Raw genomic sequence first — 144,179 nt, forward strand, 5'->3', positions numbered from 1 at the left:
GCCAGGAATCTGTTCTTTATCAGTAACTAGCAAGGGTATAAAAACTTGCAGAGAGCACATGAATCATGCCCAGCCCTTGCCCAAAGCCAGCCCGCCCCCGGTGCTGTGCCGCAGGAACACGGAGCTGCCTCCCCTCCCAGCGCGGGCTGGACGGGGCAGTGCCTTGCGACAGCGGAACGTGAGCAATGTGTGACGGTGCAGGCTGCCAGTGCTGGCAGTCTGCCATCCATCCCATAATTTTGTCCTTTCTTGTGGCACCAGGAAAGCTCAGGGCCAAATGCAGATGTCCGGAGACCTGGGTTACTAGCTTTGTTCTGAGCCCTAGACTGTACAGAGCTTCTCAGAGCCGTGCTTTTATCCATCTACACAGTCATGATTTGCATTTGCCTTTCAATTTCCAAGGCAAATCCACAGTTAGTGCCTTTTATTTCACCTGATTCTTTCAAATGAGGTTATTATTCTAGCATTAATAGGACATAAAGCATTCAGAATAATGAACTTCACCCTCTTCCCTTTAATTCTGCCCATTACTTGTAAAGAAACTCTGGCTGTCCTTACTGACTCCTCTCTGCCTTTGGTTAATTTCATCATCTGCTCCATAAATCTCCAGCTCACAAACCAATAGTTAACATTATCTTTGCTTGCTTTGACTGATTTAATTAAATCAGCATGTATTATGGAAGGTCATAAATATTTATAATTCCAAATATTCCTTTTATTACTGTTGTGTGATACTGGAAAGGATACATAAAGCAAATTGGTTTTGTCTCTATTCAATATAAAATTTCTTCACTGACTAGAAAGAACATTGGAATCAGACAATAGAAATATCAAGAAAGTGTTCATGGCTCTGCCGCTCAGAGACTACAGGTAAGATCGTCCAAGGAGCTGGGTGGTCTTTGTCTATACATATTAACAATTTTCTAGGGGATGGAATATGCAAAGCTGCTTCCAGATGACCTCCACCCAAGCTAAGAAATTCATTAACCATCTTCTATCTAAAATTGAACTGAGAGAGAAAAATGTTGGGTTTACAATTTTATACACTTGTCTTTCTATGAAAGCCTCAGGAATTTATGTATTGCTGGACTTGAAACACAGTTTCAGAGATTCCTTTGGAGAACATGATTCTCAGTGAGTGTTTTGATCCTCTTTTTCCTACCTATATGAAGGCCACTACTACCAAAATGTGTTTTGTCCTTGATAATTCTCAGGCTGACATTTTTAAAACCATGGATATGTTCACTTGCATATCGTCAGAGGAAACTGCAAAAGCCAGACTTTTCTTCCTGCTCACAAAAACCCATTGTTCCTCTTAAGACATGAAAATGGGCCCAGAAAAATTGACCGTTCCTAAAAGCTAGACATCAAAACCTTACAACATAGGTTAGAGATTATTTTTACTATTAATTCTGGCTTGTCATGCTGGCCTACATTAATTTAATCTGCACCCCTGTGTATTCCCTCTGAAATACACTGTCATTGAAACTCAGTGGCACTGTTTCAGCACTCACACCCAAACACTAACTCTGTGGTAAGAACAGCAAAATATTTGAGCTTATCATCAATCCCGGTCCCCTAAAAATGTTTCAAAAGGATCTGACTGCCACACAAATGTCCATCAGTTTCTGAAGATGTTTCATAAAAAACAGAGGCACCAGTTTCACTGGCTGCTTTCCATTTAACTCACGTGCCAGAATTTTGACAAATGGGGCACATGTGGGCACATAACACTCCTTATCTCTCTTCCTTAGCTCCCGAAACTCATTCCTCCCCAGACTTGTCTAATGAGCTACATTGTTCTGAGGAGATATGTGCCACACCTGCTGCCAAATTTCCATCTTCCAGTCAATGAACACAGACTAGAGTGTTGACAATTTTTTATTAGCTAGATCTGTTCTGTTTTATCTGAAATAATGTCTTCTGTATAAGCAACAATTAAATATGAGATCCAGTCCCTTACCAGCCACTGCTCCCTCCACATTCCTCTGAGAATTCTTTCTAATGACTGTCTTTGTATATGGCACTGTCTTGTACCACTTTACCAACAAGAACAAGGTGTTATTTCTGAAATTATATCTTCTTTCAGGCAATGCCCATATCTCAAGACCACAAATTGGGTCCTTATGTGAACCATAGATTAGGGCTAAGTTACTTCCTGCCCTCAGGCACTTGAATCACTCCTTGTATAAGGATGACAGTCACTCCTGTACAGTTGCCTGAACAGGTGACTGTGGCAGCACCCATCCTGTAGATAGCAGTGTAGGGACTTGAGGTCTTGCCCAGACACTGAAAGAACTGGGTTCTGACACAGCTGTGACTCACAACCTCCAGAGCACAGAAGAGAACCAGGGATTTACATGATGGACAAGTCATGAAAAGATAAATTACATGATTATCATTATCCTACCCTTCTCCTGAAACTGTTCTGAATGAAAGCGGCTGTGATTTCTCTCATTTAAGTGGATCGCAATATTGTCAGCATATGTCAGTTATATTAGAGCATGCCAGGAGAGAGCTTGGTACAGAGACACCTAATCTGGGAATCCCACATGGCCTTATGATTAGTCAAAATGGTAGTGGGAAGACAAAGACTAGAAAAAGCTATTATTATTAAATGCTCATATACCTTGTCACTAAGTTGTAAGACTATTTTTCCTTACTCCTGTCTTTCTAAAAGAAGTGATAAAAAAAGTTTAAAAATAATAAGCAGGTTTGATCATATGAAAATGTACAAGGGTTTGCTTTGACAAGGCATGTACATCAGACAGCTATCAAACAGATAGCTGTGACTTCTAGAGGGGGACACAAAGTGAAGAAATTAAGCTCCAGTTCTGAACTCCCCAGCAGAGGTGGGTCAGTCCATTACCTGTAACATGAGCTTACAATAACTAGTTAACTCAGGACAGCATTTCATGACTGTTACGAACATCATGTACGATAACCCCTCTGAGGGCTCAAATGGACTCGTCTTGCTTTTCTTCAAACTAACAAAACTTCAAGAGGTGAAAATTTTGATGATTTCGATATGACCAAGGCCAAGAAAAGGTAATATCAGTTTCATCCAGAAGCAAGGGTATCGTTCTTACAAAGGTTCTCACTCACCCACACCAAGCCTGTAATTAGAGGCCATGTGGGCAGGCCTGCACCTATTGTCGTGGGACTGATTCCAAGTGAAAAGGGCCAGTAGCAACCAGGATTTGACAGGGAGCTGACTGAACGGAGCCTGCCAAGCAGCAACCCTTCCTCCATTCAGTGGTAAGTGGCTGAAAAATTGGTGGGGTTTGGGGGCAAGAGTCCATACTAACTGCTGGTTGGGGCTGGAGGACTGCAAGAACTCACAGGCTGAATGGTCTGAGTCAACATGCAAAAAGCAAACAGCAGCACTCAGAGTGATCCTGAGGGGAGAGAGACCCTGGCAGCAGCTACAAGGCTTAAAACTTTTCAATTCCAGGAAGTCCCAGTAGGAGATGAGAATTTCTGGGCTATGATAATGTAATGCAGCTAGGAAAATGGGGTGGACTCAGTGGGGCTAAGGTAATTTAAGCCTGAATATATCCCTATATTTTTAAAGGAAGAACAAAATGACAGTATTTCCAGATGGTATCCGGACTTTTTTTATTTTTAAGGCAAAATGCGTGAGAGCACAAATAAGAGAGAAAATGAAAAAGGAGGATAAAATAGGCTACGTATTTAAGCATTATTAGGAGCACTGCAAATTTAAAGGGAGAATGGAAATGGGGAAGAATTATGGAGCTGTTATGTGGAAGTATATGGAAAACAAGACATTTTTTGTTAGACTACTGTACACAGAGAGACTTGAACTAGTCATTGGCAAGGGTTAGTCTGCACTTCAGAAATGGCAAAAGGCCAGTGGAATTGGTCTTGGAGTTGACTAAATTTAAAAGCAGCCTAATCATGAAGACAAACAGTGGAGATCATCCTGGAAAGACAGACTAGTGGCCAGGTGGTGGCTACAAGTCAGCTGAAAGCCCCCTAATTAATCAGAATTGACACAGCTACTTCCCAAAACTGAATCATGTTTGTTGTTGGTTTGTTTTGGTTTTTTGATGCTTGTACTAGGATTAAATTAGCATAATTGTCTATGTAAATTTAAATGTATGAATCCCAGTATAAGGTCAAGGTGAGAACCCTATTATTTAGGAAATACGAGCAAATACTGAACAGTAGGAAGCCAAAGATGTACTGTTTTATTACCTTACAATTTCTTTAGATTGTTCACCATTTCTAAGAAACTGACCCAAAAAACCTTAAACTAAATATTACAGCACCTTCCAACATACTTACTAACTTTTTATTGGAGTGCTTCCCACATTAAATGCCCCAAGAATATAATTTGCATCACTGTTCTGAGTCATTCAGGTCAATGCCCTAGTCAACAGTTTCAGATTCAGTTTAAGAGGTCAACTGACACTCAGAAAAATCTACTACCCAGACCAGACAACCTGTGTAAGCCCTGCCTTGCCTTAGGTATTACCTTGTATTGAGTGGTTTGAAGGAAGAAAATCTACAAAAGGTTCTGAACATCTTTGATCTGCTACAAAATTGGTTTCTCTAATGTTAAATTTGTATTCAGTTAAGACCAGTTTCCTCCTGGAGAGCTTCACTGTACCTACAAGCTGATGAGCAAGCAGGAAAGGAGAACTGGCTAATGCCAAGATGCTCTTTTACTTATTTATCCTCATTTGTATTGAAGCAGAGCCAAAGAGCCTTCATCCAGAATCAGGACCTTACTATGGACTATTCGTGGGGAGGAGCTGGAGGTTAATTTAGGTCTGTTAACAATGCCAATTATTCTGCTACCTGAATTAGTACATCATATCACCAGCATTTTGCTCAGTACTGTGCACACCAGTTTTCTGTATTTGACAGTCTGGACAAATAGTGTGCTTGAGCCACTGAGCAGGGGCTGTGCCTAGGAAAGATGATATTCTTTGTATACATCTACAGAACAAGCTGAACAACAAAATTACATTCAAATAAAACAACTCCCAAAATCATATTTTACTCTCAGGTATTTGCATATGAGTAAATATGTACATGAACTCCTTAATGAGGCCTAACGATACTATTGTAAATTTTTTTCCCTTAGTTTCTTTACCATTTTGAGTGATGTTCAATACTAGGGTGTGCAATTAGCAAGCATTCCCTAAATACTCAGGCTCAAAGCCTTGCAAGAATTTGCTGAGAAAACAGGAAATTTAACCTGCAACTTCTATACCCGAGGCTTATATGCTACATTCTGCATGGGTTCTTCTCCCTTGTGTTGCCTTTACACTTTAACTGAGCTCTGAGCCAAACTACTGAAAAATTTAAAAGGCTAAAATAAAAGAGTGGAAAGCCCTGGCAGAAGGTAAAAACTTCAGCACTGAAGGGGGAAAAGCAGACCTGAAAATTGGGAAGACAGCATAAGATTGAAGGGACAGCAGATGCCATGCTTAGCCTTGTTAACAGATGGAAGTGAGCCAGCACTGCAGTTGGGTGCTGCTGAAGGGGCTGTTCCTGCTCGGACACTGCTTGCTTGGTGCTGTATGATATCAGCAAAGGCTGTTTCCTACCTCAGCACAGCCTGTGGAGGTGAGACAGTAACTTCCCATTTGGCCTCCTTGAAACACAGGACAAGGAAGTGGAAGGCACTGTCCTCTCCCTCATCCATGCCACTTCTCACTGTCACAGGAAATTAGATAAAACTCCACATTAAAACCAACTATGTTTTTGCCCTGTGCCTCCAGCTGTGTGGCTATTTCAGGACAACTCTGCATTTCCTTTTTCCATGGCTACTTCTTGTTCCACCACTGCTGCTTGGCTAAGTATCACAGCTCCTCTTGAGGTCTCAGGTTTTATGGCTGGGGAAAAACCATTTGCACTCTGAGCCCTTGCAACCCTAAACTAAAAAGTCCTCTTTTCACTTTGCTATTCTCACGATAATCCAAGAAGACTTTGTTTTAGTCTTCTCTGTTTTTCCAATATGCCTGTTGAAATGTGCACGCAGCACCAATGAAACATCTCTGCTCTTTAAAAAATAGTTCTATCTATATAGTAAGTACAATATGTACACTGAAAATAGTATCCTCCGAACTGTATGTGTGGAAACAAAGACTAACAAGTTCCCTGATGCTTCAAAAGTCGTTAGCAAGACTTCAAAGGCCTTTTCAGTTATAGCTTCCTTAAATGTTCACCTCTGTAAACCAAGTATGATATGCAGTGTGACAGCATTTATTTTCACCACCAACAAAAATTAGTCCAACACTCATAACCTGTACCTTTTTTTACTATCTCTTAATCAGGATGTCAGTGTTTTTTGTATGAGCTCGTGTCTAGCAACACCAGTGCTGAAAGTTGACATGCAGTGTAATGCCACTGCAAGGCATTGATTCCTTTTCTAAAATCTTGATTGCTGATGAGCCAGCATGAACAGTGACTAAATATAGGATAAAAAAATTAAGTTGAAAAGCTAAACATCATGATCATAGCTTGATCATGAGACATTATTGATATGATATGATATATGGTATGATATGATTGATATGATGGTGCACAGTAGCAAGAACTGTATTTGCAAATCCAGGAGCAGCTATCTGGTTCTTTCAACTGTATCCTGAAATGCAATAATTACTCAATTTTTAATCTACTTAATCCATGCATCTAATTTTCATCTACTTAACTGTTGTAGTACCACATGCATATAATTTGACTTTCTTAATCAAAATATCAAGTGACAGAGGAGATCTTTTTAGAATCCCAGTATCATGCAACTTAAAACGTTGTTCTTATAAGACTGTCAGTTAGTTTGTCGTGTCATGTACCTGAATTCAATTACACAACCTAATCTTTTAACAGTTTTTCACAATTTTTCTCTAATGACTGAGTATCCTGTGGAGGGTTTCATTTTTCTGCCTCAGGCTGACACTGGACTGAAACTCCTCAGGTCTGAAATTCTTCAGGTCATTCATCCTACTTTTTTTTAACCTATTATTATGTTAGTTTTCTTCAAATCATGAATCTGGATTTTTTTTACAAATCTTAGAAAAAAATTGTCAATACTTTCTTTTGATAGCCTTTTATTTTTTTAAGGATCTCAGCTATGAGTTACTGAAGTCAATGATTTTAGAATATTTAGTTTCAGCAGCTGTTCTACAGCAGATCTAGAATTATTGTCTGGACAGAGTATCACCATGATTCTTTTTCTCTTGTGTGATACTTCTTTTTCTCTGGTGTGAATATCAGCTGGTTTTGGCAACAAGAGACAAAAAAAATTTCATCTTTTTAATTCTTCCATGCATGAAATATTTATACTTAATTCATAACTTAATTCTAATGGCCACGAGTGTACATGTTGGCATGGACATTTTCCTTATGAAACTTGTGTGACTCCTAGCCAATAATTCTCAGTTATCAATATTGCCCTTTTTTGTCCTCTTGTTGTCTTCCAGTTTCTTCCACTTTACCAAGTTACCCACAGGTTTTTAATCTCTTTTCTAATTTTTTTTTCCGGCATACAGCTACCCAATTTTCATTAAAGAAAACAGTGGCCATTTTGTATCCTGGTACTGCTCACCAGAGAAAGAAATAACAAGAGTTACAAGAGAATGGTGAGTAAAATTCTTAGTAATTTGATAAATAATGGATTTTGTTTATAATTTTTAAAAACCTCTTTCCCTGCAGTGAAATTATTAGGTTAAAATACTGATTATGAAAACTCCTGCGATTTGGGCTTGTTTCTCTTTAATAGACTCTGTGTGTCTGCTTCTGTGCATGTCCTAAGGAAGGTGTGTGGGTACATGTGTGGGACTTAAAAGTACACTGTTGACAGTCATTATACAGACTTTCTCATATCTCACAAACCATCTACAAGTGGCCCATGAATCACAGATTGAGCAACAGTGTCCTGAAGGTGACTTGATGGCCTACTGTGAAGGACAACCACTGCTCCAGTGTAACTTTTATACAATAGGATGCCAGTCTATCAATATTGCAATTTTTTTTCCTGAACTGAAAAGCAATTTAGAAATATTTAGTGCCAGTTTTGCTTCAGAAGTGCATGTCTTCTGTCCATTGAGTATATTAACTGAGCTAAGTGTTCAGCAGCCTCTTGCCAGCACTACTGCTTAGGCTGAGATCACATTCCCAAACAAGTAATTCCAGTTCCTCTTGTTCAGCACTACGCCTCTTCAATGCCCAATGAAAGAATTTTCAGGTTGTATGCTGCCTGAACTCTTTTTACAAAGACATGATTTTTTGACCTCTTTACAATCTTTTTGTCATTATCATAGATCAATATAAAAAAGCTTCCCACTAAAAAATTGTCTTTTATCCAAATTATATACATTAATAATACCATTTCTGCTTCTTCTTTTACTAACCTAGCTATGTGTCCATTTCAATTTTCTGCCTTCAAAGGAAGATCCTCTGAAAGAAACTATGGATCACCTTTATTTGTCAACAGTCTCCCACATTTTCTAAAATTACTTGCATTTTAGATTTTAGGTCAGAAAAGGAATTATACTATCCTTCCTGCGGTAGGGTTCCCAACATGGACTATACATCTCCTGGGTAGGAGGGCTGTCCATTAAATATAAACAAATGCTCCTGAGCTCTGCAATTCCTTTGATGTGCTGCACATCTGTGATTTTCCTGTCATCGGGTTCTCAGCATGGTGATGGGGAGTGCTTGACAGATATTCCAGCTGAAGGGAGCTGCTCTTTTTGGCGAACAGTTCTCTGTTCTTGTCCTTCACCAGCAGCTTCAAATAACTCCTGATCCTTTTCTCTCCTATTCTTACTGCCAGACCTCCTCTCTGATTTCCACTCTCCTTGAGCAGATTGTTTTCTTTTCTGTTAACTACACCAAAGGATAAATTAGAATTGGGATCAGAATTGTATTTCCAAGGAAATTTCATAATTCCTCTCAGCTCGGTGCTTTGCACCTCCTGCTCACTGCTTAGATATTTACCCTCTTTTCTCTGCCCTAATACATAAACAAGCTGTTACCAAATAGAGACTTCAGAGTTTTTTAGAGAGTGCTGATACACACTCTCTGACCTATCCCATTTGGCTTTCTTACAGCCAAGTAATCCAGCTTCCACCAAAAACAAGTACATAAGTGGATCACATATACCTCCTGTTTGACATTTGTCACAGAAGCTTCAAGGACAAATTCTGTAAAATTCTGAATTGTTTCTTCTTTGTTTCCAAGAGCATTTTGTAGTGTCAAGGAGCTTTGGAGCACTGTTTTTCTAGCTTTCTCCTGTCTGTAGAAATATCCCTTGAGAGTGTTGCCCACACAGCAAGATTATAACTACTATGTTTACCGTTTTTTCTTAATATTTCTAATGAGCTATCCCAGTGGCCAAGAGTGACAGCTCAAATTTTTGGTTTAAAATAAAAGCGGTATGTTGAAAATGGGAGGAAGATGCCATAGGAAACACCTAGAAGAAGAGGAATTTGAGAACTGTGAATGAGGAAAATGGGAGGGGAGAAAGGTGAAATAAATGGAACTCCTGCCCTGGAAAAGACAAATAAAGGAGTGTGGGGAAAGGAATTTGTATAAAGTCAGGGATATGAAAGTGCATAAATAAAAAGAGCCCTGGCTAAAAGCAGCCCAAAGAGCTTGAAGATAGAATCATATAATTGTTTCGGATGGAAAAAACCTTTAAGATCGTTAAGTTAAACCCTTAACCTAACATTGCCAAGTCCACCACTAAACCATGTCCCTAAGTGCCACATCTACACATCTTTTACAGCCCTGCAGGGATGGTGACTCCACCACTTCTCTGGGCAGCCTGTTCCCACTCACAGCCCTTTCTGTAAAGAAATTTCCCCAGTATCCCATCCAAACCTCCCCGGTACAATCTGAGGCCATTTTACCTTGTCCTGTCTCTGGTTGCATGGGAGAAGACCCTGACCCCCACCTGGCTACAACCTCCTTTCAGGTAGTTGTATGGAGTTATAAGGTGCCCCCGAGCCTCCTTTTCTTCAGGCTAAACAACCCCAGCTCCCTCATGCTCCTCACTGGACTTGTGCTCCAGCCTCTTCACCAGCTTTGTTCTCTTCTCTGGAATCTCTCCAGCACCTCAATGTCTTTCTTATAGTGAGGAGCCTAAGCTGGCAAGTGTGCAGACTTGAACAAGTTACAGGTATCCCTGTCTGTGTTGTACCACATCTCACCTATCTCTTCACAGCTGGAAAGAAATCAGGACCTTGGATTCTGGTTAATTCCCTCAGCAATCTGCATGTAGTATTGTCTGTGCAAGAAATACAATGAATGGCAAAATTGAGTGGTGGGGAAGGATCGCTTCCCACATCCTGCTGGCAACACTCCTCCTAAAGCAGCCCAGGACAGTAAAGGGTGTTGGGCATGTTGCTGGCTTGTGGTCAGTTGGTGCCCACCAGGAGTCTCAGGCCTCTTTCTGCAAAGCTTCTTTCTGGCTGCTGGGTTCCCACTGTGTACAGACCAGCGTGTGAGGTTATTCCTCTTCAGGTGCAGGTCTTTGCATTTCTCTTTGTATTACACTCCTTTTAAAAGGACAAATCACTCAAAGCAAAATGCTTAACCTGTGTATTCAACTTGCTTTAGGTGGTTGGAATGTGGATTATTGCATTTTATCTCCTTGGCACAGTAGCAGGTGAGACATTATACCTTTAAAAACTACCACTAGAAAGTGAATTCATATGAAATGATATATAGGATATGATGACTGTTATTTTCCTTTACACTGAAATTGTAGTATGATTTGTGGGTCGTTGTATGACAACGTCTATTACTGTGCATAGAACTAATGCTAAAAGGCTCTGCTTTGTTTACAAGTTATTATTAAGAACACAAGAGACATAACTCTGTGCTGAAAATCCACAGAGAAATTCAGTGTCACGTGTCCTATCAAGCCAATGCACGAGCTCTTTAAATTACTGTCATGTACAAAGAACTGATCAGCAACAGGGTGTTTAGCACAACCGTACTAAAACATAAAAGTTAAGGATAAGTGAGCATGAGACCCATTTGATCTGCAAAAAACCCCTACTATCTTAAAGGAAATGTTCATATCATTCACAGTACAAGGTTACTGGGTAGATATGCTTCATTCCTATGAGCAGACACAATGCTTTGGAGTAGAAACCATGCAGAAGCAATTCTAATGAGCATTTCTTAAAAGTCTGGTTTTAAAAAGAAACTGAACCAATACTTTACAAGCCTAGGAAATGGTGTCAAAACTCTGTGTAGGTCTTTACTTGGTTTTTTCTCAAATTTTTTGCTCTCCTTATGTTACCTGTTTTGGGCAAAATGCATGAAGGAAACAAGAATGAACTTCAAGAAATGAGTTTCAAAATTTGACATAAAATTAAATACTTAGTTTTCTGCTCTTCAGACTATTGTAGTCCCAAATACATCACCAAGCATAAGGGAATCACACATACATACAAACAAGTTATTTCTTCTTCCCTAGGTAAAGAAGTTTGCTACCCCAGGCTTGGGTGTTTTACAGATGACCCACCCTGGTCTGGGGTACCAGGGAGACTTCTGACAGGGTTGCCTGATTCTCCAGAACATATGAACATCAGCTCTCACTCTCTACACCAGAGAAACAGGAAATAACTCACAGGTGACATTTACTTTTAACATAAAAAACTGACTAAACCTAGAAATGTTAACTTGTTATCAAATCCATGTCAGTCACCATAGGCAAACAAGTCAAAATAAGAAGGTAGTTTGAAGGTGCAGTAATGAATGTACTTTGGTGTAAAGTACAAAAAAAAAGAAAAAAGAATGAGTGTAGGACATTCATTATGAGTGAGCTGTAGGACACAAAAAGTTTCCTGGTATTTTCCTGCACAAGGTTATAGGTTATAGCAGACTACCTTCTGCATATATTTAGGTCTCTGAGCAACAATGCAACCTCCTTCAAATAAATAGCCTTCTGAGTATCAGATGGGAGAGCAAATATTGCTGACTTAAAGGGGAGCTGAGTTAGAAGATACTGTGAGTTTTAAAAATAAAAGTCTGAAGGTGACTGATTTTATGCAATTTCCAAACCCGCATTCCACCTTGAAATTGGAGTGATTTTACATTCTCACCTGTCTCTCTGCACTCTAAAAGTAGAATTACTCAAGTTGCTTATGCCCTGAAATACTGAGCAGAGCAACGTGGAGGAACCTGGAAGATCAGGAGCTGGGATCACGTGGCTTCAGTAATGCTTATGAAGCTGCTAAATTCCTTTCAGACCCCCAAACCTCGTGTCCCCTGAGCAGTACAGGGACGCTTGGCATTCCTCTGAACTACATTCCATTATGAACTATAATGCCACCACTGCCCTTGCAGACATCATTGCTTACAGCAACCCTGGTTGCCACACTGAGAATGTAATGCTCCACGGATGAGAACCTGTAACAAAGTTCTACAATCTGCAGAGCAGGGACGTGTGAGCACACGAGATACACTCAGCAAATTACTCAGCAGTTCTGTTGCTGATAACATAAACCAAAATACTTCTTGCACTACTTCCCAGACATTTAACTTAAGTGTATCTATGATCTAGGGCACAGCCCATCCACACCCAAACTCTCTGAGTTCACATCACAGCCTCTGTATTTGTTTGAAAACAATACAGATAGTCAGATATCATTCTCAAAGAAAATATATAACTAAGTAGCTTGCAGCAATGTGTGAAGACCAGTTTCAGCCCTACTGCATGCAATTCTTGCATGAAATTCTTCCAGCCTTTCTGCAGTAGCTAGTGACAAAACAGGCTGCTGCTTGGATGCAAAGCAGCACATTGAAGCCAAAGGTCAGGTCAGTAAAAGGATGACCTGAAGCAGGAACTGTGGAGCTAGTGGGCTGCACCCTGGAGGAACTCGCCCAAGTCAGGCCAACAGACACCACTGACACTGTGGCCCTTTTAGGTTGCTTCATATTCCACTGAAGGGGGATCTTCTGTGTTAAGCAGATAGGAGCAGCAGAAACCACATGGGAACAACCCTTTGGAAACTATAGTGGAATTAAGAAAAGAGGGATAAAGGGGTCCCTGAGTTCCAAAAATCACAGACCTTTGTCCATTCAAAGGAGTTCATTTAGTCCTGCAGACTTACTTTTTTAAATGCTTGAAAATATGAATAGATAATTTTATTTTTTTTTAAACATACAGGTGATCTCGGCGATAAACTGCTCAACCATCCAGAACTCACATTTTTCTTCACGCAGGAAAACCTCCTTCATCATTCATGGATTTGGCAGCACTGGAAAACAGGCTGGGTGGTAGAAATGTGCTTGGTATGAGAGAGTATCCTCTCATACAAAGCAGTAGTAGCTTTGTCACTATCCTTTAGGCACTAACATTCACCTTCCATTTTGCAGTTCATTGGGTAGTAGAAGATACGAACCAAGAATTAAATTTCACAAAAACCAAAATGTTCCCACTCAGGAAGATAAAGCAAAGTCAAGGCTTCTTGGTCATCTCTGAGATGCTGTTTCTCTAGAGAGTTTCCATTCCCAAACCCTACAGCTCAGATCAAAGCAATAAACTGACACAGGTGTCTCCAGCCTCTACAGCCATGTCAGAATATTGGATTAGATGCTGCCGCTCCCATTAACAGCAACTGAACCGTCCTGAAAGTCAAAAGGCCTTCAGGAGTTGTAAAGCTCAAGTTTCAGTCTATAAATACTATTCTGGTTCACCACTTTTCAGTTTTTAAAACAAACAAAAACCCGACCAACCAACCAACCACAATGAAAGCACCACCATCAAACTTTTTGCTTTTTGTTTGATTACAGAGTTCAGTGAAAAAATGTTGAAAAGAAACAGCATTTCTTTTTGCCTCTCCACACTACAAACTTATGGTCCCCACAGGAAAGGAGAGAGTCCAGGATACACTAGGGTTTCAAGCTTTTTTTCCTTGTCATTCACCCTTAGCTGTTTTACATGAATTAATTTTTGTTTCCACTCCTTGTTCTATCTCAGCCTTAAGTGAGCTTTAGTTACAGAAAACTATAACTGCAGACTGGAAAAATCACTGATGTCTGCAAGGCCACGCCCAGTACTGAAGTGACCAATGCATTAGCTTTCTTTGCTGAAATAGAACCTTTCTGCTCTACTCCATGTCTTTTCAGTCTGACATGACTTTCTCGGTTTTAAAGGCATTTAATAAATAAGTCTTCTTCCTATACAATTCAGTTAAGCTACTAATATCCCTCAAAGAAAGTCAGATACTGCACATAGAAAAAACTGTGCAGTTGTATGGCTTTTCCAAATTGTTTCAACTATGCATAAAAACATTGTATAAAGTAAAATATTTTTATTACAGTTTTCATAATTGATACTTTTTGGAACAGTATATTCTGTCTAGTAAGAAGATGTGTGTTTCAGTGTGGTGTGGGCTACAGTGATAGTCCCATTTTGTAGAGAATGAGATATTTCCCTATTATGTTACCTTTTAATGCTTTTTCTGATTTAAGTTGAATCTCTGATTATGACTTGCTTCCTTAAACACTTTGCTTTGTGTGTTCCCACATCAGCTGTTACTGGAAGTGGCGAACATCAACTGCATTGCTGTGGATTGGAAAGAAGGTGCAAAAGGCACCTACGTCAGTGCGGTGAACAACATCCGCGTGATTGGGGCTGAGGTTGCCTATTTCGTAACAACTTTAAAGGTAAAAGACCCCGCTTCACCTCCTGCAATTCCTCAGTGGATACAGGGGGGTTATGACACTGCTGCTTTGGGTTTGAACCTAGTCCAGTACGGTCAGGCAGAGCAGCACAGCGCATGCAGCAGAGATCCAGCTAATTACACTAATTATCAGCCCTGTAAAGACTTCTCGCAGCCACAAAAGACGCAAATTAAGCTAATGTGGCTGAGAAGATGTGCCAACTAATTAAAGACCAGTAGGTGGCAACATTTCCATACGATGATACAGGCAAGACGGCATTCCGTGGAAAGGAGGCAGGTTCAGTGCTTATAAGAGTTTTGCAAGCATTATACAAATGTGCTAGAAGTACATTAAGATCTCAGCTTACACCACCAAAATGAGCAGGAGCTGCATCACTTGATAGTGCCATATTTGCAGTCTACAGACACAATAAACTGTCCAGTTGCCTTCTAGTTTTGAACTTCATGTTCCTGAAGGCAGGTGTTCACATTTATAAACAGAGCACAGAACTGCTCACTAGCAAAATTTGTGTATCAGCATTTCCCACTGACTTCAGAAAGACTCATGAGTACTTGGAGCAGCTGAAAATCAGAATCCTGCATGGCCATGGATTGATCCTGGTCAGGAGCGCTCATTTTAAAGTGCTGCGAGAGATAATTCAGAGCCCACAAAGCAAAGTGCCAAAATTGCAGCACCTGACAATCAAAGACCACTTTTCTAGATTCTGCTGGGGACAATCAACTGTTCCTACCTAGGAAACTCATACCTAGCCTCACACATTTGCTCCTTGATCTTTATGTGTAAATCCCAGGTCATTTGAAGATGGATTCAGTTTCTTGTTTACTATCTCTATTGCTGCACCATTTGCAGTCTAGGCCTCCCTTTCTTCCCTTACAAAAATGCATAGGTGATGCTTAGACTTTCTTTTGTTTTCCCTGATTTACAAACTTTTAGAGTTTGACTGCAGGAAAGTTTAAACTGCATTGGAAATGGAAGCACTGCAGTAAAATGTATTCAGAGGAGTTTGCCATCTAACAATAAAGGTAGACTGGCCAATACTACTGATCTACTTTTATTTTGGTACGCACAGTACAAAACAAAATGTAATTAAAAGCCTCAAGCAATTAGCAAACTTACTGGGTTTGGTAGTTACGAAACACATCAAATCCCTGAATGAAATCTGTCCCCTTTGTACAGCCTACAGACTGATTAATCTCCTTTTGACCTTCAAAACACGTGTAATATCTCAGCAGTGCAGGTCTTGTACAGGTGACACTTGGCAAAAAGAAGAATGTCACCCCACCTGAGCTTGTCAATGAAACTATTATTCAGTGATATGATCATATATTCTAAGTAGACATGTGGAAAATAGAGATGTGATAAAAAATAGCTTCATAATAGAGTACATAAAGAAAAAAATAAGATCACTGTTATGGAAGATGACATTAGGCATTGATCCAAATAAGGTTCATATTTGTCAGCAAGGGTAGTGGAATATGGGAAGCATATGCCAACACTACAGCAGTGAATCCTGCATCACTATGCATTTAAAGTTCCAGATTGGATCATGTTTCTATCAGTTCTTAGTGCAATTTAAACAATAATAACTCAAGGGGCTCACACCCTGTTTGCTATGCAGAAAGTCATTCTAGATGTTGCCAGAGGCCCATAATGTCAGACACGCTCTTTGCTTGTTATTCAAAGCCTGTGTTCTTATCTCCCACAACCACCACTTTAATGATCAGAAAATGTCGGATACTCCCCTTATGAAATCCATTTAATTGGCCACAGTCTGGGAGCACATACTGCAGGAGAAGCGGGAAGAAGGATCCGAGGCATCAGAAGGATAACAGGTAGGCTGTTCACCGAGATGCAGAGCCAACAGCACATGTCTAAGGGAAAGAAACTTGCAACACACTGGTCTGTAGACTGGAATTAAATTATTGGTAGTGCTGGAGCTACCTGTCATAACAGTATTCAAACTTTATGCCTCTTAGAAACAAGGAAAATTATTACATCTTCTCTCTCTAGGTTAAGAACTCTTTAGAGGAAGATTTTAGTGGAAGGACAAACATAGCTAACAAGTTTGTAACATTACCATCATTCACTGTGTTACATCAAGCCCCACCAAAGCAGCAAGGATCCTTAGTTATACTTGTTTGTAAAGCTTTACAGGACAGTAATAAGCTCACAGGTAATGAAATGCCTCCTTCATAGTGATAATATGCCATTATGTAATGAACTGAAAAAAAAATTTTACTCCTGTTGGAATAGGTTTTCAAAAAGGCTCACAGAAGCATACTGCTGCATATTTTTTACAGTTTAGCTTATAATTCACATCATTACTGAACATGCCCTGTACAATACTGAACACCCGATGTCATAAGTGGGCAAAAGACATATTAACATGTGCAACGCTTCTCTCCCTCCCTCAACTAATAAATGTGGGTTTTTAGGTTTAGACCCAGCTGGGCCCTATTTTGAAGGCACTCCTCCTGAGGTGAGGCTGGATCCTTCAGATGCAAACTTTGTTGATGTTATTCACAGTAATGCTGCTCACTTTCCTGCTGCAGGTAAGTGTTCATGTGCAAGTAAGTACGTGCAGGGATGGGCACGTCAGCGAGACACTGACATCATCACATGCACATCTCAGGGCTTGGAATGTATAACACCACTGGGCACCTGGACTTTTACCCAAATGGAGGAACTGTGATGCCTGGATGCAATGATTTAATTCTAGAGATGAAGCAAAGCGATTTTGAAGCTATCATTGCAGGTAAACATACATTTCCAACATGCATAGTACTTTATTTTTGCTCAATTCTGAAACATGAACTGTGGAAATAACTGCCTGTTTGGGAGAAAACAGGAAAACAATATTTCTTTTTGCCTATTTACTTCTAAGTTAAAAAGGAAATGAGAAATAAAGGCTGGAACAGAACAGTGCTCCACAGAGAATGCTGTAGGGAAAGGAGGTATCATTCATGCCTGAGGTTTGCTTCTGTAATTTGAAATTAGATGTAGGACCCAAAAAGCAGGAGACAAGGAGTGGGCAGGTCCAACAACCCCGGCAGGAGGTTTTCCAGGCTGAGATAGGCCAGTCTTGTGACCAAATCAGCAGCATGACACCACCACCTCTGGTTTCTTGCAGCATCTTGCAGATGCTGTAAAGAGCATCCAGCACTTATAAGGCATGAACTAGGCAAGAGCACTCAGCGTTTCCAGGGACTGTACATACCTCAGCTCTCTTCCTGAGACTTCTCTGTTTTCAGAGGCTTTGGCAGAAGGCTGCTGGATTCTCCATGCTCTATTAAGCCTTTAAAAATGTAATCATCTAGCTGTGACATCTCAAATATATATATATATATGTATATGTGTGAGTGTCTTCTTAAAAGGGATTGTTACCTCACGGCAGACCAACACATCTCCCTTGAAATCTTGAGGTAATGACACATAGTTCTCCAGATAAAATACAGACAAAACAGTAATTCTTCTACAAGTAGAAATGTGCAAATTCAGACAAAAAAATTAATACCAGACCATGCTGTTGTTCCATTCTGTGCTCAGCTGTTTCCATGGTGAGACAAGTGCAAGTCTCATATAGGATAACAAGAGGTTGTCTCACTGATGATCATAAACTTTTTTCCAACAGATGCTACAGTGCTTGGAGGGTGCCATCACTCACGCAGCCACGAATATTATTTTGAAAGCATCCTCTATCCCACTGGATACCTTGGATATCCCTGTGAAACGTACAGATCCTTTCAGGAAGTAAGTACATCAGCCCAGGACTTTGTGAGGAGTAAAGAAAATCATCGAGGATTCAGGGGCAGGTAGCACTTAGATGCTGGTGGCTGTGGTCCCATGTTGTGGTTGGATAGGAGGAAGCACAGCACACAGTAGTTCCCATCAACTATTCCACTCTGGAAAATGAATCCTGAAGCATAGATGATATCACCAAAAAGTGGGAAAAAAATTAAACCTCATGGAATTATCGCCCCAAACTTTTATGCAAAGGGCACATAGGTTAGATATCTATCCTACTAATTCCTGTGGCTGGAAGAAGACATTTGGAGCCTCCAGAATCCTCGACTGTCCTCTAATTTACATTGGACACAGATTAGAGCACCTAAATTAGTGCACTTATGAATGATGCTCCATTAATTTTCTCCCATATAATATTGCAATGTGAATGTGGGCAAGTTCTCTTCCACTAGGTGGGTAAAATTGGCTTATATTTTGAACTAGAACCTAACTGAAAAATATTTGAACTAATGAGTTTCAGACCATTATCAAACACAGATATCAAACCTGCTCATTCTACACCCCCTGGGTGCAGGAGCCATTATCTAAAACAAGTTTATCAGGTTTTGGTGGTAAGTTGTGACAATATACAGCACTGCCACAGCTTTGCAAGATCAGAACAGCATCTTGAGCCTTAATTTCATCAGAGCTAGGATGAAAAAAGACTCATTAACTGATGCTCTTCTTTTCCCTAGGGAGACTGTTTCCCATGTCCACCTGAGGGATGTCCAATGATGGGGCACTATGCTGACAGATTCCCTGATAAATTGAAGAGGGAAAACCAAAAGTATTTTTTGAATACAGCAGCAGATGAACCTTTTGCTGGTGAGTGGAGAAGGTTTGTTACAGTTGTCCACTTGTTTGAAAAGTCATTGCCTTGATGTGATTTACGCCGTGTACCTGTGTTGCTTCTATGAACAAATGCTAATCTCTGACAAAAAATGCTACATTAGTTATCAAAAGTCAAGCTCACAAAGTCTTCCATTTCTTAACAGGAATGAATTCCAGTTAGAAAAAAAACTTCCTGGCATACTAGCATTTTTAGGTCTCTCATAGCAATGATAATCTAGATTTTTTTTTTGCTTTTATTTATGCAGCTTGGAGACAAAAAGTATTTATAAAATTGTCTGGTGTAAAGAAAACGAGAGGAGACATAAACCTAGTTTTCTATGACACAGAGGGGCACACAAAAGAATATGAAATTGCCAAGTAAGTTAAATTATTATTTCTCTATAGCATTTAATGCTCCTAACATCGGTCTGCATATTTTTCACATATTTAAGCAGTCTGAACATTTATCCTGCATTGTAAACATCCTGCTTAACATCAGATATGAAAGAAGTTATTACATAAGTGAGACCCATGAGGGCAGATGGATGGTTGAGAAAAGGAAATGGAACTCACTTCTGTTTCCATGAGCTCTGTGTTTCTGTGCTCCAGCTCACCTGCAGCTCTCCCTGCAGTGACACCTGCAAACCTGGCACACAGCCTGGGGGACAGCCCCTGGTTCACTCTTCTCCTCTCCCTCTGGTCTCCTGCCACAGGCCCAATAAAGTGTCTAGTACTAGTTTTCATCCTCTCCTTGTTCAGAGCATAACACCCCAGAGCCCTGGTGCTGTGTTCTGTTAAAGAACAACAAAAATGCCAATTTCTGTTGTAACAAAGGGAAAAACTGAAAGTTTGTGGAGAATGTGATTTGGTTCAGCAATCTCTGCCCCGTCAAACTTCATGTTGCTGTCTTCATTCTGTTTGCAGTGGAGACCTCACTCAAGATGCAGTCTACACAAAATATCTTGATGTTGAAATTAACCCCAAAAATACTACAAAAATTGAATTTCTCTGGAATAAAGCCATATTTTCTCTGCTCTGGACAAGACTAGGAGCAGAAACAGTCAATATAGTGCACGGAAAGGATGGACAGAGGTAAGTATATCCTTTTTACAGGTCAGAAGGAATGGGAAAGGAGTGAAAAAACCCTGGTAGACAAGATTGAAAAATGGTCTTGAATTGGACAAATGGTTTGCATTCAACAATGTGAATTTCAATAATGACAAGGACAAGTTGCTACACTTTGGACAGAAAATCAAATGTTTGAGTAAGCACCAGGAATAATTGTCTGGAGTAGAATACAGCAGTGAATAATGTCCAATAATTTACAATTACAAACCAAGATAAAGCAAACCTCATTCCCAGGTGCATTATCAGAATTAGTATATAGAAGATCCAAGAAGTATTTATTCTAATTGGAATAATTGGGGTAAGACTGTAACCAGAAGTAGGGGCATTTTCAAGTTTGGAGAGTATACTTCAGGAAAAAATGCCCACAGACTGCAGTTTGGAAAAATAGCAAAACTTCAGAGCAGCTGAAGGAAGTGTGTTCCTCAATAAAGAAAAACCTGGAGAGGAGGACAGAAACATAGGCCTAAGCTGTCTGAAGGGTCACCATCAACTATTCCAAATATCCGCTGGGTTTAGGTCAAGATTTAATTAATGTATTTCACAACAGAAGAATATTGCTTAGATATTAGGAGAAAAACTATAGTTTGCCATTGTCATGGATTATTTTGAGAGGCTGATGAAATCCCTTTTGGTATGAGCTCCTAAAAACCAAAAAGCTGCAGAACTTTGATTGGGACAATCTAGTTAAGCACATAGCCTAAATAAAGGGAGCTTAACAACCCACCTTTCTGACTTTTATCTAGAGTTCTATATTTGTGAATCTAGAGATTAATTTTATTAATATATTAAAACTTAAATTTTACAGCTGGTCCCCAAAAGAAGGACATTCACCTTGTTACTGTTAATATACAGATGCAAATATTCTGTACAGCAGGCTTTTGGAAGGCTTAAGTGGGATTATGAGTTGAACTAACAACCCTCAAGGTGACAGCTGACACCCTTTCATTTTTCACTGGGTGAAAATAGATAAATAAATCTTGATTCAAGCTATTTTTTTCTTCTCAGGTCAACTTATTGTGGCCATGGGAACTGTGGCATACGGAGTTCCCCAGTTACTTACACCTTGCTAGAGGACATCAGTTCTGTATACAGCAGCTGAGCAAACCCTCAGCCCTGTGCATGGAAATGTTAGTACATTGGTTAAGTACATAAAACCCTCAGCCCTGTGCATGGAAATGTAGTACATAAGGCAATTAAAACAAGTTTTAAAAAAAAGTCTGTTGCTTCCTTTGGTTTTTTCAGTTCTTTGCAAACACACTTGTCAAGGTTTATCATGTTTGAAACAAGTTTATTGTACTTGTAACTGTGGGAGAAACGAGAAATCACAGATGCTAAAATCCATTTATAACACTGCACAGTCTTGCTTTACCAGTGCCCCAAGGCGAGAGCTGAGTTCCACCACATTGACAGATAGAAAATCTGGCAAATTATCAAACACTCTCAAGGCAGCACGTGTCCTCAGAATACTCCTGAGGCTGAGAATGGTCCCAAACAGCCCCTCTGTGGCCTCTGCTGCTGCTCAAAGCTTTCCATCCCCACACAAGAACACAGCCCTCAGAAGACACTCTGGGATGAGGCAGGAGCAGAACAAGAGCAGGACGTTCCTGCGGCAGGTCAGCACAGCCCCTTTTGCACAGCACGTGCATGGAAGCAACAGATAAAAGTACAAGTGAAGCACTCCCCACTTTGACAGAAACTAAACACTGAAGCCCAGCTCCTGGCTCCTGTTCAGCTTCAAACATGAACCTTTGCTGTGCCTGCTGACAGTCCTAGAGAGAAACGCTGAGTAATCTAGGCTTTGCAAAACCTCGCTTTGACTGTTCCCCATTTCAATGAACACCACTGCTCTGCAAAACATGGCATGAGTGAGCCTCCTGGAGCTTTAAGAGACTGAGGTAGTGGATATTTTTCAAAGTTTAAACCCCGAATTCTAAGTTAATGAACAGGAAGAAAGAGTTAATCATTTATTCACTCTCATTTCCCCACATTTGAGAAATGATGTCCAAGTACTTGGGCAGATAAACTTCTAAGAAAGTGGTGAGGAAAACGTGCACAATGCTGGGAAGCACCACACCGTGTCACAGGAAAGAGCCAGAGCACCCTGCAACTCCACAAATCCAGTCCTTTCCTCTGCATGTTCCTATTCCAGGCCACAGCTTCTTCAGGATTGCAGAAACGTAGCTGTGCCTTAATTTATCGCTTTCTTTTTCAAATGCCGTCCTTCCTCCAAAGCCTCTGACTGTGAGGCCACAAGGACCCAAACAGCTCCTCCAGGCAAAGAGCAGCCTGCATCATAGGGAAGGACATGCATCCCAGCACTGCCCGTTCTTCCTGAAGGAGCTGAAACCCAATGGGCCACGGCCTAAGGAGTTGTCTATTTATGGTGTTTGCCCTGTGTTATTACAGTGCTGACAAGCAGCAGACTAGCTCTGATAAATCACAGCTCAAATCTTTTCCACCAGCTCTTAAATTAATGAGAAAGACTGTTCCTCCCCATTTTGAACAAGTGTTAAAACTTGTCAGTGCACTAGGGCATGTACTGATTCTCCTATATCACTGGCATGAACATATTTACAAACTAAAATGCTACTCCAATTAAAGATGGGAGCACTAAGCTCTAAATCAGTATCAAAGGTGATATTTTAGTACAAAATAAAATTTCACTACTGTTTAAAGAAACAAATTCCACTAGCACAGGTAATAGCAACGTAACACCTATACACACAGCTGGTATCCATTTGGTCATTCTCAGAGGTGGAGATTAGGGAACATCAGCTCTGCAAACATAGATGGCCATAAAGCCATAAAGCAAAGCCAAGCTGACAAAGCTTTCTAAGTGGAGTTAGCTCAGGTCTGATTTCTTCCTGAGTTCACTTACAGCCTTCTCCTAAAAATAAACAGGTCCAAGGGATTCCCAGGCCTAGTCCTGTTCATTTCTACAGGCCATTTATCACCTTTTATTTGATGTATCTAATTGAACAACCTACTGAGCTCTGTAGCGTTCCTATATAAACCAGCCATGTCCCAATGTCTGGGGGAATTTTGTGTGTTATTTGTACAGCTTTCCAGTGTGTTTGCTCTCAGTTCATCCCTCAGAGAAGGGCTTTCTCAAAACTTGGGTTACACAGGTAGTATAGAAAGGATCCAAAGGATCAGATAATTGTCCTTCTACATTTACTCATTTCAACAAAGAAATTAAGGTGATATCAGGAGAAGATAAGGCTCTTTCACTATGAAAAGAATATACCAACCACCACTAAGAAGTTTTTCAAATTGAGTTTGACAAATTGAGCTGATGTCAGGAATGGGGCACGAAAGACCCAGAAACACGGGAGAATTCCACATCTGAAGTCACTTGATGCAGGGCAAGGAAGGAGACATAAAACCAGTATGGCTCCCTACTAACTGTCCCAGTAGATCCCCAGTAGTCCCAACTACACAACACTAAAAATAACAGTCTTCTCAGCCAAGACAAGACACACAGATACATATAGTTCTCTTTAATGTCCCACTCCTGATGCATTGCTGCCTAGGAATTATCCTACCTCTGGAGCTCCAATCCTATTCTGGCATCCAGCACACTAATTCAAGAAATCTATGCCATGGGTTTTGGAGTTTTCAGAGAAACCAACCATTAAAGTTGTTTTTCAGCTTAGCTATAATCTATAATCTGAAATAAATATTCCTATCTTTCCAGGAACATTTCCAAGGATAAAGCAGACTATAAAAACTGCTTGCAAAGTTTGCACATTACTGCATGGACCTTCGAGGCTGCATCGTAAGTAGCTCAGATTTGGGTTTTTTTCTTTTACCTTGTCAGGTTTTTGACTTCCCACGACACCACGTGAGAAGTATAATGGGGAATTACAGCTCACATTATGCTACTCCTCATGATAGTTCTAAAGTAGCTCCTCTACATCTGATTAGGGAAAACAAGTGCAGCCTCAATGGGACAAAAATCACTGGATTTAAGCTATGCTTTAGTATATTTATAACCCCCCAGTCTCTAGTGGAGCAAGCAAGCACAAAGCTGACTCATGCGTACACAGCAGTCATAGACAGATGCTGCAGAGAAGACAGTCACAGCACCCTGTTCACCTTGAGAAAATTCAGCACCAGAAAGCTAAGTGTGTTTGCTAATTGAGTGGGTTAGCAAATCCTAGCTGCTTCTTTTTCTACCGTTCTAGATGCTTGGAATTTGGATACTGGCCCTATTCCTTCTCAGTGCAGCAGAAGGTAAGCATTTAGAGATTAGTATTTATATTGTCTTCCTATGCTGCTGTATTTTGTGAGGTATTATTTTACAACATGGTGCTTTAACAGTTACTGATTGAGGTTACATGGCTCACTGTCCCATACAAGAATGGTGAGATAATGCATGTGCATGTTGTCCTTCCTCTTCTCCACTCTGGAAATTCTACTCGAGGAATAAGCAAGAAATGCTGATGTTTCCTATGTGAGAACAAAACTATTGCTCTACCATGCCTAGAGAATTATGTCTTGTACTCTTCTTAGTGATGGACATGGAGAAAAAGCCAGGGGCAGGGAGCGGAGGCAGTCTAATGAGGCTATAGTTTTTATTCAGCAGAAGACACTGGCTTGTGTAGTATGACTTCTTGTGTGCAGTCAGCTGTTCAGCACAGTCTCAATTTATTGCTGATCATTTGCAATTCCTTGGCTTGGTGTTAGGAGAAACTCTTCAGCTCTCTTTGCTTTGGGAAAAGCAACATCTGGGGAAAGATACCTGAGGTATGAGAGAGGATACTACAGAGGAACTCCTCTGAAGACTTGGTTGATGAGCAAGAGGGTGGCTTCTTTCCTTACGGCAAACTGTAGCCTCTAAAGATCTAGGAGGGGGAAACTTCTGGTCTTTGCTTTCTGTTAAAAGGAATCAAGAGACCCCCAGAGAAGCGATGCTGTAAGTTCTGACTAACTGCTCCTCTTCTCTGCTCACTCACATATTATTGATCTGATCCTAATGCTACAGGCAAAGAAGTTTGCTATGAAAGGCTTGGATGCTTCACAGATGATGTGCCATGGTCTGGGACTATAGAAAGACCAATCTATAAGTTACCCTGGAAACCAGAAAGTATAGACATTCACTTCCTCCTGTACACAAGAGAAGACCCTGACTTTCAAGTAAGAACTGTTGCAGTTTAAACATTAGTAAATCACATGTAAAAATCGTGAATAAACACAGGCTTCAGCTGTGTTCCTGAAAAGTGTTAAAAATTCCACTTTGTCAGGAGACAACCTCTTCCAGCTCCTTGGCAGGGTCCCCATTGAGAAGTACTTGGAAACTGAGCATCTTTGGGTATTTTTTTCCACAGACAAAATGAAAACACTTGAAAAGTAAAGTCTTTTCTGCTCTAAGATATGCGTCAAAGCCTATTTGAATGGAAATACAGACCTTAAGCCATAGTCATGTGAATGTTTGCAGATGAGTTTAACATTGCATAACTTTTAAACACCTATACAGATAACCATAGTTGAGGTCTTTGCAATTTTGAAAAACTATTTACAAAAAGCAGATTTAAAGGTTTATTAATTTATTATCTACATTAATTTAATATCTACATTCCTGTAGGAAGTCTCTGCAGTTGATAAGTCAACAATTGAGAGCTCCAATTTTAACACGAGCAGGATGACCAGATTTATAGTACATGGATTTATAGACAATGGAGAAGAACACTGGCTGTCAGACATGTGCAAGGTATGTACCACAGGAACATCCTGTCCCTGTGAGGTACCTTAGTTTGCATTTATAAACACATTCCTAAAAATTGTCTGATTTCCCTGTTTCTAACCAATTTTTCTGATGATATTTGAAGTGAAAAGAAAGGGGGAAAAGGTGACATTTTCAAATTGTTATCAACTTAAATATGTAGCTTTGCACCTTGAGGAAAAGCATGAGGCAAAATCTATAAGGTTCTCTTTACTGAAGTAAGTGACAACAGGATTTGACCCATAAGTGTCCTTTTTCTTGGTAAAAACAACACAAACCCTGCATAAAGATACTGCTTAGGATCTAGGATGATTCCAGAAATAACTGCAGACTCAGAGCTGCTGAATCTTGTTTTCTCCAGAGAAGGAACTGGTTTCTAGATGTGGAAGTTTATCACAAAGGCTTGGGCTGCCGTGTGGCTGTTGGGGGCTGGGGGCTGTTTAGGCTGGCCATTACCAGGAGCAATAAAGCTGTAGAAATGATACACAGAAGGGACCTCAAGGGGAGCATTTCAAACAAAGCTTTCAATCTAACACTTACTATGAACACTGAATGTAGTAAAGCTCTGCTTTATTGATTTTTCTGCTAATTCCACGATTTCTTAACCCTGTCCCCACACAAAGTGCAAATCCAGCTTGTGGTTTTCTCAAGTCCTTCAAACATGCTTATGTGGCAGCTGTAGCTAATGAAAGCTACTGGTCATACAGCACAGAGCAAAATCCCAGTTGCTGGCACTTGCATGATACAGTTTTCAAAAATATTAACATAACTACAATTTTTTAAAATTATGTGTTCCTATTTTACTTATGAGATCACTATGAGAAACAATGTGAAACCTAAATCAAGGCATTTCACACTTATTGCATCCCCATTGCCTGCTTTTCTTTGATACTAGGTAAAAAGAAAAGAGATTAAATTTATTTGTCACTTTCTCTTGAAAAAAAAAATCTATGTTGATTATCACTTTATGAAAATTCACAAATGATTGTTGGATTTGTTAGTTAATAATTTAATTACAGTATTAGAAACATAGTGATGTTATCACACTTTCTCTCTCCCCCTTTCCCCTCTTAAAATAGAGGGTTTTTCCTGGAACTTCACAGTCAACGAGATAGCTCACAATTTCCTTCAGATAGTACCCTGAATCCATTTGATCAATTTTCACAAGGATGTAGAGGCTTGAGATAAATCCTTAATTTTTTTCTCCATGATGGTGGCCTATGTTTTATCACAACACTCCAATTTATTTATATTTAGAAAAAATTTGGTCTCAGTGAATCTTTTTAAAAAAGTGGAGCAAATGGGATTGTGAATACATCAACCCTCCTATGTGTATATGTTACTTACTTTCCTTCCCATTAAGCAATAATCCTATCTGCACATTGATTTTTATTACTTCTAACATGGTCACAGACACTTCGATTGCCTTTTTTATCCTTTGCCAGTTGTAACTGGTTTTGGATGCTTTATAATGGCTGAACACAAAGCAAAGAAGAATAACTATACATAAGCTTCTAAAGCAAAATACTTTTAGCCAAACAATCCAGCTCAGTGGAGAACAGTAAAACTTCTCATTCTGTGGCAGACAGTAAGGCATCTGCCTGCATATCTATCTATCTACTATCTATCTATATATATCCAAATAAAGTAATAAATTTGGAATGGATATTCAGGAACACCATCAGTCTATGCACTCTCTTATAAAAAGGCATTCTCTTTTTTAAAAATCTGTATCAGAAAAACACTGTTGATTTTTATAATCAAAAATGTAAGTTCCAATTCAATTTTAATTAAATATTTTTAAATCACTGAAGTGAATCACTACATAAGCAGAGCTCTTAGTGTTACATACAAAGTTTGATTGAAAATAAAAATTAAAAATAGCACATTGATATTGTTTTCCCCTCTGTAAAAAAATACTGCTATAGGCATTTGAAATGATTGTGGCCATTCCTACAGCACATCACCCTATTTCAGCATTGTGTGAGCACACATGCCACTGTGAGGCACAACCACACACCCACATGCTACAGGTTTTGGTTCTTAAAAGGTTGTCATACAAGTTCACACAAAATATATGAGTTGAGCTGTAACAAGCAACACGACTCGATTCCGTATTGTATTTACCATGGGTTTTACTCTTGTTTTATGAAACAGAGGATGCTTACTGTGGAAGATGTGAACTGCATCTGTGTGAACTGGCAGAGAGGTGCAAGATGTCAGTACACCCAGGCATCGAACAACATCCGTGTCGTAGGCGCCGAAATCGCTTATTTTGTAGAAGTTCTTATGGTAAGAGTATTCTGTATACAAAGCTATAGCTATAACACTGATTTGAAAGAAATACGTACTGGAACTTCCATGAATGTGGATGTAGCCAGCAGAAAACAGTCTTCTACTCCACGATAATTTCAGTTGTGCTGAAACCAGACCTTTTCTTAAAAGAACTGTTCTAGACAACCTAGGGATAAGAATTTCAACAAGATATTCCCACAGTACAGCCAGGCAGAAATAATGGACAAGGCAAACTGCTTCTTTATGGGGACAGAACCTACCAAAACCTACTAAAGGGCTCGTAAGAATGCCAGAAAATAAGCTGCCAGTCAGCAGAGGCTGGAGGACAACTACTCTCAGCGAGCAACAGTGGCTGGGGACAAACAGGACCCACCAGGGAAAGCCACGGTGGACAGTACCCAACTCTACAGGAGGTGCCACATGCCCACTTTTGTAGGCAGCTTCACATGGGAAGTGATGCTTGGTTTGAAGCCTTCTTTTAATCTAATTGCTTTCAACACACATTTCCCACAAAATAACTATAAATTACTAAAAACAGAGAGCATGCTGGGTCTAGGAGTGCTCTGACCCATGTCTCACTCTCTACATCTGCATTGCAGCTCCTGAGTTACTGTCCAAAAAGGCTGAGGGCATCTCTCCTCTCATGTTCTCCCCCAGCTGCATGTGGTGCCCAACCTGTCAGGTGCAACTCAGAGTTCCTGTCTGGCTGACTCTCGTAAGCCAGATAAGCATTCTGTGAATCTTAACAGGCCTAGAATGTGACACAGGCACAGAGCCTCTCAGAACAGAACTGTCTAGAGCTGCAACAGCCTCCAAAGGCGGGGAGAACCTGAATAAGGAGTTTTGAAAAATCTATGCATTGAACATAAGTAACTATACAGGCAAACAGATGCTGAAATCTCATAAGAGTTTCTTATAGGAGAGGAGTCAGTGGTCCAGTTAGAACTAGTTTTTCAACCCCTTTTAGTCTTCCCTATTGCCGATGAAAAGAGATGTAGCAATTTTCTTTGTTGTTGTTTTCCCAGGACGAATACGGATACTCTCCGGCTGACGTCCACATAATCGGGCACAGCCTTGGAGCACATGCTGCTGGTGAGGCTGGCAGGAGGAGGCCAGGGATTGGAAGAATAACTGGTAAGTCAGTGACTTCAGCCACCAAACAAAACGTTGCTGCTCATTTTCTCTTCTGGTTTTATCCATGGGCTGCAGGGTAGTCAAGGTAATTTGAGTATTACAGAACTCAGCCTCTTATGGTACACCAAGGAGCAGTGCCCTGATAAGCGTGGGAAAACAGTCAGCATGATGATTGTTTTGCTTGCTCATGTGTTACACAGCAAAGGAAATTTTCTAACATGTTCAGCCCTTCCAGAGGTAAAGCTATGGATTTGATCTCCTTATTCATCACACAGGCAGTACCAAGGGCGTTGTGCATTAAGCAGAGTGACCTTTCATGCATAAAAGACAATTTTGGATATTATTAACACAACCCTTTTCAATTGGTTACTTTTCCTCAGGGATTTCAGGCTTGGTGAACCTTGGACTAATAGTCTACAAAAGTCAGTTTAAAAGCAAACCCTAATGTGTTGCCCAGGGACAAGAAGAGATGCAACTATAAGTTGGCAAAAATTGTGTAATTTGCAAGACTTTACAAGCTCCTGATATTGCTGCAGCAATGTGGGAAGCAAATCAATTCTATTTTCTGCTAGGCTCAAAAGCCAAGATCGTCATTTCAAAACAAGATGTTTTTCCCGAAATCTGACTGCAGCCAGAAGTAGGCAGGCAGGTTTCAACACCTTCAAACACATGGGGTGCTATCAGCTGAAATTCCTCTTTGAGTACTCTCAAGCAAGGTGGGCTAGAAACCACATGAGTTATATGAGATGCAGACACAGCAACCTCAGTTTGAACAACATTATTGGAAGTTCAATTAAATTAAAAAAAAAGTTATTTCCAAGGGTTGGGATTCAATATTGGTGTAAATATATAAATTAGTAAATTTAACAGGTTTCACAAAAGTAACCCCTTTGACTTCCTGGAAGAAAAGCCACTTGGTAAGAGAGAGCACACATCATCATTTCATTAATGCCTATATTACCTAGTATGAGGAACCCTAGGCAACTGTATATTGATAATCATTATATATAATCAATCAGTGTTATGTGAAATGATTCTACATCTACTTCTCTTTATCAATACATAATGCTAGTCTTTTTCATTCAGGACTGGACCCTGCTCAACCTATTTTCAAGGCACTCCAGTTGAAGTCAGACTGGATAAATCGGATGCAGATTTTGTTGACGTTATCCATACAGACTCAGCTCCACAATCCCCAACTTAGGTGAGTATTCAGGTCTACTGTATTAATACTGAATTATTTATGCCCTATGGCACTTAAGTAGTCTAATTGTTCATCAAGACTGTTGTGCTGTCACAGACACAGAACGAATACACCATACTGGTCACTAACAGCTCCTAAAACACTGTACACAGACAAACTTGAAGCCAGCAGCTACAGGTATGAGACAATGTTAATTTAAAGCATGCTTACCAATGTTTTAAATGCTTCAGGTTTTGGCATAAACCAGCAATAGGACATATTGACTTTTATCCAAATGGAGGAGAGGAAATGCCAGGGTGTGGGAAGAACGCTGTCTCACAGATTGTAGATCTCGATGGCATCTGGGAAGGTAAGTATGTTGATTCCATTATAAATTCATGTCACCTGTCACGGTGCAGCCACTTAACTTTCTCTAATTCAGGTGTTTTGCACTAGCTCTTGGTGTGTCCACCGGCAATGGCAGCTGCAGAGCACAGCAAAACTATTAATAGGCTCAAAACACACAATTTTTCAGAGCTCATTAAAAAATAAACAAGACAAAGGGTTTGCCTTTGCAAAATATGTCTCCTCTAAAGTATCTAATAGCAGAAATAAAAGTTACTGGAACTGTGCCAAGAAATTGTGGCACACATTGCACTTTGTGTCTAGTTGCTCAGCAGCAGCAGTGGTGGAGTAGGGCCAGGATGTTCACAGCTGCTCCTGTTAGTATCTTCAGCTGAAATTCTTCTTCTGAGATAGAACAATTAATTTAACTCTTTTTAAGTTACTGATTACAATCCGAGTTGCCCTGATGTTATTGTGTCTACTTTTAGCCAGCTAAAAAATCGGCATAGCTGCTCAAATACACTGTTCTTTGTTGTTTTATATGGCTCTAACAAATCTCTGAGTATTACAAAATTTCTGTCTATCTACTTAAATTGTGCATAATGTTAAAAAAAATAAAAAAAAAACACCAGAAGATTTCTGCTGTGGAGATTTTTCAGTGTATTATCTAAGGTCTTTCTTATACTACTGCAAACACCTTCCTCTGGGAATCCATGAACTGATTTGTGATAACAAGCCTTTTACTCCATCTTTTATTAAATGCAGCTGGAGGCATTACTTTTTCTTTCTCCTTTTTTTTTTTGGTAGAGTAAACTTGTTATTAATAGTGGGGAATTAAAGCACAAAGAAATAACTGCATTGTATATGATCTTTTTAACCTAAAGATAGGAAAGTAAAGGCAACACAAAGAAAAATAATATATTCATTATTTAATCCTAAGAGTCTCCTTTCTTATGCACCCCCAAATAATAATTTTGTTTTGAAGTCCTCGGCTGAGGCAAATCAGCATTGCCTTAGGAAGTTCACTGTTAAATACTTTTCATTTGGTTTTCTTTTTTGTTATGGTAATGCAACTGTTGCCTCATGCAGTTCTCATTTCTATTTAAACTCGGTCAGATTGCACGAATGAGTGGGTTTTGGGGGGCAGGGGCTGCACTGAGCTGCACAGTCAGTCTCCACAAAGCATTTCAAGTTTGCATTTTATACCTGTGAGTCAGTGATATTCCTTACGGCATCAATTCCCCAAAAGTAAGTAAGTAAGTAAGTTTCCAACTTTATGTTTGATGCTCCAAGAACTGTGTTAAGGCTTTTGAGCAGGAGTGATGCATCCCAATCACAGGGCAAGGGCTGTGCTGGTCTCTTTCCTAGAAGGGTAACAGAAAGGAAGAACTAACCTGGAAGCATCTCTTCACAGGAACCCGGGACTTTGTGGCTTGCAATCATTTGCGGAGTTACAAGTATTACTCGGACAGTATCATCTACCCTAATGGCTTTTTAGGCTATCCTTGTGCTTCATATCTTTTTCAATCAGTAAGTATCTTCAGAACTTCAGGATGCACCTTATTGAAACAGTGGCTCTTATCTCTGCATCTGAAATTCAATGTATTTATGCTAGCTTGCACCCAATGAATGTATCTGTAAGGAGTAGGTGTCAGACATCCAAAAGTATTACAGCTTGTGCAGATGACACAGGTGAAAGTAGGAGAAGGCAGTAACGGAACAGGGGCATATCTAGTTTGGTGCTGGTGTGGCAGCCCTGAAGTACTACTGGAGGCTGTGTGGCTTCCCCAGGCCTGCTCTTCTGCATTGAACTGGGGAAGAGGTAAAGAGAACAGGCTGTCCCTGTAATGGCCAAATGTATTTATCAAGAGCAAGGACTGTGATCCCATACTGTAGCAGGCAAGCTTTCAAACACAGGTTAGGTTTCTTGGGTTTAGAACAAGAAGTAAAATAATATGTGATAACCTGTAGTCCTTTGGTGACTGAAGATGGCTCCAGGGACAAAGCAATGCTTTATGGACCAAGGTCAGGAAGCCCTTCCCTGTCCCAGACTGGGAGACAAAGAATTACAGCAGGAAGAGACAAAGAGCAGCAGGAAGGTGACAGGCTCATCATACTCTACAAGCAGCACAGACAGAGGTATAAACTTGCACAGCGCTTAGATCAACCTTTACACATTCTAGCGGGTGATAGAGATCACACTTCTCAGATTGCTTTGGGAGAAGGTGACTACCTGCTTCTGTCACCATACTAGAAAGCTGCTTTCATGATATAAGCAAGGTTTGTTTTCGAGACAAAGCCTCCCTTGACCCAACCTGAAGCTATAAGGAGACATCCTTCTTTCTCATCAGTTGCTGGGAAGGACACCTCTCTTCCCTGCTCCAGTTCAAGACTACTCAAGGTTGGCACTGATGTGGCTGGATTGAACTAAATGGCCCAAGAAGCAACACAGAGACCTGAAAAATCAGAGCCTTTGAGAAAGTTGGCTAGCTCCCATGATCCTTCTCAAGTCATAGAAAGGGTTACTTGAAATCTGTTGCTGTGATACAGGGCCGGTTAGGTGGGTATATTAAAAATATGTCCTGCGACTAATTTTTTGTTCTTGGCTGGCTGGATAATGTTATTAATAGATATATTTGTTTTCACTAGGGAAATTGTTTTCCATGCCCACAAGAAGGATGCCCAAATATGGGTCACCATGCAGATAAATTCAAAGGGAAAATTACAGAGGACGTTCTCAAATTTTACCTGAATACTGGAGAGGCCAGGGATTTTCCTCGTGAGTTTTGATTCCTTCCATTGCTACCTACTCCTTGTAAAAAATGTTTTAATTTTCCTGCTTTACAATCAATTTTAACAGATGAACAGGTCTCAACATAGTGCAAGGGCTCTTCAGTTCTTCATGCTTTTTCCTGTTTTGCTCCAACACTACTGCCCAGTTTGGGGCCCTCCAGTACAAGAAAGTTGTTGGCAGACTACAGAGTCTAGTGAAGATCACTGACATGTTTAGTGGATTGCACTACAAGGTGCAAGGAGAGGAAAGGATAGGCAATGCACGCAAGTTGCAGCAAGGGAATTTCTTATTAAGTAGTATGAAAATCACAGTCACAATGACAGTGGCTAAAGGCAGGAAGAGGGGTCCAGAGAAGCTGGGAAATCTCCACTTTTTAGGTGTTCAAAACTCCATTTGACAAAGGCCAAGAGCAAGCCAATCACAGCTGGCCTGGTTTCAGAACTGGATGGACCAAACGAACCTCATTTACAACCTTAGTTATCCTAAATGTCAGCTCTCAAAACACAGTTCTTCCTTCACCTTTGTAAACACAAATCACAGTCTTCTCAAGCTGCTTTTGCTTATTGCACACTGAAAGAAATCACCCACCCAAAAATTATTTTCCTTGAGCTTCAGGATTCTTTTACACTGCTTAGATTCTGTATTGATTCCTCACACGGCCTTCTTTCCAGCATCACTGTGTATGAAATCCTTCGAAATGCTGAAATCTATATTGTATTTACTATGGTAGGGACCAGTTTTCTCTTTTTTCTTTTCCAGAAAGTAACACAAATGTCTACCATTTCTGATATTGATCTCATTAGGACATAATGACATACCTGACTCATTGGTGTTTTGTATCTTCTGCTTTCAACTACTGTGTACAGACAGGAAAAAATAGACAAAATGCCAGCATTTGATATTTTAGAGACTGTTTCTCCCTGGGTACAGCCTAACTTACTGTATTTCTTCTGTATAGTTTGGAGGTACAAAGTAACTGTGACCCTCTCTGGAAAGAGTAGAGTAAATGGATATGTAAATGTTGCCCTGTATGGCAGTGATGGGAATACAAAGCAGCACCAGGTCACCAAGTAAGTTAATTATTCAACAGAAAAGAAACTTATCTTCTAGAATATTTAATTCATATTTTTAATTAATAATTCTGTTTAAATTGATCTTTTTTTAGTGATCAAATTCTACTACTGATGTAAATGTAGCAATAGTTCACTCACTCTGGGTTTACACTTGAAGGGAAAAGGTTAAAATGCAGGATTTTAAAATGTCAGAATTTGGTGTCTCTTGCTTGCTGTTCCACAAAGGACTTGCTGGACCTGCAATAGGAGAGTTCTGATCTTTTTGTCTTTCACAGGCTTGTAAAATGTTGCCACAGTTGCTTTCAGCTAAAGTTACCTTATGATTTACTATACAAAAAAATCTACTTTTTGTTGCTCATATCTTTCCTGCTTACACTGAAGCTGCTTCCTTGCCTCTTTTGGTTTTTGTTTATTTTCATTTTTCTTGTTTGCTTCAACTAAAATATTTGAAATTATGGAAAATATGGAGAAGGCATTTTGATGTGAGGTTTGGGTTTAATTCTTTGCTTTTTTTACTTATAACTATGTCACTTCCACTTTCCAAGGACGTCACATCCTCATGCCAGCAGAAGGTGTGTGCTATGACCTGATCTCAGCTCACATGCATCCATGCATTCACCTGAGATGAATCTGGCAGATCTGGCAGTATGGGGTGCACTCCAGCCCTCTCTAGCTTTGTAGGACCTGTTTCAATACAGTTGCTGGATGTGAAGTTCTTTTCTTCTCCAGCAAAATTTGCTGTATCCTACCAGGCACCACTGTGGATCCAGCAGAGGAACAAAAAGGCAGACGGATTTTGTCCTGTCTCTCATTACTTCCACTACCATAAGCCTTTTAATGTGGAGGGGAGTAAACATTCTCCTCTGCAGGCAGATGCAGGAGTGAGTACAAGGCTAGGGGGAGGAATGAAAGTCCTGTCTTTCTCATGACGCTTGATAAAACTGTAGAGGTTTCTTCTGGGTGATTCATTCAAATGTCTGCTGACAGGGGTAAATTTAAGAAAATAGAGTGTGGGTCTGAGAGAGAGCAAAGAAAAGGGTTGGAGAAGTATTGGCTAATGTTCAGTGAGATGCAGTAGCTGAAGCCTTTACCATTCCTCAAACTGCTGTCATTTAGAATTTGCTCTATTGGTGCGATATGAAGCAGTAGTCAGATTATAGACCGGGGTTACCAGGAAGACATGGCCATGTTACTTGGCCATGTGTGGAATCTCGCTAAGCAGCCAGGCTGAGCATCTAGTAGATAAACCTTCTGCCCATCCAAAACAAACCCAACATCTGTAGCATTAATTAACTAACATTAATGAAAATTTCATCTATATGCAAAAAAAAATCCCTTCCCTCATAAGCAACAGGAGCGAGCTCTACCACCTCCACAGGGATTATCCTCTAACTGGGTCCTCACTGTGAGGTGTGACTGCAGCATATCAGGCCCACCTGCCTCTGAAAACACTGATTTGGGATGAATTAAGTTGGATAATTGGCAGTAATGTTGTTACCATATATATGATAAATATTGTCTCTCTGTTAATTCTCTACTCATTTGATACCACAGCCAAGCCAATGAGAGGACTGGTAATTAATAGTAGATGCTGGCATGCCCTCACATCCATAAAATGTTATTTTTCACAGGGGAACCCTCAAACCAGACAACACTTACACAGCCTACATCGATGCAGAAGTTAATGTTGGAAAAATTACAAAGGTTAAATTTCTTTGGAACAACAACTGGATTAATCCAACTTTGCCTAAATTAGGAGCTTCGACTATCACAGTAGAATCTGGACAAAATGGAATACAGTAAGTATATCCATTGTGAAAATCTTGAAAGTTACTTGAGAAGATAGGTGACAAAATTGTAAGTGGAGTGAAAGCCTTTTCACAACAAAAGCTATTTAAACCATTAAAAGAAAAAGACCCTCAAGAAAACCTTTATTTCCTTCCTTTCAAGACACTGTTCATCCATAGTTTGATTCAGTACTACTTCAAGTCTTGACCTTAAATAACTTGAAAGAAAAACTTAAAATCTTTCCAGGCTTTAGAAGAGCAAGCTTCCTGTAGAACTCTTTGGACGAGAAAAATTAGTGCCGGCTGGATTGTCAGCATCACTCTTGCCAAGCTCCACAAGAACTGCTAGTTTTTGTGTCAGATTCACAGTCAGCTGGGACCAGCAGAAGTATTCCTTTGATATGGATGATCCTTGAGGTCATGATTGACAAAAGAGGATGGTGACAATAAGCCTTCCAATGAGGACTAGTACTTAGAGCCTGCACTTAAAACCTCTCTATAAAATTGAAGTAAAGAGGCTAAAAGTGATTGCTCTAGACTTCATGGAATATGGCTTGATGTTCAGATTGCAGAGGTAGGATTTACTGATCCATTCTTTCCTGGACTTTTAGTAATTAAGTCCCTCATTTGCTTGTTCAGTTAGTTTATTTTATCCACCCCATGATTTGGTATCTAGAACAGGAGGTACAGTGTAAGTTTTAGACCCATATACAAATGCACAGTTAAAATTCCATCACTTAAAAGACAATATGGGAGATGAAAAAAATTTCAAGCAAAGAGAAGTGATTATGGCATCACTTTAACTTACCTTAAAGCAGAGATTCTAGGTCCAGTTTTAGTCTCTGTTCACCAAAGCACATCACTGATGAAGTGTATTCCTGTAGATAGGAACTCACTTTTCTACTGACTCATGGCCTCTGTACAAGTAGTTGTGGTCATCTACATAGTGATGGTAGCACAAATCTGGAAAAGAAAAAGAACTAAAATTAAAGGAAGGCAGGCAGTAAAGCAGAACGGACACAGTCTATCAGTGCTTTCCCCAGCAGTAATATTTCAAACTTAGATGCTCAAAGTTTGTTCTGTCCATTTGTGTCAAATGATAAATCACGTTGACTTACATTAAAACAAATCCACTTGTATAACCTCAAGAAATGTTGACAACTCAAGGTGCTTGCATTTATTTCTTCTTCAGATACCATTTCTGTGGGTCCGAGAGCGTGAGAGAAGATGTTCTGCAAACTCTTACTCCTTGCTAACAGCACATAACCTTGCTACCAATAAAAGCTACTCATGCAGAAAACACTGGAGTCTGCAGTCGTAATACTGATGATATGTGGGGGTAATTTTGTTTGTTTGGGGGTTTTTATTTGTTTGTTTTGGCTTTGGGGGGTTTTTGGTTGTTGTTGGTTGTTTAGGGGTTTTTTTGTTGTTGTTTTGTTTGTCTGTTTGGGTTTTTTAGGAGTTTTTTGTTTTTTGTTTTTTGGTTTTTTGCTAGTTTGGGAGGCAGAGGTTAAGTCTATGGATATCTCTCTATAGATAGAATTTTTTGAATAGCTTTAGGAGAGAATGAGCCAAAACCTGTTAAGTGCTACCCTGCTTTCAGCCTGTTTTGAAATAATTTAAAACCAGAGGAGGAAAGGAGCAGGTGACAGAATCTGGATAGTGGCTCCTGGGCAGTACCAAAAGAAAGCAGATCTGCTTGTGAGTAGGAGGAGTAGATTAAGGAATCTGATATTCTTTGTCAAACTGAAGGCTAAGCCCAGAATTAGCACGAGATAAAGATGAAAGAGAGATAGGAGGGGACGGTGAGAGGTTACAAAATGAGGACAGAAGTTTAAGTTTAATTACCTGTTAGAGATGGAATAGTCAACTTGATGGAGAATTGCGAATGTGTTTTGGGGTGTTAATGCTGAACTGAGCTCATACCATGCCTCATCCCTGAAGTGTTCAAGACCAGGCTGGATGGGGCTTTGAGCAACCTTTCCTAGTGAAAGGTGTCCCTGCCCACGGCAGGTGGGCTGGAACTAGGTGGTCTGTAAGGAGCCTTCCAAACCAAGCTATTCTAGGATTTCTATGACCTAAACAGAATTATTTTGAGAATCTGCATAGAAAATTTCAAATGTTAGTGAAGTTTCACTGAAATGCTTATAATCATAACAATCTCCAAAGTATCCTGAAATCCCTTATGCTGGGCCTCAGCCTTGAACAAAACTGCCGGATGATGGGATCAAAACAGGTAATGCAATGAGAGGATCGGTTCTTTCCATGCTTTCTGATAAACAGATTCAGCTGAAGTGTGGAGAGTTCACAAATTCATTTCTGGCCCTGTGTAATCCTGTCTCAGCTCCTTCAGCCTGCTGCTGGAGAAGCCAGCTGGATTGCCTCTGCTGCCAGAAGTAGTCCATCCTCACAGAAAAAATCTCACAGAACTGATGGAGATCTACCACTACACAGACCTAACAGTCCTGGGGACCTTTCCTGCAGTTTCTTCTCAGGTTCCCCGGACTGGGCGCTCTGTCTTTCTGCCTTTCTGGTTGACCTTTCCTCCCTCATAACATCTTTTCCTGAAGGACATCAACCTCCCAGCAAGGCTTTAGATTCCCTGTGCGGTGGTGGAGGTTGAAACCAATTTATTCTGTGTTAGAGCACTACTCTTTTAATATAGAAAAAAATAGTGTTTCTTTTTTATTCAGTGCATTCTGCCAGTTCTTGAAGGGAGATGAGGGCTGTAAAGAATAGAAAAGGGACCATCATCAGCATTGAAGATTAGCTACCTGTGGGCATGCTCTGAGCTGGAATAAGTTCCTTATGTAAAAGCCAAACTGCTCCTTGCTTTAACACAACTGAAGATAATATCTTCCAGCAATTTCAGTTTTAGTCAGAGATGTGCAGGATTGCTTTTATGTTTAAAAACTTTCTAAATTGCACTTGTGCCTCTTGCCCAGACTAAAAGGCGCTATTTGGTTTAGATTAGATATAAGGAAGAAGTTTTTTACTTTAAGAATGGTAAAACACTGGTGCAGGTTGGCCTGAGAGGTGGTAGATGCCCCATCACTGGAAACATTCAAAGCCAGGCTGGACAGGGCTCTGAGCACCCTTTGTCTAGTTGAAGCTGTACCTACTTATTTCAGGGGCAGGGAGGGGTGGTGAACTAGACAACCCTAACTATTCTATGATTCCACCCAATTTTGCTCCCTCAGGAGCATAGTATTGTTGCCTTAAGAGACCACAGAAAACAGGACTCCGAGCCAACTTAGTGTATAAGATAAGATAAAGAGAGCAGGTCCTTTGATCTCAGGCCTGAGGCCCACAGGAATACATATGACGCGTCTCCCCTTGTCCAGGGGTTCCACAATTAAGGTATTATCCCAGCCAATCCAGATCTATCCACCCTCAGATCCTCCCCCCGGCACACCCCTCTGGAAATTGAGGCAGGGGGCTCTGGACCCCCTCTTCAACATCTTCCTCTTCATCACAGCACATCCAGCCCTTGGAGTTCCTCCAAAGTTCTGGGTTTGAAGGTCGCTTTCCTCTGTGGGGTATCTTGTTGTTCAAACCAGGGTGCAAATGTTCTCAAACGAAAGAATGCCTGACCTGTGGAAAGTCTAAACGTGCTAACGGAATTTAGAGGGATTGATATGGAATGAGGAAACAGGGTTTGGTAAATGCGTAAACTCCTGTGCTTAAGGGTAAGCTAACCACAGCTACATTAAAATCTACAAAAAGCTAAAATCCAGAAAATCCATAGGCATCAGCATGAACCAATTTTGATCTGCGGGATCTCCGAGTCTCTGAAACCTTACCCCAGGCAGGCTAACAGGGTACCTATACATATATGAAATGCTAAAGGAGACTCCCCTTGCTGTGCTGTCATAGATGTGTGGGTATTAAATGCTAAGCCAATTTCTTGTCCAACTTCCTTTAAGAGGAAAGAACAGATGTTTTTTACCCTGATGATATTACTTGATTATTACCCTTCTTACACTGTTTCTCTCCCTGTGCAGCTCCTCACGGCAGCAGCAAGTGCTGCAAGCACAGAGCAGAGTTCTCTTGTGTGTTTTCTTCCCAGTCTGCACTGTCCAGGAGGATGCTTATAAGCTGACACTTATTTTGGCTCCAGTTTTTTCCATATGTGGTCAGCCTTATAGTGGTAGAATAATACAATCAGGTTTAATAAATTCAAGGATGTGAACTGTTTATCCTGAACCAGGCTGTGCTAAGTCCAGCTCTGCATTGCTCCTTCAAAGCCTTTCTTGACTCTCCATGGCTGCAGTTGGGCAGGAAGAAGAGGATCCAGCCATAGGACTCTAGAGACTTTCACATTTCCTTCGTGTCATCCAGTTCTTGGAAGAACACACATACCCTCTCCAGGGAGATGAACAGTGGCAAGTTTACACCTAGCCATAGACACAGGAGCACCTGATGCTAGGTTTTCATGTACCTCACACCCCCTGACATTGCCTACTTCCTTCTGCCTTCACTGTTTGTCTCTTCCAGACACTGGCTTCCTGATCTCAGTACCTCCTGCTGAGGAAACCTCAACAGGATTATTAACTTCCTAACACTGTAGAAGAGTTTCTCCTTTGTCTTCTGTTCCATTACCTTGGTATAAGCAGATTCTTGCCTACACAGTTGTTTTGACAGTTACGATATTCTCGGCATTATCCTTTGCCATAGCCACTTCAGCAACCCATGTAATTTTAACAAACACCTAACAGAATCAAGACGTTAAAGTTGACAATAGCATAATAAAAAATCTCCTTTTAATAATGAACTGGAGCTGCCGTCATCTTGTTTTAGCCGAGCAAAATCTCCCCCCTCGGAACATTTTACAAAGCTATTACATAAAATGCAATGTTAAATGAACAACAAATTACTTTCCCTTTAGCTAGCTTTTAATGCTAATGGTGCTATTTATTCCTGACCTTTTGAAATATTAGATATTTTAAATGACAACATAAAAAGAATTCTTGTTTGAAAACGCGAGCGACTTTAAACCACATGTTATTACTTGTAAGTATAGCATGCACATGCATCATTCATTTCAGTGTCCCATTTATGGCTAATTGGTATATATTTCAGTTGACATATATTGTTCTCCTGCAAATGTGTCAAATTCCTTAACGATGTTGGTGACAAAAGCAGAACGCTTGAGATATATAAATTACTCTCTTTACCATATAATCATTCTTATCTATTGGGAATGCTATTTGTGACAAATTGTGTTCAAAAATACACACTAAATTGATTATTTTTTTTGAACTTTAATATCACACCATTCATGGCAAGTCTTTGATTGAATCTTTAAATGTAGGAATGTTTTGATTTTTATCTGCATCATTTTGTAGCTTTTGAAAAGCTCACTTTATTTATTAAAGGAAGAGTAGCACAGCGAGGATCTCAAAATGTATCTTTTGTTATCAGCATAAGAAAACAAATGGGCTATAATTGTGGATATAAAGTGAGTAATTTGGTGAAAAATGCTTTGTGCTGTAGTTAAGGTTTTATAATTCCTGCCAGAAATTACTATTATTTTGTTGGTGGGCAGCATTGCAATCAGAATTTTAAATATGGGAACAACTCAGGCCACATATTTTTATTACATTCGAGATTACCATGTGTGATGCATTTTTCTCCTATATTACAAATAATCTGAGAATAATAAAAAAAAAATAAATCGAAGATTTCATGTGGCTCTAATTATTACTGAGCTATACCAGAGCTCATTGTTGTCTTTAGACGATGCTGTCCACAGTCATTACTTTGTTCCGTAAATCAGTAGGATAATGAGGTTCTATCTTTCAAGAAATATTTGAGCGTATCTTAATTTAGCATTGATGAATTCTCTTTCCTGAATCTCTTGAGCGGTGTTTTAATCTAGTTTGTCATATTAGAGCTTTCATCACCCAGTCACAGCTGACAGTGTAATGTACTTGTATTTATTTCCATACCTTCCTGGGATGTGTCCTCAGAGGTTGCAAATAAGAATTTTATGATGTTATGCCTTGAAGGCTAGTCTTTCCTTAGTTTGAGTGTAAATCCTAAGGTATTTTGCCATACCCTCATACTTCAGAAATATATACTATGTATGGTTGTATTTAACTGTGGAAAAACAAGTCTAAATTTGTTAACAATTTGTTACTGATATAAACTGGGAACAGTTTCTTTGACAAAAGACATATTTACTAGAACAAAATACTTTTTTTGCCAAAGAAATTATGTAACTTCAGATACTCATTTTGTTTCCTCTGCAAACCCTCTCAAATCTGAAGACAAGAAAAGGGTAAGATGTATCCCCTTTCTTACTTGGTCAAAACAGGAGGCCTCAGCAGAGGGCAGAGGAAGAAAGGAGAGGGTTCTCTCTGTGATGTTCCACAGCCCTGAATGAAAAAATACTTATAGTGACCTACATGACACTCACTTCTAAACCGTGCCTATATACAAACAGAAGCAAGAAGCAAAGTACTCTTTAAATTATGTCTCAATGCTGTATTCAATTACACAATAACATTTGAGTGGCTACTACCCTTGCTGGCACCTTGAAGACACGTGAGACCCAAAGACAAAAGTTGCATTCAAGTTCCTCTTTGTGCTGTGACCCATGGAATTATTGTTGTGGCACACATTCTATGGAAGATCTTACCTTTAATTGCATTATGTAGGTAATGGCTTCACATCTCACCAATTACAGAGGTAAAGGGGAAAAAAAGGTGGATCTAAATCTCCACAGTAATGCACTTCTTTACATAGTAATTTATATTATTAAAATTTTTATAACCTAAGTCTCGCTCTCATGAAAAATAACAGCAATGAACATTACTGGTGGCTTGGGTACCTCAGTTTTGGGGTGTGAAGTTGCAGAGGTTGGATTCCTCTGGGAGTCCTGAATATCCTTTTTAGAGAGTGAGGTCTGCCCTGAGTGTGGTACCATTGCTTGCTTAGAAGAGGCTCTTCATTAAGGAGGAATATAGTCATCACCTTCATTACACGGAATGTAAAACACAAAGTAAGCATGTGTATGTTCCTGCCTGAGGTGACAGAAGAGCAGAAGCCATCCCCTCCTTCTCCCAGCACAAAGCACTCTGTTTGCTGGCCACAGCCTGAGTCAGATGACAGAAACTCCCACAGGAACTGCTTAACAATAAATAAAACAAACTCTTGGTTTAGACTGACAACCTTTTCTGCACTGTCCTTAATTCCTCACTCAGAAGTCATCAGGAGAGGTGTGAAAGAGGTTGTCCACCACCTGAAGCTCTCACCAAGGCGCTCTCAGTTCCTCAGGGGGGTCTGTGGCCTGACCTCACATCTCTCTCCAACCTGTCTCTTTTCCCCTTTGCTTGCAGTTTGGAAATCAGTGCCTCTGTCCGTTTTACACCCCTGGAGAGAGACAGTAAATTTGGTGGGGAGTCAGTGAGGAGACTGTGTTTGCTCCCTCTGCACCCTCATTCTGCAATTATCCCTCTCTGAACCTGCGTCTCCCAGAGAACACAGGGAGGGTTTGGGAAAGAAGGCTTCTGCCCTTCTTTAAAGAGAGACTGTAGGTCCTCAAGCCTTTGCTTTAATCCCAAAAGGCATTAAAATATCTTTGCTGGGTCATGAAAATCAGCCTCTCAGTCCCTTCCACCAAACCTGAATTACAAACCCTCTCCCGGTGCCTGTGACAGAGAGGTCACTGAAGGGCAGCTCCTGGCACTGCTGTGCCATCCCTTGCTGGGTTGGAAGGGATGGCAACACAGCAGCAGAAAGGAGCGTATTTTGTTGCAACAGACCTTGTTGGGGATTAAAAACTTCTTTTTAAGCAAGGAAAATGTTAAGAGTGAAAAGTGACTGAAGTAAAGAATAATTCTCCTTTTGACCCCACAGAGAAAGAGGTGCCTAATGAAAAGATATGATCACGGACAGTGTGAAGATAACTGTCTGATCAGATAATGGAATTGTTTTCAGTGATAAGAATGAATCCATTACTAATGCAAATAACGATAATAATTATAATGTGCAATACAGTAACAAATCACCTAGTCTACCTCCTCCTCTGACAGGAGACTGTATAATAAATTATAGGCTGAGAAAAAAAAAAATCAAAGGGATAAAGGTTAAAAGATTTTTAAAAATTCTGAAACTTAAATGCTTATCATGGAAGTCAAGACCTGAAAGCAGAAATTGGTGCTATTAAATAAAGCAATTGTGAAGAATGAGATATTATGGAATTGATTAACAAACCAGAAACCAAGCATTTCCTCATATCACTACCTCTTGTCAATAAATTTCAATAATTCTGAAAAGAACCAAAAAATTAAGAGTTGGCATATTACAAGGAAATTAATTATTTCAATGTAGGTGAATATGCTAATAGTACTCTGGGAAGATGAATATAACTTAACACACAAAAGCCCCCAGAAGATTCAATAAATTTGAGTAGTTTCACCAGTTGGTTTTGCTTTGCTTTTGGTATCCAGAACAGGTTCAGCGTTCCCTCACTCCCAACCAGGACTGCATCCTCAGACAGTGCACCTCTACCAGGCAGCACTTTTAGGGTTGTCTGGGCATGCCAAGATGCTTATGCCAGCTCCATAGCTTTGTTTCATGTGGGAGACTTTCGGGTAGGGAGACAGCATGAAAAAGCTTACTTTCACCTTGGGAGGAGTAGAATCTCATCACCATCATCATGGCCAGTCTTCGTAAATGAAGATTTGGGAAAGGTCTTTACCACAATGTTACAAGTGCACTGGTGATACAGGGTCTTTGCAATGCAGGTAAGGCTTCGAGCCTGCGCAGTGGATTTTTAGGTGAGACACAGTGTGCGCTGAACTGACCCCACCTTTGGTCCTAAGGTTCATGCTGCCGGGCCGAGAGAGCTTGGCTGGTGGCAGTGAGGTCCTCAGGACGTAGGTTTGTTTTAGGGTGACCTTCTCTTAGATGATGGCCTTACAGGGCTGACGAGCTCCATCTGCCCGGGTTTGGAGTTGTCCTTCTCTTCTGTGTGTTCCGGGGCTCCCCTCTCCATCTCCCACAATGGCACTGTCCTCACAGGGAAGCTCCCATTCTCTTGCTCTTTCCGTGCCCGGGGCCGGGCCCCAGCGCCCGGGGCCGGGCTGTGCCACACGCGTTCCGGGGCCAGGGCCGGGAGGAGTAGAATAGGGTAGATGAAACAAATCTTGCATGCAGAGTTTGCACAACGGTGAGTTTTCTCTTGTTCACAGAAATTCGCTTTTGGTTAAGCAGAGAGGAAAGAGTGATAAATAAGGTTTACATTCACTGCTGGCATCACATCAGTCATACAGTTTTAAGTGACAGAACATGGGAATCTACCAAGAGGTCATGAGATTCTTCACACCCATCAATTTAAGAAAGTAACAGCTATTAAGTGACAGAGTCTAAAGCACTGTCTTCCAACACTCTTCATTTAGATCTTCATTTTCCAAAGGACATGATGTCCCTTACAGCCACATAGAGGACGCCAGAGATTTTAGGACAGGAGGAGTGTAAGGGAGACTTAAAGACCAGAGGTGCTGACACCTAGCCAAAAGCAGGAATGACTACTGGATTAAATTAGCCTTTAACCTCAGAGTGGAGCCCCATTTTCTGTGGCTGGAGTACTTTCTTGCATTTTAAATTCAGAGTAAAAAGCTCAATCTATCCTGCCCAAAATTCCCCAACATTCATATTCATGAAGATACAGATTTCTCACACTCCTTAAAGTTTTTCATTGCAGCATTTTTCATGTAGCTCAACACACTTCAGGCCAGCAAGGTGTAAGTAGTTTATCAGAACCTCCACAGTATAGGAGTTCAAGGAAAATGCTTTAACAATGCAATTTCTAAAGCAAAGTGAGTGCAAAACTCACAGTCTGTTTCATAACCATAATTTGTGGTTACCTCATAGGTGTAATTATCCAAAACACATCCAGCTAATACAATATAACTGCTACAAGCCCCTAAGGTTCAAACATGCACCCTTCAGTTTGCACACAAGAAGGCCTTTAACCATTGTTTGCAAAAGTCAAAACCACAATGTGCCTCAACTCCCATATCACATTTCATTGTTGTTGATGCTTCATCAGGGCTGTTTCGTAGTGAGATGTACCCAACACAAGCCCTTCATGGTATGCACACAGAAGAACCTTGGCATCAGTTTCCAAAATCTCCTTCCAGCAATATGATGCTGATCTGCAAGAAATCAGCACTCCCTGCCAACAGAGCCGTTAAAAGAAAGATCATAGGTCTATAAAATGTGATTGAAAGACCTGGGGTTTAATTAAAGATTTAGACTCAGGGCATGCATGAAACTAGTCTTCAGCTTTGTCAAAAGCTGTCAGAGCAGGAATGGGATGAAATGTTCCCATGTTCTCTAGGGGTAGGACAGCCAGAGAGAGTCAAAGCTGACATTATGTAAGATTTTAGACAGGTGAGGACAGGAAAGACAAGTCAACTGCCCAAGCAGGCAGCATCATTGCAGGATCAGAAGGTTTAAAACCAGACTAAATAAAAGTTGGGAGTAGCTTAGGCAGAACTATACTGTTTTGCAGCAGGACAGTGATAGACGATTGATGTCTGAGGTCCTTTCCAGCTACATGGATCCCTGTGATGCTCTGACAGAGAGACAGTTGCAGTCAGCAAAATACTGGATGGATCTGCACAGAGATAGAAAGAAAAAAGGGGAAAATATATTACTATACACTATGTACTACATGACTCTGAAGGAGAGAAATGAAAAATGCTTCTGTGGGATGTGATCAGTGTGATTTGTCAACATCCCTCAGTCCTGTAGCATCTTGGTAAGTGTGTGGCACTTTTTGATCTTCAATCTCACTGTGTTTCACCCCTAAGACAAAACAAAAGAGGGACAAACATTATTCAAATGCTTTTTGGAACACCCTCAGTCACGTACCTGATATTTCAACTGCCTTACACAATTACCAGACTGAAACACTGACCTTGTTATCCTGAGTTGACAAAATACCTATCCTCCTGACCACTGATTCTACAGCTAAAGACTTTTCCATGGATAAGGCAGCTAGCTGAGTGTTCCAGCACCCTACAGACAGTACTGCCATCCAGGACCCCTGCTACACACGGAAATCAGGAGAACATTATCCAAGAAGGATGCTGTAATGTTTTTTTTGTGGAAAACCACACTTAGATACAAGAACTCCTGAATATATCATCCAGGACCAGCATCTTTTCTGCTCTGCTCACAGTTAACTTATTTCAACTCCTCTCATCTTGAGGAGTCAGTTGTCATCTAGGTAAGGGTTGGCGACGGGGTCACGGCGAGAAAATAAATCTATTATGATTGTCACTAGATGAAAAGTAAAACCTCTGAACAACACATTGAACTGCAGTGTTTTAACTGCAACCTTGTGTGTGTTAGCAAATCACAGGCAAGGCATGCAGGGTGTTTGTTGTGGGAAGCATCAGGCAGCACTGAGATTGCTCTTGTACTACAGAGGAGAGGATATGTTCAGTCTGGGTCCACTCTTATCAGCTGATGCAGACGGAAGTCCCTACTGGATGTGCAGAGCTTATTCCTCAAAGGGAAGGAAATACTCCTTGCTGCCCTTCGGAAAGGGAGAGTCACCTTTCTAACTCCTTAGATTACTATGGTTTAATGACTCTGCATTCACAGCTCTCAATCTCACCACTTCTTTCTGTTTCGAAACCTTCCCTGATCTTGTTACTTCCGGAGCACATCAATGCCTTTGTCCTAGTAGTTCAAAATCCTGGTTACACACTGATTCTTTCAGTCTCCTTACACTCAATCTGGTATTGTCCTCTTTTTATGTCTTGGCTCTGCTGCAGCACACAATAGTCCCAGAAATAAGCTTATATTGTATTTTTCATTTCTCCATGTTTGTGTCAGCTCACCTGTGGACACGGATAGAAGGATCATGCTGCAATCTACCAACTTCTTAATTTTTTTGCCATCCCATGGTAGTGAACACCATGTCCGAGTTCAGTAATTCTGCTGTGGGCACAAAGCCAAGGTCCTGGGATATGGTGTCTAGTAAACCTTTCCCTATTATTATATAGTCTCTGAAAAATTAGAAAATAAGTACTACTTTTAAAATTATAAGCAACACCCACTCAATTGTATGTTAACCAAAGACAATACAGAATTTCTCAGTTTGCAGAAAAATGTTTGCATTCAACTCAATATATGGCATAAGGATTGGCACAGAGAGTTTTTGCTGCAAGAAATTGATCTTTGCATCTGTGGAAACGCACAGGCTATAGTGAAATTTCTTGCTTTGTTTGAATATCCACATTCAGGTCTCTAATTTGAAGGAGAAAAACACAATAACTTATTGTGACTCTGCATCGGTTCCACCACAAAATGTTTCTCTGTGTTAGAACACAGCAAGGCATGAATGAGAACTAATAACCAGAATTTATTCCTAAAAGAAATTAAGTACAAGCGTTCCAATATCAGTACCTAATGAAACTGGCAATAACAGGCTTGAATCCCAACTACACAAAGCATCTGCACTTCTCACCAATTTACCCAGGCTGCATGTCTTGAAAATAAAGCAGTCTTGCACTGAGTAAAGGACTCTGCATTCATTGTCCTTAAGACATTTTATAAGTTGTTTTATTCTATTGCTATTCACATGAATATAACATCTGCAAATTTCAGTAAGGGCTTATGTGATTTTGTAGAACCAACAATTTATACATAATCCCTCCTATCAGGATGGCTGTAACTTTAAATATAAACACACTCATATGAGAAAACCCTGGGAGATTTAGAAAAGTCCAATGAAGGATCAAATTCTGAATGCACATACATGAAACTCCACTGGAAACTTCAACGATGTGCTAGAACACGGAAAGCAAAATTTGGTTCTCAATGTGTCTCTGAAAGACTGTAATTATATTTCCCATTGTACTGGTAACATTAATTGACTGTTTAGATGAAATCAAGGTTCATTACAAGTTAAATACAGTACCTCGCCTATAGGATGGTGTTTATAATTATAGTCATAAAGCACCTGTAAAACATCTTCATTGCAGCACATAGGAGGAAGTTGGGGCGTAGTGGCTGCTACACATCTCAGTTCACTCTCTGCATCTCTGCATCTGAGCAGCATCGTACACGAAGGTCACACATGCTCCTGAATCCTCTCTAAAGCTGGTGACAACAATGCAGAATTTTAGAGGGATGTGGCCTACAACTGTTAGCAGAAAAATGTAATATTGCACAAATTGTTATGCAAGGCTTTTTCAGTCCAGTTGGACCTTACTAAACATTTCTAGATCTATAAAGAGGTACATTTTCATGCAAATATACCTGCTTATTGGCCTGATAATACAATTTTAACAATAAACCACTTTAATATACCAGACCTAAAGCTTACCACTCCTCTTTGATACACCAAATTTTATATTTGATTTCCCGGCTCTCTGAGAGCAGTACTACAGAAAATACCAGATCTGCTTATGGTATTGCCTGAAGTCATTCTGTCATAACTCCAACAGACACCCTACTCAGAGCTACACCACCTTTGGTGGAAGTTGAGTGATCACAGCAGTGAATGGAGCACACAAGTGAACTTTCATAATAAATTAGGTTTCTTTTATAGCCATTTTCATAAGAACAGTGACACCCAAAAAGAAAATTAATTTTAAGGTATTTTATTTGACATGATTGAAGACACAAGAACACTCAAGATACAATCCAGACAAGTTGTGACAGCTCCCAAACATCAGTGAATCTGAATTTATCTTGCACAGAGGTGAACAAGACCACAATGGTTGGTTTTATAATATAGTTTATTTCAAGCAGGTGAGTACTGTGACGTTATGCCCAACAACTTTTATACTATTCATCCGCTTAAGCCACTTCATATCATAAATATGCAGCCTATCTTGGCAATTAAATGCCTGCAATATATAACTAGCCTTCTCATAATAATGCATTAAAACTCCTGTATATAAGTATTGGTATATTCATACCAATGTAAACTGTCCTAACCATCACTGCACATTTATCATATTCTAACACAATTAATCATTCCATCACAATTAGCTGCTAAACTTTAGCCTAGAGTTCAGTAACTTGGACCCAAACTTGCAAGTTGCTGCTCAGAGCAAAACTTCTGCCAAGACCCCTGCTTTCCCTACGGGTAGCAGGCCTTGTCTTTTCAACATTAAGTTGCACAATGTCATCTGAAACCCCTACCAAAAAATGCTGCACAGGGAACCTCCTGCAAAAGTATCAGAACTATGATTCTAAATTTACTCATTCCCTAGTAAATTCCACATTAATTTACAGCCTACCATCCTTTATCAAAATGGGCATCCACATGCCTCTTACAACGTGAAATTGTTTAACTGGATTATAGTCTACAGACGACAGCATAACATTCTACTTAAATTCTAATTCCATAGGAAGACAGCTAATTTTCCATTCTTTAAGAGGGCAACAAGGATAGCTGGGAGTTTGTCAGTAGTTCAGTGCTCTGCAAAGATAAGCTTGATAGTGCTCTCATCAGACTGGAAGGAGGAAGTGCAAAAATATGCAACACATTTTACAGCTGCAGTAACTTCAGCAACAAACCCCTGCTTGGATCCAAATGGGATCTTACAAAAGGTGAATACAAAGGGCAGAGAATCACTGCTGTGCAGGGAACTGTGCTTCAGAAGAGCTGCAGGAACCACCCTGCAGACAGCTGAAACAGCACAAAAACCATGGGCCACCTAATCTTGCAGGTCACCTCCTCTTCATAGGGGAGAGGAGGGCAGGGCAGCCATTTAGCAGACCAAATTCTGTGTTAAGGCCACTGAAAACAAATCTGTGCGGAACCAGACCAACCCAATTTAACACTGCATGCACAGACACCGAAGCCTGTTTTTCTTTAAGAATTTTGTCTTTTGGTAGGTGAAAATGGTAAAGAGAGACTGGGTCTTACCTGCAGCTACAATACATGAGTGTTGCCTGACTTTGGAAGGTAGTTTCTTGTTTGCAGTGTTTTTGTTTTTTTGTTTTTTGTTTTTTTTTTTTTTTTAAACTAGAGCTCCTTATTAAAACCCAAAAACCTAGAGAAGAAGCTGTATACCCAGATTATACAAACTAATTTTAAACTTGGTTTTACAGGAGGATTCATCCATTATTATGATGAACTGCTGGAGAAGGAACGGTCACCATCTGAAACGAAGAAATGAAAACCCCAGCATCATACTAGTGCATCTGTGTAATGTGTTTAACTGGTATGACTTGCATTGCAGGAAGAATGTTGTAGTCTCTGACACACCAACATTTCTGTCCTGTTATTGTAAGATCACCTTTTTACATTTCATATCTTATCGTCTTTAAAGCCTATAATTACAGAGCCGATTGAGAAACTATGTTATTTAAAATTAACAGCTGATGAAATCAACAGAGGCAAAGACCATTTTTATACAATAAAATAGCACTGTAGAAAGAAAGAGTCTGTACAATATTTAAATATTGTATATACATAAAATTATATTGTTTATAACTCATCTTAAAGTTTTTCTTGTTTGTAAACCATGGAAAGCAACACACAAAAAATCCCAGTATTTAGCTTTTAAAGCATTTAGCAGGCAGCAGGAAATCGACTGCTAGCAAGCACACTTTGTAATCATAGAAAGTATCCAGCTGGATACTATGACTAGCATTCTCCTTAATCCTTTATTTATATATATATTTTAAAGCTGAATGCAGAACACACTTCCCATTCAAATAGGGAATTCTGCAGGAGACACAGAAAACTCAATGACAAAATGCAGTGGATCAGTTCTGCAGCTCTTTATTGTGGCAAAACTGCAGGATAAACACAGAAAGCTTAAGTGCAGGACTGGAACATAAATTAGTGAAATTACTGATTAAGCTTTTATCTCCCAAAAGTGTCAGCAATGAATTTAACTCATGCTCAAGTTATTAGAAAGGAAGGTTCAGATTAATATAACATTTCCAAAGTTTCAAAAATGTAATGAATTCCAGCAGGTAATTGGGCAGCTCTGTATAAATGCTCTGAAAGCGTCAGTATTTTAGGGTGATTCTAGGTGGCACCAGTCTGCTCACTTGGAGTGGGATTTGGATTTGAATCTGTAGTTGTCAGTTCATGGCAGATATAGAATGTAGGTTTCAGAAGTTTTCCACCTGTAGCATTTTGCAAAATAGAAACTATTTGAGTTGCAAAAGAAATATTCCAGGTGAACATGCTTAAGAAAATGTTTCCAGAAAGTTGTTATCTGGAAAACAAGATGCTGCCATGACCATCTCTGCATTTCCCCTGGGTTAGAGTTCTGTGCTCACAGACATGTAAAGCCGTGTAGCTTTATTTAATGCTATTTGTAGTTGCATTATACTGGCTTCTGCCTTCCACTTTACTGGCCATTCAACTCAACGCAGCAATATATTTTACTCCATTAAATGTTTGCTACACAAATATATTATGGTACTTGTGATCTGAATGGTTTTCTCTCTTTAAGTCACTTAAATGTTCCTGGACAGCCATCAATCTACCTGTACTTCCAAATCTCAATATAGGAATTAACAAGAAAAGAAAAATAATCACTTGGAGAAGTGCTTGATAAACCAGACAGGTCAGTAGAACTCCAACAGAGTGGAGAAATCTGCAGACAGGAACCTCGAAGTTCAGTGAAGGCAAGTGGAAAGTCCTGAAGCTGAGGAGGAATAACCCCCTACACCAGGACACGCTGTGGACTCGGAAGCAGCTCGGCGGCAGTAAAAGACCTCGGGGTCTTGGCAGACACAAGGTTAGTGTGAGCCAGCAATGTGCCCTTGCAACAAAGAATGCCAACAGCCTCCTGGGCTGTATTGGGAACAGCACTGGCAGCAGGTCAAGGAACGTGATTATTCCTCCTTATTCAGCCCTGGTGAGACCACACAGCTGGAGAGCCAGATCTAGTTCTGTGCTTCCCAGTACAAGACAGACGTGGACACACTGGACTGAGACCAGCAAAGAGCCAGGAAGATGATGAAGGGATTGGGGTATCTTCCATGTGAGGAGAAGCTGAAAGAGCTGGGGCTGTTAGGCTCGAGAAGGCTCAGGGGACGTTAGGAACGTGTACAAATGCCTGACAGCAGACAGTAAAGAAGATGCAGTCAGACTTATCAGAGGTATCCAGTGAAAGAGGCAATGTGCACAAATTCAAACTCCAGATATTCCTTTTGAACAGAAGAAAAAGCTTTTTTGCAGTGAGAGTTGTCAAATGAAGTTTAGACATCTCCATTTTTGGAGATATTCAGAACTGAAGAAAGCAACCTGTTCTGGCTGACACTGCTCAGAGCTGAGAGGTCGCATCAGACAGTCAATGATGTCCTGTTCAACCTCAACTATTATGTGATTCCACGGTTTCAGATGGAAACTAATAAAAATAAGTTTAAAAGACCCAAATGGGAAACAGCTTAGCTCTTAATAATCTTCCGAAGTATAATGAGGGCAATGCTAGCTAATTAATCTAACAGCTTGTTCTGAGAGCTTTGGCAATAAAGGCCTTGTTTTCAAACTGGAGCAATCAATATTAGGCTCTTAGATATATATATTTGCTTCCTAAATCTAATTTTAAGGATTTCTGAGGATTTTCTTTTCCCATTTCTTTGAGTCATTAATTTTCAGCACTTTAAATTCTGAAAGCACCGGGTAAAGTTAAAAGAATACTACAGACTACTAATTTGTTCCCATTGCCAGAGGATGGTGCTGTTTAAACAGATATCCCACACAAATACACCCCCTACAACAACCATGTGGGTTACTGACTTTTTCTTAGGAGGAAGAGGAAGAAGAAGAACAAGGCAAAGAGATTATAGTTCCATATATTTTCAGCTAACCTTCAAGACCCAACAATAATCAATGTGTACTTAATAAAGGTAGATTTTTAAGCATGCTTGAGTAATTTAGGAACTTTTAACTACCTCTGGAACTTTAGCTCCCAAAACTTTTTAAGGGTCTTTCAAAATCCAGCCTTTGATCATCAAAGGGTACAAACATGACATTACCCCACCTCACTACTAGCTGTTCTCATGTAGCCTGCTGAAATTCAACTTGATTACATGATATATGAAAGTCAAAAAATGGAATACTGGAAGATCAGTCTCACAAACAGGCTGTGGTGGGGAAAAGGACCATTAGTAGTTTAAGAAATCAATACCAACTTTGACACTTTTAGAGGTTGCAACATCAATGGCCATGGCTTTGATTTCAGTGTCCCCAAACTGCATCAGTGTTTTGATCTCCCGCCGGTTCGGCACTGAAGCATCAGTTCCCGTGAGATCCAAGCGAAGGGTGCCACACTTCTTCACCCCAGCCTCGGTGATGAAGCCAACGTTGTCTTGTTCTGAGCTATAGATATTGATCACTATTACTAGCTGGGAAGGTTTGGCAGGTGTGTAGCTGCGTGTCACAGTTTCCCCAAGGGCTACGGATTGGTCGGCTGAGATAAATTTGTCGAAGACATCAGTGCACCAGCGTGTGCCATCTTTGACCAGAAGCTTCTCCGGCGGGTGCTTCCCTTCCACGAAGCGGTTGAGCACACCAACGCCGTAGGTGAGCGGGGAACGCCGCACTTTGATGACAGCAGGGTCCAGGCCAAAGAGAACAGCTCCTTTGAGGATGGTGAGACCCACATCCTGAGGAATGATGACTCGACATCTCGAACCAAAAGCGCTCTGCACGGCTTGTTGGAGCAAGGGGGACTCGGCGAAGCCACCCACCAGGAACAGAAACTTGACGTTGGTCACTTCTGGCTTGTCGAACACTTCACCTAAACAGAAACAGAGCCCATTCAATAAGGAAAAATACACTGTGACAAGGCAATGCAAGTGCAAATCCTAATGGCTGAGTGCACTGAATGTTTCATGCACGTGCACAAGATCTGAAAGTGCCACATCTATGCCCACACTGCCACTCTCAGCATTCACTACTCCCACTTCTGTAGTCTCTACTATACTCTATTTCACTATGAATTCACTTACCTCAAAGCATACAATATTTCTGAAGTGGCCTTTAAAACAGAATTTTTATTTAGCTTCTATGAGTAAAGGGAGACATACATTTCTTGCAACAAAATCCTGCCAGTCACATTATGGGTAATAGGGAAACAGACACCATCTTGCCACTTCAAATATCAGCGAGACATTCTCAAACCTAACTGATTCCACACCCATTATGGCATTCCAGATAAGGTCACCCCATTTTAAATTCACTTATTATTTCTGACCCTGACATTTTAACCACAATAAATACCATCTGTAAAGTTACACCTCCTTACATTTTTACAGATGTTCCTTCTTAGCTCAAACCCACAATCCCTACTTTCAGGAATATCATGCAGTTCAGTTGCAGGCTCACCCTTAGTTCAAATAACTGAGGCAGCACGACTAAGTTACATGGCACAACTGTTGTAATTCTAGGCCTCTGTTCATATATAAGTTCCGACCTCTGAAGTTTACCTAATAATCCCTCACATATAGTGAGCAAAACTGGATATTCCATTCCAAATATGATTCAGTTAGTGTTTTTTAATGTGTAGAACAGAAACACTTTGCTCAGTACATACATTATACTCTACTTGATACAAATCCAATCTTCCACCACAAAGATCTTAAATAATCATTTTCCCAATAAGCCCACATCACTTTCCATTACTGGATAAATAAATACAGTGCTGCTTAAGCCACACCTGGAAGTACTTTTACCATGATGCATCATTTACTTTTTGCATTTAAGAGATGTCAGTGATTTGGAGGGTCATGAACAAAAGCTGGGAAGAAATGAACTAGAGGTCTCAATAGCAGTAAAAATCAGAAGCTAGTTACACCTCTGGCACTATTAAGTTGCTGCCTGAAACAGGAAAAAGAAAAGCAGGATCTGGGTTTCTCAGTGCATTTTGATCTCGTGAATGCTTGCAGCCCTGGAAGTACAGAATAATTGAAGCTTAGGCAGTAACAGGACTGAATCACACTCAGTAACTAGTACTAGAACTAAGCAGGAGGAGTATGTGTTCAGATGTCCCTCACTTTTATTATTTTCCTAACTAATTTGTAGACAACTACAAGTTTCAGAACTAAATTCCTCGCCCACAACTGGTACATACTAGGAAGGTTATTTGACTTTATTACAGTTAGTGCCCTGAAACAGTGAAGAAAAACTTCCATTTCAACTCAGCCAATAAGTGGAATTACACACAGATACGTACTGAGGTGCTGAACAATCTGGTCAATTGTAGGTTTGAAAAGAGCATTCATTGCATCCGGGCTCATCCTCAGCATTCCCTGGGAAGACCATTTCACAAAGTCCACACTGGAAAAGAACAGTTAGGAAAAAACATTAAAACATTACAGCTGAGTTGCAAAACAATCATCAGACATGCTAAATACATGAATGAATGAGTTTACAGGATCTGTGAGCATTTTGCTTGGAAGAAAGTGCCCCACTTCACCCTAGCCCCATACCAACTGCAGCAATGTAAAATTTTAAAATAGAATTATTATTTTTCCTTGTCTAATTGTTGTTTTCTTTGCCTGATTGCCTTTTGCAGCATTAGCAATGCTCAACTGCTTCCTGAAACAGCTGGCAGTCAACCCGGGGCTCGCTCATTTGAAACAGCACTGATCCAGCCCAGAAGGGCAACATTTAGATTATAGCAGTAGCAGGCCAAAGCCACGGGAAACACACAAGGAAAACAAGCAAGTCTGGAAGCCTCAGGAGGCAGAAGAGAGCACAACATTTTTAATGAAGCACAACATTTATTAAGTGAATACAGGCATTAGGTTATTCCATCACTGATACACATCCATACAGCTCAGTCATCTCCCTTTCACTAATGCACACTATATGTCAGCCTTTATACTCCTTCTATCCTGTTATCCAATTAATTTCATTTCATTTGAAGGAAATTTTTAGCATTGCCTCTAAGATTCACCATTAAGACTATTAATAAAAGGAGATGGTCTTGTGAGGGGGAAATTTTAATGATTTCAGAACCTCAGGCTCATTTAGAAAGTGACTCTTAGCTGGATTTCAAGTCATTTAGGCTTACAGTACATTTACCAATAACTTCTGAAAGAGACGCAGGAGGTCCTGCCTGCATACTACATCCACAGAATCAGAGAATATGCTGAGTTGGAAGCAACCCACAAATACTAAGGTACAGGTACTAAATATCAAATCTTTCCCTCTCAGGTCCCAAGCATTCTGCCCTAGATTCACAGGATCTCTTGTTCATTCTCTTTTATGTCATTATCCCCAGGTCTCCTGTAGTACATAATTTCAAAAGATGCAAAATGCCCATTTCTACTTTCTTCTCACTTCCTTTTCTATAGCAGCCCACAATCTTGTCATTTAGGATGACTTCTTGATACTGAAAATCATGAATTAAAATCTCTGGAGGGGATTACGTCTCCCTACTTATCGAGCAAATTATCTAATTGGTAAAATACTAGCAGAGGCAAAAACCTGCCATCACTTCAAAAGAAGAATGCTTTCCCCTTGCAGAGCTTTATGCAGTAGTACATGCTTTCACCAGTGATCTGATCCTGCTAGTAACTGTCCTCAAGCCATGAACATATTTACACATCTCACAATCCTGGATTTGTTCCAGGCTGATAAAAATTTAGGCAACAAATTCTGTCTTTGATCTGATGCTCCTAATTAACATGAAAGGGACTCACAATACACAAAGTCAAGAAGTGATGCAGTGGTGGCCTAACAAAAGTCATACAAAGCAATACCTGACCACTGCAAGTCTTGTACAGAAAAGCTTTTGCAAGAGATTGATCAGAACTTTTCATTCCGGAAACTGCAATGGAGGCAATCCCATTTTCTCATCCTTATTACATTTTTACACTATTATCCTTCAGTCTACATGTAATTATGATATTTGAATTATTTGTCTTTGTTACCAGTAGTTAATTCTGCATCCATTTAGTTTCAATTGCCTACTTACTTGCTTTTCCTCAAGGCATGTTCTACGCTGTGACCTCGAAACTTCTTGTAATAGTCAATGAAGGAGAAGGGCAGAGTGATGTTTAGTGGGTTGGTCCTGTCTGGAGCTGCTGCCCGTTTACGGGACTCAAACGCTATCATCAGATCCACCCAGGCTGCAGGGCGCTTGATTTTAAATTGCTCAATAAAATCTTCTCCAAATATTTTACACAGGAGCTTTTCAAATTCATAGTCCACTCCTAGAGAACCATAGGGCCCACCTGTACCACAAACAAAGCACAGCTTTAATATTCTGAACTGCTTATTACATTTCTAGTTGACCATACACACATCAGAGCAACACTATATGAGGACTGTCAAGGGAGAAGGTCTACAGAAAGAGGTGTCTTTCCTAAATGTAACAGCTGGTCTAATACACAACATGCTCTTACCTTTGCCTCACTTCTACTCCTCTATCATCATAGCCAAAGTAAAACTAGCACTATAAATCAGAAACATTTTTATTAGAAGCAAATTGCCTTCTTATCTACACGTGAGGAGGTGTAGGTTGGACTTGTATTTAAGAGTAGACACTCCTAAATGTGTACATTCTCCCATTTGCTTTTACTAGGTTGTTTCCTGAGGTAATCTTATAGACACCAGTGTGAGATTTGCCATTCAAAAGCATCAGATGCACTAAGTGCATCCATGTCTGATGACCAACAGCTGGGTTATATTAATTTTGAATGTTGGTCTTATTTAAGGAAGAACTGTTAGGAAAATGTAATAAAGGCACACATTTCCTTCACTGACAAATCAAAATATTACATAAATATATAATATACAATATAATGACATAAAGCAAGCAATGGAAGTGACAGCACCTGTTGCTTTGTACAGCTCCTTAAGGTGTCCTTCAGGGAGCCTGATCTGATGGACAGTCATATCCACTGTGCCTCCTCCACTGTCAACGACGACGTAACGGTCCCCTAGTTTGCCGAAGGGAGAGGGCAATGGTACTGACATTAGTCTTACCACCCAGCACACTGCAATGACAGCTTCTCAGGGGCACTAGCACCATGAGAGACAATGACCTACAGAAAGCCAGAATGTCTGTGTTGAAGACTTGATCATTACTAGTAAATATAATGCAATGATTGATAACAAATATAAAAGTCAGATGTCAAAAGCTATTGATTCAGTGCAGCTGTAAAGCAGATTAGTGGCACCGCTCGTGCTGCTGTGTACATTCTAGTGGGTTTCCAAATTAATACTAGGGCATATTTAAAAGGTCTATTCCGAGGAAAATATTCTGCATGCATTTTAAAACCTGGATGGCTTTCTACCATCTCCTTAATAAACTGTATTTTGCTAGAGCATATGGAATTGCAGTTCAGTGTTACTAAGAGCAGCACATGAACCTGTGGTTTTTTCTTTTCCTATTTATAATCACGGTGAGAACAATGCAGTGCTCAGCACATTTGTGGGAAACACAATATTTGCCTGCAATATAAAACCAGTGACAGCAAAGCTTATTCAAGAAAGGACACTACCTTCTTCCAGTTCGGACCAGATCTCTCCTATGACATTTTCCACCATGAAGGTACGACTCTGTCGTTTGTGACGCACGTGTTCCTTAGCTGGGGATTGACAGAGAATAAATTACTGAGGATAAGAAAGCATGAAGAAGTGGGTATTGTAAGTTGCAGGGTTATGCAAGCGGGCTGACAGGCCTGTATGTATCACTTCTTAACAAAGCAGACGAACAAAAATTACTGCATTGGAATCAGGAACATTAGAATATCACTTCTACGAAGAAGAAAAAATGCTTTTCAGCCACACTAATCTTCCTTGATATTAATATATATATTATATATTTTAATATATACTAATTAACTAATATAAATAATATAAACAAATAATACATACTAATAACCTAATAAGAAAGCTATAAACAGGTCTGACTTGGGGCTTTTTAATATATTCTGGATTGCAAAGCATGGGCTGGCAGTGGGGTAGGGGGGACTGGCTCGTCACAGCCTCTGTCAGCAGTAGCCCCATCCCACTGCCTTTCAGGATGTCAGTCTGTCTCAAAACTAGCAGCCAAAGCACTGTTGTTCAGATTAGTAACTTCTTAAGGACACAGTGATCAGGAGGTCTAACCCTCATAACATTTAAAATATACATTAATTAAAAATTAAGTGTATCTAGCCAGACTGTTCTAACAATCAGTTAACTTACAAGACTTAACTGCTACTTAGACATTTAAAAGATGCAGAACAGTCTGTTAAGTGAAAACAGAATAGTGAGAATCTTTGCCTTATGCTTCTAAATCAACCTCTACAACTGAATGATCAAAAAACCCCACATTACCTGTGCATCCTTCACTCACCTTCAAAGGTATTTTATAATACACTACAGAGGAGAGGCATCTGGTCATATGTGAAAATTCCTTCTGAAAATATCAGCATGCAAATCACAGAATGCATTTTGCTTCCTGTTTCTCTAGTGCCTATCACCAGAACACAGACCAGCAGTTCCACCTGCTCTGTCCCCTCCCCATAAAGCCCCCCCGATGCAGACAAGCCACAGCAGCCTCACTGCACGGACTCGGCAGCACAGCGGGAGCTCACACGACGAGCACTCCAGGACAGAACGAGCACTAGGTCCAAGGAAAGGCCTGACACAGAGCCCCCAAAATTCAGTGGCAGTCCTTTCATTCAATCCTGTGGGCTAGAAGTGAACACAAGAGCCAGTCTTTAACTAAAACTGAACTAAGCTTCTCCTGGCTACTATGAACAGTAAAATTTTTGTTTTGACTTCATGGCAATAATATGGTCCTTGCAGTGCTTCTCTCTGTTTATATTTAAGGGTTTTTTCTCCTTAATCTGTTCTCAGCTTGTCTTGGGTACCTGCCATGCCTTTATGAAATTTTAATTCTAACCCCAAATTAATTCACTCCAAACTTTGTTTTCATTAATTTTGACATGAAACCTTTCTCATCTCCAATAGCTTTTACCATAAAAAGTCAAGAAGGAGAGTGGTAATCCCATCCAAGGGTTAGCAGAAATCCATGATCTGACAGATTATGCCCAGCTTCAAAACCTTATCCAGAGAAATTATTTTCTTTTATTATTTTCCCAGAGGCAAATCCCTGTGTTGTCTGACAGCGAGTTCATGTAGAATCACATGGAACTGGAATGGTTCAGGACATGAATGAGGGGGACAGAAGCTGAGGGGCCCCTGAAGGGACTGTATCCCTGAACAGATTGTGTCCTGTACTCTGCGTGGGCCTCCAAACACTGAACACATCTGACAAGAGCTGGCAAGGAGAGGCATGGATTTGAGAGAATGATGTAGTGACTCTGCTAACTGAAAAAAAAATGCTCTGGTAAGTGCAGGAATAGCTTTACTAGCCTAATGTTCCATTTGCCTCTACTGTTTTGACATAGCAAATGTGATAAAATACAGATTCTTCTGAAAAATTCATTCTGGAATAGACTGTCCCACTACCATTAATATCAGGGCAATTGTCACAGTGCACAGCCATGGCAAATATGTGCATTATGCAGCAATCAACTCTTAGTGCTGTTGATTTTTTTTTCTCTCCACTTCCCTCCAATTTTAGCAGGATACCAAGCTCAAAAAACTCTGGTGATGAAGGATCTTTTGGCAAGTGACTTGCACTGTGGTCTAAGCCCTGTCCCTCACTGTAAGTTAGTCCTCAAACACTGACACTAGCAACAGATCCCAAGTCAATAAATCAGAAGTGCCCTATCCAGTTGGTCTTCTATGAGCAGATAAATTCATTGCTATATTCCAATACCACGTGTTCCACTGAGTGTTGAAAGTAATTAATGGTATTTCATAAAGATGACATCAAAAAGCATCTGCCAAAACTCTGAAACACCTGAGACTAATAGTTTCATTGCAGATCCAGTTATTTAACACTGCTTCAATAATGCAGCTAATCAAACACGTAATTGTTTCCAACACATTAAATTAAAAAAATGATCCAATATGAAGTACTGACTTAAATTAAGGCAGAAAAATACTGCTGTGAAAATACTAAAGATTCCTACAAGATCCAAAAAAAGGCAAGGCAAGGAAGCTACCTGCATGCTAAAATTAAAGGAAGAAATTCTTTCCTGTGAGGGTGGTGAGGCCCTGGCACAGGTTGCCCAGAGAAGCTGTGGATGCCTCATCCCTGGAAGTGTTCGAGGCCAGGTTGGATGGGGCTCTGAGCAATCTGGTCCAGTGGAAGGTGTCCCTGCCCATGGCAGGGGGATGGCACTGGACAATCTTTAAGGTCCTTTCCAAGCGAAACCATTCTGTGATATCTGCTGGATCAATGTCTAAACTAGTCTATCTACAACAAACAGCAAAACAGTTTATACAAGCAAACTGATAGCCTGAAACATTTCAAGAGAACAAGGACAACAAGAAACAGTAAGAAAACAGCCCTCATGCCCAAAGCAAACTTATGTGTAAGGATCCAGGAAGTGAATGAAGAGAAGTACCCTGTGTAAATCCAGTCCCAATAGTGTCACTCGGGCTGTAGCCGTTGACAGGTGCCCTACTACTCAGCTCTATCATCTGGTGCAGGCGGAGCTTTCGGCAGTAGATAGAGGCAGCCTCGGGTTCCAGGGCAATGATCAACTGCTCGGGATTTTCAGGAGATGCCATTCCTGCCTGAGAGAGAGAATCCATCAGAGAAGTGGGGTGGGAAGTCCCGCAGCCTTAGCAGACCCTTTCAGCTCTTGAACAAGGCTCTCCCCAGCTCATGGTCTCAGTTTCGGTCACCCCTTTGAGTTCAACCCACAAAGGAGCTGCTGCCAGCGGTAAAGGTCTGGGAATCGTCCTGCCCACAATGTACAGCACAACTTCACAGGCTGTCACAGGGAAGAATGCATGCACTTACCATGCTAAGTGTCTAACCAAGCAGTTATGTACATGACAGGTGGAGAAACGAAGGAAGTAATTTTGAAACCTGTAATGAATGGCCTAAACCCTGAACTCCTAATTAACCTGTGAATTTGCCTGCTAAGAGGGGGCCCCAGCCTCCTTTAAGACATGAAAGAGTACCTTTGGCCTCTCCTCCTCACAGAAGTATTTTAAGTATGCCTTTCTTTACGTCCTAGATATACACAGTCCTTGCTGAAATGAAGTTCCTGCACTGTTGAACTGTACAGCAATATACAATACACTTTGCCAATAATGCATCTTCTGACTTACAACCAACATTTTCTAGTTCAAAATCCATTGCTTTTAAGCACATTCACTTTTATAATATCTTCAAAATGCTCAGTTTATTCAAGGACACAAAATACAACGGGGCAGGTTCCCTAAAATGTAATGAGAACAAAGCTAAAAATAATCCCACGTTATAAAATCAACATTTGCCATTCTTTCTATTTTCTTTCTGGATTTTCAGCCTTCAGATACATAGATTTTTAAGAAGCCACAAGTTCTTATGTAACCACATAGTGCACTCTCAGAGCTGGGCTTAGAGAAAAACATTCAAAGAACAGTTGACAAAATTGTGGTTTTGTTTCTTTTCCCCTGTACTTCTGCCTACACTATGATTTTATGTTAAAATAGAAAATATCTTTCAGCTCTTTCTGCTATTATTTTTCAGTTAAGTGCCTGAGTACTAAAGTATGCTAGCAAATACAGAACAAACTGAATATGTTTCTGCTTCCCCAGTCTTCCAGCCTTCCAATTCATACACACACATTGTGGTGTCTCCAGAGCATCCCCAAAAGAAGGCAGACTCACATGGAAAGACTGCAGACCTGGCCTGGAATTTGGCTTTTTTCATACAGCTACATTGTGGGGCTGTGGGAATCACTGGCTAAATTACACCTGCACCTAGAAACTCGAAGTAAAGCTGGTTTAAAAGTAATATCAGGGTAAGACTTGGAGACACAAAATTGTCCTTCACATTTACTGACTCATTTTACCCTCATTTTACATCTTATGAAATACGATAAATAGATTCTTACAGAAAGTATCTGCCTCATTATTGGTAACAAAAAAGGCAAAACAACCACAAATAAATTTCAAAATAAAAAAGTGAGGGTTAAACTAAACAAGGTTGCTCATTATTTTAAAAGTACACCTCACGACTGGGACTATGGTCACTTTACATCTTTTATTGCTGTTAGGAAAAACCTTCTGCTTTAGTTACATCCACTGGACTCAGCAGCATGATCTGAAATTAGTACAAATGTCTGGGAAGGAAAACACTCTGCAAATACTGCAGAGTATCAAACCTTGTCAGCTATGTGGCAACACATATTGAAAAAGTATTATATGTTTGCAACCAAACAATCAAACTTTGGAAAATACAGGTCCACAGCAGCCAGAGTAACTCTAAAATGTAGAAAAAGACTATCAATCAAGCACAGGTGCAGGCATAACCCTCCTGCCATCACAGCACTTGCAGGTGAGCATGTTGGCAGACACAGGCTTAGACAAAGCTCTGGAACTGTACTGGGGATGAAGTTCTTGCACTGTGCCTTAGTATAAACCCAGTCTTTCCTCCAACCTGTCTGGATGTAGTAGGCACAAGCAGGGCTGGTTTCAAGCCAGCTTACTTCAACATCACTTACCCCCATCTGAGCTTTCCTACGCAGGAAGCTTTGATTTGTTGCACTGGAAAGAGCAATATTCGAGATATGGATCAATACTTGGTCTTTGACAGACATGTATCTAATCTGCCAAAGAATTCCAAAAATGTATGGTCTCTGCACACAGATTATCTCAGCCCTTTACTGTCTTTGCCTTTGGAGAGTTTTGCTAAAAGCCTAATGTGAATCTTGCTGAAATTCCAAGGCCAGCACTTGTTGCTATTTGAAGAACAAATAGCTCCTTACTACCCCGCTGCACTTTTCACTTACATTAAATCCATTATCATGTTTTGTGAGAGCTCTGAATCTGAGCAGCAAGTGGGTTTTTCCAATCTCTAGCAATGTGGATGAACTCAAGAGTGGTCAGCCTGCTCCATGTACTGGGCATGTGTCAGGAGCACAGATAAATCAATTCTTAGTCTCAGTCTAACCTACACACTGAAGACAAAATTGTGTTTTAGGGAAAAAATAGTTTGTTGCTCAGGATATTAAAATCCAAAGGCTACAACATAGATCATTTGCAAGAGGTGACAAGAACTGAGTTACATACACAGGGAATGCACTGGTATTTCCTAACTCGAAGCGGGGGCAGCAGGGGTGAGGGGGATGACTGTATTAACTGTGAAATCATCTGTTCTAGGGGGAATTTTGGTACAAACTTCCAGGGCTGCTTCTGCTAAAAGAAAACAGTAAACCATTAACAATAACATTTGCTTCCTCCCTCCTCCAGCAGGTCTGCACCATGACCTTTTCACACTGCAGCCTGCACATCAGGAGAGGAAGGCGGTGACCTGCGGTGGATGGACTGAGCTCTGTGTTCTCAGACCCTCCAAGTATAGCAGATGCTATTCTTGCTACTTTTTCTCTCTAGTCATTATTTAACACACCCAAAATATCTCCTGAGGAAAACATCCAACAGAAATGGCAGTTTTTAACAGTTCAAAGCACAGCTGATCCTAACAGAATCTCATGAAGAATATGTAGAGGTTTTTTGCTTAAAAGCTTTTCTTACAGAGTTTGAAGGGTCAGTTACAATGAAGAATGTGTTATTTCATATCACAGAAACCATATAAAGAATCTTCTACAGTGAAAGGTACAAGGCAACCAACACATATTTTTAGATGTACACATACATGTACATATATACACATACCCGCATACATATTTATATATAAGTATATACATATATGTACATGTATATATAACAATCAATATTTCATACCTTATGTATGTAGCAGTTCTACTTAGACCATGAGAGACAGCACATTAGTCTTAATATATATATATATATCCATACACAGCACAGAGAGAACACAGGAAGGGGAGATGATAAAGAAACATGAACACACACAGAATGCGAGGGAGGAATGGAGCAATGAGGTTGTTTTAATACAAGCCCTAAGATGAAGACTTAGGAGGTAGTACATCTGTCCCATCATTACAGCCAAGGAGCAAGGGACAGATGGGAGAAAAATATTGAGCATGCAGAGAAAAAGGAGGGAAAACAGCAGGCGGCAACACAAAGAAACAGTGATGCATTTGTTAAAAATATTAATTGCAGACATTTGTGAATCTGCTGTATTTTACACTTGTTGCTTTCTATTTGCCTCACTCCATGTTCTTTCCCACTGCTGCCCAAGTACTACTGTAATTAAGAACAGAGATTCATAAATTAACAGGCCTGAACAGGACAGATCTAAAAAATGTCTAGATATTCAACATTCTATAGATCATTCTGGCAGTGGGACAGATGTATCAATTTGCTTTTTGCCTAGGGCAGATTACAGTAGACTTTATAATAGCGCAGTGTCTTGACTTTAGCCTGCTAAGGAGATTTTCTTTCTCCCGTAATACTCACTACCAGTATAAACCCAGTGATCACTTACGAGACATGAGGGAAGCAGCCGTTTCTCCAAAACCACAGAAGTGGAAAATTCATCATGGAATTACCAAAAATTCTTTGAGCACCAAAAAAGTTCTTAAAAATGAATTTATTTGCAGAATATGGCTGCATTTATACAGCTGGAAGAAGCAAAGAACACTATAAAAAGAACTACGCTAAAATTCAACTTTGCTCCTATGCCTGAGGACTAAGATTCCATTTTTTGACAAGAGAACTCCCAGATTTTCACTCACTCCAGCAACACAGGTCTGTGAGCTGGTGCCAGTGCACTGCTGTCCATTTGTTAAGATTCATGCTCGACAGCAAGCCTCAAAGTGCTTCAAAGTCTCATGTACTGGAGCATTAATAACTTTACTATCCAGATTCGGGTGAATTCTCAACCTGGCTCACTAGCTTTGTTTTTATAGCCACAGATGTGTCACCAGGAGAGCCACAGCTGACCACAACACATTCCTGATTCTGTGAACAGCATTAGCTGCCAACTATTAGCCTAATTCATCATTAGTGAATACTCAGGTCTGAACTGAAGCTCAGTATTAGCAGTCTGAGCACTTCCAGAGAACTAAACAATTTTCACTCATTCCATATGCAGAATCATCATTACTACAGATTTAAAGGAGGCTCCTTTTAAAACCCAGTCTCACATGCCACAACACACAGCAAAGAAAAGCAATGTTCTTTTATATTGTTTTAATACTGCCCCATATATGACCTTAAAGACAGCATTATAGTAGAATATTCTACATAGTCTGAACCTTTTCAAAAGAAAACGAAAGCCATCAGGTAGGCCTAGATGAAAAGATCCCATCTCTGAAAGCTGCTGTAATCAGCATTTAGCTGTAGTCCTCCACAGCCAGGTAGGAATGCTGTTGTTCTTTCAGACTTTATTTATTACACCACAGTGACCTCAAAAGAAATAGTATGTTAGGAAATACACCATCATTGACAAGGTTCACATTTCCTATTACTACTCTTTCAAACTACAGAAAGCAACAGTTAAGAGGTTTTTTCAGAGAGATACATCAGATATCTTTTTAAAGGAAAGAAAAAAAAAAAGCCTGACCACTGATTTGTAACACAAGGAACATACCTTACATGGAATGCACCTGTTTCTTTGAGTTATAAAGCTGACTGAAAGAACTGACTGGATGAATTCTAATTTCCTGCTTTGATATATTTTGTAGTCATCTAAGACCTAATTCAGTACTGCCTCAGGGCTGTAAGCACTGCATTCACAATTAATAGGACATTTCTAGATACAGAAGTGAAGCATAAATAGAATAAACAGATAAACATGTACAAAAGAATCACTCTCATTACACAGTTGCAAAAACAAGGCGCACAGACTAAAGAATCTTTTCTAACTTTGCGTAGGAACCCACAAAAAGGTAGGAAATTCCTCCATAACCCCAGAACTCCAGTTCAGTGTCCCAGCCAAATGCTAGCCTTGGCCAAAGAGCAAGCTTCTATTTCTACCTGTGACACGTAGCACATGCAGAAGCTGCAGGGACAGCTACATCGCAGCTCCACCACAGCCTTGGGTCCCCACTCTTCTTTCACAATTTTTCACCTTCACCAACTGTATTACTTTAGTCACTTCTGCAGCAACGCTGCAGGCCAGGTGAGTGCAATGATCCATTCTTCTGATTGGTAGAAAGAACCTTTCAAATGTGTTTTACCACTAAAGCCCCATTTGTAGGCACCAGAGACAAAATTTCGACGTTGGATCCCATGAAACAGCTCCATAAAGATACCATGGTTCATTAGGAAACAAAGCTGGGCAGGACAATATCATTCAGCCAAAACCACAGAAGCTGAGAATTAACATCAACATTTTGCTATTTTCCAAGATATTTATTGTAATTAGTAACAATAAGAAAGGCATGATTGCAAGTTAAGCACCGTGCAGGCAGCACGAAGAAAGTATTGTGCAATTGAATGAAGGCGAGACAAAAGAATGGTTGGAAATGAAGTGCCTCGTGCAATCGAGGGCGTTTAAACTATTCAGTTCATTGTGTGAAGGGATTCATGGTAACACCATCCGCTTAGTGCCTTGCTAAGTGAGCTCCTCTAATCCTCCTCCTTTTTCACTAGCTAGCACTTTCTCCAGTTCCGTGCCGTCAAACTGAGCTGTCGCAAATAAACGACTGAGATCTAATTAGGGAGGCAGAACACGCCAGGAAAGAAGATGAGCAATATGGGAAAAGACAGCACTATCCCAAAGAGGCGCACCAGGGGGAGCTCAGCTGGCCGGGAGTGGGGCAAGTGGATATCACAAAGCTGCAGGAAAAGCAAAGTGCATGCAGTTTTGCTAGATCTTCAGCCTTGAGAAGCCTTCACAAAGAATGTTTGAAAATCACTACAACATCACATACACCAATGCTTTGCCTTTAGACTTCAGAGTAATGAAGAGCGCTGCAGTACAGTAAATATCATGTATAAACAGAATACAGTGAGGTCAGACAGCCCAGTTATCTCTGTCCCCTTATCTGTTCAAAGATAGATGCTTAAAATTGCTGAACAGCCACAAAATAAACAGGATTTTCAAAGATTCCTCTTAGTGACCACAGCAAAGAGGCTGGGTTTGCCAAAGGCAGGAAGAAGAGCTGCTGGGTGCTCCCCTGCTCTCAAAAATTTATCCTCTGGATTTAAGAGCCTAAATGAAAACTCAATACTAACTTTTTTTTTTTTTTTAATCCAGTCAACACAGTGTTTGGGTGGTGGTTGACACTGCAAAGATCTGACATTTACAATGTCATAGAGGCAGGTTTTGCAGAACCAAGAGCATTTGGCTTTCTCTTACACAACATTTTCTACACATACATGGGTATACATTATAGATATACATAGATGCACACGTTTTCACACTATTATTGCTGGTTGAGCTAAAATTAGGCTTATGGCACAGATCCTAGTCTGATCAGGTGCCACTCATACTTTGCATTTCACGAGTGAGAAAATAGTGGATAATTATCACAGCTGCAGAATTCCTTCAGTGTCAGTTCCCCCTTCTGTACAGTGAAGTGACAAGACAAAGATACTCATCTCTGTGAGAAAACTGCTTGAGAAAGCATAAATGAATTCTCAGGCTATGGTTAAATAGAAGTAACTTCATTTTGCAGATAAGCTATGGAAGATGAAAAGTGGAAAAGCCACCGTTTTAAGGGAGGGGACACAAAACTGGAAATTAATAGATCCCTGTAATAGTTCTTTTTGCTTTGCACAAGTATGAGGGATTAAGTAACATGAAAGACATAGAAGGATGAACCCCAGTGTAAAAATCGGCCTTTAAACTGTCCTTAGGATTTTGGGATTATCCTGAGACCTGTCTTCTGATACTGTAGATATCTTCCCTTCTGCCATGAGGACGTAGATACTGCTACTATACATTTATACACTATTTCCCTGCTTTTAAAATACCAGAGCATAGGATTTGCAGTGCTTTCTGAATTCCCAGGGCTTGCCCATACCAGAAGCTTGTACAAAGTAACTAACCCACAGAAAATTCACAACCTTCCCACAGTCTTCACCTAGCCTGAACTTATTGCTGCTCCAACTTCAAACAGAACTCACAAGCTGTGAACTTCTGTGAAAGGAGTTTTTAGGTGAAACCTTCTAACCTGCAGGTAATCAGGATAGACAATAATAAGGTGCTTCATATTTGCACCTGTATCACTGGTGTGGTGAACATCACCAGACAACATACGAATTAATTCCAGTTAATAGTAACACTACTCCCCATTTCAGAGTTGCACATGAACCCGTATGTTGAAGGAGCAAGAGATTTAGATTAGATTTTATTTATAATTAAAATTAGTTTTATGGTGGAAGAAACTCTTGGTGGCCAAGGAGCAGCCTAACAGCTGCGTGCAGCTATCTGAAGGGCAGTTACAAAGGCAGCAGAACACAACTTACTCTCAGTCTTGCCAGGAGATATAATGAGGGGCAACAGCCACATATTGCAGCTCTTAGACTTCAAGTTGGGTATTATAAAACCTCCTTTTTACTAGAAAGGTGATGCAGCACCAGAACAGCTGCTCAAATAGGCATCTCTGTCCTTGGAGATTTTTACAACTTGGCTAAAGAGAGCCACTACTGAGTTGGTGTTGGCTTCAAATGGAAGGACAGACTAGATAATCTCCAACAAGCACTTCCACTTAGTGCTTCCAGGATTCTAAAATGTTGCAGGTATTCTACACTGAGAAAGACCAGAAATCCTTCCCAAAGGCCAAAGACCTACACACTTTTTAATCCCTTGTCTTTGTGACTTTCCTGTCAAATCCTTGAGTGTATCAGTGAGAGGGAGCCCATTGTGTCTGACAGCATGACAGCAGTACCAACCAGCCTCTGCTACAAGCCTGCAGCTATTCAGGTCCTCACAGGTTTCTGTATGGACTGCAATTAGAACTTTTGTTTAAGTGTCTTGGGATCAAAAGGAAACATTTGTCACAGCGCACTTTTTTTTTAATCTGAAAATATATAGAGCACAACAGCTGTAAGCAGTCCTTTAACCTTAAATACCAGCCACCAGTCATTTAAAAAGTGACTACAACATATTGAAAGAAATTAATGTATCAAGGATGCACAAGCTGAGTTTACAATATTAACACAACCTGCACTCAAAAAAAATCTGCCTCAGTCCAATGTCTTGTCAGTGAGAAAAATTCAGTTCCTAATAAATTCATTTTCCTGTATTTCATTGTAGAGTTAAAATATGGTCTTTATGCTTAAAAGTATGAGAATGCTGTCTGAAATAGCAGATATGGACTTCAAGCCCAGTTTTTTGCATTCAGCTCTGCTACATGCTTCCTATAAAACATTTTACAAGTCACTTGGACTAAATTTTGTGAAACCACCCCCTAAAGCAAATGCATCAACTTCTGAGTATCCAACTCAACACCAAGGTTTTCAGTGGAGCTATTTGTGAAGTTTGTTGGGATGAGGGGTACTTGTATTCTGAATAATCATGCTGGCTGCCAGTCCTGCAGCTGATCCCACTACTTAGCAAGGTGCTTTGAACCAAAGCAGAACCCATTTGATAGTTCACTTCTGTTTACCAACCTATCAGTAAAGCTATTCCTATGACAAGAAATAATGTACAGCCTGTAACATTTCTCCCTCTTAATGGCTGTCTAGAAACTATGGCATTATCTCATTCTGAAAAGCAAGAAAATAAATGGGGCACCTGGAGCTCTAATGAAGTGTGACTTTTATTTTCAGCACACTCAAAATAATGAATTTGTGGAATTGCATTGGCTACAGCCAGAACTGCTGCATTTGTGTGGTCACTGATTAGATGAAGCAGTTTGTTATAGATGGCTAGGCTGTCTTATTGAGATAAATGCCTTTGGTAAGAACAGTCTGATTGCCTCAATTTATTTTTCCTGGTGTTGCTACTACCCAGCTAAGAGTACAGACTGCTTTACCTGAGCATTTCTATACTTTATATTTTATAGATTATTTTTATAATCTATTCTTTTATTTTAACCTGAATTTGGAATTATTCAGGACTGTCTACTTGTCAGGTCTTCTGGATTTTGTATTACGGTTTCCCTTTTTTAACCTATAAAACCTTTTTTTTTTCCTTTAGGAAGGAAAGTGGAGCATAAGGAAGGATATACCTGAATTAAGACCATTGGCTACCTATCATGAAGCAGCACTTTTGTTTAAAATTCATGGAGAAGGTTCTGCAGTTTACCTGTGCTTATTTCTCAAAAAGCTTCTGTGAACTGCCCATAAGAAAGATAATTTCTTGCTACACACAGGCAAGGCACTTGATTTCAGGATCATTATGAGAGAGAAAAGGATTTCTTGTATTTGTGAGATATAAAAGAATATCAATAGTTACAGAAGACCTTACCTAGGACACCAGATCTAGTCTATCACAGTTTGGTCTCAGAAGTAATCCCAGAAATATAGACAGAGGTTTCTAGGGAGAAGCACCTGGATCCTTTATTAGGTAAGAACAACCGCAAGACTATGAAATTACCAATGCTTTTCTCTGTGCAAAAAAAATCTCCAAATTGCTTGTTTTGTTGTGCCTCTGCCCTTTCATTCCCCCAGAAGTTTCTCAGGTACCGGAACCACAAATAAATCCAAATTAGCATTACTAAAGCTGAGTCACATATTGCTGAATGATAACGTGGTAAGGTGGAGGTTATGTTTTTGACAAGTTGATGGGACCACAGTGGCATTCAGTTCATATTTCATTAAGGTGATGTTGCTGCAGCTCATTCCCAAGGGATTGTTGCCACAGATCACATTTGTTGCACAAATGAAAGCTTAGCTCCAAGTGGCATTACCAAGAATTTTTTGCTGCATTACATTATATTCCCCAAGGTGCAGGAGAACATTACTTGCAAGTTTCATGACTAGCGTGCATTAGAAAAATGAAGCCATTAAATTCTCATAAGCTTTTCAATTTTTCATGTTATAATATTCTAAAAATGCTTTTTTGTACCATGGGCATGCATCAGTTACCACAACAGCAAAGCCTGACTCTTCCTATTTAAGTCTAGTTTCACATTTCTAGTGTGTCAAGCTCTCTCCTTTTCTGTATTTTGAAATATCCTCATTGTAGGTCTTTATGGTTCAGACACAAGTGGCCTGACTGAGTGGACTTTCACAGAGAAAACGACAGGCTTGCTCTTTTCTGTTAGTTGCATCTTATTCTGTACCTTGGGCTTTCTGATTTTCCTTAATATTTTTCACTACAGTTCCAATTTCACCTTCTATTTCTTTTCTCTGTAACTTAATACTGGCATCTAAGATGTCTTTTAGACCTATCTATTATCCTTCACCATTGTCCTTTCTATGAACTGATTAAAAACAATCAAACACGCAAGTTTTAGATCTTGTCCACATTAATTTACATTTGTTTGTGGACTTCTGTCTTTCCCTAATGGTTGTAGTTTACATCCTTTCAGACCATCATTTTCTTCTTTTGGTTGGTAAACCCCATCTAGACATTCTTTCCACCAAGCAGAATGAAGAATTTAATTTTTCGTTATTTCTGTTGGCTTCAGTGACCTCTCAGGCAATGTCTAAGATCCTGTGAAATGTATTTCAAAGCTTTAGAAGATAAGCACAGATGCACTCTGACAGAATGCTATGAAAACCTTTTTATTTACTTGGATAGCAAAAGAAAAAGAAATTCTCCAAATGTTGCAACTTGTGGCACAGAGGTGGACAAACAGAAATGTAGGACTAGGTTAGCAGATGGCTTTGTCAACTGCCTCTGCTTTCCCGTGAACCTGTCTGAGTAACTACAATGTGTAAGCAGAGATTGATCAGTACACATTTTCCACTCTGTAATCTCCACCCCTCAATTAGCCACCTTTTCCTAACTAAACACAGCTACAAGATGCAGAATCCTCCCTAACACATCACTCAATAAACATTTTAATCCTTATGATTAAAAGGATCTTAATATCACAAAAGTGAAAGCACAGACTCAAGAGATCCCCCAGAAGCTACGAATAATCAAGGTAGTTGATGTATGAACACACTTCTGCCTCATCTGCCTCACTAACAAGTACTGTTTAAAAAAAACCCACCAGCTTCCTAGTGCTGCTTACACCTTTATATGTGGTTTATAGCAGAAGCCTCACACTGTCCCTACACAAATAAACTTCAGTTGCATGTGTTTTCTGTATCGAAGAACAGACTTATGAAGGAGTAGGTGTAGCTCAGCTTCACAGATTACAATCTGGTTAAGTCTCTCTAGTCATCTTTTTAAAAAACCAAACATACTTCACATCACGTTTTTATCAGCAAGGAATTTTAGGTGCTGTCCCATCAATCTTTCATCAGATTTGTTTATTTTTCTCTAAAGGTTTCTACAGAGCAAGCTAGTACTGACAGATGTAATGTAATGTGAACCCCAACACAATGTGTTAAGTAATTCCCATCATGCACATTCCATGACAAAACAGATATGAAAACAATAATAAACATCCAGCATAGTAGCTGGTTAAAGAAAGCCTCCAGAATTTCAGGCTCATATACTTAAGCCTATAACTTAGACTACCTCTCTTTTTGTTTATACGAGCTTACCATGCAAATGATTTTATTTGCTATTTTTAACTGAAAGATAAATCTACTTCAGAGCTCTATAACTCCATTTCAAAATCAACAGTTCATATTAAAAAGAAAAAAACCCTCAATATTTCAAAGTAGACCAAATGAGTGATGTTTGCAAGCCTACAGAATATTTTGGGCAAGTTTATGAAAATGCAACATCCTTCCCTTTCCTTCTCTCTGCCCTGAGTGCATTTGTTATGCCATGTTTTACTTCCTTATTTTATAGCTTCTGCATTCCCATACTTCTGTCACACTCCAAACTCTTCCTTAAAACTTTACTCCTATTAGCATGTTCAAGGAATTGCAGCCTGCAGATTCTGCTCTGCACTTACTGTGCCCAAGGAATGTGTATTGAAAGATGAGCTGGAAGAATGTCTTTACTAAAAAGAAACAACGTGCCAAGAGTATTGGATCCTGTGTTCCTCTAATAGACAACCTGCAGTGCCTGAATCCCATTTGGATAAGGGATTAACAGTGCTGCTCACAGTAATATATTACAACAGCAAAGTGCTGCTAATGCTGAACCAACAATTCCTGCCTGCCTGGATATAAAGCGTTCCTACACAAATGTTCTTGACTACTTTTAAAGTTTCACCTCTCTACTAGTGGACACACTGGGTTGGTTTTTTTGTCATCAGTAATACAAGACTAACAAAACAATGAATTTTCTTGTGTCAGTAGGACCTCAGGTAACACAGAGGTGGGATCCAAGTTCACGTGTAATTCTGATGAGGCTGTAAGTGCCAGGCCATGCTCAAGAGCAGGAAGTGGTTTGCTTCCATGCCTAAGCCATTCTTGCATTTTGGGGTCTAAACCTCAGGCCCAGTGCAGGTAGTTGCATTGAGTTCCCTCTGCAAGGACAGCAACAAGGACAGGTCCCATCCACACAAACAGGGTGGAGTCCTCCCACGTGCTGTCCAAATGGACCATGCTGACAAGGACTTCCAAATAAGAAAATGTATCAGCAATTTGAATTTATTAGTCACAATGTGAGTTCTTCATGAGAATGGATTTTTTTCTAATACTGGCAAATACAGCACTTCTGACAGAACTACACCAAAGCAAAGAATTTGAAACAGAGCAAGACAGAAACAAGACAAGTTAATGGGACACAGAAACAAGAAAAGTTAATGCTATTTATGATACCTTATATTTTACTGGTGAGGACAATGACAAACCTGACTAAGAATCCTAAGAATCATTATTCAGGATGTAACAAACAGTGATGCAACACACATTAATCCCAGCAGACAAGTTTTGGGAAAGGAAACAAGCCTAAGTGGGTCCTACAGAGTTGACACTCTGCTCTTGCCCCAGAGCTCTCTCCAGTTGTGACCAGACCTTATCAAGTGTCACACAGCTTTAGAACCATCTCTGGACACACAGGAATTAAGCAGGAGGGACAGGAAGAAGCACCTGTTATTCAGAAATAAAGCAATTCTGATTCAGCAAAGTAAGTTGTAAAGACATGCAACTTTCTACATCCTACCAGACTTAGTCCCTCAGGAGGCCCCAGAGAGCAAGATAAATGAGAACAAACAAATACCTGCTTCAAAGAGGTAATAATAACTCAGGTATAAAAAGAGTTAAGGATACACAAAGAACAACAGATGGATACAGATTGGGCAGGCAGAGTAACAGCATGAAGCAATGAGGAGTAGTTTTCCCATATAAACAGACTAATCACAGTCAAGTTTTTGTAGGCATGAAAAACCCCAGCATTTTAGAAAGAAGAGGAAACTGAGTAAGCAATACAGATACTCATGTCCAGGACATGCAGCTTATGCACGAGATGACACAGATGGAGTCAAATGTAGGTTGATTCCCTGTCAAATATGAGGCTACAAAAGTCTTTAGTGGCAATATTCTGAAGAGATACAAACCAGGTCACATGACAGCTGCCAAAAGCCAAAGAAATGATGTTGGAGTAACCAAGATGCAAAATCACTGACATCTTGGATGAAAGCTCAGCAGCACAAAAAGGAAAAGCTGTCATGCAGACAGAATTAGCAGGATTTGGATAGGCTGCATGGGAAGAGAGAGGAAGAACTGTGAGCTGAAGGGAACCACCCAGATCACCCATTCAATGAGAAAGCAGCACAGCAGCTGGAAGGGGACACTGCAGGAGCCCTTGGGCAGATTAAGAGTTCCAGGTCAGCAATGTTTTGTCTAAGGCAAAACAGAGATGAGGGGATGTCAGAGGTGCACTGAGACTGTGCACCATCAGTTCAAAAGCTGATGGATGCTGAGAACAGCAGCAGATTTCCAACACTTCTTACTCTACTTGATTAATTCCATTAGCTTTGCCTAGACAAGTACTTAACCATTCCAGAAAGGCTAGGCTTTACATTGTGAAGCAGTGACTGAAGCTGTTAGTGGTTTTGCTCTCTTAGAGCTACCTCTGCTTCTCACAGATTACTCAGCAGATTTTCACAGCTCATTAACGTTTCCCACTAGTTAACTCTCAGCTTGCACTAGTGGTTGTACTGCAGTGTGTTTCCAGTAACAGGGTTTCTACCACTGCCTTTTCACACTTCTCTCTACAGGATGTGCCGATTACTCTTACAACAAAAGTGCTCATTTTCAAGATGCCTGCATCTTCCAACAGCTAGCAACAAGAGCTGCAACTTCTGATCCATCTGTACATACTGGTTTGAGGAATGTGTTGGATCCAGCAAGAGGAATCTGAAGGACTGAATGGCAATGCAGAATTCTCACTTTTCTGCATTTGTTTCTTCATCCCCACTACTTTAAAAACAATCAACCGTGTGCCAAGTTAACATCAATTATTTCCCTAAATTCATGTTTTCCTGCAACTGATCACACACCCCGAGTTAAAAGCCTCGTCAGTCCTTGCTGTTTATCAAGCTTGCCCATAAAAGTACACAATCACAGACACAACCACAGACACAGACACTAATTAACAACATTCCATTGCGCCACAAATGAGAAATGCCAAGAGATCTACCTTACCCTGCCCTGCTCCTTCCACAGCTCCCACTTCACGAGCACACATGCACACAGACAGCAGGCAGACAACAATATACAGAGATAATGAATGGGTCTCTAGTGTTTCAGATTTACCTACAACCGTGTCCTTCCATCAGAACTTTAAGAGTGTTTTGCTTCTGGCACTAGCATTAGCAATCCCACAATACAGACTGTTAAGAAAAATGTTGCTCAACATTAGAGATAGTTAGAAACAGAGTTAGAAAAATCTGGGTGCTTCCCAGGACCACTCAGCAAATTACTCATGAACTGATAGATATTTTATGAACCGTGCATCACACAGCTGCTGCCAATGCGTTACGCAAGTCTCCGACCAAAAATTAAAAAAACCCAAAGAACAAAAAACCCCCCCAAAAAAACCAAAAACCCCAAACTGAAAATGAATATGCTGATGAAAATGCACATCTCGTGTATTAAAGACACAAACTGAAACTGAAATAAAGGACATGCACACCGAAAGTGGACATATCCGGGGGGCAGTTGTGGGGAAGGAGTTAAATGCAGATAAACCCCTTACTGGTGAAAATAACAGTTGAATTTAATTTTATATCCAGACTATCCAGTTCAGAGTCCTTTCATTCCTACTGTGGGAAAATGGGAACTGGAAAAAAAGTCCCACCAAGGAGGCTCTTTGCTTTCCCTCTTTTTTTTTTCCTTTTTTACTTTAAAAGTCTGTGAAAGTTAACAAAACAAAACTGTGTCCAGTATTTTAAAATCAACTTTCCCTTGGGTCTCAAAACTACATCTGTTCCATGTGCACTGAATTCAGCTCAAATATATTGTTCAGGATGACTAAAATATCAGTCTACAGTGAGGGACATGAACATATGAAAGTAAATAGAAAGAAAAAGGCATTTAAGAGGTGAATACATATAGCTTAAGCTACTGCTTGGTAGAGTTAACTCCTCTTTCAATATTTCTAAACCATTATTTATACAGTTTATACTAGAGCTAATTGTCCCAACTACAGTTTATCATTTAGCCTACTAACTAGGGCTTTAAAGGGGCATTTCTACATTCAGCCTGTAATATTACCTTGTAGGCAGCTTGTCTCATAAACTGCTTTGCAGGCTGTTTCCAAATAGCAGGCACTGTAATAACCCATCTTACTTCAGTGTTTTCGAAATCTGAGCCTCCTTGGTCACTGAGCTCCTAAATAAAAGGAAAATAGAGGTGAATGCAAAATCATAGGTGTCTACTTTACAAGAAAATATTATTTTCTGCTGGCTCCAGTAACAGTAACTCTTTCTTTTCAATTTTCTTCCTGTTACATCTGTGCTACGAGTCAGGATTACTTCCAACCTGTCAAGAATGCTTTACTGTGCCAAAAGGTGGGATTAGGGTTGAAGCTTTCTCAAGGAGACCTATAGAAAATTTTACTGCTAACACAAAGTAGAAAATTTGGTTTTTGCAAAAGCAGCAATTTACAGAGTGCTACAAAACATTTATATACATTCCTAGTCTCGGTGTGGTATTTGCTGTTGGCTTCAAGAATTCACACATCTTGATTAACAGACAGAAAAATATTTGAAGTACCACTGATGAACATTATGTTTTACAAACTGGATTTTTCAATTACTTCTTTATACACCACTTACCTTTAAATCAACGTTTTACAATGCAGTTAACAAGGGGAAGTTACAGTTAACCCCCTTTAAAAAAATGACTGATGGCTCCTTCAAAATTTTGCTTTAAGCAAACATTCAAAACTAGTTTAGTACTTTTATTGTCCTTTTTTTTCCCCTTAAAAAGAGGAAAGTCTGTACTGCATTTGCAAATTAGGTGATAAACTGACATGTTTTGGGAAAGGTTCCAAGTAAAATGTCATTACCGTATGTCCTATCTAAATCTCCATCCAAACACAGAAAGGTTCAGAAAGGTGAACAACAGGCCTTTAGAACGTAAAAAAATGTTTCTGCATGTGCTGAGCCAAGGTGTTGTGTTTGTTTAGCTATGCTGCAGTTCAAAAATCCATGCTGGAAAAGTAGTACCTTTATACTGCACAAGGCAACAGAAACGGGCAGATTATAGTCCAAAGTAACAGCTCACTTACATTGCTTGTCTAATTAGTTCCAGGATTTATTCATAAATGCCAGGGATTTAGTTATTAACATCAGGAAAGGACATAGCCCTGAACAGGCAGCACAGTAAATACGGGATTGTACCCAACCACATTCACATTTGCTAAGAATTTCCCCCCTATATGCACAGCTTCACAGTCATTGTGACTCCACAACCAACCACAAAACAGTTTAAAAAGTCTTTGAAATGATGAGGTATTTGAATTGAAGTGGTAGGATTGTTTCTCTGCAGCCATAAGGAAGAGACTGAGATCTCAGAGAAAATAAATTAAACCCATTCAAAAAAGTAGGTTAGCTTTTAGCAACAAGGCTCTTTTAAACAATGCTTGCTTGGATGAATATTCTGATTTGACCCAGGAACTGCTATGCTTACGTTGACATTATAGTGGCACCTTTGAAGCCAATGTTTACTTAATTCACAACTGACTGTTTACATGAGGTTTTAAATCCCAAAACCGGTTTACTGGGGCCATGTATTTCACTGGAGAACACAATAAACAATCTTGTGACCATAGACATTTCAAATGGGAAGTGGAAAATAGTACTTCAGACTATTGTGAGCTCTTCCGAGTCCACAGCTTGCCCACGGTTTCTACACCTGCCTTGCTTTGTTTACATCAAATACTACTGAGGTCAAAACTTGGCAAGGTTAAAAGTGTTAAGCTCATATTTATACCAGTTATAAATACAGAAGATCTTGATAAGGAAGTATTACCTCACCTTTAAGGCCTGTTCTTTAAAGAATTGCAGAGCGTAAGCAAATATCTCAAGTGCTTTGACTTTTTTGCCATTTGCAGCTGTCAGATCTGTCTCCATGGTAAGATTCTACATGAAAGAAAATAACAGGAAGTTACTAAAAGAAGGTAAACATGAAATTTATTCCCACTGCTTGAGGAAAGGGAATCCTTATTATCCACCTGGTTAGGAAAAAGTGACAAAACTGTTCTGAAGAGGATTTAACTCATCACTTGAATTTCCTGGAGCATGACATTTTGCTGCTTATTTAGACTTTGTTTTTAAACACTTACCATGTCTACAGATAACTGCAGGCAGAGAGAGGAATATGGATTAAATATTAAATAATTGCAATAAGTGTATCTGTAATTAATTGCAACAAAGCTGCACATGCAAGAAATTTAAGCCCAGTTAAGAGCTAAAAGCCTAGATTTTTGGCTTCCCACCAACACATGAAACCAGAAAACACCTCAACACAGAAAGTACTGGCTGATTCCCAAAACTCTAGAATGGATTAAAGACAAAAATATAATCAATAGGAATAACGTCAAATTAACAACATAATTTGTACTTGCAGTTCTGGCAACAAATTCTGGGTGAATCTGCTCCTCTGCACTAGAGCTCAGTATGGCTTTTATATTCCATTTCTGCTGACTAGATTTACAGAACAAACCAACTCATGCAGACTCCCCAGACAGCTATGAATTTCACCCAGGAAAATTAGGACATGAAGATCTAAGCAAAGTAGATACTGAACTTCTAAGATTTATAAAGAAGGCTGGCAAAATACAGTTGCCAAATGCAGTGAGAAGCAAAATGAATCATGTTAACTGAAGAGTTTCATTTGCTTAATTTACCCTCTAAACTTAGAAATAGAGCTGCTTCACATCTAGTTGACAATCTTCAGGCAAGGATCTAGTACTGTTCAGAGGAAAATTATTTGAGTAGCAAATGCTACTTGGTTCTTACTTACACCAGTGGTATGTAGTTTCATCTTAAACTTTTCAAAATACAACCAGTGCTTCGATTCAGTGGGATCCAAGTCATGGTAGAAATCTCTTGCTGCATAGCCAAAGCTATGAAACTTTCTCTCTGGAGTTAGGAGGATAGTGGTCGGTGTCTTCTGGTTGGATACACCTGGATCTCCACCTTCCCATCGTCTAACCAAGAAGTGAAACAGCTTCAGTAAGTGATGCTCAAGTTTAGAGCCACAGAAAAAAACCAAGTGTAGCACGAGAAAAACAATGTGGTGGCAAATTTCAGAGACTGCTTTTCCCTCCAAAGATACTAATTTCAAACCCTGTAATATCAAAATCAAATGGATTTATTCCCACCTAAGAAAAAAGGACTGCAATCTTTGTTTCAGGTAATTCAATACATTTTGTGGTTAGTTGTATAATTCTTAAGGACATAATCATACTCAGAAAAGAATACAGATTCCCTGAAGTAAGACATACAAAATTAAAAAGGAAACAGTTTTGTACTTTAATTTTCTAATTAAGCATACAAATGTAATAAACATTGTACAGAAAAGAAAAAAAAAGTAATTATCCTGGAACACAACTAATAAAAACCCAAATCTGGGCTATCCAATTTCTTATCAGGCTCCATGAATGCTTACTTGTATGGGATATTTTTCCTATACAGAATTAGGGACCTGCTCAAGCCATCTGCACACCACTATGGAGAAGTTGATCAAATCCCTGTTTCTGTCACAGAATACTCTCTGAAACAAGACAAGCCAGTTCAAATAACATCTGACCACGTGCCTCATTTCCTGGACACCTGGAAACTCTGAAGACATGCCTGCAGATGTTGACCTCTCTGCATTGCACTCTCTACTCACCTGAAGTTGATGAATTTTGTGTTTTAAACTCCCAAAATGCTGTAAAAGTTTTAATCTGTCAAAAATGAAGCAGATTCCCCAACTCCCAAGTATCTCAAAGGCACCAAAATATTTCTGTCACTACTGGTGAATATAACTATCCTCTCTTATCAAGATTGCAAAGGTATCTTTGAGGATACCCAAGAGGCATAAAAGTAGTAAGGCAGAAGTAACCCAAAGCTCGTTTCACAGAATGGACAAGAAAATAAAAAAGAACATCTAATATGGGAGCAGGCAGCAGCAGGAATTGCAGGGGGGCTTGGCAGGACAACAAGGTCAGACAGTAGAAGGTCGTCCCAGAGACAGCTGTGAACATTCCTGTCTTCTCCTCACTTTCCCATCACAAAAAAAACCCCAAGGCAGAATGGAAGAACAAGAAACTCGCATGACTGTTCCTCCCCCCCTCACGTACAAGTACATTCAGTATGAGAAACAAACATTTACCAGAAAAGATTTTCTTAAAAAGGCATCAGTAGAAAATCTATTTATGCTCTCAGACATAATCATAACACAACTCAAACAGGAGCCAAGTTAAGATCACAAAGGCAACTGCATTCATTATTAAACTACATGTCGATTGCTTTTTTCCAAAGATAGCAAAACAGCAAAACACAATTTCAGAATATATTCCTGCCGAAGTCCTTATTCTGAAGCACAAAAAGGCTGCCGTGCTCTGTGGTAGTTGTTTATGTGACATAGGCAGATTATTTAGAAAGAATAATTTCCATTTCACTCTCAAAACCACTTGAATCCATTGAAAATAAACTGACCTCTAGACTAAGGCAGAAAACTGACATGGAAAACTGCAAACTAAGGGGTTCATACTTGGCAAAGTACCAAGGACCAGGACCTCGTAACACGCAGGAAGCCCTTCAGACCATTCAGCTGGATCAAACAGAGCAAAATCTGCCCCCTTTTGCACAAGCAGCAGCGACAGCAGAGAATACACGTCTGAACTTTTTTCAGTGTAGAGGACAATTCCGCTGCTCTGAAGCAGAAACAGCATGATGAGGAGTGGAATGATTTCCATCTTCATCAACTTGAAAAAACTTTCCTAAGCCTCCCTAGTTCTGCTACTCAGCCCCTGAGCTATGATCAGCTGGCAAGGGCTCTGCTCCAGGTCATTTCTTTCTAACCTGCTGCTAGAAATGCACTTGGTCAACTCCAAAATCTTTGAGTAGGTGTTACAGCAAACATATGGTTCCAATGTGAAGAAGCTGGGATCTCACAGCCTATGAAGAGAAAAGACTGCTATTTCACCAGATTGTTAAATCCCACACACCCGCTGCAGGCAGAGAGGAGACAGACTGATAACGTTTTTCCTTGGAATCATTAATGATTCATTCTGAGTCACCGGGGGAAATGCCATAAATAGGCTGTGGCTAATAACAATACTTCTTTGTTTTTCATTATGGCCAGGCACATCTTCTCTTTCCGGAACAAGTACACTTAAGGTGTGGTTTAAATGAAGACAAATTTATGTTCAATGCTACAGGCTGAAATTTTCAAAGCCACCCAGAGAATTGGATGCTCACTTCCTGACGAGTTTCTGATGGAAACTAGACACGATAATTGCTCAGCCTGTATTATTGTTCAGTCACAGAAAGGGCAATAAGGAAAGAGAAAGCGAAATATGACTTAACCTTTGGCAATCAGAGACTTAAAAATATTGCCATGTGACATTTTTCTAGAGAGAAGCAGCTGCAAAGCACATGAATGGTAACCCCTGGCTGCAACACTCTTCTCAGGTGGAGCTCTGGCCTCACTCCAGTTAGTGGGGGCTTCTAGTCAGTAGAGCTAGGACTGCAACACCTTCATTCGCAGTTTTCTTTCTTGGCACCAATACAGGCAAAATAATGGTAATAATGCTCTTAAGAAAAATAAAAATAAAATACCTATTAAAAGCATACACTTATACAAGCCAGAATTGCTCTAAATGCATATGGGGGATGTTTTCTCAGAGCAGGATCAGAGTCAAAAAAGCTATTCAGATAGAACCAAGGCAGATTTTTGCCCAAATGCAGACATATGAGCTTCTAGGCTGATATAGATGGATTATCTCAACAGTGATACAAACAGCACAGACCTGTTTATATCCACAGAACATCTTCACTGTGTATGAGAAGTAAAAATAAGAGACGAGGAAAGTTAGTGAGGAAAGGGCCATAAGGTTATATACTAAGGCTAGAGAAATGTCCTTCCTTACACTTCAATCTGGCTAAAAGACAGACCAAAGAGTGATCTGTGCAGAGTGGTGAGATTTTGATCCAGGGCTGCAGCAAAACAGTCAAGGAAATGAAAGAGTGATCATCAGAATGCAGATGAACGCCACAAGGAGTGTGTACGCAGCAGAAAGGCAAATGTGTGTCTCCCAATAACTACAAGCCAGGGAAGAGAAGGAAAAGATAAAACCTGAAGGTTGAAGTTACACTGAAAAGAGACCACAATCTCCCTCCTTCCAAAGACGGGCTGCAATTTGTTTCACAACTACACACATTTTGCCATTTATTTTTTTCCATTTGTGAAATACTCACATTCAGTTTGTTGCTATTTAACCAGCAGCCAAAACACCTGTAACTTCATGTAATGGCATATAAATCCACAGGAGTTTTTCAAAACTGTGTAACAGCTCGTGTATTCTCTCCAAATGTGACATTATTAACTCATTCTACAGCAGCAAACTTTCATTATGGCCCTGGCACTGCCCTGCCCGCTGAAGTGAGGAACTCATGGCCAGGCTGTTCATATGCATTTACTCACAATGTCAAGGTATGCAGCAAATAACACATACTCCTACTCTGCAACAAGAACCTGAAGTCAACCACAACTACCTTTAAGAGAAGCTGGGGGGAAATTACAAGAGTTGTCACGTGTGAAGTTGTACCTAAAATTGATAAAACAGTAACCTGTGGTTTGCAATCAAAGTGAAGACATTCATTGTTCATCAAGAAACACACACCAACTGCAAACACATGCTGACATGAGTGAGGCTACTCATACGTTTAAAGATAAGTATGTGCTTAAAGAACTCTGTTAGGTCAATGCTTACAAACTTGTTTTTTTTTAGTACTGGGCATCACAGCAAATAAACAAACACAAAAACATGACTTTGCCTACTAATTACAGGACTGGAATAATGGTGCTGCTGACATTACACTCAAACTTGGTGCTAAAGCCCCTTATGTTCATTTTTTCCAAAGTAGGACCTTCTAAATAAACCCATCTTATCCTTCCCTGAGACATTTACAGAAAAGCAGCTTTGTTAAAAGGCAGTCAGAAATCTAAGTATCTGGAAAGGATCAACACTAAGGAGGGAAAGGTGGAAAAAATCTTAGGAAGCACAGAGGACCATGCATCACTGGTATGCTTTATTTTAACGTAAACATTCTCGAGTGCGGGCGGGAAGTTACATTTACTCTCCTGAAATATTTGTAAATTATCCTCCATGTAAGCCTCATTATATACAGAGTTTGAACCTCTTAATACCTTCTGAACTACTGAAGACTTATTTTGATAGATATACCATTCTTTTAATTGAATTTCATAATTTCATGAGTATTTATATATAAATATATATAAAAACATTACATACATTATTTGGTAAGTCAGTTTGAGTTATATCTTTTCCAAAATTCCTCCCCGCCAGCCATATTTATTTATTTAAAAATTTTTTAAATAATTCTTGGTATTAACATATTTTCCATTGTTTGAAATACCTATTGGAAATATGAATACATTTACCCCCCTGCCAGATGTTCCTCTCTTCCGGTTGGAAATCCATGAAGTAATTTATTTAATTTCTTTCAATATCAGTATCTCATACAATAACTACATAGTTCTGAAATCACAATCATGCTACCATTATTGTGTTAGGAAGAAAATACCATGTTTTGAACCATAAGTAGTAAAGTCAATTAAGATTAGGAATATATTCTCAGCTGGGCACAAAGCACCTAGATTTCAGTGTCCCCAATCATCGACCGCAGGAAGCCTGGTACCCTGGAAGGAGAAGCTGGTCTGTAATGTGAACCCAATGGCAAAATCAGGTCCTAAGATAAAATTTTGAGTCCAAAGAACTTAAAGGACTTCCCTAGAAATGGTAGGGATTTCACACAGTAAAATCTCCACAGAGCTTATAGGAACAGCATAGAATGTACACTTTAGGCTTGCTCAGGTACAGCTTCAGTGATGTCTTCCCTCATTGCATCCAACTTCTTCGAGAACTTTAATTAATTACTTGCTGTCGAAAGAGAATAGGAACTGATAAACTTGGGTTTCAACTTGCCAATCCTGTAACCTTTCTGAGACAGCAACACATGGCCTGTCTTTTGACTTCCAGCCTCGTGCACCTTCCTGTGCTGGTCAGAGAACACCAGAGGGTTGAAATGCATAAAAGCCCTCAAAAGCATTAGTTGTCCATACTGCAAGTGGTACTTTGCACCTGGATGGCACAATACTATTGAGAAATTTACCTCCCCTTAGACAGTATTTCAAATCCCTCAGTTGCATTAGAAATATCCTGCAAGCATATACAAACCAACTATGCAGGCTGACTGCACAACCAATACTGTCTGCTGAGATTAAGGGAGCTGCATTCAGCCAGCATCTTTGCTTAGAAAAATTGCAGTATATCACACTAGACTGCAGCAAATTAGTCTTTTTGACCTTTTGTTTTCAGTATTGCAGAACATTACCTACTGCTATAACAGCAGCATTGTTTAGACTCTTCTATGACTGAGCTTTCATACCTAATTTATGTCTGAAATTATCTTGGCCTTGTTACAACATAGTGATTTTACATATACTTCATTAAGAATTGTATAGGTTTTTAATAAAAAGACTATAAAATAGTGTTCAATGGTTTGCAAGGCACACCTTTCTGATAGCTGCCTTAACAGCTTTTCTATTTGCAATTGTATTGATTTATATTGTGTTCACTTAATTAAGAAATAAAAAAATACACTCCCCCCTTAAGAGCATCTGAAGTCTGTCCCTTGCATACATATAAAACAGAACAGGTTTCACATTAAACCTTCATTTTTACATTCATGCCTTTTGATTGCTTATTTCCCAGTATCACTGGTTCATTATCATAGACTGGATTCAAATTTAGTGCTACAAAGCTTCAATCAGTCAAACAAACTACCAGTTTCTGGGTGCAAGTAACTTAGTGTTGTACACAAGTATGATTCCAGGGGATGGGCAGCTCCATGGGAAATGCCATGACCCTCAGTAAAGTGTAGCTTCTCTTGGTATCTAACATAAGGGTATCCTGACTTAATGCTCCCTGAAAAATTCTATATACTCACTGATCCCTCCTTTCACTTGTGTCATCTGGTAAACTCAGCAAAATAAGAGGATATGTTTCCACTGACTACTAAAGCAAATCAGAATACAATAACATGCAGCAGAAAGTTATAATAATGAGAAATATTCATACTATGTCTAGACAGATCTAGACACTTCAGGCTCCTGTAGGAAATACCTATGGCTACTGCAGACAGCCCCATGTTATCACAGTCCAAAAAGAAATGCTGCATTGCAGCCCTTACCTCATTACATGAATACATTCTGGTTCCTTGGTGAAGCTGTAGGCGTAGCCGCTGGATGTTGTGCCAAAATCAATAGCCACAACAACAAGAAATAACTGTTCTACAGCATCATCTGCATCAGAGTCCTTCTGTTAAATAGTAGAAGCAAAACAGAGACTGAGTAACTGATCAGAATAACTGTAACTCGTCAGTACTTTTGCTCTCTGTGACATGTATATAAAATAAGGGCTTCCCTACAGTAGCATTTGTGACAAAGCTGACACCAAAAAGCTGCACATTCCAATGGAAGAGGAAATTCAATATATGACTCAACATATTTGCTAGAGCCTTTTATATATAACCTTCTGATCAAGAGTTTCCTTCATACTAATTTTTTGAATACTTCTTATCCTATATTGTTAAAACTTATGGTTTTGGGGTTCTTTTGGTTTTTGGGTTTTTTTTCTTAAACTCATCAACTGAAGAATATGTTTATATCCATTGATGTGGTATATTTGGGACTTATTTGGTGGTTTTAGGAGTTAACTGTGTGATAACCTTGAACATGAGGTACTATTACTATTCAAAAATAACAGAGACAGAACAATCCAAATACAGCAATAAGCTTTATATCCCATGAAAATTATTTATTTATGAAGAATTTACATAACACTTACTTTGCAAGCACTACATGCATTCTTTCCTCCTGCCTGTGCTAGAATGTGGAAAGCTGTTTGGCTGCTTATGGTGAATTTGAATCCTCCTTCCTGCCTTTTACCTGTAATCCTGCAATCCCTGAAAAGCATGCTCAAGGGCAATGTAGGAATGTTAACTAGAAGAGCTGGAAGGATTATGGCTCAAATCATAATGATTTGATACAAAGCACGGTGTGAATAAACAAGTTGTACAATTCCCCAGTAGGGTGTGGCCAAACCTAAACCGTATATAAAGGAGGAATAAGTAATAAACATCAAAGAGCTATTCACATGCTGATGGGGGTTAAAGCACAAACAACTTAGCAAGACAAGAGAACTGAAGCAACTGTCAGTTATCTTTTACAGAGGAACTGCCAAATGTTCTCACTCTGTGAGCAGTGTACCACATATTCCCCACATATCTCCATGAGTTCCATGCCTACTTCCAGTACATTTCCATTGTGCCCCTACTTTTGCCAAGATCAGCCCATAGGCCTGCTACTTAAAATGGAGAAACAAGCGTAATAAGTTTCAGTCTCAAATCATGAAAAGATTTATTTGGATTCTCCTAATAAAGCTTTTCAACTAGGACAATATGTTCTTTATATGTCTTCCTCAAAGAGTTTAAGGAGCAAATGTAACTGAAATAGGATGTAAATTCATCAGTATGACAGAAGCAAAAGGGGAAGTTCGAGAGTATATGGAGAAAGAAGGTAATAAAAGCAAAAAATTATGAGTGAGAACACTGGAAATCTTCAAGATGGGTTCCTGCACAACTCTGAACTCGATTCAGAAAGCTAAGGCAGAAGTCTGACAAGGATAAAATGTGTTCTGAACACAATCCCTTGCAATATCATGAAATCCACTGTGCATTTCCTGTGTTACAAATCATACAGATGATCTTAAAAACACATGAGACTTAATAGGATTTTATCAACAAAATCAGCATGATGTACCAGAGATTAAACACACTACCTTTATGGGACATTTGCTTGCTTCTAAATGCTTATAGAAGTTGTAATTTCCTTAAGAAATGAAACCAGTTCTATTTTGAGCGTCTCTCTCTAGATGTATGTATCTATAAGAGGAGATTCTTTTCTCTGGGAATTTGGATTTTACTGTTCAGTATCATATATATCCCTCTGTTTTTTTCTGAATGGGACTTTTCAGGGTCTGCCTAAATAAATCAGTGATAACCACAGGGGCAGAACTTGGGAACCCTGAGGATCAAGAAGCCCCTGTGTTTGATACAAAAGTATGCAGTAAGTAAAAAACACCAGGACCAAAATGAAATGAATGAGAGGTCTGTCATCAACCCTAGTATGATCAAAATGTCACTTAATACTGTGGATAGCATAAAGGGGAACACCATGTGAGAAAATGACAGCTTTCTGAAGAAATTATGTCCCACTAAACAGGCAGGAGAAAGTAACGTCAGCACACAGTATATGTTAAGAGTGCACTTCTTACCACAATATGTGAAGGAGACAGAGGAGTTATTCCAGGGTCTCCCAAACTTTTGGCTGGTGATGAGTAAGCAGATGTGGAAACTGCATCTAAAAGGAAATAAACGTTTGTCAGCGTCAGTAAGCAGAAGGAGCAGGATGTGCTTTGCAAACAGCTATACTATTTTTCAGTTGTAACAAATCTGCTAAAAAAAAAAGCAAATTCCACAGCTGCCATCTAAAATACGTGGTTTGCCCTTACAACATGCTAAGACACAGCTGCAGTTTCGGTTTTAAAATATTTGTCTGACCTTCATGACTAACTTCCATTCTTTTGCCTCTTACATTGCCATGTACAATTTTAAAATTCTTTCTAAATATATTCACAAATCATAGTTGATACAAGCATCTCGAACACTACACGCTCACATTACGGCCCAAGATTTAAATGTCTGAATGCAGAAAGTAAACACGAGTTGTGAGATCAAAAAAGACAGATTAATTTTAAGAGAAAAAGAGGAGTTGATAGCAATTGGACAAAGCAGGAAGAGTAAGTTGCAATTAGTCCATCCCGAGCCTTTATTCTGAAACTTTCCCAATACTGTCTCTGTTTTTATTCTTCAATACACTCTGCACTGAAACATCTTGCAGCTGTTAATACTACTGCAGGACAGAACCCAGCTGGGAAAAAGGAAAGTATTATTAACAAGTCATCAAAGAAATATTTCTACCCGGCATACAATACTAAAACTTCCTTTAAAGGAACAGACCAAATGAGTGATAAATACTGTAATGCACTATTTGTATTTACACTGTTGATGACAGAAAAGGAAATGGCTTATTAAAACAATTAAGTATCGATGAGTTAGAAGGATTTATATATATGTTCTTTTATGAAGAATGCAACAGTTTATCAAAAGGTAGAAATGGTACCACACACTCTGTTCCTGCTCATACCCCTCCATCCCCAAATGTAAGCCTTGAGTTTACTGAATTCTCTTCTGTAGAATACAAGCTAATGAGATGTAAAGCAGAATGATGTAATAGGTCTCTGAAGAATAATAATCATAACAAATATTAAATAATACATTTCAATGTATTTTTATTACTATTTGGATATATCACACACTTATGCATAGCATGTAAGTCCGAGACATGACTGACAAGTCAAAGCTTTATTCTGAGATGACACAGAAGCTACTCTCAAAGACCTTAGAATCACTTAGTGAAGAATCCTGTTGTTTCTGGTATTCAAATATGTGTTGTTTCCCAGGGAAGATTCAAAAACTCTGCAGTGGGCAACTATGGGATAATCTGCCACAGGAAAAAAAAATGTTCCTCCAAATCTTAATATTGCTCTTGTACACCATTTATTTCTTTAAGTTATAACATGCATGTTCAGCCTGGTTTTCAGAAGCATTTACAGAAGCAGAATGTTTGCATTTCATACACAAGTTCTCCAGGAATATATAATGTTACTCCTCTTGCAGTGAAGCACAAAAAGTCACAGGCCAAATGTGACAACCACAGGGTCTGCTTGGTTCATTAAGATATCTTCAGAACAGATGCTGTTATGAGCCTCCTTTGTACCATTTCTTCCTCTTTTCCAAACATTAATTATTGTACCATCAAAGTATCATTGTTTTAGAATTGAAGAACAGTATTTCAGCACAGAAAAAAAAAATAAAAGGAATAGATCACAATATATATTCCTTGCATCTTGCTGTCATTCCAGGGGAATGCTGGACCTGAACCAGTACTTCCTGAGCAGACCAGGACATCACAATACTGACTCAACATCTTTGGAAACTGGCTCTTTCCCCCTGCTGAGGATGCTGACTTTGCAGACCAGAAATGCAGACATCAGTCACCCTCTCTGTGCTGCAGTGTTTCTCCCTGTCACTAGTTCTTTTGGTTACCTGTTTCCGCACTCATGTTTCAGGGATGTGCTGGAGCAGGTCCAGAGGAGGCCACAAAGATGCTCAGGGGGCTGGAGCACCTCTGCTCTGGAGACAGGCCGGGAGAGAGGCTCCAGGGAGAGCTTAGAGCACCTTCCAGTACCTAAAGGGGGCCTACAAAAAAGTCAGAGAGGGACATTTTACAAGGGCATGTAGTGATAGGACAAAGGACAAAGGCTTTAACGTGAAAGAGGGATTTCCACCAGACATCAGGAAGAAATTCTTTACTAAGGTGGAGACACACTGGCACAGGTTGCCCAGAGAAGCTGTTGCTGCCCCATCCCTGGAAGAGTCCAAGGCCAGGTTGGACAGGGCTTGGAGCAACCTGGGCTAGTGGAAGGATTCCCTGCCCATGGCAAGGGGGCTGGAACTAGATGATCTTTAAAGTCCTTTCCAACCCAAACCATTCCATGATGTATTTTCCATCCTGTCTTCAGTTATCAGCCTGGGTGTACCTTGAGAACTTATTTATAGCTTTATATGTAACTCTGAAAGTCCTGTGTGACAGTATACACATTCTTTTTGTATTTCACAGAGCGGTGATTAAATAACCAGCGCAATATTCATATCCATCCAATGAAACTGCTAATTTGGGTTCTATCAAGAATTTATTCACTTAACTTGTGATAATCCAGAGGTGTAAAAAGTATACAAGGACACTCACTGTATTCCTAAGTGTAAAAATATTTGCTAACACATCCAAAAATGTTAATCAGAGCTAAGAGGTCTGAGAGATCCACAAAAAATAATGTTTAAAACAGAAAATGGACTTGGATACTTTAATCAAAAATCTTTGAAACAAATTGTCCATTTCACTTTCAAAATGCTCTTGACAACTTACACATAAAGGCTGAAATTGTAGAAGGACTAACTTTTTCTAATTTTCATCAACTCTTCAGCTCTGCTGGAAGGTTAAGGTGATTTATCAATATTTTCAGAAGAGAGAAAAAAACCCCTTCCAAACCCATGACCATTCTGCACTGTATTCACTGCTGCTCCTGCAAACACCCACCTAAACAAAATAATTCTACAATGCATCCTACATGCCACCAGCCTAGAGAAAGATCAAGCAAGGAAAATCATGGAAGGCAGCACTACAACCTCTGAAGTAGCACAGTACAATTTCAACCCAAAGGTACTGTTAGAGTGGTTTTATGGAGGTGCTATCATGTTGGCAAAAGCAGAAGTCGGAACTGATTTCATGACTACTAACTAATCATGTGCAATAACTGGGGCAGCCATAACTGTGATATTCCAAGTCTGCTGTTAAAAGAGGCTCTGACATGCTCAGAGAGGTAATAAATGAATAAGTGCAGTTCAGAATACTGGGAAGTTAAGATGTGTTTTATCAGGGTGGTTGGCACATACAGAAAATGGCTTGCAAGTCCATCACCCTGAATTCAATGTCAAGACTTCTTCTCAACAAGCAGTGAAACAGTTGTTAAAAGCAAATGAAATTAGGAAATTTGTAACATCATACTCTCTACCTTATCTAAACTGCAAGGTGTTAAAATATATTTGCCCATGTGGGAACTTTCATATTTTGTTAAGTGTTTCCTTGGGGAAAAAAAATGTGCATGTGCCACCAGTTTTTACAGCTGTGTTCTGAAGAGCAGTAAATTAATGGATATTCCAGGATATTTAAGAATCTCTTATCTCTAAAGCACTGTGATTGGTTGATCTGAAGGAAACAAAAGCATCTGCTCCAAGCTAGAGATTGGGAAAAGGGTTGCAAGGAACCTGATTTGCAATCACGGATACCTAGCCTGTCCTGGATAGTATCACGGTATTTGGAACAGTTCTTAAATGCAGAATAACTTATTAAGGCTTCTGTGATGAAAAAACATAAGTAATGTTCCACATAGCTCAAGTTCCAGCTTTATCTCCCATGTTTACTAAGGATCTCTATCTGTGTCAAACTACATGCTATGAAAGGAACATACAGCTAAACAGTATACATTAAATAAACAGTTAATCCTTGCCAATTTGCACACCAAATTAAATGGACAAATTTGATCTAGAATTCAAATTAAAGTAAGTCTTAGAACACTTACACCGGTATTGAAAATAATCTTTTTCTAAATACAGTGCAAACTGCTTGAATAAAAATTCTTAAATTTACTTACAATATGAATATTGACTGTCTATATCAGGAGCTTGGGTAATTTCACTAAATGTGTACAGAATAACTTTGAGCACATCTTTACAATTTCTGACTTTAGTCCTAACCTAAGCAATTGCCAAAGAACACCCTGAGAATTTTCAAGGTGAGCAGAAGTGGAAGGGAAAACAGAGAAGGCTCCTATTTTCAGACTTTTTCTTAACAATCAGAGGGTCCTATCTGATTTGCAAATTCTTAAACAATTACAGAATTTGTTGAAATTATGAGATCAGCAGATACTGTATTAATAATGAATCATATTCATTATCACATTAGCTCCAATTGTTGGTTTGGTAGATTTAATTTAAATTATTCCTTCTTTTCATCTAAACACATGCAAGAGTTTATTTTCTGTGGTTTCCTGCAATAGGCTAATCAGTTTAGCCTTTTCTGTTCTTCACTAAATGATCAGCTACATTGTAGATCTGAACAAAACGCAATAAAGGATTAACCTTTAAGTGTCACAGAATGCAGAGCAGAAGCAAAGTCCAGAACATTTATAAAAACTTAGCTGATGCAGTGTGAATAGTTCACTGATTGCATGTTCAGTTGAATCTGATTTTCTAATAGGTCCAGAGAACAGGACCAAGCTCATCATTTAACTAGAAAGATCAGTTAGTGGCAGCTGCAAGACTATAAGTCTATTCTGAATATTTGGGAGCCCCTGCCACACATTCCTATTCAGATCTGGATAAATGAGTTTTAGTGAACACTAAAAAAAAATAAAAAAAAATAAAAATCAGACATGGACCAGTACAGGCCCAGATAACCAGTTTCAAGACAGTAGCTTCAACCTGTTTCTAGAAAGATGACTGTTCAACCTCACAGTCACAACCCACTAAGGTGGGACTCAAACAAAATAACATTTTAGCAGCCACACAAAATATTCTCCTTTCTACTAAATTCAGTTTTTATTAAATATTTCAACTATATATAACTGAACTACACAAGGTATCAGTAAAATCTCCTGCTTCACATTTCATGGAAGTTGTTCCTTCCCCCAGTGAAGCAGGACACCATAGCAGAGGATTCCTGGCAGAAGGTTCCTGGCAATCCAAGCAACATAGGCAATGGATAAGCTAAAGTGGGAATCATCTCTACAAATTTCACAAGACAAGTCAAAGTAGGAACCCCGGCAGCATGGTATGCTACTCCACAGCAGAAAGCAAGCACAGAACTGCAGTCAGATCAGGAAAGGGGACATATTTCTCAATATATCTCGTGTCACCAGTACACCAGATGGAAAAGAAACAACTTCAAAAAAAAGAAGAAGAAATAATGACTCAAGCCCCAACTTTGCCATGTGAAACCCCACCATGGATCTTTTCAGGCACATTCTGCAGTACTGTAGAGTCATGCCTACAAACGCAAAGGCTTGGTGAGGAGAGAAGCTGCATTTTCCAAACCTTCACAGACCTCACTTCCAAGTGATGGTGAAAGGGGCTCACCATGCTCTGGATCTCCTACAGCTGTTTTGCAAACCTGAAAATCAGCAGCATCACCACGATAACACCTCTCTGTAGGAACACACCTGAACACTCGTGTGTACATTATATCCCAATCAACCCAAGTTAATCTCTATTTCTATCCTGACAGAGTGGCCACAAACCCAACACTTGCTAATTAAACTCTTCTCGCTATTTTCTGAATCAACAACAGGATCAATACTATTCCTTATTTCAGATCATAGTTACAGCATTTTAAGAAGTGCTTTTACAATGATAAATTGGTTTTTTCAATCCGTAATATACAATGCAGTTATTTCCATTCGTTGTGCAGATCTCCGTCTCTGACTGAGCTCGAGGATCCGCTCCAAGGACCCAGTGGTTTCTTGCACACCCTTTTCCAGGCTCTCCCAAACTCCCAACTGAGAATAGCTGCAGTACACCACCCTGGCTCAAGAGGAAAGCTGCAATAACTCTTTCTGATTTGTATAATGCATATCCACTGTTCCATATGCCAAAACATTTGAGCTCTCAGCTATTTGTAGGCTGATGAACCAGATGCACAGGGTAAGTTGGGATGCATTAAACCTACTAAAAATACCACTATTACAAGTGAGCTATATGACTCCAATAAATCCAAATTAACTGAATTTACCATGTATGTGCTGAATACTTTCACAAATCAAACACTGGCACATATCTGATAGCCAATTTTCTGGAATTTCCAGCCATCCAGCACATGGTGAGAGTGACCGCTGCTATATGTACATATACTGCTCTGCTCTCAGTCAGACTGCTGGCAATACCAAAATATTAGCCAAATGCTTTATTTCCTATTTAGGCACTGTGTCTGGATTTAAAATTTAGGAAAAAAAGGGAAAAAACCCCAAACTGATGTACTGAATCAAATATGGCTATAGAGTAGTCATCAGGCAACAAGAGAGTGGAATGATACCACTGTTTTTCATTCAAAAGATTATATATCTTTTTGAGCATGAAAATAATTTTGACACAAGCAAAGCTGGCTAATGATGTTTGCTGAACAGGAAAAGAAGGGTTTACCATATTGCTACTAGCTTATTCAGCTTTTCCCATTGCTGAGATTTTGCTTTGCATTAAGTACAACATGTCAGAGCTTCCAAATGTAACATGACAACCTAGAGCATTTAACTGTAAACACAAAGATGGCCTTTGAAAAGACTTAAGGAACAACAAAAAAAGAGACTGAGAGAAGCAAATACAAAAAAAATTAAAAACACTTAAAATATTCTTATGCATAATAAAAAGATCCCATATTTCATATCAGAAGTAAGAACCTTCTGTTTCTACTGAATCCAATGGCACCACTGTTATTGCCATCAACGGAATCAGAGTTCTTTGTTTTAAAATGCCAGTAGCATCCAGCTGGTTTGCTGGAAGACTGTGATACACTTCTCTTCCATGAATACGGCCATAGCTAACCTCTGATACAAATCCAAGTTTCCTGATAGCCTTTCATAATATCTGGTCCCCCGAAGAGCTGGTATTCATTGCACTGATACCAATTAGAGCGCAGTAATTTCCTAAGTAAAAAAAAAAAAAAAAATCTCCCAATTCTTTGGATAAAATTCTAAGAATAAGACGTTTTTCATTACGACTTTGACCTTTTCCATTTATGCTTTTACACTGTCTCCCACCATGATTATGGTTTGACTAGAGGAATTACTTTTTCACTATGCCATCCAGCTTTTTAAGTCAAGTTTTTACCTTGATTGTTAGTATTAAAAAACAACCCCAAGTTGTTTTTTAACAACTCACTCTCTGGACTGTATTAATTTTCCTGCACCTCACTGGCAAAGGGAAACCGAAAGACACTACCTGTGAACTTAATTTAAGATGAAAAAAACACACAAGAACTCGCAATAACCTTCTGAAAATGCCACATGGGTTATGTTCCCTTCTCCTCTTTTTGACAGGGTGTAGGCTGAACTATTTTACCTACATTTGGTCTGACCTCACTAATGCTTGGTAAGCTGGACTAAACCAGAGTGATCACGCTCCTGTGTGTGCTGGGTATATAGTGCCTCAGACAGGTCCTTACCAACAGCTGTCTGCCCTTCAGCTGCCTTGAACTCAAACCCTTTCACCATCTACGCTGTAAGGTCTCAAATCCAGCTCCACCTTGAATGACTTGAGAGCTTTCCAGCTTTTGTGATCAGCCAGTTCCCTTTTCCTTCCCGGTCCTAAGGAGATTCCAACTTGCTCAAAACCTGCCCACGCCCCAGCTCCTGGGCTTGGGGGAACTCTCCAGTGCTGCCTTGCAGTGATCCCTCTCTTCCTCCACTCCAGCTCTTCCACACCCACGTATGACTGCCAGGAGAGACAAAACTGATCCTGGGTTACAAGCTGCAAAGGGCAGGCTGCATGTTGTGATAAAGGTGGGTTAACAACAGATTTGGCAGCTCAGAGTGGCAGAAGAATTCTCCATGATCTTTCTAAATATTCCACAGATACTTTAATATGCACTAATCTGCTGTTCCTCCAACAAGCCCTTCTCTGAACTTGCTTCCTTCAGGCTTCCTTGCACTATTTGCCTCAATGCAAGCACTGCTTTTCTGTATCTCTCATCTCCTCCATTGCTGCTTCCAGAAACACATAAGGAACAGAAAGCAAAACAGAGATGTATAGAATTCTGTATACTTCCTAGAGAAGGTTTCCTGCTGCTTCTCTTTCATCGTGATCTGTCATCATCTACCTCCTCCTCTTGGTTCACTGCAAGGTTATCAGGAATGGCACTAATAAGATTATGCTCTAATTCCCAGGGCCATACTCATAAAACAGAACTCCAGTGATCTTAATCACTCTCTTTGACAAAACATGATTTCCCACCCAAGAGTGGGATAATTCATTGTTTTCTCTTTTTAAAATGCATTATCAAAATATTCCAGAGTTATCAAACCCTGTTTTACTGGAAATCTCTATTTAAGAAGCATCTCAAGAGGCAAATGTATCCCAAAAAGAACACAATCCTAGATTTACCTTCTAGATTGAGATGTTCAAGGAAATATTATTCAAAGACTGAACAAGAATCGCTGTTCAGCTTTTCCAGACCATGTGTCCACCACACAGGAAAAAGTACACTTTTGGGGGCATCTGTTTACTTAGAAGGCAAAAAGGTTATTTAGTTTTCAAGCATTCTGAGATTCACAAAGTATCTTGCATTGCATCAAGCTGGATGAATGCAGTGACACCTTTTCTTAAAACATAAATTGGAAAAAATATTTGAAAATGTTTGTCTTCATATTAACAATCTTCAGGAATGCTAAACACGATTCATACATTCGTAGAGTCCAGACAAGAAAAAACAAACCTCTCTCACCAATTCACAGGGAAAAAAACCTGGGGGGCAGGGTAAAAAGAACAGCCAACTAGAATAGCCATTACTTATAGTAGTCAGCATGAGTGATGCTATATATAAATCCCTTCATATTCTAAAGGCTATTAAACCCAATTTTTTCAAACATGGGAAAATAAAAGAATATTAGTTGTGGCTAAACTGAAAAAAATCCTATCACATTTGACAAATCATTAGCAAAGTCATCTGTGAAACCATAGTCTGTTGATTTAGCTTCTGAGTGACATCTCATTGCTACATCAAAAGTAAGTTTACATTTATTTTTTTTATTTGGTGATCTTGAAAACACATGAGCTATCAGGCTTAGAAGAAAGTTTCACGGAAAATACGAGCAAAGAAGAAAATACATGATTAGTATTTGTAGAGTAGGATGATCATAAAGTCATGCAGTCACCAACCAAAATCCATTTCCAGAGCTTTTTATACTAGCACTCATCAGGCTTATATTGAAGTGCCACTTCTACCACTCTGAGCTGCCATGACTGTGCACACCGAGACCAACACTGACCAGCCAGAAAACCAACTGCAAAGTGACACTGTCATGGTGACAAGCCAACGGCACAACCTTCAAAGGACTTCCTGTGGCTAACATCATAACAGGACCATAGCTGAGTCAGCAAGAAAGCTACTACAAAAGGTTGATTTTTGAGTGCAGCAGTTCCACAATGACAATACTGGAAGCTTTTGTAAATGGCATGCCCTGCTGTTCAGATTACAGCGTGTGCTCTACTCAGGTATCCATGGAAACTTGAGAAAAAGATGTTAAATTTGTTGTATCTGTTTGGCACCAGGGAATGGGTCTAGTTGACAGTCAGCCTAGCCTAACCTCAGGTATTTTGATCTTTAAATGTGGAGAAAGCATTGAGTCCTCAAACAATGATAAATCCACAAGACCAAACAGTCACATTTCCCAAACAATGACCCAGAGGAGACAAGGATGTACTAAAGGACAGTTATTTGCTATTATCTCTTGACAGAGGAAAACATCCCAAACCCTGTAATGAGGAAAGAGACACCCGAATATTCCCTCTTGCAAGCTCACAGGGAACAGGAAAAAGAGAAAGTGTGGATACAAACACATGGAACCTCTCAAAGAAAGGCTGTGTCAGGACAGGTGGACATAGAGCGCTTAGGACTGCAAAACCCTTGGAGAGAAACTACTTCAACCCTAGACACTGGCCCTGAACTACACTGAGAACACAAGATGTATCCAAAAATGGACAAATTGAAGCAGTATTCCCAGATATCCTTATGGGATAAGGAAGTAGCATAGAGAGAATAATTTATCTCTGGTCTCTTCCCCAAGGAAACTAATGCAGGTTGGGCAGGCTCCCACAATAGAAACAGATTTTCTTCATAGATGGGAAGTGGATTAACTCCCTCAGATGGCATGGAACTGCTATTATGGGACTACATTCACATAATACACACTTTGCTGGACTCAAACTGATAACAATTACTAGAAATCTCTCTCAATGTTCCTCAGAAACTGTATCTGCAGAGCACAGTCTGAGAGTATTGACTCAGGGACTGACTCAGAACTACGGACATAAGAAACAGTTAAAAGAAAAACCTTCTCCAGGTCTCCTGTTCTTGCAAATTCAGATGTCTTTAGAACTGATCCACCCACAGCCCTGCAAATCTATCCTGGGGCCAACGAGCACCCAGTGACTGTTGCCCGGGAGCAGAGCACAAGGTGCTGATGGCAGGGCACACCAACACAGCCACTCTCTGATGTCCTTGACACACCCTGATGCAGTCCTGAGAAAGAGCATTTTGTCAAGTCCTTAGTGAAGAATAAAGGCTTTCTAGGCTGAATGCTGGCCTTCGTATTCTGAGTATTTTCATTTATTCATTTGCTTACTTATTAGAACTGACTGCATTTTCCTTTTCATTTACATGAAAACCTTTCTCAAATCCCTCTGAGACAGCCTTTGAAGGAATTTCCTGTTTTAATACTGATTACTTACACAGCTAACCACTGCTGTACTAATTTTAAAACACTGCAACGTCACTGTTTTAACAGCAGTTATGGCAATATTTAAAACTTGCATTTGTTTATTTTAAATGCATATCACTGTGACTCTTAAAAGCACAGCACATGAGCCAGAGCTGAGATATTTTTGAGTAATGAGAGCTATGGAATGTTCTTTTAAGATCAAAAATGTGCCTGGTCACCGAGAAAAGGCAGTTTCAATTTAATGACCCAGGAGCCAGGACACTTGTCACAGTGAAGATGATGAAGCCTGCAGATATGACACAGGCATTTCAGATCACTGAGGTTTGTACTTGGCAGCAGCATTCCCTCAGCTCAACACCAACATCTGTGACCTTACAGCACCAAACATCTGCACACTCTTCAGTAAAACATTTGTGAAGCAAGTGTACCATTTACAATCACGACCAATGGACTTCAGAGCTCATTGCTGGAACAGACTTCAAGTCCTCCTGGTACCTCTCTCATTGCAGAAATACAGCTGAACAAGCAAGTGCAATACTGATGCAACCTGGAGTTTCACCCATTTCTGTTTTCCACTGGCCAAGGCTGTTTAATGGGGAAGGGACAAGTGTCATACAGCAGCTGAATAAGTAAGAACTGAAGTAATTTATGGATAGACAAAATACTCTAAAGATTTCACTAAAGCTGCATATGGAAAATACCAAAATCTACTTTACTTAAAGAACATAAAAAAGGGAATAGATGCAAACTCCCCAAAAGGTCATGTTGCTTCATGCCAAATTAAGGTCATGACTGTTCTCATTCTCCTAACAGAAAGTAGCATTGTTTGCCTGCATTGTTTTTCATCCCTTTCATCTTCCCTTACTGTTTACTAAGAGCCAGCACAGGTTTTTTAAATACCCAAAAAAGCCAATTTGCTTCTTCACAATGCTTACAGACTAAAACAGCCAGAGAGAGAAGTTTCTAAAACCATAAATGGTGTGCTTTTTGAAGTCAAATACTTGTGAAATCCCATCTGACACATCATCAAAAGGCAGAACCTATTCAGGCACAGAAAACTGACATTACAGGCTCCTTTAATGTTTTTGTTTTAATATAAAAAGTATATTTTTAAGAAAGGGAAGGTTGCTTTGTGCATTTATAGATAGAATAGGCAAAATCATAACAGAGGACGGCAAAAGGGAGTTAATCACCCAGAACAGCTTAGAAGAATAAGTAACTGGAAATTTTAAAATATTTGACCAGATCTGCAACTTCAAAAGGAAAAAAAAAAAAGAAATTCAGTCTTAATTGCAACAGCAGATATGACATCCAGGAGGGGCCTAAAAAATTTCAACAGCACTCAACGAAATAAAGAAGTATTTGGCAGAAAAGAGCACAAGATGAGACACCAGTCAAGTCCCATATAACCCCAACCATCAGTGACACAGTTAGAGAGCAAAACATATCCTAAATCTTGACGTGTACATGCAAGGATCAGGTCTTTTATAGCTGAGGCAGCATTGTGGTCTTCTGCACAGAACTGGCCTCCCAGAGGCTGCTTTAACTTGAGCTGACATCCGAGGCTGCAGCAGCCTCTTCCAGCACCCAGTGACAGCAGTGTTTGACTGACACCCTGGTCACGCCCTGTGGACTAGGATGAAGCCCACTTACACCATACACACATCAGCTACAAACACCTCTGGACAGAAGAGACCTTTTGGGGCCTCACTACAGCTGACTGAAGCTTTGGGGAGACTTTGCAGGTACAGAGAAGGGCAGCTCTGTTGAACACCAACTGCTGTCCTTACGGGAATGAACTAAACATTTGGATTGAAAGCTCACAGGGTGACAGTATCATAAAGGAAAACTTGTCGGCTCAAGCAGCGTTACCCAGTCGTGAGCCAACGCTTTAGAAATGACAGAAGTCAGTACAATTAGAAGCTTTACGTGCAATAGCTCCTGGGTATGACCAATCTCACCCAGGCTCACACTAACCAAGCTGCAGGTACCGCAGTGCTGTGCTAACTGAAGCTGTAACAAGGATCAGCAGGCACTGCACACAACACTCAGCTATGTTACACACAGACATTTCTTTACGCATTGTACTGTGCTGCAATAAGTGACTGCAGCATCAATACTGTCAATACAACACGCACCAAATCATGTTTTATCCCTGAAGCCTTTTTTCCTCTGACAGCTTCAGCATTCCAGTGCATGGCAAGAACATAAAGATTTCTGACATAACAAATCATTGCTTTACTACCTGGTCTTCAGTCTTCTAACAAAATCCCTCCTGTGCAGATTCTCCCTATGTCACAAATTACTTCATTTCAGTATTGCATTGCACTAACCTTGCAAGTTGGCAGAAAACAAAACACATGATACCCTGTCATTTGAAAGACAAATGAATCCATCGGTCTGTTCTTCCCTTTGTCAGCTGCATGCTATAAAATTGTTACAGGTTACTTCAAATCAAACAGATATTAGAGACTTTACTTAGGAAGCACTGAGAGAACATTTAGATGGGGAGGTGGGGGAGAGAGAGAAAATCCAGTAGAGCAGGTCGTCTTGGAGACTCAAATAGTTTCTAAGTATTGTAGTCTGGTTGGTTTGGGTTTTTTTCAATGGATACTTTATTACTCTTTTATTCCATTTGCACCGAAATTAAGCTATATTATTCCAAATGTTCCCCAAATACCATTATTTGTATTCAAACCCAACCTTTTAAGTTTCCCCATACATTTCTACCAGCACCTTTGGCTCAGCATTACAGTTTCCTCAAACCTTTGCAGCATGCAGTGAGGAAGAAGGGATGGAGAACTCGAATGAAATCAGGCTGAGTCTGCATTTCCCTTAAGAGTTATTCACCCATATTATTTGTATCCTAGGAACCCCCTTCCCTCCCACAGCTCCGTTTCCACACAAGGAGAGACCACCTCTGTCCTGCAAAGGCTGTGTTATATTTATGAGGCACAGTGTAACAACAAACCGACCAAACACACAGAATCCTTGTTTCATGCAAAACGAGGTTCAGCTCAGCTCAGCTCGTGTCAAGTTTGCAAAATCAGAGACATGCGGACCCGCTAACGTGGTAAAACGCCCCGCTCGGGGCTTCTCCCACCCCTACACCTCGGTGGGAGCTCCTCGGTCCCCGACGATGCGCCGGGATGCTCAGGCGCTCAGCCCAGAAAGCGCCGTCTCTCGCACCCAGCTGCCAGGTCTTTCTCTTCCAGTGCACCAGGCTATTCGCTACAAGCGGGGTGCTGCCTCTATGTCAGCAGCAGCCCCTGATCTCCTCTCTAAGCCCTCCCTCTTCTCCCTCGGCAAAGGGACACCCGGACTGGCGGGGGGGTCGAAGCCACAAAGGCCCGGCCGGCGGGGGTGCCGCGCCCGCCGCAGCGCCCCGGGCAGAGCTCCCGCCCCGCCTCGGCCCCGCCCGCGGTGCCGCCGCATCGCTTTGTCACCTGGACCCCCCGCGCTGCTGCACCGGCTCCCCGGGGACGGCCTGTGATGGAGGATGAGCCGCGGGGCTGCGCGGGGGGTTCCGCGGGGTGCGCTCCGCAGGAACCCCCCTCCCATCCCATCCCATCCCGCCCCATCCCATCCCATCCTGCGGGGCACCCCCGGGCCCGGGAGCGAGGGGCCGGCGGTCCTGCCCTGCCCTGCCCGCGCGGCACAGCCCGGCCGGCGGGGCCGGGACCTTGTCTGCCGCCTCCCCGCCCCCGGCCGGGGCTCCCTCCGGCCGCAGCTCGCTTCCCCCGATGGGCCGGGGCCGCGCCGGGCTGCAGCGCTCCTGCATTGCGGCGGGGCCCGGCGGAGCGAGAGCGGGCAGCGCCGCCGCTCCCCCCCTTACCTGCAGCTCCGCTCTCCGCCTCCGACATGGCAGGGGCTGGAGCCGCGCTGCCCAGCCCGGGGGAGGCTCCGCTCCTTCCTCCCGTCCCCACCCCGCTGCGCCTTCCTGCGGGCGGTGCGGAGCAGGGGAGGGCTGCGCGCCCGGCCCGGCGCTGACGCCTTCCCGCGCCGGCTGCGGGGCCGCACCGCCCCTCCCTCCCCGCAGCCGCACAAGGGACCGGCGGGGGGCGGCTCCGAGGGACGGACAGCCCGGCCCCAGATGCGGGTCTCACGGCTGCGGAAGCAGAAATTCCTCCACGGGGACAGCTATGGAAAGAGACCCCTCTCCGTGGCCCCTCCCTCGTCCTGGGCGCCGGGAAAGGGTGCTGGAATCCGGCGGGAGACGGAGCCGTGAGGATGCCTGCAAAGGTTGCACCGGCTGCTTGCCGTCGGGTTGCCCGGGATGTGTAGGTAGAGGTAACCCGAACAGTCAGACTTTAATAGGTCCCTCGGCATCATGAATTCCGGGGTGACTTTTGCAAAATGGGATTCTTTTTATTTGTCTTCTTTTTATTCCACGTGGTTCTGCAGTGCCATCAGGCCAGAACCTCATGTTTCCAGTGATTTTTAGCTAATCGTCTCCAGGACCTGGGAGAGAAACACCCCTGCTGTCACTTGATCCGTGATTAAGTTTAAGACTTTTCCAAACTATGTAAGAGGCCATTACAAACACAAGAATAAAAATAAGGCTGGTATCTTCCCATGCACAATCCTGGAGCCAGAGAAAGGGTTCTCCTGGTTTCCTCCCGTGCTTCATTGTCTAAATCTCCTTTGCTTTCCAGCCTCAGCAGCCACTCACATTTTGAAAGCACTGCCAGCAGTTCATGTGAAATAAATAAAGGCATTAACTCCAAGCACAGCCTCAGTTCCTTGATAATTCCTAGGCTCAGGAGGTCACTGGCATTCATTGCAGTGTAAAATCCACCCAAAGTTCTCCCAAGTCCTCTCACCAAAGCTGTTGCTCACACAAGGCAGGATCTCTGTGAAACCCCTGGAGATTGGGGAATTTTGAAGCAAAACCCCAGATGCTGCAGGTGCTTACTCAGCACCTCCCTCTGTTTCCTGGTTTCTTGCTCTCATGGCGTTTGCTCTGTTCTCTGTAAGTTTTATTGCCTCTGAGGACAGAAGGTGTGGCACAAAAGTTAAAGCACTAAACTCCACATCTGCACACCTGACTCCTCTCAAAGGCCTTCACCAACCCTGTACACGCTAAGAAGACTCTCTCTCCCTGAAAGTGTCTCATCCAGGGAAAAAGCTGAACTCAGTTCTTCACCTCCCAAAATCAGCAGCCCAAAGGGATTTTCTAAACTGTTGAGGAGGAGAGAGGGAAGGAGCACGGTGGAACAGCAGCTCCTTCCACTGTTCACATCAGCTGTAAGCTTAGGTTCCCTGGGACACTCAGTAACGTGGGGATCACCCACAATTTACCAAAACCCGAGGACAGTGTGCAGTGGGACAGGGTGCACTGGGATTGCCGCTTCCTGCTCTTCCCTCAGCTCCAGGCCAGGCAACAAAGGGGAACATCTGGCCAAGAGTTGGCTTTAATTACCTATTTAGAGTCAGGCCGAATATTTACGCTGTCATTAAACAGCCTCGGAAATAAGAAACCAAACAACTCTAACACTTGGTTTCCTGACAAGAGACTTAAATAGCAGAAACTTTTCCTTCAAATTAAATGCACTTCAATAGCAATTAATGGTAGGCTTTAAACATGTATTGAGATGATTAACAAAGGCAGAGGAAAAGAAAAAAAGCAATCAAGAAATACATAAACACATATCCAAATCATATACTTTCTGGAAAAAAAATATCATATGCAGTCTAGTTCCACAGTCCCTCAAGAAATAAGACAACACACATAAAAATAGCATTTACTGGGTGCAGACATCTTTCTGAATGTCATGGCAGTGACTGCATTATTCAATATCAGGCCAGGTTGCCTAAGTTACACACTCAACTGTAGGTGTTTTGAATAATGCATATTTGAAGGCATGTGACTGCCTAGCTAGTTTCAAAAATAAGACCTTTTATGGTACGTACTTTTAAAACCACGTTTAAAAGAAATACATTTAAAGTAAAATTAGATTGTCAATCTGAAATATAAAATTGAGAACTAAGGCCCCTTAAATTTAGTTTTGCTTTATATAGATAAAAATTATAGAAATTAATTATAGAAAAATAAAATATTTCATTAGTTTTCCCTTGTCGTTTCTCTCTCCCCTGGAAATGAAAAAAAGTACATTTCATATGAAAGAAAAAAACTTTTTGAAAAGGTCACTGTATCAAATGAGCCTGCTCTGGGGATGAAGAGGCTCCATTTTTGTTACTTACTCCATAGGAATTTGTCATTTCTATGGTTATTTTGACAGGTTGTTTGGAATCTGTGTTTTTAATTGTTTATTATTTTATAAGCCTAACAGAAAAATCAATCTAAATATGTAAAAATGAATGGATGGATTTTGAAAAGGATGAAATAAATCAAGTCATCTACATCCTCTGAACACCTGTTCATACAAACACCTCAGCTTGTCCCATACACAGGATTCAATTTTAGTGTGGGTCTGGAAAGAACTTTTTTCTTTCTCAGTGAAGTAACATCAGGTAGCTTAGTACACTACAGGAGAGTAGTAGCAGAAAGGAAACCTTTTTTTGCCCCTGAAACATCCAAGTGTTACTCTGTCAGACAACCAAGGCACCCATCAGTGTTCAACTCAAGCACCAACCCAGTTGTTATGGTACTGCCGTGACTATGAGGAAAAGCATGATTTCTGCAGTAGCTTGGGGCAGCTGTCTGCTTTAAGTTCCCTCTCAGCCATCTATTTTGGACTGAACACCCCTCAAGCAAAATTGAGAAGTGATTTAATATACTGTATTTTGCATCTGCAGCCTAGATGATCCCCAGAAAGCTGCAGCCTCAAACCATTCATCACACAAGGGGTTCAAACTGGCAGAAACTGCCAGTACAAGAACAATAGCTGCCTAACCTAGCACTGATTTTAGCAGGGCTACCCCATACATGTGATCCATTAGCATCAATCAAAATTTCATGAGAGAATTGAAGATCACCAGAGTGCCCTTTCGGGGCCATACCCGCACGTTGTGAGAGCTATGGAAAACTGTGGCTAGCCAGTGAGAAGAGCTTTGTGCTTCTCACTCATGAGTACGTGGGTCTAAGTGAGGCACTGATGGGGTAGCACGGAGAATCAGTGAGCTGGAAACACGAGGCACAGAGATCTGGAAGAAATACAGGCATTTGAGTATTGCTTTCAATGCACCTGGCAGCATGAGGTACAGACATTAGCACAGACACAGAAACCAGCACGCCACTGAAGTCCAACACCCAGCCCAATACTGGTACCGGGGAGAGTTGTATCTTTAAAAACCACACCACATTTCAAACAAAAGAACAGAAAGCAGGTAAGGACACCTTGCATCTTGGCAGCTCAGGAATCCCTCATAAAGCACCATGTTCATCTGCTCAATTAAAATTCCTAGATTAATGGTTCCTTACTTCAAAGTTTCCTCTTATGTAGTTTCTGGAGCATCATTAAACATACAGTACCTGGTTTCTGTTTGTCACCTGTATAACTGTTATTGCAGTGTCCTCCTTCATTCCAGCTGTACAGTTTTTTGGCTTACAGCACTTAACCCTCTCCAGTTCTGCTTATTGGCTCATGTGCTAAAAAACTTAAAAATTATTTTCATTACAGAGTCAACTGGCAATCTGTTACCCTAGATGCAGTTTTTATCTTCCCCTTTCCTAAAAACAGCCTTTTATTTTAGTACTAAAGAAGTCTCTATAAAGATAAGAAGAATGAAAAACTATTCATCACTGTCACAGCCTTTCATTAAAGAAGCTTATTGTGCACATAGGAATATGAAGGATTTCTTCAAAAGGAACAGGTTATATAATTTTCACCTGTCTTTTATACATTTCTCATTCCTGGTATCCTGGCATCTGTTGGAAGTGTATCCCTCTGGGAACACTGCCGGCATAGAGTTCTCCAGCATTTCACAGCAGGATGGTTTTTCAGCAAAACTGCTGGGCTGGAGACAGTAAAAGTGTGGCTCTGGTGCTCACAAATCTCTGGCAACACACTAACTCATTTGGAGAGTACTTTCAAGTATGATAGCCCTCAGCACTGCTTACACTGTTAGTGTGTGTCCAGCACTCCCATCATATAAATGTTCTATAGTCTTCTCATGGATCACAATGGAATGTGTAGCTGCTGTGTGCACAGAATTAAAAGATAAATTCAATTCCAAAGAGTTCCCACTCATACTGTATGTCCTGAACACCTTTTTTCCTTAAATTCATTGCCCTTCCTCTACCCTGGGTGTCTTAAAAACAGAACAAAGCCAAAGAAACACAAAGCACAAACAAACAAACCCCCAGAAGAAACAGATGTATTATATAACTTAACATGATCATACCATCATCCGTTATTCTCCAAATGTGCACCCAACTATATATGGTAAAAAATGCTATTCTGTCAAGGCATTTTTAAAATATCAACCAGATTGTGCATCCATACTGCCTTGTTTCAACACACATTTCTTATCACTTCTAAAGAAACAAAGCTCTGTATGCATCAAACAATAAACTTGGCTTTGTTACATGGTTCCTGTGGACACATACAGTGCTCAAGTTAGTGATGAGTACATTGGCTACCACTGAAGTCAATAAAAGTGGCAGATGGCTCAAGCCACCTCTAAAAACAAGGAACTACAGTTGGGTAGGACAAAATTCTGCCAAGTTTTGCCTACCTTTTTCAAACGACCTCTATTCTAGAGAACATGTACCCCCCAGGTGGCATGTTTAAGTGTTATTGGTCATACCTGTGCTTTGCACACTGCTTCATTGAATTATAGAGCATTAGCAAAATTGCAGTGTTATTTGCAGGGCAAGTAATAATCCTGTCCCTTAAAATCATGCTGTACCAGCTCAAGAATACTGAATTTGCCAATGTAAAGGAGAAAGGACTCAGAAAATTAGCAGGCAAATGACATAGGAGTACATAGTGAGTACATTCTTTCACTGTGCACCTGTGATAGATAAAAATGTCATCACAGAAATCCACAGAACATGTGACAGTTACCAAACTCCTACCTAACTGCTTTCTGAAGCTTCCTGTGGTCCAATTAAATATTAGAAAGAAAAGACAGAATTCTGAAAGATAAGCAACACGTGATTGCCATGATACTCCAAACAAATTGTATCTGAGGGGCAAATCTGAAACTAGTATTATATGCAATTTGCATAGATTGATTACTCATAGGAAACAGACATTTAGGTTTCCTGTAGGAACATATCAGGTTAATGGTTTTGGTTTTGTTTGGGGGGTTTTTTTCCCTAAGATGTTTAAGAAACTCTGTGGGGAATATCCAGACATAATGAAAATGTCACCCAGATCCTCCAGGATAGTACAGAATAGATTGGAAGAGTGGGAACTATGATGCACATTATATGTCATGCATCTCACCCTCTGTCTAGGGGGTAGAAGTGGTTACACTGAGATACACATGTACAGAGGAATAAAGGAAGTTTAAAGGCCAACTGAATAAATTCAGGTAAGCAAAGTCATAGAGTAAATGAGAAATAACACAACCAGTTTTACAAGAAACTACTTGCAGCATAGAGAGGAATCTTGTACCTACAGCTAAGGCTGGACAAACTGATTACTTACCAGAGTAAATCTTAATGAATTCCACTTACCTCCAGCTTCCATCTGACATTTAACAATGCAGCAGGACTGGGACAGTTTAGATTTTGAAGGGGAATAAAGAATAAGCAAACCCCCTCTGACACTCTTAAGAAGTGTCTGGTGAATACTGAAAATGTTTTTAACATTACAAATATATTTTGATAGGTTTTACAACCTTTAGCATTTCATATATATGAACATTAGATGATTTGATTTTTACTTCTAAGAATATTATCCAAAAATAAAAGGCTAAATGGTTGTAAAAGGTGTTTTGCAAATATATGTCTTGGAAATGCTCATGAAACATAAATCCATAAATATAAGTGCTACTGGATCTTTTTCAGAGCATAACTATTTTTAAAAAGAATATTTGATAGAAATTTAAATTTAGAACATCAAATGGTACCATTTATCTGATCACGGTTAGAATTAGCATAGTAAATCACACAGAGGAAAGACAAATAGATGTGCTCCTAGACATAGATATTTTAGCATTAATCAACTGGTTGAAGTATGTTCTTACAAAACATTTGAGAAAATTCAAATAACTAACACATTTGCAAAAATTAAAAGGCTAAATCATCAGTCAGTCACCACTGTGAGTCATTTATTTACTTTTGCTTAAATGTCAGAAATGAATGGTGTTACGAGCATCACCAACATCTTCTCAAAATCTTGATGTGCCACCCCTCTCTGTGCATTCTTTTTTAATACCATATGCTCTATTTTTGGAATCTTTAATGAGGGCACACACATATAAATGAAAGTACAGAATATCCCAAATGAACAGAGTAAGTTTTCCACTCAATGTCTAATTTATCTCACCACAGGTTAGGTGAGCCCTCTGATAATTCTTTTCTCCCTAATCACTAAAGGGATGCAAAATCCATATGATTATACTATTCTATCAGTTGTTTTAAAATCTCTCTGAAGAAAGACATCAATACCACTTTTTTACAATTTCTAAACATGGAGTCTAGTATGCTAAAATAAAGACTGTGAATCAGTAAGTCATATTATTCCTGAAAAGGTGAGGAAATCCCATGAGTAGCAAGTTAGTAAAAAGTAAAATTGTATAATAAGTAACAATCCAACAGTCATGGAACAAAGACATGACTATTTTTAAGAAAAGTAGTTCATCTTAGAAGATTAGCATCACTGAAGTAGGCAATATATTTAGCTTCTATAAATGAATACTGAATTCATTACCACAGCTATATAAAAATGGATGCAAAAATAAGCCATTTCCTGTATTTACACAAATGTAAACATGAGCACATTTTGTCTCTGACTTTGGAATTCAATAATAAAAAGAGAACTCAAAAGATAGCAGAGCTCTACTGACTTAAAATGTAATTTTAATCAGAAACCGTGATTCAAATCTTGCTTTGATGAAGCATAAAGCTGTGAATTGGAGAAGTCCTTTATTTTTCCATTCTAATTCAAATACAACAAACTGTACCAAAATCTTTAAACTGGCACATACAATGCAAGAAACATCCTTCCTCTTATTACATCTCCTGGATTTGCTTGTGGTATTTTCAATAAAGATTTATTATTTTAGTCATCTTTGCCAGCAGAAAAGAATGTTGTTGACATTCCTCTAGGTGTTTAGCCTAAATTATTATTAAACTGCTCAAATCTGGTAATTCAATAAACCAAGAATTTGCTCAGGAAAAAAACTAATGATCCTTTAAATGTTGCCACTTTCTTAAACTTAACTACCAAAAAGATGATGATTTAATTCCTTGAAGAAACATAATGAAATCACCTTAATTTGTTTTTCATTGACAAAAGAAGAATCACATAACATTGACCGCATTAGCTACAATAAAAGATCTGGTTTTTATTTCTTGGTGAAGATTACCATTTAGAGAAAGACACAGATTATTATTTTAGTATTCTGGGTATGCATGTGTGTCTTATAAAACCAGGATTTTCACTGACCACAAAAATACTCCATGCCTTTTTGTATTTAAGACATTCTGGCAACCCCTGGTTTGGATCCTTTCAGCTGGATCCAAAGTCTTTTCAAATCAATGGAAAATCTCCCATTGCTTTTAATAATTTTAAACCAGGTGCTAAAGCACTGAGATGAGGTGATAGCTGCCTGGGTGCCTGGGAACTGTAGAATAAAGCATGTAACATATGCCAATATTTCTAATACAGATAGATATTCCTTAGCCAGCACTTCATTCACCTGTGCTTTTTCACAGAAACTGGGATTGTCTACATCACCACAATGTCTGCCACAGAATTCGGAGTCAAATGTTTAAAGAAGGCTGCTCCCCAGTAGGAGTTTGGGTTTAAAAAACCCCACAAACAAACAAACAAAAAAACCCACAAAAAGAGAGAAATGCTGAAAAGGAGACTGAAATGCTTTCAGAAACTTGCAACGCCAGCAGATCTCAGGAAGGACATTTGGAAACCCAAACAGAGCAAATGCACTGAGATTAATGCAGTCACACCTCAGATGATCTTTGTCCACCCAAGATCTCCTGCCTTTGAAACACAGGGCAGTGAAAGTAAATGTAGAGACTTCTTTAAATCAGTTCTGCAGAAAATGTATGTCATATGGGCAGGGTAAAAAAAATCATCACCACAGGAAACGTCATTTGGTTTGATTAGAATGGCAGCATAACATTTCTTATGGAAAGTAATGTTTATAAATAGTGAAATATGTGTGAAAATACTCTTCAAATCTATTTGACATCTGTCTTCCAAGGGACTGTATTTTTGGCTGAGTTTTTATTTTCAGTCCTTTGCCTTAAGCTTGCATATGACTACTCTATTATTTAGAAAGTAGTGGCCTTCTTTTATTAATACAAAGAATGGGCAATTTTAAATTTAAATGTACAAAACTACCACCATTAGATTATAATTTAATGCAGTGCTCAATGCAGAAGTCCTCCTCCTGGAATAGCCTTCTTCCAAAGAAATGGAAAAGAAACAAGCAGAGACGACGAGTTTGTATCAAATCAAATGGTTCACTAACATAATTCTGGGACTAGCATAAAGTAGGTCTTCAGATTGCATGACTTAAACAAAAACAGGTAGTAAACAAATAAAAATGAAGATACTGCTCAAGAAACAGAAGGAGCACATGGTGAGGAATTTATAGCAAGGAGTGATGGCTGAGAGAAGAATAAGCATAAGGAGATAAGAACAGTATTTTTGAAAACAAGGTCATTGCAGAAAAGGTTTCAGATTCCAGACTATGTTTATAGCCTTTGGTGTCAAGCTGCCCGAAAACAGATTCAGAAGGACTGACTTTGTAAATTTTCGCTGTCATCTTTGTTCTCACCCGAGGTTCTATCTGTCAAAGCCTATAAACTTCACTGTAGATAGATTATGTTAATAAGACATGAAATAATGTATATAGCTACAGGGAAAATAGGGTGCTTGTATCAAATACATTTTCCTGTTCACCCCTGCAAGATCTGAGGGGCACTTTCTGCAGATAAATGGGCTTGGAATGACGTTAATTTAAAATTGTATTTCCAGTTATAAACAGATCATGCAGACAATGGACATGTAAGCAATCCCAATGTTGCCATGAATAACTATTTATAGTCACCCTTCCTTATTCAAACTTTTCAATGCTGAATGTCTAATCTATACAAAAGCAACATACTTAATTCTCATCATCTCAATTTTGGACTTCAGGTGACTTAAACAAGGGGTTATAAAGTCATTTTTTCACAGGTATCCATAACTCATTTTCCATAGCACTGCATGGGAATTGTGAGGGTTCCGTATTCCTCGATACTTAAGGTGGGGACAGCAACAGTTCAGAAGCACTCACTAATTCTGAATGGTTAATTTTAGATTTTCAAAGAGCGTGACACTGCTGCTTTCTCTGAGATGCAGCTGCTGAACATCAGAAAGAGCATTTAGAGTACTCTGATATAGCTGGATGCCTATCTTGATTTTCAAATTCACAGTCACCTAATCCCTAGTGAAAATCATAGGAGATAATTGCAAAAATGCTTTTCAAAGCCAGCTGTAAAGTGATCTCCATTTCTAGGTCCTTTGACAACTTTACTGCACAAGTGTATTCCCCTGTAATAGATGTTTCTGTGTACCCATGTGTTTGCAAGGTTTTATAATCCGTTAGCAATTACAAAGATTTTTGCTGGAAAGACAATTAAGTTTGTCTTGAGGTAGTTCTTCTTAAAACTGTGTCTTCCTACAGGCATTTGAAATTTCAAGGATTTTGAGTGACTGAATACATACAGGTATCACAGACGATGAAGGGAAGCAGTTCTACTTATATTTGAAATCTTGTGTGTTATGCATGAACAAGTTTTAAGCGGACACATACCATAATTTCCTATCAGTGTGGTAAAGTTTATAGACAAAAATACAATTTTAGATGAGTACTTGCAATCATTATTCCTTTCAATCCACTGCTAAATCTTGTCATTACAGGCTCTTCTGTTTGTAATGTGCATTTTGTATGTGGCTGGCCCTTCCCAACTGGCACAGCTGAGGAGATGCACTAGATAAGAGTGATGGACTGGTCTCTTTCTAGGTTCCCTTGTTTGCCAGTCAGGGTCCACTGCTTTCCCAATGTCCTGCTGTAACATATTTCTGAGTCTGTGTGTACCTGAGTTCCTGCCAGCTGCCAGATGCTCGTACTCTTTCCCAGCTAATAAATTGCAGCTTCAGCTCCAGCTGATGCCTCAGAACTGAAGCAGGATTTTGGAAGTAGGACTTGCTGTGTTTTCACTACCACTGCTTTCTGATCTTTCCAGATGCTTTGAGCATACCTAAGTCAAAAGGGGATTAGCTGTCCAGATGTGTATAAGTGGCAGAGAGGTGCCTGTCTTTCCCTGCTTTCAAACAGGTGTTCTGGTGTTCTAACAAGGAGACTTGAACTTTCTCTTGCAGTCAAGATATGGAGGTTCAGAACCTTTCCACATCATACTGAGAACATACCAGCATTCTGCAGGCATATCCACCACTTCCTTCATGTCCCTTGTTCACGCACTCATGGTGATGATTTAGATGTAACCCTAATTCTAGAAAAAAAACCCCAAACATTTAGGAATCTCAGTGGAAGCGTCTGCTTGCTCAAAGACCATCTTAGTCTCATCACAGTTCTTGATGTTCCTGTCTTGTCTAGTAAGATTTTCTTTCCAAAGAGCTGACATATGAAGGACTGCTCTGGGTTGCCTAACTCTTCCCTATAAATTGCTTGAGGGAATCCTGGAACGGAGGACTCAGTGTAGCCACAAAACTCATTGGAGACAGGTAAAGCCAGGGACTGAAATGTTCAAATACCTTTAAAAGTCTAGGCCTGTGACAGCTGAATTTCTTTTTATCACAGCAAGAGGTCTTCTAAATATCTTCATGTGAGTAATGTCACTTGTCACAAAAACAAACAAACAACCCCCCCAACAACAACAACAACAACAAAACCCACCAAAAAACCTACAAAAAACACACACCCCCCAAACCCAAACAAATCAGTCTGGAAAGCATTAAAAATTTCAAATCTTTAAGGTAAGGATCTCCTAAACTCTCTCTAAATACAAAATCTATTAAGAATTTAGAAGAGTTTGTTCGTGTCAATGTGAGACACCCACTTTGAATATGAAAAGAGGTGTAATGGTATGAACCCATCAAGGGATGCATTTCTGCCCAGTATCTTTGTTTATGGTAACTGCTTCCCAGGCTGTCTCCTCTGCTCCATTCTCCAGTGTAACATAATCTGAAATACATACCCTAGCACTGTGCAGGTACCAGATTTAATTTATAGGCCTAAATTAAATAGACTAACTATGCAAAGCTGAAGCCAAATGTAGATTTATGTTTAAAATAACCAAGGGGGACCTAAGGCAGGTATTTCTGCAGTATAAGACAAAAAAGTGGGCCATAACTTCCTGCTTGCTTCCCTGGCAGCCATCCCCTCAAACCAACAGGCATGCCACCCCCACAAACCTACAAACCTACAAAACCCTGCTAAAAGGGCCCAAATTAAATTCTTTGCCAAATTTCCCCAGTAGAGGTTCCTTGCTCCTTCCTACTGAAATCAATCATTTCTCTAGGAAAATCTATGCTAAGAGAAAAATATTATGCTCTAATCAAAAGCTCAAAAGGTGTAAGTTAAACACATGCCCATTGGCTCAAAGTTCCCGAACTCCACGTGTCCACGTCCCTCAAGGTTCAAAGTAGGGAAAGGAGGGACATGAGGCTCTAAGCCTGTACTCTTACAGCCTGTACTCTTATATCAGCTTCTGCAGTAAGTCATTCAGACAGATGACTTCAAAATCATGCAGGATCCAAATTCTTCAGGACTTTGAACACTTGAATCATTCTCTTTAAATAAGACAACAACCACTTTCCACAGCAGCTAAAGTTTCCAACGATTGTAGTGTGTTACTCAAGATACCATGTGCTACACTGATCTACTCAGGAGGTGACAGAGGCACGGAAAACTGTGTCAGGCCAACCTCTGAAAGGAAAGGTTGCAGACTCCTGGGCAAACACAGATGATAAAAGCATTCCTGGCGGTTGTTGCTGTCTAAGCATTCTGGAACAGCCAAGGACGTCTTCAGAAAGGCACAATATCGTCTTCAGAAATCCGCTCTCATTATCTATTTTGTTTGTGCAGTGCTTGTTTTGTCCCTCAACAACCTTGCATGACCTTCTTTTAAGCCAATGGATGTTAAACGTACTCAGGCAAGAATAAAATGGAAATCAGCTCCTTACAAAACAATCATACATAGTCTTTGAGTTGACAGGCAAACCTGAATCCAGTAGCATTTTTGGATAAACATCACCTTGATTTGCCTCTCCAGTTCCAAACGCATAACACAGAACCAAACTCACAATTGCCAACACATTGGCTATGAACTGAACACATCTTAAAAACAGAAACAAAACCATACACAAAACCCAAATGCAGGAACAATCAACAAAAATCTGAATGAAAAGCTAAACTGATCTGAGAGAACATAAATCTGAGATTGTGCCTGCATTTCACAAAAGCAGCAAAAACTGCTGCACTGCCAGAGCAAACCCTCTTTGCCCCGAGGCCTGAATTCTACAACAAATTTGTATCCTTAGTTTACCTTTTCTTCTCAGGCATAAATGAAGTTGCCTGGAGGTTTTTTTCAGTGCTCTCTTCAAAACCTATAAGAACTTGATCACTGACAAAAATATTCCTGCCTTTTCAGTGTTATTCTCACTGTATCTGCTGTCAGACATCTCCATGCATGGCATACAACATACCAAAAAAAAGTGTTATGACAGGAGCTCCAGAAACACACAGCCAGTGCTTTCTGCATAGCTAAATGACACTGTTCCAGCTGGTTAATTAGTGTCCTTTGATGTGACCTTTTTCCTTCAGCCAAGCTGATATTCAAGCTTAACTTCATGGAGGAAATCAATCAAGTTCTGCTTGCAATTCCAACAGTGTAAATCTGAAGCCAGCTCATTGTTCTATTTCCAATGTTACAGAAACACAAAGACAGTACTTTAGACCAACAGCACTGTGAAAGGTGATGTATATTTAAAATCAGACACTGGTAATGCAGAAAGATTACATTTTAAATTAGCAACAATGTCCCAACAGTGCACAAGGAAAACAAATGCAAAGCAGCTTATGGAAGAATAATTTGAATATCCTGTACATACTGCTAAATTCCAAATGAATCCCACAAAAAAGCTTTCTGTCATTGGCAAATACACCATTCAGCAGCTATCAAGAAACAAGCAAAAGTCAAGGAGTACAGAAGAACCAAATTAAAAATTTGTATCTCAGATACAGAGCTGTGTTCAACATGATGCTCTCACCTGGAATACTGTATTTGGTTCATACTGTAATGTAAGGTGTATAAAAGCCAAATAGGGTTCACAGTGCTTTTAAAAGAGTGATTTAGAAATATTTTCCATATAACAAGAGATTTTTAAGATTGAGCTTGGACCCAGAGGACACCCAACTGTAGGACAAATCTCTGCTGACAGACAGCTCTGCCTAATTAGACTCATCAGGTAGTGTTCAAAGGCAGAAGAGAGAACCTTAATTCCAACATCTACCAAAGGTCTTTAATGGGAAGGAATCCCGAATAGTTATGAGTGTGCTATGTAATCCAAGAAACGAGAAGAACAGACATGCTGTAAAAATATCAAAAGGTGAGACAGAGCATTCCCAAGGAGAAGATGGCTGGTAAACTGCTGACACTGTCACCTGCCCTGCAGTGACAGGCAGTTGAACAACATGCCACGTGAACCAAAGGTGTCCAGGATTCAGGGGCAGCAATCTCACAGATGGGCAGCTGCCCTGACATCTTCATTTCTGGATTTTATTGAGTAGCTTAAATTTTAAATTATATAGCTTTTACTGTAATTTTTCATCTTTTCTTCCCCTTTGAATATTGTACAACAGCTCTGTTGCAACTGTGTCAGGAGACGGGAATTAAGTTTAGCAGTGCAAAAATATTAAAGAAGTCAGACATGTCCTAGAAGGCAAAATATAGTAGAACTTTAAGTTGAAATGCTACCACAAAATATAGAATTGCTACCTTGTGACATACAGTTTTTATTTAATCGTGTATGTCTTTTCTCATGCTAAATCTTGATTGTTTCCTTTGTTTCTGATAATAATTCAAATCTGATGTCCTAGTTACACACTCCAGTAGTTTCTAGTACCTTGGGGATTAAAAAAAAAAGGACACAGATATATCATGTCACTGAAAGTGTTCACCTCGCTGGTTAGAACACTAATGTCAGCTCAGAAATGTACCAAAGAGGAGTTCACCTGCAAACTCTGACCAGTCAAAGAGCAAAGAGTTCTCAAATAACTGTAGTCACTGAATAGTCTCAAGCTGCACATCACTGGGAAAAACTGACCCAAAAGATCTCTTGTATCTAATACATTAGTAGGTGCATAAACAAACGTAATTTAAGACCTATATCGACAGTTCCCTGTTGTCTTTTCATATAGAAAAGATTTCAAAAGCATAAGCACAGATGAGCCCCAACTTCTCACCTTCTTTTGGAAAATCTCTACTGAAATAGCATCCCTGGAATCATCAGTTAAACATGCCTTGCCCTTACTTTTCTCACATATATGGTTTGCATATGTTATTAACTATCCCATAGATTTAGCTTGTTGAAAATTCTTAATGTCATTTTAATGGTAAGAAACACATTAGTACTGGTGTTTCTCTGGTTGGCCCCTTTACTTGTTTCTTAGCAGCCCTTTTATTTTTTTTAGAGTTTACAGCTTATTCAGAATCACGCTGCTCTTTTAATCTCTTGCTGGACCTGCTGTTCCCTTCGTGATAACTATGTTTTGTCTTGAGCTACATTAAGATGACTCGGAAATTGAGAAACAGGATTATATCTTTTTTATTAATCTTTATGACTGTAACAAAGCCTAATGGGAAATTGGAGGGGATTCAGAGAAGAGTGAACATCATTAAGGTGCTTGGGTAGTACATATTTAATTACCTTCAGAAGGCAGCAGCTAACTAGCATGGGTGTAGCCAGTGTTACCCAACCTTTGACACGAATCTGAGGAATATGGGGTCAGACTCACAGTAGTGAGGGAGACAATTGTTTACTGTTAAAAAAACTGTAATGGGATGGAAAGATGAAAAGCAATGTTTACACTAAATAGCAGAAAGTATTTTAAAACTGTAAATCTGATATTATGAACAGATGATGTCACTTAGGAAATAATTTGGAGATAGAAGTGGGCAGCTGCTATCACCTGCCCATCCAGGCTGCAGTCTGTCCCTAAGACACTCTCAAGAAAAGGCATGGCCCAAGCAGCTCCTGGACTCGGTGACCTGCTCTGCTGCACAGCTGATCTCCCACTGGCTGGAAATCAGCCCTCAGTGTTCACTGTAAGACACTGCACCTGTGAGAGTTCTGCCATTAATGGCTGTGGCTGCATAACTGTCTGTAAAGCCACAAAGCTGGGATTTTTCTACAGCTGCTAAAGAAAGCTAGGCTACAAAACCCAGCAGAGTATAAAGATCAAACATTTTACCCACCTTTAAAATCTCAGCCAAAATGCCCGTTTTGGTTTCCTCAGACACAGCCCCTCTCACCAATCTGTGTAACAAATAAGATTCAGCAGGTCTTAAGCTGTAACAGTTCTCCATTCAGAACTGTTCAGGGGAAGGGCAGGAGTCCTAATTCTGGAGTTTGTTTTACTTCTGATCTAGCAGAACTCGACTATCAAACCACACTGGGGCACTCCTTCACTGTGCATTGGAAGAAAGTTAAGTTTCCACAAACGTGAGAGGAGGGAGGGATGGGCTGTCTCCCACTGAAAACTCTGTCCCACTTTTTGCTTAATTTGTTTTGAAATTGTTTTAAAACTATGCTGTGGATTATGGACAAGAATATTTTAGACCAAATAAATAAATTGTATAAAGCAATTTTGCAGTATCAGTCTCCCTCACTCCTTTCTTTTGCTTTGTAGGAACGGCCAAGACCAATGCAGAGGGTGTTTGACTTGGCAGTTAATGACCAAGGCAAAAGGTCATGTACAAAATCTTAGCTTCCAAGAAACTCAGTTTAGCAGTTACCACTAATTGACACTGAGGAAAGAGCAGACTCCAAGCACTCAGACAGTCCATTTCTTCTTATCTGTCAGGGAGTTAATTGCTGCCTCCTTCTCCCCCTCGAGAGAGGCCACTGATGAAACCACAGTGCCCAACTTTTAAAGGGAGTCACACACATCGACCCAGACTTTTGCAAGTGACCCTTCCAAGGCCGTTCTGTGGTGCTTCTTACAAAACACATTAGAATTGTGATCTTTCTTTGCTGTCCATAATTATAAAACTAATCCAATTCTCCCTAAATACTACAACGGTTTTAATATTGGCTTCAGCAGGAGTGGAAACACAGAGTTATATTTAGCACCCAAAGATGATCTACTGTCCACAAGGTCATGGAGTCTGAAACTGAGAACAAGCTGTCACTTTTTCAAGTCACTTTTATGCTCTAGGATTTATTGCAAAGAAGATTCTGTTGTTTTTCAAAGAGTTTCTTTATGGATATATTTCACCAAATCCTCGGGAAAATCCTCCTTGTGCTACAATTGGGATTCAATGATCCTAAAAGACAAAAGTTTCTGTAACCCTAGGTAAAAGTATAATCTGTGAAGTTGATTTCCAGACCAGTTTAGGAGATTCCTTGTCTTTATCCAACAACACACTGCCATCGTGTGGTTCAGGGTATCAGCGGCAACTGATGGAATACCGGGATGTTTTTACAGATCTTTCACAGTTTTGATTTCTATTACGCTAATAATGTACTTCATGCTTTCCGGTGTTTATTGAAAGTTGGGGTTTTTTTTAAAGGGAACAAATAATTTGATTCCCTCTTCAGATTAGAAGAACTAAAAATGTTCAGTAACATTATTCAAAATGAACTGTATTTCATTTGCTTTACTTCAGTAGTGGACTGTTCCTAATGCAGACCACTGCTATCCTTCCATTTACTTCAATTAATACAAAATGTGTGGGTTCTTTGAATAATTATATTTTTATATATATATGTGTGTGTTTATGCATATGACATCTCTTGGTTGGTTGCTTCTCTGAATTGACAAAAACCCAATGGCTTTTTAGTCACTCTCAATCCTTTCTCTCTACTAATAACGTGCTCTCTTAATCCTAAGTATTCAGCTACAGATCCCGACGGACCAACCCGAAGGTAAGCCCTTCAGAATCTGAAATATAAGGGGAAGTAGTGCAAAAGAAACACTGTTTCGTGCATCTACTGATTGATCTTCCAAGATATAGAACAGTGAGACCATGCCTCATCTTCTCTAGTCTACTACAGAAGAAAAAAGGATTATGATTTCCATGAGTTTAACATTCACATGGGGCCAGTCATTTCCCCTCTTTGAAACACTCATGCAAGGTCCTGACTAATCCAATGATATGCACTTGTCAGAAGAAAGTCACTATTTCTTTTTCTTCCCTACAACTTTGTTTTTAATAGGTAATCCTGCTTTTAAAAAAATCCATCTGCTTTCATAGTGCTAGGAAGTCGATGCTGTCCAGGAAAGTCAAGAGCTGTAGGTAGCACTTTACCTAGGATAGTAGAACAGAATAGAATGGAATAGATTAGAATATTTCAGTTGGAAGGGGCATACAACAATCATCTAGTCTAACTGCCTGACCTCTTCAGGGCTGACCAGAAGTTAAAGCATGTGATTAAGGACATTGTCCAAATGCCTCTAAAACACTGACAGCCTTGGGCCATCAACCACCTGCTTAGAAAGCTTGTTCCAGTGTTTGACCACCCATTCCATGAAGAAAGGCTTCCTAATATGCAGTGTAAACCTGGTGCAGCTTTCAACAACTACCACACAACTTATTACTGGATCCCAAGGAGAAGTGCTCAGCATTTCCCTCTCTCTGTCCCCTCCTCAGGAAGCTGCACAGAACAATGAGGTTGTCCCTTAGACTCCTTTCTCCAAACTAGACAAGCTCAGAATCTTTACCCACTTCTCATGGGACATTCCTTCCAGTTCATTCACCAGCTTTGTTTCCCTCCTCTGGACAAATGCAGGGATCTTCACATCACTCCCAGGTTGTGGGGCCCAGAGCTGCACACAGTACTCACAGTGAGGTCACACCAGCACTGAACACAGAGGGATCACCACCCCCTTTGGTCACCCCAGGGTGGGGTTTGCCCTCTGGGCTGCCAGGACATACTGCTGACTCATGGTGAGCCTGCTGCAGCTCATACTGAACCAGCACTCCCAGGTCCCTTCCTGCAGGGCTGTTCTCCACCCACTCCTCTCCCAGTTTATACTTGTGCCTGGTATTACTCCATCCTAGGTGCAGAATCCGGGATTTGGACTTGTTACATTTCAACCAATTAATCACTCCCCAATGCTTCAAGCTATCAAGATCCCTCTTCAAAGCATCTTGTCCCTCAAGAGTGTCAACAGCTCTTCTCAGCTGGGCATCATCAGCAAACTTGCTCATGGTGGATTCCACCCCTACACACAGATCATTGATGAATATATTGAACAGAACTGGCCATGGAATAGAGCCCTGAGGACCAGTGCTGGTGTTCTGTACCACACTGGTATATGACTTTGAGAGGGTAGGCTATCACAGGTTGTCACTCATAACTGTTACTGCACAGTGAACAAGCAACAGCTTGCTTTAAAAGGCTGTCTTTATTCACAAGGACTGTAGCAGCACCTCTAAGGGACACTCAGTTGTTACAGTCAAATAAACAACTTGCTTGGAGAAGATAGCATTCAAAGCTCGTCCCAGTTATTTAGCATTCAAAGCTCACAAAAGGTATTTGTTTTCACATGTCCATGGAAAAAGGTCTTCCTGACTCAATCACTTTTGCAATTACATTATATCCTGGAAGGTACTAAAAAATATTTTTCTGATATACAGTTAATAAAAAGTCAAATTTGCTTTGCTTCTGGCACTTCTATATACGAACTTGTAAAACTCATCTATATGCATTAATTTATGTATATAAAACATATACATATTCATTATCTTTATATATTCAGTTTTCCTTTATTTACAGCTGTCATACTGGGAGGACAGATACATTGGAATATCCTACAGATAGTTCAATATGTTATGCCATATACTGTACATATACCGCACTACATAATTTTCCATTATGTTCCAGAAAATCCAGTTTATAAAGAAGTCTTTTACAGACCCTCATTCTTCTCACCTCCCTTATTTCGATGTTAATTTTACCTTTGGTGTGGGAAGGACGTGCAACTGGACAAGCACTCCAGAGGAGGGCGTCCTGTTGCTTTGGATGGGGAGTGGGTCCCTGGAGCCGAGCCCGGACAGCCGTGGGGAGGGGATGGCAAAGCTCCAGGGCACTGAAAGCAGACTCGAATCAGCAGTGCGTGCACCGTACCCATGTAACAGGAGACAGGTGAGTACACTGAGCTGACACCAGCATTCGCCACCTCCTGGGTAAATCCGAGTGCTCACTACACGCCCTAACTCCGGGGGTGCTGCCCAGCCGAGCCCCTGAGCTCCCCGGGGTCTGGGAGCTCTGCCCACCCGCTCCTATGCCCTGTACCCCAGCCCAGCACACACTGCACTCCTCCAGGAAAATCATCCCACAACTCTTCGAAGATTCTGAGAATTTTTTGCAGCATGAAAGGTCTGCAGTGAAAAGTGAAGATTCTGACCCCAGCTGATTGTCTGAGCTGCTAAACACCAATTTGCTTCCGAGAATTTTAGGCTGAACTCACCTCAAACCCATATTTAATATTGAACCTGAGCCAGTTCCTGCCAGAAAAGAGCTTTCATATCCCTTTATGCCAAAGATTGTTCAAAATTGGACACCCAGCAAGTCATGCAATCATTAAGAATACCTCTTTTGTAAACAGATACCAGAACGAGCAAGAAGAGGCATCCTAAAATATTATGAAACTTTTGGGACAGGAACCAATAAAAAAAGATTATCCAAGAATTTGAATCCAAAGGAAACACCTGCAAACTCTGCCCTTCTCAACAATTTCTGAGACTTTTATCAATCCTGTGTCTGGGGAAACCTTTAAAAATCACAAAGGAAAAAAAATTCTGCCTCTGAATTAAAGTTCTCTTTTAAGTTTAACATCTTTCCTACAGTTAAAGAATATTTTTAAATGGGAGAAGCTAGCCTCGGAAAAAAACCTTCATTAACTGCTGGGAGGAGCATTTTTGTGTAAAACACAGCAAATATATTTCAAATCACTCAGTGAAGAAAATAAAAAAATACTACAGGAACGGTATATTTAAAGAAAATAACATATATGAATGCCACATTATTTAAAGTATAAACTACCTATAATATTATTGACTTTTATCTAACTGTATTATGCAGAAATAATTATTATAGGTATTTTTAACTTTTTAACTTTTAAATTCTATTAAGTTTCTTCATTTGGTAAGGACTTTTATTGAATGAAAGCTGGGAAGGCTGGGATGCATTCTGTTGCTGTATTACTGAAGTCAATGGGAACTTTTTCATTGACTTGAGTGAGAATTGAACTTTACAGTTCCAGTCAAAGGGAGGGATCTTAGTTCATCTTGATGAAAGGTAGGCACTTTGAATTGCTAAACACAGCTTTTGATAGCTTCTGGTCAAATGAATATCTTGAAGCACTTATCAAAAGAGTAGATAATATCATACTCTGCCACCCTGAAAATATAAACTTCTAACTTTTAAAGGTTTTTTAAACCTGAATTTCCTGTCTTGGTGTGTGAACTGTGACTATACATAGTTAAACAGTTGTGACCTTTTATTCCTGTGATGTTTCATTCCAAAAGACCTGCATGTCAACACCAGACACGCCGGTGCTGTATCTGCAACACAGCTTGCAAAATCCTTTGAGATCCTTTCAAACAAAATACAGCACAGATTAGAGATGATCAAGTTGGCTGCTGTAACATGAGAGAGCTGGCATAGTCAGTTATATTTGACCAATGAAAAATCCTCATTCTTTCCACAATATTCAGCAGATTCTGCAATTTTTCTCTCAACGGGAGACAAAATGTTAGGTTACAGAACCCTTAAAATTCCCTGCTGGATCCCACAGAATCTGCAAGTCCCACCCTGCAGGGAATGCCACTTTGCGGCAGTCTCCACACATTCCCTGAAAGAGTTCAAATTCTTTACACCAATTGAATGCATTTCTGTCTCGTTTGAATGGCAGAGTGAATGGAGACACTTGAGAGTTCTTGGTCGCAGACATTCTAATTGATCTCTTGGCTGCAGTATACTGTAATTTGTATGGAAATATGCATTTCTCTGTGTAGGCTGTCCTGCAGTGGACTAAGCATAGTCATGTCACCTAACAAGAGCACTTTATGAACCATAATTTTCTCTGTTCAAATTATATCTCTCAACTTAGGACGTATATGAAGAACCTTTCCATATACACACACACAGGAGAGAACCTGTCAAAACATGTAGCTCTGATGACATTGACTCAAAACCTGAATGCTTAACAAGAGCTCTCTATGAAATAAGTGGGGAAGAGGCTAAAAATCATGTTTTCTTAGGCTAAAGTGCTTTCCATGCTATCTGTAAGACAAGCTGAGCTGTGGTGGTGCTGGTGCAAATCTCATTAGGTAGGCTGGTGAGTTATGCACGCAGAAACAGGCTTCTAAGGATTGTTCTGCAAAGAGGGGGCAGCACACAGAGCACTTCCCACTCCCTGTGCTGTGGGATCTGGTGAATCCCCAGCTGTGCTATAAAGCAGACCTGTCAAGTCTCATGCACTGACTCATTCTTTTGTATCACACTCTGTCCCTGCCGGCATTGCACATTTTTACGTGGCAGTACCGTGGCTTCTCTCTCACTTTTGAATCCCACACATCAGATGCAGGTGGTCAGTCTGCTCTGTGATTATCTGACCAGCTGCATCTGATGTGTGGGTCAAGGAGCAAAAGAAAGGTCACAGTCCTGGCACTGCAGCTGGGGAATGTGCTCTTCAGCAGGACCCAGTGCTGACAGGAGCCCTGCTAGAAGGCGTGCTCCCTGTTAAGCCTATGTGCTACGGGATTCAGCTCTTTAATGACTGGACATATGCTTATCACCTAACCTTGCACAATAATCTGTGCCCCAGCACATGGAATCTCATGTCTGGAGACCAGAGACTTAACAGGTCTGTATTCATAGGCTTAGCTTTCTCATGAAATTTCTTCAGGAGAAAGAGATAAGATGAGAACTCAGAGATCTGGCTGCTATTTCCACAAGAAACCTTTTCTTGACCCCAGCTTTACCCTTATGCTATTATTGGTCAGCTATTGGAGACATAAAGACAACAACATGAATTCTGGGTTTTTTTGACTTCTTGATTTACAGAATATAAAGGCAATAAAGAAGTACTTACGGTGAAGGTAACGCTTGTGAACTGATTTATGCCTACTTATGAGTCTCTCTTTGTGGCAATCAAAAATTACATTTCAAAAGTACATGTTTGTATGCAGTTACTTAGAATGAAAAAGGCAAGTATTTCATTACTGAGATTTTAAATGTCATCCACCCAAAAAAAGCACTGTAAACATTTTAGCTGCTCTCAGCAGAGAAGGCCAGTGACTGACATATTAAAAGCCTCAGAGCTGCAGTTCTTTACAAACTTTGATTCTCTAGATTCTTCCACATGTTTAATTCTCCTTATTGTTAACCTCCTGCTGTATTTCATTGACAAACACGTTAACAAAAATTTTGTTAGTTCCTGACATTTCTTTCTCTGGCCTGATTTTTCATCACCTTTAGTACTATGCCAAGGAAGATCAAGAACTGAGAAATACCTTTGTGGGGGTAACTTGCACATGGTCTTGTGTACCATTTATTCCATACTGATGGATACAGAAGGCTTCCACCGATGCACATGATCCTCTGTGAGATTTCCATAAACCCAGGAATAGCACTGCATAAACAGAGGCATGATAACTTAGCAGAATTTAACAATTTTCCTCAAAAATATAGCCCAAAAAGCCAGTAAAATAAGGTCAAGGAAAAAATTAGATAGGCTGCTTCTTTTTGTAATCATCAGGATCTTATTTATTTGACAGAGTTCCCTTTGGCAGAATCTCTGTTGAAAACCACAACTAGTTTAGAGTGTCATATTTGTTGGAACATAGGCATCTGTTCATTAAGGCATTAAATCTTTCACCATTCTTGAAAACCACAGTCCTCACATGGAAGGGAGACTTCTAATCTTAAAGATTGGTCATTCCTGTTACATTGTGTAACTCTCAGTTAGTAATGTGCAGTTCTTTATGAACTGAACCCTAAACATCTGCTAGGCTGGAAAATCTTCTTTGTGCATTTTTTTTTTAATTTCAATTAATTTAATCTAGAGGTGCAAACACACAAAAAAAACCCCTATAAGAAACAATATACAGGCCACCCTATCCCAAGTAATCGAATAAAATTAAAATAATAATTTTATTTTATCTGTGTAACAGTGGATAAATCCCAAGTGGACATTCTGTTTAAAACCTAAAAATACTGATTCATGGTAAAAAGCCTTTCAAATGGAATGTGTAAGTTTGCTCTCCATCATAAAAGGCAGTAAGCAGTGGCAATGTAACATAGAGAAGAGCTAAAAATTAAGAGTCAAGTACTTCAAGAATTCAGAGTATGTTTCAAAAACAGGTGGGTGTATCAATAACCCCCTCAGTGTGTGAGAAAACTGTATGAGTATTCAGAGGAGTCATTAGTTAGCACCAGGCTTAACCTTCTATAGGAGCCTATGGACAATAGTGTTCTGCAGAACATAATGTGTATTGCCTTTCTCTAAGCATTTTCCTCTCTAGTTGTAGCACTGTCAGCTACTGCTGTTGCATGCTATTTCTGATCAAAGTGAAATAAAAAATATCCCCTGCAGATATTGTTCACCCTTTCTTTTTTTTTTTCCCTGTGGTCAAATGAATCTAACCATTCAGGAGTAAAAAACAGCTGTCAGAATTCCATACAGGGCCCGAATCCCCAGTTATCACTTTTTACCCAAGGACTTCAGCTTTCCTGTTCCATAACTTCTTGACTTTATTTGCCACTTTTCACCCATAATATTCCATCGCTGCTTTTGGAACAACACAAATACTCTTAAATGTGCTACCACCAGCTACAAATGGCTTTTGCTGTAATTATTTCACTAACCTAAGAAACTGAATTCTGTCTTCAAAGTGATTGTACTAGTGGAGTCTTACACACCTCCCACAATGTGGCTCCACCAAAATAAAGCAGAAGCAGATGGGAACTCGCTTAGCATTTTGTCTGTACATGACGTTGTAAAGTGTGCAAGAAGAGCTTAGGAAACCTAAATTCTCCAGAACAAAGCAGCTTCTCCTTTCCTAAGTTTTGCTCAGAGCTCTACCAATAGTTGATCTTACACATCTACTTTAACATCAGTGGAAGAAGGAATGGGATCTACATTTCTCATACATTTCCCATGCATTTCCCATGCATTACTCAGCTTTGAGTATTGCATCCCCGTGCTTTCACTTAGAAAGGAAAATGTCATTGGAAATGTTTGGCAGATAAGCCACCTCGTGTAAAAGCTAGTGTTCTAAATATCAGGTTGCCTTTGTGTTCCCAGCTCTGCACACACTGGAAGTAAAAACAAAAGAACAGCCTCACTTCCCAGTCCTCGACAATCTTCTCTCCCCTTCCTCCCCTCTCCCCCCAGAATTCCTAGTAGGTTAAACAGTTCAACCACACCTGCACAAAGGGCAGCCATAAGAAAATCTCATTATTACACTGGGCAGTACATTACAATGGTGATAAAAAGGGTATCTCTATTTAGCCTTACTTGGCTTCTAGATTTGCAGTCAAACCCCAAATTTTAAGGATCAGATTCTGATTCTTACTACCTTCTCATCACGACAAACGATTCAGATACTACCTTTCTGTCTTTATTAATGGGTAATCAATGTTATTTTTTATATCCACTACTTTGTTTACTCAGTTTCACCAAGAGAAAATAAACAATTTAATTCTTGAAAGCTTTCTGATTTTTCCTTCCCCAATTTTTTTTTTTTGTTTCATTCTGCTATTGAATGTAAAACAAATGGACAAGAAAATAAAAAGGAGAGAAATGATGCTCTAATGGCCAGGATTAATTAATCAATGAAAGAGGAGATGAATGTCTCCTACTGGCAGGCTTGCAACTCTGTATTTTGCTTCAGTGAATCCTAAGCAAAATCTAGAAATCAGCGCGGGACAGGGAAATGAAAAGAATGCAGAGCCTGCTCTTTGTCTGGCATTGATTCTAGCTTCCTCTTATTCATTTCCTCCACCCTTTAAAAATAAGGAAAGAAAAGATACACTCCACATAATTTTATATTTTTATTTCCAATTTAAAAAAAGATTCACGCTTTTTTTTTCTCATACTGTAAAGGTTGAACACTCAAATAACCTGCTGTGTTTAGGTTTCCCTGACTGCTACACAGAGATTTGTTAAAGATATAAAATAGCATACCAAACAATGAAAGAGCTTGTTTCCCCGCCATTTTTGTTGAAAGCTACTTTGTATATGTTCCTATGCAACAAAAATCAAGTTTATGTGTAGGTGTTCCATGTTTTTACAAACTCTACACTCCTCAGTTGTTATAAGATTAAAACAATTTTCTCCCTCAGTAAATGCTTCCCTTGAAAACCACTGGAAGCACATAATTCATCTGTCCATTTATAGCTTCTATTTTCTTCTAGGCACTGAGAAACTACTGATTGTGATTGTTGTTTTCCCTTTTAAGAAGTCGGTGCTGAACAAGTGACAGATAAGACAATTTAATGTTTCAGTGACCATACAGATCAATTTTTCATTTATTCTTCAGTTTAACAGATAAAAAAGATAAGCAACTAAGGTATGATTGCAGGGATTTTGTTTAGCAAATTACTTTTCCATATCCAGAAAATTTAACAGGCACTCTCATTAAACCTGCAGGGAGTTTTAAGGTAGCTTTAGTCCTAATATTTTTCAAAAAACGCATTCAAAGATTTTTCCCTTAACCATTTTCTCCTCTATGGAATCTGTCAGAAAGGTTTGGAGATACAGTACAAGTCTCTAAGTGTGAATAATAGAAAAAGAAGAAAGAAAAGAAATTTATTACCACAAGCTGTAGAAGGTCTCAATAAAAAGATAAGTGAAAAGGGAACATTGTGCAGTTTCTGTATTGGATATAGAAATGGAAAAAAACATATTTGGAAAAACCGCATTTGGGAAAGTGTTTGTATGGAAAAGGCACAGGGTTGGTATCGCCTATTAGCACTTACTCATTCCACACAACTCATTGCAGGATGAGGGACACTTGATTTGCTCCTTCTACCCACCTCATCCTGTTTTTCCTTCCCTCTCACTTCTGTCTCTGCAGGACCCAAGTGTGCCATTGGATGGGCAACCCTCCCAAACCCTGTACCCTTCCAGCATCACCTGTGGGCTGTGTCTGTCAGCACTTCATAGGCTTCAGATGGGACAACACTACAAACTGCTGCAGTCTGCTGTTCTGCATGGCAGTGATCCTTCCAGGGAGAGCAGGGGCCTTAGGGACCTGACCTGGCTGTCCTCAGGAGGTTTAAGGATGAAGAACATCTAAGTCAGAATGTCCTTCTTTTCCTTTATTCATCAGGAGACTGAACTTAGATGCCAGAACTGTTTATCTGTAGCCTGTCCTGAGGTCAAGTAAGATGGCACTTGCAGTAAGTTATTCAGTGTTCACGCTGTCATTCCACAGGAATAAAAACTGAGGGGTGGCTAGTCAACAGTGAATAGTCAACAGAGACATCTAAATTGTTATCAGTAATATTCAGTGTTTTCAGCTTACTGGATATATGCAAGAACTTTAAAACTTATCTCAAGGATTTGACATGATATTCCAAGCAACCTTACAAAAGTCCTGGAGATACTATGTTGGTTTATATCCACAAATCTTATTGCCTTTGCAATGCTAAACATCAGGGAATCACTAACAAAAACCTGGATTTTTTTATTCAGAAATCACAGAGGCAATCCTAAACATAAGCCTGTTTCCTAGATAGATAGATAGATAAATATAAAAACCATGAAACTACTAAAAATAGCAGAAAATTCCCATCTTTGTTTTTAAGATGCAATTTTTTTTTCTGCCTGCCCATTTTACTGATGGGAAGTAGATTTTAAAATCCTAGGGATGAACATCTGAGAATAATTTATTACCTGGGTCTATAGACAGTAATTTGCCCAAGTATTCACTACAAGATTTTTCCATGAGCTTAACTGTTTTTCTCATGATTAAAAACATTACAAGTCTTACCACATATTAATGAATATGTTTCTATTCAAGTACAATAGAATTACATCACTATCAGTACCCTTTAAATAATCTTTGGCTCTGCTAAATGCTAGAAGCAGACTTTATTGCCTCATATACTACTCTTGACCACTTAATTAACTACCACAAAAGCTAATTAGTTAGACATCACAGTCTCTAATCATTGTGGAATTTGCTCTATTATGTTCAGATGGCATATCCTCTTTCCTCAACAGACCTTCTAAAGTTTAGATGAACACAATAAAGCACTCTGGGTTTTTCATTCTCGTTTTTCCAGATACTCGAAATCAGAGTGTGAATATTTAGACTGATTTTATTACAGACTTTCCCTATTTAACTCTATCTTTACTACAATGGCTGTTTTTGTGAGCTCAGAAGGCTTGGAAGGCCTGTTTTGGTGTTAGTGTTCTAAGATTTTAGTATAACATTGGCAAAAAATCACTCTTAAGAAGAATTCTAGCAGCTTAACTCAATGACTGCCTATTGCTGATATATCACAACGTGCATGTCACGTGCATAGGTATTTTATGAAGTGACTTATCTATTAAACTCAAAAGCTGTACCTCCAAAATTTTAAACTGTTTTGTTAACAAGATGCAGCCAGACCATAAAGTCAGCCAGTGTATTGTGGTGGAATGAAAGTACCAATGAAAAACAAGCTGATAAATTGCTTTGACTAATCATTAAAACCCATCCAGTATAATCATTTTAGCTGATCTTGTTTAAGTCATTCCGTGAAGCTGCCAAGAGAGTTCAGGGACAGGTCGATCTCCTCGCACCATGCAAGGATCAGGCAGATAAAATCCGATCACTTACCTGACCATTCTTGCATTTATATGTAATTATTCCCTGTTGTTTTAAAGCTTCCATCTGGAGGAAAGAAATCTGTTCTGCTCCTGACCTTTTCAAACCTCATGTCACTGTATTTAGCTTTAACAGACGGATTCTATTGATATGATATGAAAATAGAAATAAAAGATTGAAAACATGAAAAGAGTGGAAAAATGTAGAATCATCAAAGCCTTGAATCACTGCTAAGTGCAGGTCAGTGGGTGAATCTTCACTGGATTCATGGGTCAGTGATCAGGCCTCACAGTTTGTTCCCACCCTAAACTGCAGAAGAATTAAAAAGACTCTATTAAGAAGGTGACTGGCACTATGTTCCTCTGAGTCAGTAAGATGAGGAAGCACTGCTAACACACACTGTATCTCCAAGGTCATGACAACTCCTAAGAGACAGCTGTAGTTTAAAGCAGGTACCAGTTCTGAACACTCAGATCTACCTTGTGGCAGCAAGAGCAATGGATCTGATCAGTGCAGATTTCTGCACAGGAGCAGAATTCTTCCTATCTGTGCATGTTTTTTCTTCCTGCTTTTGGTCAGACCAAGTAAATCAGCCATAATTTTCTTAAGATTCATATACAAAACACTTCAAGACAAGGGCTTATTCGTCCTCCGTTAAAAAAATATGGATAAATTAAAACAGTCAATTAGAATAATGAAAGAAGTTCTCAGAACAATACACGTGAACTGGCTAGTCACAAAGAAGGGAAGTAACTAAACTTCTGCAACAGATATACTCAGCTTGAGCATGAATTTTTTGCTTGAAGAGTTAACGGGTGAAGAAACATTTCTGAATCGTAGAAATTGAGAGGAAATTCACAGGCAAATCGGCAAAAGCTGGTTCTTTGTCCATGGTTCAATTCACTTTGTCTACTTTATGAAGATAACCTGCAAGGCAGGATGCTTGGACTGCTGGATGCTGCAGGTTAATCTAAGCCTACACAGTCTGAAGTAAGCTACAGCAGCACGAGCTCCTGGCTGTGTTCCCAGGACAGTACAGAGCAGAGGAAATTTGCTCATAAGGCAACCTTGTCCTCCCCACATACCCATCTTAAGATTCATGATTATACATTTTAGGTTACTTCGTGTTTTTACACTATAAAATAGGGAGACAAAGATATATTTCCATAACTGTCTTAAAAAAAACTACCCCAGCATTATGTTCACAGTTTTCTGCATTTTATAACTGGTTTTGTAATTTGAATAACTCCTCATTGCAGCTTCACCTTTCCAGGCACTGCACATTCAGATGTTAAAAATGTATGATATGTACATTTTTTCAGTAACTGATTTGTATGTTATAACATGACAGCAAATAAATTTTTTCAGCATGCAACAAGAACCAATTACCTACTCATTCAGACATACATGCATTTCTGAAACCTACTGAGATCTGCATATTTTGTGACAGTAGACACCAAGTCAAACTACATCTGAAAACAGAAGACAGACTGCAGAACATTGTGATTTGGTATTATCAAATTGGTAATTGGTGTTTTGGTATTCCCAATGCATATTTGCATAATCGTGCTCCCGTTGGACCTCTGTGGCAAAATGTCTGTGCACTGTCATCATCATGAGCTTTCCAAAAACAGTCAGCATTACCAAAAGAAGGATAAAATTCCTTTAGACTGCAGGAAATTAGTAACGCAGAAAGAGCAAGAATTCTGCTTCAAGCTCTTCTACTCCAAGTGTCAAGGAAGAATTTCTACGTCCATTATACAAAAAAAACTACCTTTCCAAAAAAATCCTGTCAAAAGAAAAAAAAACATACCCTTTGTAAATTATCCTGTAGTTTGTCACCTAACCAGCAACTTTCCTGCATTTGGAATGTCTTGCTGCTATAATAGTTGCCCTCACTGAAAATTGATTTTTATTCAAATATTGGATTGGAATCACACTTCAATTGATCTTGATCTCATAATGTATAACTGCCTCTCAGCTGTCAGTTCCTATTTTCTGCTGTTTCATAGTTACGATTTTGCTGAATACAATAGAACAGTATTTGTTCTGTCCAGACAGGAATTACTTTTTAGTTTTCTTTTGGATCAAAGATAAGGGAAAATAAAATAAATTAAAAAAAAAAGGAAGTGTTTAACATTATTAATAAGAAGGATAAGACTGTTTCCTGTTATAGTCTTCCTGTTTAAAAAACCCCTACATACCCTATCATTACATTATGGCTACAGCTACCAAGTGATGTGTTTTCCTTTATTGTTTCTTGCCCTTAATATTATTGAGTATTATTAATCAGTTGTCTGTTATTATCTAACTGCTGCCTTTCACTGCAGCAGTGGTTCCATCCCATTGAGGCCTAAGCAGTTCCTGCTTGTAGTGACTTTTATGTAAATAGAGAATGGTTAAACTCACCAGCTTAAACTGAGAAGTAAAAAATCTCAGCTGTAAGATCTATAAACCAGACAACTTCTGGAAATTATATTCACCTTATATTTAAGAAATTCAGTAATTATTTCCCCCTTGATCAATCTAATGCTTTGTGCCATTTCTGGATAAAGCAGTTTGAAATCTTGAGTTACTTACACAATGGTCAGCAACGCGTTTAAGTTTTAAAGGCTTTTTTTCTCTGTTAACATAAACTAGCACAACTCAGCTGAGGTAAAAGTGCCATTGATTAATCAGGCAAAGAAAAAGCCAATTCTCCAGTACGTTCACGATCCAATTTTACAGTTGTCAGCTGCCAAGATGCCTAAAACTGGCCAGCTGTTCAAAAGCATGTGGCCACATATGAAGATGGTCGGTGTGCTACTAAGAAACAGGTGAGGTCAAAGGAAAATTTTATTTATTGTATTATTCTTGCTATTTAAAAAAAATACTTTTTCTAGAATAGTGATGAAATAAAATTTTATAGTTGTTCAAGGCTTTTAATTGTGACTGTGGAAGCATGTTATGTTTTTGAGGGTTACTCGGGGAGTTTATTTAATATGCATGAATAATAAGGAACAGGTTTGCAAAAAAAGAAGTAGAAAAAAATATTATTTAAGGAAGGATCTGCATTCATTCCTTTTCCTTTCCATATCTGGGCTGCCCAGTGTCTGGTTTCTGGAACCTGTGCTGTTTCTGCACCAGTGCCTAAGGTTTATTTGGGGAGGGGAGGGAGAAGGACTGCTAATGATCTCCCAGAGATAAGTGAAATTGCTGATTTAGTGAAGCTCATTCTTGACCTTGACACAAGATGGGACAGGCAAAGGGAAGAGCTCAAAATAGAGCAAGTGAAATAGGGGAAGATCAAACGAGTGCTCAGGTCTGGCCAAGACCCCCCCTACATTCAGCTAACACCTGGCTGGGTTAGAAAACATGACCAGCCCAACCTTCCTGTTGGAGCCGATTGAAGCTGTCAGCTCCCGGCTTGTCACCCACCGCATCAGGAGGCCCCTGGCCTGCCACAAGAGCCCTAATTAGGCAGAAATGGCACTTGGGCAACTGACCCGCCAGGACCTTTGGCAAAGCATTTAACATCATTAGTTAACATTTTTATTAAAAAAAGTGTGAATGTAAATGAACAGCCAGTGCCTTTCAATAGGGTTTGTCGGTGGCACTGCATGCCCCCCCACTCTCCCAACCACACACACACTTTTTTGCATGAATAGTTCACTTGTTTTCTCTAAAGGGGGATGGGGAGGTAGAGACTGTTTTTCCAAGGGAACTAGACATGTTCAAAGCAGAAGCGAGGTCTTAAACAACCAGACACAAACTCTTGCCTTTTGGGAAGTGTGTGAGTGAACAAACAGCTAAATGCAATCCTACCTGCAACATGCCTGAGGGGACATCTGAAAGGGAAAGCATGCATAACCCACACTAGAACAGAGACAAACACAGGCCCATATTCACCTGATTGTTCTAAGCGTATTCATTGTAGTTTTGTTGTTTTCTGTTACATCCAAGAACAGGTACCTAGCCCAGTAAGCTTGTAACTGTTTGCCACAGTTATCAAACACTATAGCAACGTAAAAGGATGAACATCTAAGAATATACAGTTTTCCTCTTTCTTTGCAATTTCTTTAATTGTTGCACATTACCTGTGACGGAAGATTACCAAAAAATACCACTCAAGCATATTAGCAACTTACCTTAATTAAGTCCCCACTAGCAGAAATTTATCTGTGAAAAGTTATTTATTCATACAGAAGAGTAATGCAGCCTTGAGACAGTTATTAGGACTCAGTTTTTTAATGCAGGCTCTTTAACTGAAGAGTTTCTCTAATTTATCAATATCTGACTAAAATCCTGGCACAGATTTTGGAGATAAGAGACACAAGAAAATTAAATTATTACAAACACACTTTCTAGTAAAGAACTGGACAGGACTTGGAAAGGTGTACAGTCCTCCAATATATTACATCTACTCTGTACAAACATGCCCCAATCCCAAGGAACCCATTAGCTCCTTCCTCCTCCAATGGAAGCTACAAATTTTTTCACTAGGGCTGTTTCCTTAGGCCAGATAAAGACTATATTACCTCAGATTTTGGAATTTTCTCCCTCTATCTATAACAGCCATGTGTTATCAGCAACACTTTTGTTACACCAAGGATTTTTTCATTACCTGCTAGCTGCATGTAATATCATTTATTCTAAAATAACGTACAAATGTAGTAAGAGATTAACATAGTCCATGCAAGGATTTGGGATTAAGGTACTGAAGATGCTGGTTCAAACCCCAGCTCCTCAGTCTTGCTCTGAGCCAATGGAAGGTTATACCTTTTCTCAGAATAACGCTTTAAAAAATGAAATAACAGTATTGTCATTTTCTCACACATTGGCCTACCCAGAGGTTCCAGTCCCTTGCTGTTTCCAAGCCATGTACATCAGGGAAACAAAAACCCAAAATCTGGCTATGCATCTGTCCTAATTTTAGCTGGGATAGGGCTCATTTTTGTCCTAGTAGCTGGCACAGTCTGTGGTTTGGATTTAGTATGAGAATAATGCTGGTAACACACTGATGTTTTAGTTTTTGCCAACTAGTGCTTGCCCTAAATCAAGGGCTTTTCAGTTTCCCATGCTCTGCCAGTGAGCAGGTGCACAAGAAGTTGGGAGAGAGCACAGCTGGGACAGCTGACCCCAACTGACCAAACGGCTATTTCAGACCATAGAACGTCATGTGCACTTTGTGCACTGGGGGGAGTTGCCCAGGAGTCCCTGATCGTTGCTGGGGGATGGGCTGGGTACAGGTCAGTGGGTCGTGAGCAATTATATTCTGTATCACTCGTTTCCCTTGGTTTTTATTGCTCTTTCTCTTTGTTACCTCCCTTTTCATTATTAGTAGTAGTATTAATGTTAGTATTATTATTATATTCTACTTAATTTCAATTATTAAACTATTCTTATCTCAACCCACAGGGTTTACTTTTTTTCCAATTCCTCTTCCCATCCAGACAGGGGCAGGGGAAGAGTGAGCAGCTGTGTGGTGTTGAGTTGCTGGCTGGAGTTAAACAATGACACCATCTTATTGCTGCTTGTTCAGTTTGTTAAATAAGTCAACCTTCCTCCTCACCCTGAACTCAGTACAAAGGGAGATTCCACACATCACCTGACGGGGAAAACCAGAAGACCATGTCTTCATACAGGTGCCTCACAAATCTGTCATTCTATAACAGAGAAAACAAAAAGACTGTTACACACATACATGGTACACAGGAATATGCTCACACCCACAAGGATTGTCTGCTCACAGGGTGGGTAAAACCCTCTCCTTTGAAAATTATTTGGGATCTACAGATTGTAAGATGCAAGTTCTTACTCTTGTGTGTGTGTGTGTGTGTATGTATACACAAACAAGTGCTTTCATTCTCTTTTTAAACAAGTATGCGTAGCCTTTGAAACAACATGGAATTCGAGATATAGATTTGTAAATTACAATACTAAGTTGAGAAATCCATTTAGGAAGCCCGACTTGACCTTTTGACTAAACTGTGAGAGCAAGTGAGCAGCTAATTTTGGCAGTATTGAAATAATTGTTTACCAGTGAATTAAAAGAAAGACAAAATTCATGTCTTTCTTTCCAGAGCAGAAACAGGAAGAGATAAATATTAAAAATATGTGTTGGCTGACAAGGTGACTTGTCCCCATGATTCTGTTTTTTAGAGGTCTATCCCCATGATTCTGTTTTTTAGAGGTCTTTAGCTTAAAAGCACTATCAGCAAAAAAGAAAAAATATTGTCTAGGAACTGCCCAAAAAGCTCAATCATACCAGGCTCAGAAAGTTGGTAACTGTAAAGTGTCTGTATGTCACCCCTTTTCCCATCACATGACTATTTTCCAGTCTAGTTCTTCAGTATGGCTTCTCCTCTCCTGCTGGGAACTTGAGGGGTGGGTGAAGGGAGAGAGAGGTGACAGCTTATTGAAAAGCTAGTGCTCCCTGCCTAGTTTTGGCACACTTCCTGCAGGTGCCTCGCACTATAGCCACAAAAGGCTCTGGAAGAGAGGATTCAGACCTATCAACAGCTACAGGAGGCAACTCCACAGCTTTGTCTTACAGGGTAACTTCATTGTCTGCTGTTCTGAACCCCAGCACAGGCACCCGCTAACGAGATGAGCCCCTTTTCCCTCTATTGGTTCCTTCCTCTGTTTCTCTCGCCTTTCTGTAATGATTTAACTTGATCGTATTGGTTCCTTTCTAGTGAGGATTGCTCCAACAATCAGATAAGATAATTGCCTGCAGAACACTGCTCAGCAACAACTATTACTTCCTTTGCTGAAAATGTCAGAGCAATTGAAAGCTCTTAGTGAAGTTCAAGAACAAGTAAGCAAAAAAGAAGCAGCTCCTGTTCGTGGATGTATCTGTGTGTATATTTAGCAAGTTTGCAGTGGCCAGCTCTCCTGGATGATCTTGCTTTATAAGCAACACTTTGAGCATATTTTATATTTTTATGACCTTTTTAAGAAGCTGAACAATGTAAACATATGCATCCTAATCCTCATGAGGAAGTATTTCTCTCATTTACTTCTGATTTGTATGGCATTTACTTCAGCTTTGGAAGACAATGTTATGGAATCACCTGGTCTCCTCCATTTTCCCCACTTCCATTTCTTAGAAACCAAACTAATGCAATTCCTTTTTAATCTTAAAATACTGTCTCCATACAGGAGATCTCAGGGAAAGCCTAGAGTGGAGTTATTAAATAGTGCTGTGAATTTAATTCCGTTTTGATTTAGTCACTTGCTAGCAACAGTGACTTTCCAAATATTCAAACAAGACCATGTTCAGTGTAGCTCTGCTCTGTACCTTTACAAAGTGACAGCTGACAGAAAAGTGCTACACCAAGAAAAGGTTATGTAATTATCACACTCCAAATCTAATACAATTAAAATACCAGAAATAGTTCAGGTTACTATTTAATTCACTTCTTCAGCTGAAACACATGCTGCCACTGCTAACAAACACGTTACACACTGAGGAACAATTCAAGAGCACATCCACAGACATTATGCTTTTTATCACTAAAGTATGCAGGCTCTAGAGATTTTGGATGACATCAAGATCTCCATCTACTTGACTGACAGTACAAATAAGCAAGAAAAAATCCATGCATTCAAAAATTTATTCAGAGCACAGTTGGAAAAACTGCATCATCCTTTATTCTTTTTCAAATCACATTTTTTCTATACTACCTGTACACTGTCACCAATAATACACTATCACATAGTCATAGCCATCAATTCTTTTTACTGTTAACTCCATAAAGAATAAATAGCTTTTGAAAGCTTCTTAAAGTTCTGTGAAAAGGAGGGAGAGCTGGATCAGCACTGGATCACTATGGGTTATTTGTAGGGAAATTCCTTATTCTCTGGTAAGGAACTCCAACATAGGAAACTATATGATATTTGTTTTTGTAGCATCATTGGATGACAATCACCCAAATCTGTAACTTATATCTGGAGAGATACAAGCTCCAGCCTTGCAGTATAATTCAGCCAGACTTGCACTAGTTTAACTACTTCAGAGCCAGATGCACAACTTGTTCGTGCACTGGATATTTCAGAAACTGAACACTATTTTAGAACTAATTTCATGGTTAAATTTTGTTATATAGAGCTACATTCAGTAGGCCTTGCTCCCTGATAATCTGAATGAATTACAGCATAGGTATCCAATTAAACTAAGCAGTGATTTCTAAAGTCCACTTTATAACTTACTCTGAATTACTTTAAAGCTTTTGCTGGATGGTATGTTTTACAGCAGTGAAGTAAGGATTCAGCAGACATATGAAATATAATTTCCTCTTTGTCTTTTCACAAAACTCAATAATTGCAAGAGGCACAATTTTTTCAAATAGTGACACAACTTATTTGTCAAAAATAGACTTGAAATTCTATCTAAAATTTTAACATCAGGAACTGTGACACGGGAAACTGAGAGTAACTGATCTCTCTTTGTGTCTGAAGCTCAGGCTGGCAGTCTGATTCTAGAGCCCTTGACACAAACTCACACTTTCTAGAGAAAAGCTGGAAGTGGTAATTGCTACTGATGCTTGTCCTGAAACAACATGGCCTTTGAATGAATTCCCTTTACAGGGCAGACTAGTGCAGTACCTTCACAAACACTTCATGGCAGTCCTGAAAAAATGACCATTTATAAGTAGGAAGCACAAAAGAAAACCTCTGCTATCTTCTGACAAGGAGCCAGGGAATGTAAGACATTCCTGTGCTCTTTTTCTTGCTTCTTATAGTCAATGCTCACAGAATATGGGTAGAATTAAAACACAAAACTGAGAGCTATGCTGTTTATTAAGATACTTTGCTGCAAGCAGGCAGTAATCCATCTCAAATTAAAGCCTAAAAGCCTTTCAACTCATATGTCATGTGCTTGATATACACAGGAGGAAAAGAGTAGAGGATCCAATAGTCTTTTGTGGATTTAAGCTTGTAAGTGCTAGGGTGCCGTTTAACCTTTAAAATAGAGCAAGAGTAAGCACGTCTCAAAATAATTCATTGTGTTAATTATTTATACACAGCTCGCACTACCAGAATGTTCTATTTTGTGTATGAGGGACTGCTTCCCTCCTCATGAATGAAGCAGGTAACCGAGAATGAATATACTGGCACAGTCAGAAAACATAAAGGTTTTTTTACCTTTACTTTATACTCTGACAAATACAATTGTGTGCATTTGGTACTACTTTTGGCTTAATCACTAAACATCAGCAGTTGACAAAAAATACATCCTCCTCCTTCTCTGAAGAAAATGGTGATTTTTATGATGGATAATTGGACACAATAGCTGTAGTGATTGCTTGCTGGTTGAAGCCTGGCTGATGAGTTACACACTGTCCTTCTCATTGCTTAAGGTACATTTCACAAAACATTATCTTCTTCCTGTTCTAGAGGATTTTCTGCCAAAAAACTCTTTTTATCACTTCCTCCCTTTATGTTGCTTTCATTATCTATATGCAAGAAATGGAGATTAGAAAGCAGCAGTTCTGTATAAAGGTACACTCCTCTCAGCACAACATCCAGCGAGTAGGCAATGTTTCCAGTAGACAACATGCATATTTTCTAATAAATATACAAATCCTGACAGAAATCGAGACTCTGACACTGAAGTCTATTCTTAAACACAATTCCAGTTATGCTCCATCAACCCATAACTTTTCTTACTCTATCATAATGAAATACACCTTATCAATCCACCATAACCAAACAGAGTTATGCAATTCCATCAGTGCAATTAATGCAAGAAAGAGATGGACTTACTGGAGTGAGTCCTGTGCAGGTGATTAAAGGACTGGAGTGTCTTTCATAAAAGGAGAAGTTGAGACAGCTGGAACTCTTCAGTCCAGAAGAGAGAAGGCTCAGGGAGCGATCATCAATGTGTATAAATACTTGATGGGAGGGAATGAAGAGGAGGAAGCCAGACCCCTCTCAGTAGTTCCCACTGGCAAAACAAGAAGCAATGGGCACAAATGTAAAACTAGTACATTCAGTGTAAGATAAAAATACAATTTTTGCTGTGAGTGTGGTCAAACACTGGAGCAGGTGGCCCAGACAGGTTATGGAGTCTCCCTCTCGGGAGATATTCAAAACCTGAATGGTCCTGGGCAAGCTGCTTGAATGGACTCTGCTTGAGCAGGTGAGACGGAGCAGGTGATCTCGAGGGCACTCTTCCAACCTAAATTTCTGTAATTTACATCACAGTATTGCTTCAAGAAAGAAAGAACAATTTTGTGAAAATTCATTTGAGAGCTGTGCACTTGTGCTCTATCTGAAATACTGTGTTAATATTAAACAGCATTTTCTTCTACTAGTCATCATGTTCATTACCTTATTTATTTTGTGTAGTTTTCAATTTTTCTGTAGAACCAAAACTATTTTCCAAACCCATCACATTCAGAAATAGAATATTTCTACATTTGCTCATATGTATCTGGATCTTGAA

At 39.8% G+C, this 144,179-nt stretch overlaps 2 protein-coding genes and 3 long non-coding RNA genes across 7 annotated transcripts in view; 2 read left to right on the forward strand and 3 right to left on the reverse strand.

Annotated features, from left to right (window-relative positions):
* The first annotated feature begins 24,190 nt into the window (after nucleotides 1-24,190).
* Nucleotides 24,191-38,054, forward strand: LOC116790270 (pancreatic triacylglycerol lipase-like). The gene is made up of 13 exons (XM_032695071.1): nucleotides 24,191-24,199; nucleotides 24,609-24,657; nucleotides 25,409-25,560; nucleotides 26,009-26,134; nucleotides 28,304-28,438; nucleotides 29,467-29,575; nucleotides 30,662-30,779; nucleotides 31,010-31,128; nucleotides 32,518-32,633; nucleotides 33,753-33,882; nucleotides 34,856-34,967; nucleotides 36,602-36,769; nucleotides 37,950-38,054. Exons 2-13 carry the CDS (start codon nucleotides 24,609-24,611, stop codon nucleotides 38,011-38,013), a joined length of 1,398 nt encoding a protein of 465 aa, XP_032550962.1. The 5' UTR covers nucleotides 24,191-24,199; the 3' UTR covers nucleotides 38,014-38,054.
* On the reverse strand, nucleotides 31,142-45,481 carry LOC116790271. The gene is made up of 4 exons (XR_004358297.1): nucleotides 45,391-45,481; nucleotides 43,064-43,137; nucleotides 37,566-37,720; nucleotides 31,142-31,242 (listed from the first exon to the last, which is right to left on the reverse strand). It is a non-coding gene; the product is annotated as an uncharacterized LOC116790271 (long non-coding RNA).
* A 4,891-nt stretch (nucleotides 45,482-50,372) lies between these two features.
* On the reverse strand, nucleotides 50,373-105,626 carry HSPA12A (heat shock protein family A (Hsp70) member 12A). Of its 2 annotated transcripts, XM_032695445.1 has the most exons (13): nucleotides 105,419-105,626; nucleotides 92,585-92,737; nucleotides 90,691-90,776; nucleotides 88,547-88,674; nucleotides 82,083-82,269; nucleotides 81,095-81,199; nucleotides 79,329-79,445; nucleotides 63,188-63,359; nucleotides 60,221-60,307; nucleotides 59,552-59,656; nucleotides 58,690-58,948; nucleotides 56,941-57,044; nucleotides 50,373-55,506 (listed from the first exon to the last, which is right to left on the reverse strand). In XM_032695445.1, the coding sequence occupies exons 2-13, from the start codon at nucleotides 92,598-92,600 to the stop codon at nucleotides 54,872-54,874; spliced, it is 2,001 nt and encodes a 666-aa protein (XP_032551336.1). In that variant the 5' UTR covers nucleotides 92,601-92,737; nucleotides 105,419-105,626; the 3' UTR covers nucleotides 50,373-54,871. The 2 variants fall into 2 exon arrangements, with proteins under 2 accessions (XP_032551336.1, XP_032551335.1); XM_032695444.1 differs by lacking the exon at nucleotides 92,585-92,737 and having other exon boundaries at nucleotides 105,419-105,569.
* On the forward strand, nucleotides 68,688-72,915 carry LOC116790470. The gene is made up of 3 exons (XR_004358369.1): nucleotides 68,688-68,823; nucleotides 69,297-69,659; nucleotides 72,793-72,915. It is a non-coding gene; the product is annotated as an uncharacterized LOC116790470 (long non-coding RNA).
* A 32,376-nt stretch (nucleotides 105,627-138,002) lies between the features above and the next one.
* Nucleotides 138,003-144,179, reverse strand: part of LOC116790471 — a 9,456-nt gene continuing 3,279 nt past the window's right edge. Inside the window, exons 3-5 of one of the 2 annotated variants that reach the window (XR_004358370.1) lie at nucleotides 143,498-143,678; nucleotides 139,152-139,392; nucleotides 138,003-138,031 (exon numbers count right to left, since the gene is read on the reverse strand). This is a non-coding gene — a long non-coding RNA (uncharacterized LOC116790471). Of the gene's footprint in view, nucleotides 138,032-139,151; nucleotides 139,393-142,635; nucleotides 143,188-143,497; nucleotides 143,679-144,179 lie in introns of those variants that run through there. The other variant, XR_004358371.1, reaches the window with a different exon arrangement.

This window comes from Chiroxiphia lanceolata, chromosome 8 (genome assembly GCF_009829145.1).
Source record: "Chiroxiphia lanceolata isolate bChiLan1 chromosome 8, bChiLan1.pri, whole genome shotgun sequence".
In the NCBI taxonomy this organism is placed as follows: Eukaryota; Metazoa; Chordata; class Aves; order Passeriformes; family Pipridae; genus Chiroxiphia; species Chiroxiphia lanceolata.

What these genes read in the sequence shown, in the direction of transcription:
- LOC116790270 (XM_032695071.1), top strand. Translation starts at nt 24,609, where the DNA reads ATGCTTGGAATTTGGATACTGGCCCTATTCCTTCTCAGTGCAGCAGAA. An exon ending in CCTTCTCAGTGCAGCAGAAG is followed by an intron (nt 24,658 to 25,408) that starts GTAAGCATTTAG and finishes CTAATGCTACAG; the next exon opens with GCAAAGAAGTTTGCTATGAA. An exon ending in CTCCACAATCCCCAACTTAG is followed by an intron (nt 30,780 to 31,009) that starts GTGAGTATTCAG and finishes TAAATGCTTCAG; the next exon opens with GTTTTGGCATAAACCAGCAA.
- HSPA12A (XM_032695444.1), bottom strand. Translation starts at nt 105,446, where the DNA reads ATGTCGGAGGCGGAGAGCGGAGCTGCAG. An exon ending in TGTCTCCTTCACATATTGTG is followed by an intron (nt 88,675 to 90,690) that starts GTAAGAAGTGCA and finishes ACTATTTAACAG; the next exon opens with AAGGACTCTGATGCAGATGA. An exon ending in CCAGATTGTTCAGCACCTCA is followed by an intron (nt 55,507 to 56,940) that starts GTACGTATCTGT and finishes GTTTCTGTTTAG; the next exon opens with GTGAAGTGTTCGACAAGCCA.